The 139,695-nt window shown below is 44.5% G+C and overlaps 2 protein-coding genes across 15 annotated transcripts; both read left to right on the forward strand.

Moving 5' to 3' along the window:
- The first annotated feature begins 37,213 nt into the window (after positions 1-37,213).
- Positions 37,214-79,943, forward strand: IFNAR2 (interferon alpha and beta receptor subunit 2). Of its 13 annotated transcripts, none has more exons than XM_030806088.1 (9): positions 37,214-37,522; positions 49,215-49,352; positions 51,049-51,090; positions 52,329-52,452; positions 54,101-54,273; positions 56,121-56,266; positions 66,626-66,794; positions 74,541-74,671; positions 77,049-79,932. In XM_030806088.1, the coding sequence occupies exons 2-9, from the start codon at positions 49,298-49,300 to the stop codon at positions 77,757-77,759; spliced, it is 1,551 nt and encodes a 516-aa protein (XP_030661948.1). In that variant the 5' UTR covers positions 37,214-37,522; positions 49,215-49,297; the 3' UTR covers positions 77,760-79,932. The 13 variants fall into 13 exon arrangements, 12 of the variants coding, with proteins under 12 accessions (XP_030661948.1, XP_030661951.1, XP_030661947.1 ...); XM_030806091.1 differs by having other exon boundaries at positions 49,261-49,352; positions 76,811-79,932; XM_030806087.1 differs by having other exon boundaries at positions 49,261-49,352.
- A 467-nt stretch (positions 79,944-80,410) lies between these two features.
- On the forward strand, positions 80,411-111,459 carry IL10RB (interleukin 10 receptor subunit beta). 2 transcript variants are annotated; one of them, XM_003263868.4, is made up of 7 exons: positions 80,411-80,792; positions 82,680-82,803; positions 90,920-91,077; positions 94,046-94,212; positions 97,402-97,549; positions 102,462-102,619; positions 110,423-111,456. In XM_003263868.4, the coding sequence occupies exons 1-7, from the start codon at positions 80,744-80,746 to the stop codon at positions 110,594-110,596; spliced, it is 978 nt and encodes a 325-aa protein (XP_003263916.1). In that variant the 5' UTR covers positions 80,411-80,743; the 3' UTR covers positions 110,597-111,456. The 2 variants fall into 2 exon arrangements, with proteins under 2 accessions (XP_003263916.1, XP_012357345.1); XM_012501891.2 differs by lacking the exon at positions 80,411-80,792 and having other exon boundaries at positions 82,209-82,803; positions 110,423-111,459.
- The last annotated feature ends 28,236 nt before the right edge of the window (positions 111,460-139,695 follow it).

The raw sequence follows: 139,695 nt of genomic DNA on the forward strand, positions 1-139,695 counted from the left end.
GATGGCACCATTCCACTTTAGCCTGGGCGATGAGAGTGAAACTCCATCTCAAATAAATAAATAAATAAATTCGGAGGTTAATGGCTTGACTCTTAGCATAGACATGCAGATGTTACACTATAGATTATACCAGGAAGAGGTGGGAGGAGCCACACATCCCACATCAGAAATTGCCTTTGGAAAACGGCAAACTGGATTGCGTGTGTGTTTGGCTGCAAAATAAATCATGAGTTTCTCCCAAACATTAGATAGACAAAGGAACAATTCACTTTTTTTCCCCACTGTGATCCATTCACAATGGAGTATATTCCTGGAGGTATTCTAGGATGTGTTTTGTTCACTAGAGAAGACTTTTTAGGAGTGTTTAGTTTAGGAAATGCTTAGCTGACTATAGAAGACAGGCGCACATGCTTATCTGACTACAGAATCCAGGTGTCACCTGTGGAGATAACACAAGGCCACAGATGGCCACCACCTTCAAGGTGCCCCTGCCCAGAGCCTAGGGAACAAGGTGAGGGTTGACTGAGAAAGAAAATGGTGGTCCTGCCGAGAAGACCATTCCCCAAGCTCATGGTCTGGTCCACAAGCCATCAGTCACACAGAGGGTCACACAGATATGGGATGCCCAGTTAAATTTTAATTTCTGATAAACAATGAATTTGTTTAGCATAAATAAATATGTTGTAAATATTGTATGGGACATACTAAAAACATTACAATATAATTTAGTATATAATACTATGTATTAGCATATGTACTAAATTTTATATATGTGTACTATAATATTAAAAGTTAGTCAGGCACAGTGGCTCACGCCTGTAATCCCAGCATTTTGGGAGGCCGAGGCGGCCGGATCACCTGAGTTCAGGAGTTCAAGACCAGCCTGGCCAGCATGGCGAAACGCTGTCTCTACTAAAAATACAAAAATTAGCTGGGCATGGTGGGAGGTGCCTGTAATCCCAGCTACTCAAGAGGCTGAGGCAAGAGAATCGCTTGAACCAGGGAGGTGGAGGTTGCAGTGAGCCGAGATCACACCACAGCACTCCAACCTGGGCAACAGAGTGAGACTCTGTCTCAAAAAACAAAACAAACAAACAAAAAGTGAGTATGTTATACCCAACACGTATTCAAGGTTGAGCTGAAATTCAAATGCAACTAGGTATCTTGTATTTTTGCTAAATGTGGCAACCCTCGCACATAGCGATTCACTAGTGGCTTTGGAGGGCAGAGGAGGTATTTCCCTGAGCCCTCCATGTGGCTTTTCCTTCTGTCCTCCCCTTGTCTGCTCAGAGGCCCCTTCCTGGGAGAAGCCTTCGCTGATCACTCTGTATACCACTGCACCCTTTTGCCACACTCCTGGCCCCCTTAGCCTGCCTTTTCCTCCACAACTTATCATTGGATGACATACTACATACTTTGAGTAAATGATTTTTTTCATCTTTATTCTCAGCCCTTTGTATAATGTCTGCCTCAGAGTGGGCCTTAAAAAATATTTGTGGAACTGCATGAATGACAGTGACTCCATGGACAAGGAGTAAGTAAAATAAAGACGGAACTGAGGTAAGTGAGTATTGCCATTTCCACTCACCTGATAGATCTGTGTGTTTTCGTCAGTGCAAAACTCACCTGGCGAAGGGAACCCCAACAAATCAGACGATGATTGGGTAGGTCCACCACGTTCCCAGGTGACGCCGATGTAGCAAAGAGAGTCCTTGAAGTGAGGCAGAGCACGGTGGCTCACACCTGTAATCCCAGCACTTTGGGAGGCTGAGGCAGGCTGATGGTTTGAGGCCAGAAGTTTGAGACCAGCCTGGGCAACATGGCGAAATCCAGTCTCTACCAAAAAATACAAAAGTTTGCCAGGCGTAGTAGCATACACCTGTAATCCTAGCTACTCAGGAGGCTGAGGCACGAGAATCACTTGAACCCAGGAGGCAGAGGTTGCAGTGAGCTGAGATCACACCACTGCACTCCAGCCTGGGTGACAGAGCAAGACTCCAACTCAAAAAAAAAAAAAAAAAAGAAAAAAAGAAAAGAGAGAGAGAGAATCATTGAAGAAAGCTTGGATCCAGGTAAAAATAAAGAGCAGGACACAACCAGAAAAGTCTGTGGTTCTGTTATATCATTGGACAGTGTAACGAAATGTAATGTGTTTTAAAAAATAAAAATTCTATATTCCTAAATCTTGAATAGATTCCTATTTCAGAAACCGTCCATTCTGATGAGTCTCCCTTAGCTCTGAAAGAGGATAAAAACCAAATACAAGAATAATAAAAACCACCTGTCCAAGATGAATTGGAGAAGGGGTGCTGATCTTCCTGAGACAACGCCTACAACTGTATTTGATCAGGATGACAAGAAAAGTTTTAACTCATGCCTCAAGCAGAGCCACAAGACCTGCCTTTTTTGATGACCTTGAATTCTACAACACAGGCTCCAAACCTCACATCTTGACAACTCTCACCATGAGAAAAGCAGGAAACAGTCTCTCACATTCCCAAGCACTCACCATACCCCCTAAAATAAGTAAAAGCTTAGTTTAAAAAAAATAATTTGTTTTCAGAGCAGAAATCTTCTAAAAGTTGAATTCTGATTCTGTACACACCTGCGGAGATGTACTTGCCATGCCCACTGTCTAATATGCTTCACTTTCTATGAACTAGGAAAGGGGTTACAAATAGCTACCATGGAGTTACTGTCATTATCAGCCTGCAATCTGTGAGCAGCTGTTAAAAACCCACATTTTGTCTCAATTGTAATCATTCAAACAAATAATGCTTACCTACAGTTCAAAAGAAGTCAGTATAGAATTAAGTGCCGTTCATACCAATTATGTTCCTTCTTTCAGATATATGGAAAGGGAAAATAAATTATCCATTAAACTGCAGATACATGTAACGATGCTTTTTGTAGTAAAAGCCAAAACAACTTGAATCTGACCTGTGATTAGAAATAACAGACATTTGAAATTCAATAACTTAATTCATCGACAATATCACCAGATTAGGTATCAATGATTCATTCAGTTTTCTTTTAAGCATTATTAATTGCTTGATACCATTTAGGATCAGGAAACCCTTAGGTGCAGTGAAAATTGTAAAAGTTTATGACCTGGGAGCCCCGTGTCTAGCCATGCCTCTGTCATGAATCTGTGGTGTGACTTCTGACAAGAGTTTTATCCCTCTGGATCTGTTTCCTTGGCTGGAAAGTGAGGAGATCGATCCAAAGATTGCCTCGCAAATTCTCTCCAACTCTGACATTCTATCATTTCACACTCACTTTAAAATAGACTATCGGCGACCCTAGCCTGTTTTCCTTGAGAAACAGCGCCACCTTCAGGTCATAATAACCATAAGCGAGCTGAACGTGAAGGTGCTTCTCCGGCAGGAGCGATTTGCCCTGATCCACAGAAACCCTTCCCCCGCAGTCCTCTGGGACGCGGTCATACACTTGTGAGTCTGCCGCTGGGTTAAGATCAATGTGTATGGACATGGAGCCAAGCTGAGCTAACTGGCCCACAAGGGACAGATGCATGACCTTGGCCTAATTATCACAGCTCCAGCTAACAGTTCGCCCACAGCAAAGCTCCATGTGGAACCCTATAAAGAAGGAAAGGAAGCGAGGGATATGCTGGATGAACTAAAGTCTACAAAACAATAATAACGGACACACCTCTTCTTTAGGCAATTCTACTTAAGACGGTTTCCACCTGTTCTTATTTTAGCAAGATATCTACTTGGATATACTTTTTTTTTTGTTGTTGTTGTTGAGACGGAGTCTTGCTCTGTCGCCCAGGCTGGAGTGCAGTGGCGCAATCTCGGCTCACTGCAAGCTCCACCTCCCGGGTTCACGCCATTCTCTTGCCTCTGCCTCTCCGAGTAGCTGGGACTACAGGCGCCCGCCACCACGCCCAGCTAATTTTTTGTATTTTTAGTAGAGAAGGGGTTTCACCGTGGTCTCGATCTCCTGACCTCGTGATCCGCATACTTTTATTAAGAAAAATTACATAGTGAACTCTTAAGTAAATATCAGATTTTTTTCACCCAGCAAATATTTACTGAGCAACCTACCACTTAATGCCAGCACCGTGCTAAAGGCTCTCACAAAATTACTTTTATTGAATTTCCACAACAGCCCTTGTGAGAGAGGAATTCATACCTTCATTTTTCAACACAAGAAAATTGAGAATGAGAGAGGCCCAGAAACAGCAGATCTGGCAGCAAGCTTGAATATGCAGACACAAACATTCCACACAGTCCTCCTCTGAGGACACGAGGCAACTGCTCCTTTTGAAGAGCTTATCACTCAGCACAGTGTGGCACCAACTGCAATCAGCAGTGCGGAGGCAAAGGCCACTAGGGAACTCAGCTGATTTCTATGCAGTGTGATCTGTATGCAGAAAATGGCCCTATCTTTGCCAGCCATCCTCAGCCATACCTCCCTAACCCACTGATGGATGCTGGGCAGGATAAGGGGGATAAGTTAATTTGTTCCTAAGTGTCTAAACAAGGATCCTTCTTAGAAACAGTGGATATTTAAAGTTGTCCCTTTGATCACATCCCAACAATCCCTAAATTCCGTAGGCTTTCTTGGTTGGGAAAGGGTCGGAGCAACTGCTAGCCCATGGGAATGCGTCATATTTGGAAATATAATGTTTCTTGTGCATTACAGAGGAGAGAAGTGGGAAGCATCGCCCAGTGCTGGAGGTACTCCAGCTACAGGTGGTACCCTGTATATCTTACTCTTTCCCTTACCTACATATGTGTAGACAACCCCGGTTGGTGAGATTAAGTTTTCAATTCTTTGTACGCCCCACTGCACTTTGCAAAATACTGGCACATAAACTTAAAGTTACTAAATATTTGCTGGTGTGTTCGAAAAAACACATAGTCTGCATGCAGAAAACAGGAATTATACAAGCTAGCATGATTAGACATATTTGAGATGTCAGCTGAGTTACTCTAGGGCAGAGCCCAAGGACGAAGCTTGGCTGAGGGAGGATAGGAGAAGTGCCTTGGGACCTTTAGATTATGGGTGGAAGGAATAAAAGACCCACGTGGAACAAGACACTAGAGTTGGATTGACCCTTTGGGGAAGGAGAAGTTACGATATGATGTCTAAACCGCAAGGAATATGCCAGAAAAAGAAAGAATAATATATTGTGTAAGCAAGCAATTTCTTAATTTTAAACATGTTTTTATATTCAGGTGAAATTGTTTTATTCAAGGTTGAATGATCACTAAGTTGCAGCTAATCAGAAGTTGAGAAAGAAATGCTTGGCAGTTGGAATCCAGTTTTTGCACATAATCAGAACCAGTCCTGTCAGTTTCATGGTGTCTCAAAAGCTAAGACTAAGAAGGAAAAAGGGAACAGAGCCGGCCTTGTCACATCCCCATAGATGGGAGCAGAAGTGCAGAACTGTCCCCATGGCATGTGTTCTCAAAAGAGTATCATGTAGCAAACCCTAGCCACAGCAGCAGTGGCTGAGCTAATCCTGGCTGGATCCCAGTAAGGCCCTTCTTGAGTCCCAGCAATGACAATGGTAGATTAGCAATCTCTTCTCAATGTGTCAATATCATCTATGTTTCTACCCTGCTAGGCTCCTCTTTTCTTTCTTTCTACCCCACCCTCAATTTAACCATGCCTCCTCTTACAATTTCTAGCCTGCAAGAGACTAGGACAATAGAGAACCAAAAACTAGGGTAGAAGCATAGAGGCTGCTGTGGTTAGGGCTTGCTGCGTCATAGATAGGTTTGGTTTTGTAGCAATAACACAAGGCGGAAAGTGATAGAAAATTCAACATTCTAACTGCAATTCACCAAATCTTATCTCCAGACTTTTGGTGTTTATAGTTTCAGCAACACAACCTGACTGCCAGGAGGACAGCGAGGATAATAGCATGAATCCAACTGACAAGGAATATGTCTTGGAGAGCTATGAACCATACCAGGAAGAGATTTTTTGCTTATAAGAGCATATTTGTTTGTGGGCTCTTTCCAGGAGCAATAGACTAAGTTGAAGATGTTTTATAAAAAGATAGTTTTATAGAAAAGATACTAGTAAACTATTTTTTTATGATGACACAAGCATCTTCAGCCGTGTGGCTGTATCTTCCAGCCTGGTTGATCCTTCTGCACTGGTTGGTACACAGTCACTTCCCTGAATGCCCCCACCTCATCCTCCCCACGCTACCTTGTCCACTCAGTCCCACCCCAGGACCATCCCCAGCCCAGCCTCACGGTCCAGCATTCACAGGGTTAATGGCAGACACAGTAGAGAGCCACAACAGTTGCTAAATATTGTCAATATCAACCCTGATTACAAGCGAAGGATTCTACGAAGAACTCTACAAAGATTCTACATTCTTTATTCTGTATAGATTCTGTAAAAGAAGAATCTAAGCACTTTGTTCTGCACCGTCCAAACATGAGTCATTGTTTTCAGGGCATCATTTGGCTTTTAACACAAAGACCCAGCAGAGGGAGCCATTTCCTAACATGAGAGGAGCTACAGGCCCTGCTAAGACAGCCACTGCTATTAGTATTATTCCACTAGGGCCGCCATAGAGGGGTGGTGTCAACAACAGAAATGTATTTTCTCACAGTTCTGGAGACTGGAAGTCTGAAATCAAGGTGTCAGCAGAATTGGTTCCTTCTGAGGTCTCTCTTCTTGGCTCATAGATGGCGGATTTCTGAGTCTTCACATGGTCACTCCTCTGTGTGTCTGTGTCCTAATCTCCTCTTCCTATTAGGACACCAGTTATATCAGATTAAAGCCCCCTCTCCCCATGACCTCATTTTACCTTAATTACCTCCCTAAAGGCCCTTTCTCCAAATGCAGCTCTACAATCACTTTATTGCAAACAAGCAACATTAGAAAAATATTGTTATAACCTTCTTTACAAAATCATGTGTATTTCATGCAAAATAGACCATGACCACTGCCAGTATAGTAGATGGGACCCAGAAAGAACAGTCCTTTGCTTAAAGTAGGATTCTTATGTGCACTCACTTTACCATAAGATTACTGTGACTTACTGAGTGTACCAGGATGTTAGAGGTGTAATTTAATTTCTCAAAGAGATTGAAAGCCAGTGCCCGAGTTCAAAGGGCAAGGAGGTTTGCTCCTTTTTTTCTTTTCCTTTTTTTTTTTTTATTATTTTCTTTTCTTTTTTGAATAGGGTCTCGCTCTGTCATCCAGGCTGGAGTGTAGTGGCATGATCATGGCTCACTGCAGTCTCAACCTCCCGGGCTCAAATGATCCTTCCACCTCAGCCTCCCGAGTAGCTGGGACTACAGGTGCACACCACCATGCCAGGCTAATTTTTAAATTTTTTTGTAGAGACCCCCAGGGGTCTCCCTATGCTGCCCAGGCTGGCCTCAAACTCTTGGGCTCAAGCGATCCTCCCACCTCAGCCTCCTTAAGTGCTGGGGTTACAGGCGTGAGCCACCACTCCTGGCCAATGCAAAGCTTTCCACACTCCTCTGGGTTGGGGGATAGGGGCAGGTCTAATGAAACAGCAGGTAGTTCTGAATTAACACTGAATCCCTCAGCCATTGATTCGAGACCCCAGAAGTCAGCAGGGGCCTTTCCCTTTGGAGATGGAAGTGCCATTGGCTCAGCCCCTTCAATATCACGACCCAAGATGTCAACTAATGGACCCTGCATCCTGTCCTTGGATCTCCCCATTTACGCTATTGTAACCTCAGGACTTCTTCAAGTCTGCCAAAGGAATCCACTCACACAAAAGAAGCACTGTGGGTGCCTTGGAAAGTATGGTAGAGAGGCGGGGTGGGGTGCGGGTCAGTAATTACGGCACATACACCACAGCAAATAACCTCACAATAGTTCTTTGGCATTTCTGTTTCCCACACCCCTTTCCCGATGCCCTCCCTCAGGGGGCAGAAGTTTGTGCTCTCTCTGTCTTTCTCCCTCTCTCCTTTGCCACCCAGTGCCCACCCTCACTGCAGCCCTCACCTAACCCCTCAATCCCATGCCCCACGCTGCCTCTAACCCACTCAGTGCCATGGTGGGCATCTGTAGGGAACTCCAGCTCCCTCCAGCCCCTATGCCACCTGTCATTTCCAATCCCTTCTAGCAGCTCCCCTGTACCCTCTCTTTAATGAGATCTACCCTTTTTAAAAATCATATTTTAATTGTAATTTTAATTTTCAAAATGTCCATTCTCTTAACAATCTTAACCAATTCTCAATGAATGGCTTCTGCATTGTGGTCACAAAGGGGCCTCTGGAACCAGACGTTGGGGTTAGGATCCTGGATTCGCCACTTACTGTGTGACTTTGGGCAAGTTATTTAATCTCTCTGGGCCTCTATTTTCTTGTCCACAATATAGGGAAGGTGATAATAGTAGCTGACTCTTAGGGTTGGTGTGAGAGAATGAGTCACTGAATTAGTGGCTGGAAGGCATGAACAGCGGTACCCAGCATGGAGCGAGTTCAATAATGTTAGATGCCACGGTGTGGAGGCACCAGAGGGTCCCAATTAACACACACAGAGGGACAAGCAAACCCGCAGTACCGGGTCGCAATCCCACGATGGTGGAAATGCAGGGTACTGTGGGCTTTATTGGAGGGTCACCTAACCCACACTGGGGTGTGAGATCGCGTCACCAACCCCAACAGACTCAGGGCTGTGTTGGGGTGGGGAGGGCGGTGCTGAAGTTCTAGCCTCAGGGTCAAGCCACTTCTGATCACAATCCAATTCACCCACATCACACACACCATGGCACACACACCATACACACACATACACACCATGCAAACACCATATACACACATAACACACAAATACCACATCCACCACCCACACAACACACACACACCACATACACCACAGTCCCCCGACAATAACACCATATGCACACCACACACACACACACACACACGAAACAGGTCGCTACTTCCCTCGTATGTACTATGTGCCCTGCTATTTTCTATTCTGTTCCATTTCATGCCATTTCTTCTTAGTGGGACTCACTAAGTTGATTTCAGGACCCACTAATAGGCCTGAGCAGGAGTTCAGAAAACACTGACTTGGAGGGAGGCAAAGGAAACCCTTAAACTTCTATGAAATGGAGCTTCGACCTGTGGTCTGCCCTTGACCTCTAAGTGGGGTGAGCCTCACACTAGGGGTGCCCTGACCTGAGACATAGCCATAGCAGTAGGCCATCTTACCACTGGGCTGCCCTGGCCAAGAATGGGAGAAGCAGAGCCTCGTCACCAGCTGGGACAAGGGCAGCCTGAGGAGAGACCCTTTCACGGTGTCTGCACAGCTCCATTTGACCTAAGAAGTAAGCTCACTGGTTTTTGTTTCTAATCACCCCTTCATTTCACAATGGCCTGCAGGTTTCTTTTGCCACCTTCTAAAATCAATGTTTTCCAAAGTGCAGCTGAGTCATGACACATCAATATAGTGAGTCTCAGACAACATTTTTTAAAAAAGAAAAAGAAAGGCATGGGATAGGATAGGATAGGATAGGATAGGATAGGATAGGATAGGATAAAGTAGAGCATGTGGCACAAGGATAAGTACTGATGTGGGGGGTGTGTGTGTGTGTGTGTGTGTGTGTGTGTGTGTTGGGCTTCAACTTTCTTCAGCTGTCAACCCTGCTATTAATATGTGAAGCTATAAACACAGGGCAAAATCCATCATGTCTGGTGATTCAGACACAGAAGTACAGAGTGGAGCAACCTGAGAAATTACAGGCTGAAAAATACACACCTGAAGTCCACAGTCCATGACTGAATCTGCTAGATGATGACTCGGTGGTTGCTGAGGAATTTAATCATCTGGACCATGTCCTTCCCTAGTTAATTTTCAACCCGGATGATCATATCTCCTGTTTCGGGCAGACACATTTCTGGCGCTAAGACTGGGGCCCCTATTCAGCCTTAGTGGATGAGTCAACCTCCTGAGAGGCACTTCAGAAGCCCTTGCGCCAAGATTGCTTTCCTCTTCTATGCCTATCCCAGGAATGTGGCCACTGCTCAAAATGTGGGAATTCCCTTCCAGAATTCCCCTTGAAGCTGCTGCGCGGTTCTTAGGCCACGTCTGAGCAATGTCTGCATCACTAGACTATTTGGCCTCAGTTGTGTTTGTTTCTTTTTTTTTGAGACGGAGTCTCGCTCTGTCGCCCAGGCTGGAGTGCAGTGGCGTGATTTCGGCTCACTGCAGGCTCCGCCCCCCAGGTTCACGCCATTCTCCTGCCTCAGCCCCCCGCGTAGCTGGGACTACAGGCGCCCGCCACCACGCCCGGCTATTTTTTTGTATTTTTAGTAGAGACGGGGTTTTACCGTGTTAGCCAGGATGGTCTCGATCTCCTGACCTCGTGATCCGCCCACCTCGGCCTCCCAAAGTGCTGGGATTACAGGCTTGAGCCACCACGCCCGGCCTGTTTCTTAAAAAAAAAAAAAAAAGTTTTTTTTTTTCTCAACTAAAACTTAGGACAAGGCAATCTTAATTTGATCTTTTGTTTTCTGTTTTATATGATTTCTATGAAAACTACAACAAAATTAATAAAGTTAAATTTTATTTAAGTACCTTTTTAATGAATTGCCTTTGTTAGAAAAAAATTAAATGTTTTTGTCTCACTCTGTCACCCAGGCTGGAGCACAATGGCACCATCATGGCTCACTGCAGCCCTAATCTCCCGGGCTCAGGTGATCCTCCCATCTCAGCTTCCCAAATAGCTGGGACTACAGTTGTGTGCCACGACACCTGGCTAATTTTTGTATTTTTTGTAGAGACAGGGTCTCGCCAGGTTGCCCAGGCTGATCTTGAACTCCTTGGCTCAAGTGATCCACCCACCTCAGCCTCCCTGAGTGCTGGGATTACAGGCATGAGCCACCGCACCCAGCCAGAATTACATTTTTTTAAAATGGTACCGTCCTAGAAAATCCAGGATGTGCAGTGATCACGTATGAATGCATGGACCTGCACACACAGGCGTGAACACGAGACCCACCCCTGCCAGGTCACCACTCATATCTCACCCCAGCCCACGCTGGCTCACACTCCTCCCCACACACCATTGACCCCATCATTGCTAGGTCCCCACTTGACTTCTCAACAGACTCAAGACAACTGGCCTTCCTCCTCTCTTCTAGAAACATCCTCTTTTCTGGGCTCTGTGTAACACCTGGTCTTTCTCCCCTCTCTGGCCACTTCTCAGCTTTTTTTTTCTTTACTTTTTTTTTTTTTTTTTTTTTTGCCACTTCCTCTTCCTCTACACCAAGCTTGTCCAACCTGCAGCCCAGGACAGCTTTGAATGCAGCCTAACACAAATTTGTAAACTTTCTTAAAACATTATGAGATGTGTGTGTGTGTGTGTGTGTGTAGCTCATCAGCTATCATTATTGTTAGTGTATTTTATGTGTGGCCCAAGACATTTCTTCTTCTTCCAGTGTGGCCCAGGGAAGCCAAAAGATGGGACACCCCTGCTCTACAACATCTCAGTATAGGCCCTTTTCATGTTTCATTCTAGATTCTCTCTCTAGGCTACAAGTTCTTAATGGGAAGTGGCATTGGGAAATGTGTGAAGGTGGCTTTGGTTGTCACAACAGCAGGGTGGATGCTGTGTTACTAGTGTTTGGTGGATGGCGGCAGAGGGGCCAAACAGAAGGCAGTATCACCAAAGAACTGTCCATCCTCGCATGCCAATACCCACACTCCATAGAGAAACACTGCAATGGCATCCACTCCCACAGATTCAGTTACCATCTGCCAGCCAAGGCCTGTCCAGCCAGACCTCTCCTCTGAGCACTGGTATTCCCCTTAGACATCTAACAGGCACATCAGAGTCAACGTGTCCAAAGCTAACTTATCATTTTCTCTATAAATCTGCTTCTTCTCCAAGATGTCCTTCCTCTGTGCTCACCATCACCATGAAGCCACGTATTTAAGCACAGGGAGTCATCTATATAAAGCCAATCCTCCATATTCATAGGGAATTGTTTCCAGGCCCCCATGGATACCAAAATCCACAGATGCCCAAGCCCCTTGTATTAGGTTGGTGCAAAAGTAATTGCAGTTTTTGCCTTTTCGTCTTTATGGCAAAAACCGCAATTACTTTTGCACCAACCCAATACAAAATGGCATAGTATTTGCATATAATTTATGCACACCTCCAGTATACTTTTTTTTTTTTTTGGAGGCGGAGTCTTGCTCTGTTGCCAGGCTGGAGCACAGTGGCGCAATCTAGGCTCACTGCAATCTCCACCTCCCGGGTTCAAGTGATTCTCCTGTCTCAGCCTCCCGAGTAGCTGGGATTACAGGCACGCACCACCACACCCAGCTAATTTTTGTATTTTTAGTAGAAACAGGGTTTCACCACGTTGGCCAGAATGGTCTCAATCTCCTGACCTCGTGATCCACCCGCCCCGGCCTCCCAAAGTGCTGAGATTACAGGCGTGAGCCACTGCGCCCGGTCTAGTATACTTTAAATCAGCTCTAGATTACTTATAATACCTAATACAATGTAGATACCATGTAAATAGTTGTTATGCTATATTTTTAATTTGTATGATTTTTATTCTTGTATTGTTGTTTTATCGGGGCTTTCTTTCCAAATTTTTTTGATCAGCAGTTGGTTGATCCTCAGATGTGGAACCAACGGATATGGAGGGCAGACTGTACCTGCCTCTCCCTCCACACCCAACCTAATCACCAAATCCTACCAATCCAGCTCCTAAATATCTGCAAAACCCATCCACTTTTCTTCCCCTCCACTGCCAGCACGCTAATCTTGGCCACTGTCATCTCCACCTGAACGCCTGCAGTAGCGCCTCCCAGGTCTCCCTGCTTTCATTCCTGCCTGTTTCGGAGCCCCCATCCTCACTGCAACACGTCATCTTCAAAACAGCTGCTCTGATCCTATCACTCTGGCTTAAACTCCCCAATGGCTTCTTGTTCCTCTCAGACTACAGCCCAAATCCTTAACCCTGCCTCTGAGGACAGCCCTGCAGGGTCTCCCGGCTCCTTCCTTTCCAGCATCGCTTCCCCTTACTTTGGCCACGTTGACCTCCTGCCAGTTCCTCAATGGCTCTTTTCCCCTTCCACCACCCCACCTAAATGAATGCCCTTCCCTCTGCCTGAGAGGCTCCTCCCCGCCTGCCCTTCCCTCCCATGGCCGATGTCTAACACTCTTCCATTGCTCTTCCCAACACTCTTCCCCATCGGTTCAACACTGCTTCTTCCAGGAAGCCTCCCCAGGCCCCTGGATAAATCCCCGTGCATTCTCATAGTGCCTAGACTGTCTCTTTTCTAGAACTGACCACAAATGTCATGAATTACCTAGTTGCAAAAATATTTAATGTCCATCTTCACTGCTCTGTAAGCAGCCCTGTGGATAAGGAATGAGCTAGCCTCATTGGCTGTGGGTGCTGTGGCTCCCAGCACAGTGTCTTGCAAACAGACATTCAGTAAATATCTAGTGCCGATTCCCCTAAGATAAACCTTGGAGGAACTACAAAGAGAGAACTGACAAAATTTTGAGAAAATCCATGGGATGTGTCTGGAGGGGAACAGCTGGGAAAGGGCCAGGGGACTTTGGCCAGGAGCAGGATCAGCGGGTGGCTGTGGAAAGGGTAAAACAGAAAAGGAACTATGGGTGTCTGTCCTTGCCCGTTCCCCCACCAATGCTAGGGACAAACAGTGCCTGCCCCTACCCTGATGCTGACTTAGACATGTGTCCAGATGTCCCAGGAGTAAAATTCAGGCATCTCACAAGTCCTGTGCCTGTGAGGAGCTAGAAGGAAAAAGTGGGAAGAAAAACCCCAGGCAGTTGCTTCCTTCTGTAACACCACCTCTTCCAAACCCTCAGGCCAGGGGAACTATGATCCAAAAAGTGCCCCTTCCTAAACCACTCCTCCCTGGGGACCAAAGATGGAGCACTGACCTGAAACATTGTTTTGCTGGGTGTGGAGTAACTGAGGGTGGTGCAGTTGTCTGGGACTGATCTGTCCCCACCCCATCTCTCCATAGGTATTGCCTAACAGAGAAGCCAACTGACCTCACCACTGCCATGGAGAACGAGGTCAAAATAGCAAGATAGTTGAGAAGCAAACCGTTTTTTAAAAAATTGAATTATGGGTTCCATCGGAAGAGGAAATGTTGGAAAAGTCCAAGAAGTTAAAATTAGCCTAATAAGCTTAATAGGAAATGAAGAGAAATGAAACAATACTAAGACAACATTAAAAAGGAACCAAGCATAAGAAATAAAAAATATATTAGTTGAAGGAAAGAACACACAAATGTGACTAAACAGTAGAATGAATACAACTCAAGGACAAATTAGTGAGTTGGAAGTCCAAACTGAGGAAGTTCTTCAAATGAGGGACAAAAAATAGAAAATATTAGAGAAAAGCCAAGAAATGGAGTATTTACATACAAATGCTAACATCCATATCATAAGGCTCAGAAAGTCAGAGGAATAAAATGAAAAGAAGGAAATATTTGAAAAAATAATGAAGCTAGATTTCCTAGAATTCAAAAAGAAAAAAAGAAATACCTCAGAATGAAAGGGCCTACAGAATGACAAAGAGAAGAAATAAAGAGAAAAATATATCACACCTTATGGTAAAATATGAGACTATGAAAGACAAAGAAAATTCTGCAAAGAGTAAATCATACAAAGGACCAACATCAAGATTGACACCAGATTTCCCCACAGCATCAGTGGATCCATGCAATGGAGCAGTATCAACAAAGTACTGAAGGATACGACCTTAGAACCTAGAAATATATATCCAGCCAAACTGCCCTTTAATTAAGTATCAGGGCATGAAACAAATATTCTCAGTCATATAAGACCTCAAAACTTGAATAAGTAGAGAAACAAATCAAAGAGTTGCTGCAAGAAACAAATAAAAATAATCAAATACCTTACAAAAGTTGGCTGTAGTAAACAACAAATTTTTAAAATTCTAAGACCAGGCTGGGTGTGGTGGCTCATGCCTATAATCCCAGCACTTACGGAGGCCAAGGCAGGAGGATCGCTTGAGGCCAGGAGTTCGAGACCACCCTGGCCAACATGGCAAAACCTCATCTCTACCAAAAATACAAAAATTAGCTGGACGTGGTGGTGTGCACCTGTAGTCCCAGCTACTCAGGAGGCTGAGGCATGAGAATCACTGAAACCCAGGAGGTGGATGTTGCAGTGAGCTGAGATCAAGCCACTCCACTCCAACCTGTGTGACAGAGCGAGACTCTGATTAAAAAAAAAAAAAAAAAATTCTAAGACCAATGAACAAGAAAAAAGAGACTTACACTTGCCCGGACTTAAAAGTATAGATCAGGAATATTTGTGTTATAATGTTAAATTATATAAAATTAGATTTACTCTATAGAATTGTTTAAATCAGAATACCTTGGAGAGTAAAAGGTATTATTTAAGAATTGTATCAGGAAAAGACAAAGTAAACTAGGACTGTCTCAGGCAAATCAGGACATATGGTCAGTCATGGTATATAAAATAGATCAGAAAATATGAAGGATGAGGAGGGCCCCCAAAATGATAAAAAGTTTAATTCCCCAAGTGTATATAAAGCAAAAATTGATAGAAATATACAGATAAATTGATGAATCCACCTTCACAGTGGGAGATTCTAGCATACCATTGTAAATAATGGATCAAGTAAACAAAAAAACTCAGCAGGAATGTAAAAGATTTGAACTTCACCTAATGAATGCAGAAAGTTATGCCTCTAAAACTTAAATGATACATTTTTAGGCCAGGTGCAGTGGCTCATGCCTGTAATCCCAGCACTTTGGGAGGCCGAGGCGGGCGGATCACGAGGTCAGGAGATCGAGACCATCCTGGCTAACATGGTGTAACCCCGTCTCTACTAAAAATACAAAAAAGTAGCCAGGCAAGGTGGCGGGCACCTGTAGTCCCAGCTACGCGGGAGGCTGAGGCAGGAGAATGGCGTGAACTCGGGAGGCGGAGCTTGCAGTGAGCCGAGATTGCGCCACTGCACTCCAGCCTGGGTGACAGAGCGAGACTCTGTCTCAAATAAAAGAAAAAAAAAAGATAGAACCTAATATTAAAAAAAAAAAACCCTTGCATATTTGCTAGTGGGGATATACATTAATGCAAGAACATTGGAGAAAAGTTTGACATTTCCTTCTAAAGTTAAAAATTCACATATCCGGCCGGGCGCGGTGGCTCATGCCTGTAATCTAAGCACTTTGGGAGGCTGAGGCGGGTGGATCACGAGGTCAGGAGATCAAGACCATCCTGGCTAACACGGTGAAAACCTGTCTCTACTAAAAATACAAAAAATTAGCCCGGCATAGTGGCGGGCGCCTGTAGTCCCAGCTACTGGGGAGGCTGAGGCAGGAGAATGGCGTGAACCTGGGAGGGGGAGCTTGCAGTGAGCCGAGATTGCACCACTGCACTCCAGCCTGGGCGACAGAGCCAGACTCCGTCTCAAAAAAAAAAAAAAAAATTCACATATCTTATGATATAACAATTTCACTCTAAGAATTATACCTAAAATGCTTGCACACATACAAGAATGTTCATGGCACCACAGTTCTCAATAACCAAAAACTGGAAACAACTCAACTGCTCATCAAGAAAAGGGAGAAGGATAAACTATGGTTGTATTCATTTTCTATTGCTACATAACAAATGACAAACGTAGTGGCTTGCAACAGCACCCGTTTATTATCTCAGTTCTATAGGCCAGATGTCTGGACATGTCATGGCTGGGTTCTCTACTCAGGGGCCCACCAGGCTGAAATTAAGGTGCTGGCAGGGCTGCAATCTCATCTGAAGGTGGGGGCCCTCTTCGCAGCTCACTGGTTGTTGGCAGAATTCAGTTCCTAGAGGGTGAAGGAGTGAGTCTCCAACATCTTGCTAGCTGTCAGCTGGAGCCATTCTCAGCTTCTAGAGGTTGCTGGCCCCACGGTCCTTTCCACGACATGATAGTTATCTTCTGCAAGGCTGGCAGGAGATTTTCACTGCTACTTTGGATGTCTGACTTGCCTGTCTCTGGACTCTAGACCCAGGTTTAAAGTGTTCATGTGATTAGATTAAGCTCCCTTCCTTCAGGTCCACCGATGAAGGGCATTAATTATGTCTGCAAAACCCATCACAGTAGCACCTAGATTCAAGTTTGATTGAACACTGTATGTTCCCCAGGGCCCAGAATCTTGGCAGTCATCTTCAAATTCTGTGTCCTACAATGGTCTATTCACACAGTGAAATATTACACAACAGTCAGGTAGAGTGGATGATAACCGCCTGCAACAAAGGGATGAGGCTTGGCAGTTTGATATATAGAAAATATAGACCCAAAAGACTGTAAATTTAAAACAACTAAAATTTTTAAAGTACATTTAAGGAACACATATAGAAAATATAAAGTAATATAAGAAAGGAAGGAGAGGAACTGGATTCTGAACTCATTGCCCAGATTTGAGGGAAGCAGGAGGAGGGGTCTGTGGGTTCATAGATGCCATTATACTATTTAAAATAACTAATGAATAACTAACTAAAGCAGGAGAAATATGGACCAATGAGAAGAGAATGTCATGAATGAATGATTATGATTTTCCCTATTCTGTGCACCTGATGTCTAACAATGAAGAAGTTCGGCCTCGATGGCTCACACCTGTAATCCCAGCACTCTGGGAGGCCAACGGGGGTGGATCACTTGAGCCCAGGAGTTTGAGACCAGCCTGAGCAACATGGCAAAACTGTGTCTCTACAAAAAATACAAAAAAGTTAGCTGGGCATGGTGGGGTGCACCTGCAGTCCCAGCTACTGGGGAGGCTGAGTGGGAGGATCACTGAAGCCTGGGAGTTTGAGGCTGCAGTGACCTGTGGTTGCACCACTGCATTCCAGCCTGGGCAACAGAGCAAGATCCTGTCTAAAAAAAAAAAAAAAAAAAAAAGATTAAGAAAACAAAAAAGATTTAAAAGATTTGAGAAATGAAAGAACATATTACGGAATTACAAAATGTGTTCCCTCCAGGACCGGCAAGGCAGCTTGGTTTCCAGATAGCACCAAAGAAGCGCCAAGGGATTTGTCTCCTCAGGTCAAACCTCTCTCCCTGGAAAACTTCCAAAATGTAAGTCGAAATTATTATTTGTTCTTGGAGAAGCCTAGTCAGAAAATACTAAGGATAATCAGATGGCACTGTCACCCCTCAGACCTCAGTCAGCCTCTTACTCCTGTTTCCCGTTTCCACCCGCCCCCCGCCCGCCCAGGCACCACTAGTTCTTTGCATCAGCATTTAAAAACACTCAATGGTGCACTTTGGGAGGCAGAGGCAGGACGATCACTTCAGCCCAGGAATTAGAATCCAGCCTGGGCAACATAGTGAGACCCTGTGTCTATTCAAAAAAACCTTCTTTTAATTATAAAAATAGAAAAATAAACACACTCAAGACTTTCCCATTTGGGGGAGAAAAAAAAAGAATGAAGCAGGACCCCTCTCCTCCCCCACATCTGCCTCCAGCTGCAACATATCTCCCTTCCTTGCCTTCCTAGCAAACTTGTCGAAAACAAGTCCTCTACATTCTTGTCTCATCCCTTCCCCATTGTGCAAAACCCGCACTCAACCAAGTCACCAGCGACTTGTTCAGCACTTAATCCTCCTGATATCTCAGTGCCCTTGGACTCTGTCAGCCACTTCCTCCCAGAATCCTTTGTCGTCGTAGCTGTGGTGGCGCTCTGGTGGCTTTTCTATAATCTCTCTGCTCCTTTTCTGTCTCGTCTGCTCGCTGTTGCCTGTAGCTCTGCCCTCACAACCTCAGTTTCAGTTCTCCAATCTCTCTGGAATAGTTCATCTGCACTCACAGGACCAACTGATGCCAGACACTGCTGGTCTCCAGATCCATTCTCGCAGTCTAAATCGTCTTCACTCTGGACATACGGAAGCAGCTGCCTCCAGGAAACCTCTGCAGTGCCCTTAGCAATTCCACCTCTCTGTGCCTTCAGTTGAATGCATCATTTCTTTCACCCTCAGCATGCTGCTTCTTGTTGTATACTATATTAGGGTTCTCCAGAGAAACAGAACCAATGAGGTATGTGTGTAGAGGGAGAGAGAAGGGGAGAGAGGGAGAAAGAGAGGAAAACTGATTGGTTTTAACGAGTTGACTCATAAGATTGTGGGGGCTGGCAAGTCTGAAACTTGCAGGACAGGCCAGCAGGCTGGAGACCCAGGGGAAGGTTGATGTTGCAGCTTAAGTCTGAAGGCAGCTAGAAACAGAATTCCCTCTTGCTCAGGGACTTCAGTCTTTTCTCCTGAGGCTGATCTGATGAGGCCAGGCCCTATTATGGAGGATAATCTGCGTTATTCATGGTATATGTTTTCACATCTTTAAAATACCTTCACAGCAACATCTAGGCTGGTGCCTGACCAAACAACTGGGTACTGTGGTCCAGCGAAATTAACACATGAAATTAACCATCACACATACCATCTTAGAAAATGGTTCCACCATTTAACAGATGCCTTAATCCAGGATCCTGGGAGTTTGCCTCAGTTCCTTATATGACCCAAACTTCACACAGCCAATCTAGCACCAAATTTTATGTACTCCTCTTCCTCAATATTTCTCATCCATCCCCACTGCCTCCTCGTCCAGGGCTCTATTACATCTGAACTGCTACAAGAGCATCCTCGCTGCACTCAAGTTTCCAGTCTTACTTGCTCCAAATCTTTCCTCGACACAGCAAAAGAGAGACAAAGCTTGTTAACTTGTGAATCAGATCATGCTGAATTCCCTATGTCATCTGGATTCCTCACAAATGCCACAGCTGTCACACAGTCTGGTACAGGTGGGATCTATCATTGACTCAGACATCATGAGTGTTATTGGTATGTGATTTTCCAAAATGGAGAAGAACTCATGGTAAACTTCTGAACAAAACAGAGTACAATCTTCTCTCAATTTACACAGCAGTTACAATTCTGGAAAATGCAGTGATATTAAAACCCTACCATCTGAGTCTGCATGGCTGCTATAATAAAATACCATCGAATGGGTGGCTTAAGCAACAGAAATTTCTTTCTCACAGTTCTGGAGGCTTGGAGGGCAAGATTGAGAATTGGTTACTGGTGAGGGCTCTCTTCCTGGCTTGTAGATGGCCATCTTCTTGCTGTGTCCTTACTCGTAGGGACAGTGAGAATTCTCTCCTGTCCCTTCTTATAAGGGCACTAATCTCATCGTGAGGGCTCCATCTTCATGATCATGACTTAGTCACCTCCCAAAGGTTCCACCTTCAAATACCATCACATCAGGTGCCAGGACCTTAACATATGAATTTGAGGGGTCACGATTCAGAAAGTATGGTAAAATGTAAAACAGAGTTAGGTTCTAAGCTCAACTCATTAGAAACATGTTTTGTTTTTTACCTACATAAGGATCTAACCATGGATTCAAGAGTCTTGAAGAGCTCAGAACTACTTTCAACATGGGAGACCATCCTGAAATTACAGAATATTTAGCATCTCTGGCCTCTACCCACCAAGTGCCAGTAGCACCTGCCCATCATCATGATAACCAACTTTGATCCCACAACTTTCCACAATGCCTCCGGGGGGTGAACATACCCCACCACTGGACTTCTACCACTAACCCCAACCTACACCTGTAGCTCAAGCCCAACTTTCTAATCACATATCTCAGTCCTTTAGCCAGGAATCCCATTTTCCTACCATGGCACTCTCTACTCCAGAGTCATTCATCACGAAGCCTCCCCCCAAAGCTTTGGCATTCTTACTGAATGCTGATTTTTGCTGAATGCTTATTCTTTCTTTTTTCTTTTTCTTTCTTTCTTTCTTTTTTTTTTTTTTTTTTTTTTTGAGGCAGGGTCTCACTCTTATTGCTTAGGGTGGAGTGCAGTAGCACGATCTCAGCTCACTGCAGCCTCTGCCTCCTGGGTTCAAGCAATTCTCCTCCCTCAGCCTCCAGAGTAGCTGGGACAGGCATGCACCACCACATGGGCTAATTTTTTGTATTTTTAGTAGAGACAAGGTTTCGTCATGTTGGCCAGGCTGGTTTCAAACTCCTGACCTCAAGTGATCCACCTGCCTCAGCCTCCCAAAGTGTTGGGATTACAGGTGTGAGCCACCATGCCCAACCCTGAATGCTTATTCTTTTGCTGACTTCTTCACCTTTTTTCCTTCCCAATTTCCAGACCCAGTGGAAATTCCTTCATCACTCCCCAATCAGTTAATCAGAAACAAAATAATCCAATTTGGGCTCTGAATTCGAGGGGTTCAGTAAATATTGTTTGCAAACAAATGTCATCCTCACTTTTCCTGGCTACACCTGCCCGAGGGATGAACAGGAAGAGGTCTGGACAGCAACAAAATGATCCTGGGAACCTTACTTGGTTCTTCTCTCACACCCAGAGAAATTATTGAAATTTCAAGTGCAAGTTCGCTCCCTGCCAGCATCATAGATCATTCGAGTCCCCAGAGTGTGGTTTAGAGCTCTCCAGAATTGTACTTTTGGCAGGATTCCCTACAGCATTCTTCTGTGAGTTTCCTACAGCTCTCCCTGTGGGGGACACTGACTGCATTCTCCTGGGGTGAGTTTGGGGACCTTCGAAGGGTCCTATACCCAAAACCTAAGATCAAGTCTAGGCACCTTCATTAGCCCTTACCAGCCTCATTTGAGCAGCATGCCCACTGGGGCTACTCCCATAGAAGAGCAGAATCTCCTACAAATCCATCAGGTCCTCATGCACAGAGATCTCCCGGCAGATGGCCATGGGTCATTGGGAGACCCAAGAAACTTGAGAAACAGTTGATGAGACTTGGGTTGTTGTTGTTTTTTTATGAATCTACATTTCTGTGGTAACTCACTGAATGATATTCAATAATGTCTATGCAAAATTAACTCATTGCCACAATCTAAAGCAAGCCTGAGAAAATCTCAAGCAAGCTTGAGAAATGGTCTGGACACCACAGGACTGTGGCAGCCACAGAGCCCTGGCATCTTCCCCATGAGAAGGCTGCTGGGGTGAGGCTGTGGGCAGAACCAAGCCCAAGTTAGTGACACTAGCTTAAAAAGAGTGAAAGAGGAAGCCAATGAGCAATTCTGAGAATCAGAGGTGGAGAAACCAGGTCACGTGCATGTGGTTAAATCACTGAGTCAAAGTTGGGTTTGCTGGAAGCTGTTGCCTCCTTCTCAATCTGACAAAGCCAGGAGCTTGCCAAAGCTGCAATGCCCTATTAGTAAAGGTTGAGCATCCAAATCCCAAATCCAATATGCTCCATAATCTGAAACTTTCTGAGCACTCAGCGGAACTCCTGGAGCATTTTGGATTCAAGATGTTTACATTAGAGACGCTCAACCTGTAGCAACATGTAGCAGCTGAGCAGGAAGAAGCAGTCCCTCCCCGCCTGACTTCCTTCCACCTTCCACCTTCCAGCCACCTGGGGTGGCTAAGGAGGGCAGCTAGCGAAAGAGAGAGGCTAAGTGTGGTCAAACTTTAGTCTGTGGTTTCTCAGTCAGAGACTCAGTGAGGGAACTGGCCCCCACTGTCCTCACATGTGCAAATTTGAAGTTGACCTCATAGCTTCTCATGAACAATGCCATCTGGAACCTCAGCCAGGGCCTCCGAAGAGGAAGCCAGAGTTGAATATTTGGCCTCACAAGCAAATGTGACCAATGAGATGTTCATGCCAGAGTCGGGGCTAGATTGGGTTCTCCTAATTTGGCACTCCTTCCCCTGACCCCCTGGGAGACTAGAAAGTTGTAGGGGTGTGGATTTTATGAAGAGAAGGATCAAACCCACATTAGTAGTCTCTCCAGCCCAGAGAAATGCTTTCACTGAGTCACCTTCCATCAGGCAGTCTTTGATAAACAAGAGTATTCCATGTTTAAAATGTTCTTTCTCCACAAACCTCCTTCGTGATCCCCTCTCGGCAGATAATATTGCCACATATTTCCTGTTAAGAGCATGTGAGCCCAAAATATCTGAGACAGGTCTCGGTCAATTTCAAAAGTTTATTTTGCCAAGGTTAAGGACACACCCATGACAAACCCATGACACAGCCTCAGGAGGTTCTGACAACATGTGCCCAAGGTGGTCAGAGCACAGTTTGGATTTATACATTTTAGGGAGACACGAGACATCAATCAATATGTGTAGGATGTACATTGGTTTGGTCCGGAAAGACGGGACAACTCAAGGCGAGAAGGGGGCTTCCAGGTCATAGGTAGGTAAGAAACAAACGGTTGCATTATTCTGAGTCTCTGATGAGCCTTCACTGAATACACAATTTACACATGAGAGGAGAGTAGAGGAATAGTCTGGCTTAGCGAAACAATAGGGCAGAGGAAACAATCAGATATGCATTTGTCTCACGTGAGCAGAGGGACACTTTGAGTTCTGTCCTTTGTCCACACAAGGAATTTCCTTGTGGGCAAATTGTGAGAGAAGTATGTAGCTTTTTTTTTTTTTTTAAAAGGCCCTGCAAGGCCTCCTTTGGTTCCCAGCCCATTCTTTTGCTCACTTACACAGCAAAACTTCCAAATTGGTTTCTCTCACGTCCAATTTTTTTTCTCAGCCCTCTCTCTGTAGTAGTTTCCTACTGCAGCTGTCACAAATGATCACAGCTTTAGTGGCTTAAACAACACAAGTTGATTATCCTATAGTTCTGGAGGTCAGAAGTCAAGGTGCCGGTAAGGCTGCATTCCTTTTGGAAGCCTCCTGCATTCCTTGGTTCATGGCCCTTGACCCTTCATCTTCAAATCCAGCAGCACAGCCTCTTCCAGTGTCTGGTCTCCTCTTCTGTCCTTCCATCTTCTTTCTCTGACTGATTCTCCTGCCTCCCTTTTATGAAGACCTCGTGATTACTTTGAGCCCACCTGGATAATCCAGGATCACATCCCTATCTCAATATTCTTCATTTGGTCAAATCTGCAAAATCCCTTTGAACATGTAAGATACTACATTCACAGATCCTGGGGATTAGGAGGTGGACATCTTTGGGGGGCCATTGATCAGCCTACCACCTTCTCTAACTGGTCTCTCCTGAAATAGCTCTTTTCAGTAGGTTACTGGCAGCCTCTGGGTTGCAAAGGCCCAGGGTCACTCCTTCATCTTGCTTGAGCCCTCAGCCACATTCAGCAAGAGTGATCTCTCCCTTCTTCTCAAGAAATTCTCTCCTCTTGGCTTCCATGACATCCAGTCTCCATGCTCCTGGGTCCCCTGGCCTTGCTTCTCTACTGGATGTCTAAACACGGTCGTGACCCAGGGCCCCAGCCTCAGCCCTCTTCATCTGTTCTTTAGGTGAACCCATGCAAATGATGGCTCCAGCTCTATGCTGATGATTCACAAGTTTATATTTCCACCTCATACTTTTCCACTGAGGCCTGAAATTGTATATCTCCTTGATGCTGTCTTTGTATGTCTTCAATACCTTTTTTTTTTTTTTTTTTTAGACAGGGTCTCATTCTGTCGCCCAGGCTGGAGTGCAGTGGAACGATCACAGCTCATTGCAGCCTTGACCTCCCAGGTTCAGGGGATTCTCTTGTGTCAGGCTCCTGAGTAGCTGGTACTACAAACATGTGCCACCATGTCTGGGTAATTTTTAAATTTTTTTAATAGAGACAGAGTTTCACTGTGTTGTCCAGGTTGGCCTAAAATTTCTGGCCTCAAGTGTTCCTCCCACCTCAACCTCCCAAAGTGCTGGGATTACAGGCATGAACCAACACATCCTGCCATTTTTACTTTTAGGCAATTATAAACTTCACAGAAAAGTTGAACTACAGTACAAACAAGTTGTTTTCTGAGCTATTTCCTGGTGCCCCATCACCCCTAAAGAGTTTTTGTGTGTATTTCCTACAAACAAGGACATTGTCCTACCTAACTATAGTACCACCATCAAAGCAGAAAATTAACTTTGATTCATTAATACCATCTAATCCTCTGACCCCCTTCAAGTTTCACCTGCCATGTCTGTTATGGTAAAAGGATCCAGTTCAGAATCATTAATCATATGTAGTGGTCATGTCTCTAGTTTCCTTCAGCCTTGAACGGTTGCCCAGACTTTGGCCTTCAAGACCTTGACACTTACGGAGACTACAGGCCAGTTATTTTGTAGGATGTCCATGATGAGCTTCCATGGACATCCTTTCCTTCCCCCCATGGAAATGCCTCCATAGAAAGGTATAAGATGGAAGTATAAATTTGTGCATCATCAACATAGAGCTGGAACAGTAAGCCACCAGTTGCAGGAGTCACCTAAAGAACAGACGAATACCGGGTGCGATGGTTCATGCCTGTAATCCCAGCACTTTGGGAGTCCGAGGTGAGTTGGATCACTTGAGGTCAGGAGTTCAAGACCAGCCTGACCAACATGGTGAAACCCCGTCTCTACTAAAAATACAAAAATTATCTAGGAGTGGTGGTGGGCACCTGTAATCCCAACTACTCGGGAGGCTGAGGCAGGAGAATCGCTTGAACCCAGGAGGTGGAGATTGCAGTGAGCCAAGATCATACCATTGAACTCCAGCCCAAGTGACAGAGCAAGACTCCGTCTCAAAAACAAAAACAAAAACAAAAAAATCAGAAACAAAAAACAGTTGAAGAGGGCTGAGGGCTGGGCCCTGGGCCAATTTGGTATGCACCTTTGGTGGAAGCATCACACATGAGGTGCTGCCTTGTTTTCATCACTTCCTGTTGCATGGTGCACAGTTCTGCTTTGTCTCATTATTGATGAAGTTCAATTTTACCATTTAAGATGACCTCACCAGGGTTTACCACTGTAAAATTATTCTTTTCCTCTTTGTAATTAATAAGCATTTTTGTGATGAGACATTTTGAGACTATATAAATGTATTGTTCTTCATCAAATTTTCTATTTATTCAGTATTTAAAAAGGAAACCACAGGTGTAAACTCCCAATACGCAGCTTGTCTTTTCATTATCTTAACAGTGTTTTTCACAGAGCAGAACTTTTTAATTTAAATAAAATCCAAATTTTTTTTTTATTTCATAGATTGTGCTTTTGGTGTTGGATCTAAAAGTCGTCACCAAACTCAAAGACACCTAGATTTTCCCCTATGCTATCTTGTAGAATTTTTTGATTTTGCCTTTCACATTTAGGTCTATCATCCAGTTCGAGTTAATTTTTGTGAAAGGTATAAAGATGTGTGTCTCAATTCATCTTTTCACATATTCAGTTGTTCCAGCACCATTTGCTGGAAAGATTATTCTTTCTCCATTTAATTGTCTTTACTTCTTTGTCAAAGATCAGTCTACTGTATTTTTTATGGGTCTATTTCTGGGCTCTGCATTCCGTTTCTTAGGTCTATTTGCTTATTTTTTCACCAATACCACACTGTCTTGATTACTGTAGCTTTATAGTAAATCCTGAAGTCAGGTAGTATCAGTCTTCCAGCTTTATTCTACTTCAGCATTATGTTAGCTATCTCGGTCTTGGTCTTTTCACATAAACTTGAGAATCAGTTTGTCAATATTCACAAAATAACTTGGGATTTTGGTTGAGATTCCATTAAACGTATATCAAATTGGGAAGAATTAACCTTTTAACACTACTGAGTCTTCCTATCCATTAACATGGACTATCCCTCTATTTTTTTTAATCTTTTATTTCTTTCATTAACGTTTTATATTTCTCCTCATACAAATCTTCTACATATTTTGTTAGATTTTTCTCTCTGTCACTCTGTGCTAATGTAAATGGTACTGTACTTTTAATTTCAAATTCTAATTGTTCATTCTTGATATATAGGAAAGCACTTGACTTTTGTATATTAATCTTGTATCCTGCAACCTTATTACCATTTAAAACACTTACTATTTCTAGGAGTGATTTGTGAGGGTTTTTTTTTTTTTAATCAGTTCTTTGGAATTTCCTACATAGATAATTATGTCATCTGCAAATTTAAAAAGTTTTATTTATTCTTTTCCAATCTGTATATCTTTTTTTTCTTATCTTATTGTATTACCTAGTACTTCCAGTACAATGTTGATAAGATTAATGAAAAGGATATCCTTGCTTTCCTCCCAGTCTTAGGGAAGATGCATCCAGTTTTTCACAATAAAGCATAATATCGGCTGTAGGGCTTTTTGTAGACATTCTTTAGCAAGTTGAGAACATTCTCTCTTCCTAGTTTGCTCAGAGTTTTTATCATGAATGTTAGATTTTGTCAAATATTTTATCTTCATCTATTGATATGTGATTTTTCTTCTTTAGCCTGTTGATATGATGGATTACATTAATTGATTTTCAAAGGATGAGCCAGGCTTGTATAACTAGAATAAATCTTATTTAGTCATGGCCTATAATTTCTTTTATATATGGTTGGATTTGGCTTACTAATATTTTGTTGGGAATTTCTGCATCTATGTTTATGAGAGATATTGGTCTATAGTTGTCCTTTCTTGTATTGTCTTTACTGGTTTTACCATTAGAATGATGCTGGCTTCGCAGAATAAACTAGAAAGTGTTCCCTCTACTTAAATTTTCTAGAAGACATAATAGAGAATTGCTATAAATTCTTCCTTAAATATTTGGCAGAATTCACCAGTACAATCATCTGAGCCTAGTGTTTTCTTTTTGGAAGGTTATCAATTGTTGATTCAGTACTTTTTTTTTTTTTTTTTTTTTTTTGAGTCAGAGTCTCACTCTTACTGCCCAAGCAGGACTGCAATGGCTAATTTTTGTATGTTTGGTAGAGACAGTGTTTCACCATGTTGGCCAGGCTGGTCTTGAACTCCTGATCTCAGGTGATCCACCTGCCTCGGCCTCCCAAAGTGGTGGGATTACAGGCGTGAGCCACTGTGTCCGGCCTTGATTCAGTTCTTTAATAGATATAGGACTATTTTGACTATTTCTCCTTGTGTGAGTTTTGACAGATTGTGTCTTTCAAGAAATTAGCCCATTTCATCTAAGTTAATAAATTTGTGGGCACAAAACTGTTCATAATATTTCTTTATTATCCTTTGAATGTCCATAGGATTAGTAGTGATGACTTCTCTTTCATTTCTAATATTAGTAATTTGTGTCTTCTCTCTCTTTTTTCTCTTGGTTAGCCCACCTAGAGGTCTATGAGTTTTACTGATCTTTCATAGAACAAGCTTTTGGTTTGGTTGATTTTCTCTATTCATTTTCTGTTTTCAATTTCTTTGATTTCTGTTTTAATTTTTATTAATTCTTTTCTTCTGTTTGTTTTAGGTTTACGTTGATCTTCTTTCTCTAGTTTCCCAAGGTAGAAGCTTAGTTTTTGATTTTAGGTCTGTGTTCTGTCAACAAAAAGAGTCAAACTCTGTAAAATATTTGAAGAGATTTATTCTGAGCCCAAATGTGAGTGACCAATGGCCCCTAACATAGCCCTCAAGAGATCCCAAGAACGTGTCCATGGTGGTCAGGGCACAGCCTAGTTTTATACATTTTAGGGAGACATGAGACATCACTCAGATATGTGTTAGATGTACATTGGTTAGATCTGGAAGGGTGGGATAACCCAAAGTGGGGTGAGGCTTCCAGGTCATAGGTAGATTTAAATATTTTCTGATTGGCAATTTGTTGAAATAGTTATTATCAATAGAAAAGAATGTCTGGGTTACAGTAAGGGGTTATGGAGACCAAGGTTTTATCATGCAGATGAAGCCTCCAAGTAGCTAGCTTCAGAGAGGATAGATTGTAAATGCTTCTTATGAGACTTAAGGTCTGTGTTGATATTAATGCTGGTCAGCTTTTCCTGAATTCCACAAGGAAAGAGGGTATAATGAGGCATGTCTGACCCCACCTTTCATCATGGCCTGAACAAAAATTTCAGGTTAACTTTGGAATGCCCTTGGCAGAGAGGACAGATCCACTCAGATGGTTGAGGGGAGGGCGGGGGCTGCTTATAATTACATTTTTTGGTTTACACTTCTTTTCTTGTGTATTCATTTAATGCCATACATTTTCCTCTAAGCACTGCTTTCATTTTATTCCACAAATTTTGATGTTTTATTTTCATTTTTATTCAGTTAAAATATTCCAATTCCTCTTAAGTCTTCTTCTTTGACCCATGTGTTAGTTACAAGTTTATTGTTTAATCTCCAAATATTTTGGGACTTTTTCTAGCTATCTGTTATTGATTTCAAGTTTAATTCAATAAGATCTAATAGTATATTTTGTGTGATTTCTAGTCTTTCAAATTTGTTAGCATGAGTTTTATGGCCCAGAATGTGGTCTATTTTAATTAATGTTTCACATGAACTTGAGAATGGGTATTCTGCTGCTGTTAGATGACATATTCTATAAATGCCAGTTAGATCAAATTAATTGATGGTGCTGGTCAGCTCAACTATATCCTTACTGATTCTCTCCCTGCTGGCTCAATCTGTCAATTACTGATAAACAGATATTGAAAAATCCAACTATAATGATGGATTTGTCTATTTCTCCTTGCAGTTCTATTAATTTTTGTCTCATTTATTTAGACACTTTGGAGTTGGGTGCATATACACTAAGGACTGTTATGCTTTCTTGGAAAGCTGACTTTCTTATCATTATATAATTGCCTTTTATCCCTGATATTCTTTGTTCCAAAATCTGCTTGCCTGAAATTAATACAGCTACTCCAGCTTTCTTTTGATTAATATTAGAATGTCATATATTTCTCCATTTCTCTTCTTTTTTTTTTTTGAAACAGGATCTGCCTCTGTTGCCCAACCTGGAGTGCAGTGGCACAATCATAGCTCACTACAGCCTTGAACCCTCCTGGGCTCAAGTGATCCTCCCACCTCAATCTCCTGAGTAACTAGGACTACAGGCACCTGCCACTATAGGCAGCTAAAATTTTTTTGTTTTCTGTTTTTTGGTAGAGACAGGGTTTTACTATGTTGGTCAGGTTGGCATTTTTAAAAATGTAATCTATCAGTGTCTCTATATTTAAAGTGGGTTTCTGGTAGACAATATGTAGTTGGCCCTTGATTTATTTTTAAATCCACTCTATTAGTCTCTGTCTTTTAATTGGTACATTTAGACCATTCACTTAAATATACTATTAATAGTTAGATTAATATCTACCATATTTGTAACTGTTTTCTATTCAATGCACTTGTTCTTTTTACATTTGTTGTTGTTGCTGTTATTGTTTTTCTTCCTTCTCTTTTTCTGCCTTCTCTGTTTTTTTTTTTTTTCTTTTGAGACGGAGTCTCGCTCTGTCCCCAGGCTGGAGTGCAGTGGCACGATCTCGGCTCACTACAAGCTCTGCCTCCTGGGTTCGCACCATTCTCCTGCCTCAGCCTCCTGAGTAGCTGGGACTTCAGGTGCCTGCCACCACGCCCCGCTAATTTTTTGTACGTTTAGTAGAGACAGGGTTTCACCATGTTAGCCAGGATGATCTTGATCTCCTGACCTCGTGATCCGCCCACCTCGGCCTCCCAAAGTGCTGGGATTACAGGTGTGAGCCACCATGCCCGGCCCTTCTCTGATTTTAATTGAATATTTTACATAATTCCATTCTCCCCTCACTCAGCACATTAATTGTATTAGTCAGGATTCTCTAGAGGGACAGAACTAATAGGACAGATGTATATATGAAAGGCAGTTTATTGGGAGAATTGATTCACATGATCACAAGGTGAAGTCCCACGATCAGCCATCTGCAAGTTGAGGAGCCAGAAAGCCAGTTCAAGTCCCAAAAGCTCGAAGTAGGGAAGCCAACAGTGCACGTTCAGTCTGTGGCCAAAGGCCTGAGAGCCCCTGGCAGATCACCGGAGTGAAGTCCAAGAGTCTAAAAGCTGAAGAACTTGGAATTTGATGTTCGAGGGCAGGAAACATCCAGCATGGGAGAAAGATGGAGGCCAGAAGACTTAGCCAGTCTAGTCTTTCCCCTTCTGCCTGTTTTTATTCTGGTCATGCTGGCAACTGATTAGATGGTGCCCACCCAGATTGAGGGTGGGTCTGCCTTTCCCAGTCCACTGACTCAAATGTTAATCTCCTTTGACAACACCCTCACAGACACACCCAGGAACAATACTTTGCATCCTTCAATTCAATCAAGTTGAAACTCACTATTAACCATCACATTAATTATACTTCTTTTTAACAAATCTTTAGTGACTGCCCTAGAGTTTGCAATATACATTATAACTAATCTAAGTCCATTTTCAAATAACAATACACTAATTCGTGGGTAGTACACAGGTATCTTAGAAAAGAGTATTCCCAATTTCTCCCTCTCAACCCTTATAACATTGCTATTATACATGTCACTTATTCATAAGCTATAATCACCCAATATGTTGCTGCTATTATTATTTGGACAGTTATTCTCAACCTGATAAAGAACATCTACAGAATCCCTACAGCTACTCACAGAACTCAGGAAAGCACTTTACTTACTATTAGTGGTTTATATAAAAGATACAACTCAGGAACAGCCAAGTGGAAGAGATACCTAGGACAAGGTATGGGAGAAAGGGGCACTGAGCTTCCATGCCCTCTCTAAGTGTACCACCCTTCCAGAACTTGAATGTGTTAACCAACCCAGAAGCTCTTCAAACTCTGTTTGTTGTTCAGGGGTTATTTATAGAGGTTACATCATGTAGGCATGATTGATCATCAACTCAATCTCTAGTCCCTCTCTCCTTCGTGGAGGTTGGGGTGGAGGGAGTAGGGCCAAAAGTTCTAGGCTTTATTGATTATTGGGCTTGGTCTTTTGGGTGACCAGCCTCCAACCAAAAGCTATCCAGGGGCTCACCAAGAGTAGCCTCATTGCCGGGAGCGGTGGCTCATGCCTGTAATCCCAGCACTTAGGGAGGCCGAGGCGGGTGGATCATGAGGTCAGGAGATCAGGACCATCCTGGCTAACACAGTGAAACCCCATCTCTACAAAAATACAAAAAAATAATTAGCTGGGTGTGGTGGTGGGCGCCTGTAGTCCCAGCTACTTGGGAGGCTGAGGCAGGAGAATGGTGTGAACCTAGGAGGTGGAGCTCGCAGTGAGCCGAGATCGCACCGCTGCACTCCAGCCTGGACGACAGAGCCAGACTCCGTCCAAAAAAAACAAAAAACCAAAACAGTAGCCTCATTATAGCTCCTATCACCCCTAGTACTCAGGAAATTGCAGGGGATTTAGGAGCTCTGGTCAGGAACCAGACCAGATATTTTTCTATGATAAAACAAAACCCTTAGCATAGCAATCATCATGATTTTAAATTCCTAGTCTGATTTGCAAATTATCTGCCATCTCTGAGTCTTATTTCTAAGCTTGCTTTGTCTCTTCCAATTGTGCTTGGCATTGTCTGCCTTTCAGCATGCCTTGTAATTTGTTGTTACAAACTAGATACAACATATCAGGTCATGGGAGTTGAGATAAATGGCCCTTTAGGATAAGGTGTTAGGTTTATCTGGCTAAGAGTTAGGCTGTGTTAAATGTTTGCTGTAGTTGTAGGTGTCAGAGGCTTCAGTTTTATTTAGTGTCCTCATTTTTGTCTCCTCCATTGTCTTTGGGTTTTCCTAGAAATGCCTTCTTAAATGGAGTTGTAATCCACCGTTATTATCCTACAGAGTCCTGTTGATGTGGTGGTAAGATACTGTGGAGGCAAAACATTCTACAATCTTATGATTACTTCCCAAAGTTTTCTTTAATGGGCCTGAGTCTCTGGGCTATGACCCTCTGAGAAGTTTCTTAGCTTTTGCTTTTTTCCTCCAGTCATGATAGACAGGAAGGCTAGAGGGGGCTGAGTTGTCTAATTGCCCTTCTGCTAGGTCAGTTTAGGCTCTAGTAATGTAATTCCCCTGAGGACAGGTTTTTGTTACAGAACACTCTGGGCATATCTCAAAATGGTTATTTTTCCCCTCCCACTGGCCAGTCAGGAATTTTTCTGTGGTCTTTACCGTGAGAACTTGGTAGAGCTTCCTGGAGTAAACCTTTAACAAGTTGGGGAGTATCCCGCTAAGACTGAGTACCCAGCAGTGTTTAATTTTCAAGCTAGTCTACACTCAGTCTCCAACAAGTTTTGCTATGATTTCAGAGGCTTCTGGTCCCTGTAAACTGTGATTCTTTGCATTTGTCTTTCAGCTTTTGCAGTTTGCCCTGTGACTCAATTCACTGCTACTGAAACAAGAAGAGTTGTTAATCTTCAATTTGTTCAGCTTTGCTCTTGCTGTGGGGAGTGGAGTGACAGCTTTCAAGCTCTTCACACCTTGGCATAGACTGCATTTGCTTTTGTTTTGTTTTGTTTTGTTTTGTTTTCTCGTTTGCTTGTTTTGAGACGGAGTCTCGCTCTGTCGCCCAGGCCGGAGTGCGGTGGCGCTATCTTGGCTCACTGCAAGCTCCACCTCCTGGGTTAACGCCATTCTCTCGCCTCAGCCTCCCGAGTAGCTAGCTGGGGCTACAGGCGCCCGCCACCACACCTGGCTAATTTTTTTTTTTTTTTTTTTTTGGTATTTTTAGTAGAGACGGGGTTTCACCATGTTAGCCAGGACTGCATTTGTTTTTAAAAAATCTTTTTCCTAATTATATAAGTAAGGATGTGTACTGTAGAATGTTTGGAAAGGAAACAAAATAAAAATCACCTACCATCATCCAATCTGCAATAAGTCATAGTTAAGGTTTTTTTTTTTTTTTTTTTAATTATACTTTAGGGTTTTAGGGTACATGTGCACAATGTGCAGGTTTGTTACATATGTATCCATGTGCCATGTTGTTTTGCTGCACCCATTAACTCGTCATTTAGCATTAGGTATATCTCCTAATGCTGTCCCTCCCCCCTCCCCCCACCCCACAACAGTCCCCGGAGTGTGATGTTCCCCTTCCTGTGTCCATGAGTTCTCATTGTTCAATTCCCACCTATGAGAGAGAACATGCGGTGTTTGGTTTTTTGTCCTTGCGATAGTTTACTGAGAATGATGTTTTCCAGTTTCATCCATGTCCCTATAAAGGACACGAACTCATCATTTTTTATGGCTGCATAGTATTCCATGGTGTATATGTGCCACATTTTCTTAATCCAGTCTATCGTTGTTGGACATTTGGGTTGGTTCCAACTCTTTGCTATTGTGAATAGTGCCGCAATAAACATACGTGTGCATGTGTCTTTATAGCAGCATGATTTATAGTCCTTTGGGTATATACCCAGTAATGGGATGGCTGGGTCAAATGGTATTTCTAGTTCGAGATCCCTGAGGAATCGCCACACTGACTTCCACAATGGTTGAACTAGTTTACAGTCCCACCAACAGTGTACAAGTGTTCCTATTTCTCCACATCCTCTCCAGCACCTGTTGTTTCCTGATTTTTTAATGATGGCCATTCTAACTGGTGTGAGATGGTATCTCACTGTGGTTTTGATTTGCATTTCTCTGATGGCCAGTGATGATGAGCATTTCTTCATGTGTTTTCTGGCTGCATAAATGTCTTCTTTTGAGAAGTGTCTGTTCATGTCCTCTGCCCACTTTTTGATGGGGTTGTTTGTTTTTTTTCTTGTAAATTTGTTTGAGTTCATTGTAGATTCTGGATATTAGCCCTTTGTCAGATGAGTAGGTTGCAAAAATTTTCTCCCATTCTGTAGGTTGCCTGTTCATTCTGATGATAGTTTCTTTTGCTGTGCAGAAGCTCTTTAGTTTAATGAGATCCCATTTGTCGATTTTGGCTTTTGTTGCAATTGCTTTTGGTGTTTTAGACATGAAGTCCTTGCCCACGCCTATGTCCTGAATGGTATTGCCTAGGTTTTCTTGTAGGATTTTAATGGTTTTAGGTCTAACATATAAGTCTTTAATCCATCTTGAATTAATTTTTGTATAAGGTGTAAGGAAGGGATCCAGTTGCAGCTTTCTACATATGGCTAGCCAGTTTTCCCAGCACCATTTATTAAATAGGGAATCCTTTCCCCATTTCTTGTTTTTGTCAGGTTTGTCAAAGATCAGATAGTTGTAGCTATGCGGCATCATTTCTGAGGGCTCTGTTCTGTTCCATTGATCTATGTCTCTGTTGTGGTACCAGTACCATGCTGTTTTGGTTACTGTAGCCTTGTAGTATAGTTTAAAGTCAGGTAGCGTGATGCCTCCAGCTTTGTTCTTTTGGCTTAGGATTGACTTGGCGATGCGGGCTCTTTTTTGGTTCCATATGAACTTTAAAGTAGTTTTTTCCAATTCTGTGAAGAAAGTCATTGGTAGCTTGATGGGGATGGCATTGAATCTATAAATTACCTTGGGCAGTGTGGCCATTTTCACGATATTGATTCTTCCAAGTTAAGGTTTTGATATAGTTTTATTTTTAATATATATGTTTATATAAAAGAGTGCATGCGGCACATGGAGTTTGGTATTGGACTTCTCCCATTTTCAGACGCTATTTCTGCAAATTCTCTAAAACTGTGGCTGAAAATATTTTCAATGTTGAATGTCTTTTATAAGAAATAGGATCCTAGATGAGTTCCCTTCAGATCGTATGGGGCTGGTGGGAATTCTGCCAAGGGTCACATGAGAGGCAGGACCGTGACATCCTCTTTATGATCACCCTTGTGCCTAGTTTTAAAGGGGTATCAGCAAATGTTGGTTGACTTCATAGATTAAAAGGCTCATTTTTCCCATCTACAAAAAGTATGAAACATCATCCTCCTCCCTTTCCTAGGAGGCCAGAAAGCTGAACGAGAGGTTAAATACTCAGTTAAAATAATTTAGGTGGTTAGTGTATCTTTTCCCTCTCCTTCAAAAAGATATTAACATTTCCATCTTAGGCCGGGCGCGGTGGCTCATGCTTGTAATCCCAGCACTTTGGGAGGCCGAGGCAGGCAGATCACGAGGTCAGGAGATCGAGACCACGGTGAAACCCCGTCTCTACTAAAAATACAAAAAAATTAGCCGGGCATGGTGGCGGGCGCCTGTAGTCCCAGCTACTCGGAGAGGCTGAGGCAGGAGAATGGCATGAACCCGGGAGGCGGAGCTTGCAGTGAGCCGAGATTGCGCCACTGCACTCCAGCCTGGGCGACAGAGCGAGACTCCGTCTCAAAAAAAAAAAAAAAAAATTTCCATTTTAGTACCTGTAATGTTTAGAATATACATACATTTTACTTGAAAGCTGCCTCATAGTCTATTTTGGTTTTGGATTTTTTTTTTTTTTTCGTTTTTCTTGAGACAGAGTTTCGCTCTTGTCTCCCAGGCTGGAGTGCAATGGTGCAATCTCAACTCACTGCAACCTCCACCTCCCAGGTTCAAGCGTTTCTCCTGCCTCAGGCTCCCAAGTAACTGGGATTACAGGCGCCCACCACCACGCCCAGCTAATTTTTGTATTTTTAGTATAGACAGGGTTTCACCATGTTGGTCAGGCTGGGTCTTGAAGTCCTGAGATCAGATGGTCCATCTGCCTCGGCCTCCCAAAGTGCTGAGATAACAGGTGCGAGCCACCGCTCCCGGCCTCATAGTCTATTTTAGAAGTTGACAGACTATAAATAACAAGTAGACAAATTAATGAAGAATATCTGTCTTTCTGCCTATCCCGAAACACGTTGATCAGTGGCAGATCGAGGGAAGGGTAGGAGTATGGAAGAGAGACCCGCGGAGAAGAGGGGAGAATCTACAACGGATAATGTTGTAGATATTTACAACATTTACTCAATGGTAGGTATTTTTATCCTCGTGTTACTGGTTGGAGAATTATATCATGCAGGTTTATACAACTAACAAGCGGGGGAGCCAGGAGAGAACCCATTCACTCCTTAGTTCATTCATTCATTTATTCAGTCAACACATTTTTGCGTGTCTTCTAAATGCCAGGCACTATTCTATCCCCTGAGGATACTTCAGTAAACCAAACAGTCCCATATTCTTCCCCTATGGGGCTTTCTTGGCGAAGGGGGGATTGGTTAGGAGCTGACAATCGGCAGCAGACGCTTGTAAATGACCGGACCTTTTTTTTTTTTCGCCCAGGCTGGAGTGCAGTGGCGCAATCTCGACTCACTGCAAGCTCCGCCTGCCGAGTTACGCCATTCTCCTGCCTCAGCCTCTCCGAGTAGCTGGGACTACAGGCGCCCGCCACCACGCCCGGCTAATTTTTTGTATTTTTAGTAGAGACGGGGTTTCACCGTGGTCTTGATTTCCTGACCTCGTGATCCGCCCGCCTCGGCCTCCCAAAGTGCTGGGATTAGAAGCGTGACCGGACCTTTTTTGTATCCTCCTGCCCAACCCCCGGCCCGGCCTCCGCCTCCGGCCTTGCTCCACCCCGCCCGCGGCTCCGGCCCCGCCCCCGGCTCCAGCCCCGCCCCCGCGCCGGCGCCCGCGCTCCCGGAGAGCTCCTCGTAGGCCGGTGCTCGGCGCGCGCACCCGCACTAAAGACGTTTCTTCCCCGCGGGGAGGAATCCCGTCGGCGAGCCGAACAGCTCCCCGAGCGCAGCCCGCGGACCACCACCCGGCCGCACCGGCCGCTTTTGTCTCCCGCCCGCCGCCTCTGTCCGAGAGGCCGCCCGCGGGGCGCATCCCGACCGCGAGCGTCCGGTCCCAGAGCCGAGCGCGGCTGAGGCCCGAGGCTAGCACATCTTGGGAGCCGCAAGGCGAGAGCTGCAAAGGTAACGCGGCATGGCGGGGACGCGGGAGCGGAGAGCGTGGCCAGCTGACTGGAGGGAAAACGCCGCCTCCCTGCAGCGGTTCCCGGAATCCGTAGCGGTTCCCGAAATCCCTTCTGGTTCCCTTTGGCTCTCCCCGACTCCTCCTCCTCCTCCTGCCCTCCCTCCGGGTCCTGAGTATGTGGCTAGTGCGCCCTTCCTCTCTCCCGGGGCCGCACTTGCCACCCCAGGACCCCTCCCGGGCCCTGCCCTGCGCCTTCCACGCGTCGCCCCTGCTGGGAGTCCGCTTTCGTTGCACCCCTTCGCTTCCCACCTCACCCCACCAAGGATGCCCAGGACACCGGGCACTTGCCACTGCAAGATGTGAGTCGTTGCTAAGTTTGAGGGTCACATTCCTCCAGGTCCACCCCGCCTTGCAAAACCGGCTCACCAGCCCGGTGCTCAGGTTCGGGATCTCCAGCCCGCCCCCTTGAGGTCCCCTGGGATTAACCCCCCTCGACCTGCATCAGGGTCACAGACTGCAGCCTGGGCTGGAGTGGCCTACACTCCTCCAGATCCGCTGCGTGGAGGCAGGAGGGGGAAGGGGCGAGGGGACGTGGCCGCGGAGACAGAAGGGTGCACCCTCCCAGGGTCGGAGAGGGGAGATACCGGAAAGATACTCCGCGAATATGGAGAGGCCGTCGGCACTTGCATTTCCATCCTGAGCAAATCAATCCGTTACACGCAGTAGCGAGTTGACTCCATCAGCCCGTTTATTTGGTTAGCGATGGTTATATTGACTCTGAGTATTCCCACCTCCTTTCTTTTAACTTTTTTTTTTAATTTCCTTGTTTTGTTTAGCAAGAAGTCTTAGAAACGAATATAGCATGCTTGGGCGTCGAGTCAGTGGTGAGAAGTGCCCGAGCTGGCTCAGGGAGACGTGGAGTTTCCCATGTGTGGTCACTTAGCCCCACTGCTTGCCAAGGTTTCTCAGTATCCTGTCCACCCACCCCCAATCCACCTGTGCAGGCTTGAGGGGGTGAGGGGGTAGCAGAGACCCTATCAAAATCTACCCTAAGGAAAATATTCGATAAACTCCCCCGGCAATTAGGGCATAGCTGATAAGGTTTGAGCTGTTTCTCAGAAAATGACTTGAACTTGTAAGTTCTATTGTTCATAAAGTTGTTTTCCACAATTTTAGATAATCAAAAATGTACCTGACTCATTTTTCTTACCTATATTTCCTCTAAAGTTTCTCATGTATTTACTGAAAAGTTAAAGAAAATCTGATTTTGGTTCACATAATTTGACAATGGTGATTTGTCTAAAAGTCATTTCAAAAAGTAGTATGAAAAGGATCATAACCCAAGAGGTACTGTCTTAGAAGTGAAACATTTATTAAAATATATATTCCATGGCTCACACTTGCACACTGAAAGCCACATTGGACTCATTTTTTCTGCTACCTTTATAAACCTTCAAACTGTTCAAGAGTCAGTGGTATGTATCATCTTCTGTTATCAATCATCATGTTTTGTTTTGTTTGGTTTGGTTTTTGACAAAATCTCACTCTGTCGCCCAGGCTGGAGTGCAGTGGCACGATCTTGGCTCACTGCAACCTCCCCCTCCTGGGTTCAAGCGATTCTCCTGCCTCAGCCTCTTGAGTAGCTGAGATTACAGGCGCGTGCTACTACGCCTGGCTAATTGTATTTTTAGTAGAGATGGGATTTCCACTATGTTACCCAGCCTGGTCTGGAACTTCTGACCTCAAATCATCCACCTGCTTTGGCCTCCCAAAGTGCTAGTGTTACAGGCTCAATCATCATGTTTTATCAAAGCTAAAACCCAAACTAAAATGCCATTGCTTATAAGATGCACTTTCATTTTATGTAATGAAGAAAAAACACTGTCAATCATGCTATGCCATGCCACCAGAATGAAAGCATTCTGATTTCAGAAATGCTCAAATGTTAAAAGAAAATGTGCATTTTATAATTTGTGAAATATTAGTGAGTTAGAGCAGAGCTTGACGGCACTGGCCCTGAGGGTCCTTCTTCTTCCTTTGGAAGAATGAAACGGGGGGCTATGCAATTCAGGGAAGAGTAAAGGAAAAACAGGTAATTGGCAGAGGAGGTTGGCTGACTTAGAGGTACGGAAAAGACAAAACAAAGGAGGGAAAAAGAGAGGTATGTATGATGGGGAGGAGTTCAGAGCCACCGAAAATTTTTTCTGGCCCCAACAGGAAAACAAGTTACCCCACAAGCCAGGGTTTTACCATCTGGTACATGCAGGTATCCATTAGCATCGTCATTGGTTTTCATTTGTTTGTTTTTAATTCTCAAGTTTAAAAAATATATTTAGAATTTAAATGTGTCTCAACCACCAGAAACTATAGTGAGATTTCTCTGTAATAAATAGGAAAGAAGGAAACTGATCCAGTCCTTGTTTTTTTTTTTTTAAAAAAAAAAAAAAAGAGGAAACTGAATTGCAACATACTTTGCTTTCTTTTCTCACAAAGAAGCAGTGGGCCCTTTATGCTGGATGAAGGTGAGTGAGATGGGGGAAGGTTCACTGGGCACCAACTTTCTGGGCTAGAGAAATTGCCCAGGCTTTACAGAACAAGCTGGAATCAGGTGCAGTTGTAAAAAGGAAGTCAAGGTTTCACTCCGCCATATCAGTAGGAAGTACTAAAGCCAAACTAGCACCAGCAAAGTGAACAGAAATGGTAAGGGGGAAAAAAAGGAAAGGAAAGAACAACGTGGCTTGCAAGGCGTCTTATTAAAAACAAAGAATTACGCTTGGAACAGAAGAAATTCATTACCATTGCCTTACACTGTACAACAACTTGATAAAAATATAAATCCAATAAAACAAACTCAAAGATGAGAAAATTGTAAATTGGAGATGAAAAGGGAGATTGCAGACCTAAAGGAAAATTGGAGACTGTAAAAACATAGTGACAGAATAAATAAGTCAGGAGAAAGAACAGAAGCAATACTGCTGAAAATAAAAGTATTTTAATAGAAAAAAGCCCAGTAAGGAAGCCCAGTGAATTCAACTGAAAAGGGACAAAGATTAAGAAGAAAGAAGCTATTATGAAAGACAAAATACAATCAAGAATTGGGACCACTGGAGTCCAAGATGTAGAGAAGTCAACAGATGGGACAGAAAATTCAAATAAAAATAAGTCCAAAGAAAGCTTATTGAAATGAAGAAAAAATGGTCTGTAGGCCAAAGGAGCATGCCATGTTCCAGAAAATGTCATGTGGGAATATGGAAGCACTAAGATATCTTAAACTATTTAAATTCAAAGAAAAATAATTATTTAGGAATCTAAGAAGAAAAAGTAAAGGAGGGAAAAACAAAATCAAGCTGACCTCAGACTTCAGTGCAGCACTAAATGCCAGACTATGATGGTTGTGAGGGAACAGTTCCAAGGGAAAGAAACTTTTCCGAGGGGGGTATTTTTTTTCCAGAAGAACAAAGGGAATTCAGCACCCATGAACTGTTTTTGGAAAAACAAAAACTTGCTGAGTAATAAAATCCAGGAAATAGCAAATTAAGAGATAAATCAAAATAAAGAACTTAAGAGTAGAGAATGGAAAAAAGACTTGGTGAGTATTCTATTTAAATATAGAAGTAATACATCTATAGAAATTGTGGGTAGGATAGAATGGGATTGTTATTAATCTAGACAAAAATATACAGCCAAAAAAAAAGTCGGGGAGGAAGATGGAAGGAAATAGGAGAATACCAATATTCTCTTCTTTCAAAGAATGGAATAGTAAATATGGTATAAAATTAAAAGATGCTATGTGAATATATAATACTGCAACTTTTAATATCTTTCATAAGTTTTATTTAAAACCTTAGAGGGATATCGTAGGAAATTATACTTTCTTATGGACAAAAAAGTTTAAATTTTAACAACTCCTTTGACTTTATTTTAGTCTTTTTCCAAGTAACATTAAACAGAAACACCGTGTGTGTGCGTGTGTGTGTGTGTGTGTGTGTGTGTGTGTGGTGTGTGTGTGTGTGTATGCATAGAAAGATCTGTGGGATTATGTTCACCTAATGTTAATGATAGTAATAGTTTTTACAGAAGAAAAAAGAAAGATGTTTGAAAAGTAAGCTAGAATCAAATATGCCAAGACGTTAACAACTGTTGATGCTGGATGGTAGGAATAAGGATGAGTGTTACTTTCTTATTTGTACTTCTTCATATTTTTCTAATTTCCAGAAAAAGATACGTAATTGTATTTGTCTAACATTTCTGAATCCAGTTCATTCATTATTCATTGCCTTCTTGACAATGTGCATCAGTCTGTGTCAGACAGAAGGAAAGACACAGCCATACTTTCTGCTGGGAGACTATGAGGCAGCGAGTTCGTGGAGGGTTGTTTGTCCGTCTAGGAGGAGTTGGAATGCAAAGAATCACTTCACCCAATCCATCCATTTTATCTGGGCCTTGAAAATTGGCAGGGTTTGTCTGGTCTCAGGGTGAAGAGCAGGTAGAGCTCTTCTTTCAGAATGGAGAAGGCCAGAGTATCACAGGGTGAACCTGTGACAAAATTGGGGTTCAGCCTGGGAAGCCACATGGGTTGTTGGCTTCGCACAGGAAGGAATTAAAGAGCAAGCTGACAGAATAAAGTGAAAGCAAGTTTATTAAGAAAGTCAAGGAATAAAAGGATGGCTACTCCATAGGCAGAGCAGCAGCATGGGCTGCTCCACTGAGTATACTTATGGTTATTTCTTGATCATATGCTAAACAAGTGGTGGATTATTCATAAGTTGTCTGCGAAAGGGGTGGGAGTTCCTGAACTGAGGGTTCCTCACTTTTTTCGACGATATGGGGTAGCTTCTGGATGTTGCCATGGCATTTGTAAACTGTGGTGGCACTGGTGGGAGTTTCCTTTAGCATGCTAATATATTATAATTAGCATATAATAAGCAGTGAGGACACTTGTCACCATCTTGGTTTTGGCAGGCTTTGGCCAGCTTCTTTACTGCATCCTGTCTTATCAGCAGGGTCTTTGTGACCTCCTATTTTACCCTGTAACTAAGAATGCCTAACCCCCTGGGAATGCAGCCCAGCAGGTCTTAGCCTCATTTTACCCAGCTGCTACTCAAGATGGAGTCACTCTGGTTCCAACACCTCTGACAAGAGCAGGGGGTGACCTGTCACCTGGAGCTCAGCAGGACAATAACTCTAGGAAAAACTGGAAAGGCTGATAGCCTTGAATTTAACCTAAGGAGCTTGGTGCATCATCAGGCAACAGTGAGCTACAGACTGAGCTGACTACATAATTCACAGGGCCCACCCAGAGCCAAATAAAAATGCAGGAGAAAGTACCACTAAAGGTACTAAAATATAAAGCCTTTTCTCCCACAGTCCCTCTCTCTCAACACATAATTTTTTTTGTTTGCTATTTAATATCATTCTAAGTAAAAAAAAAAAAAAAAAAAAAAAAATAGTCCGGGCATGGTGGCTCACGCCTGTAATCCCAGCACTTGGGGAGGCCAAGACGGGCGGATCACAAGGTCAGGAGATTGAGACCATCCTGGCTAACACTGTGAAACCCCATCTCTACTAAAAATACAAAAAATTAGCTGGGTGTGGTGGCGGGCGCCTGTAGTCCCAGCTACTCAGGAGGCTAAGGCAGGAGAATGGAGTAAACCCAGAAGGTGGAGCTTGCAGTGAGCCAAGATCACGCCACTGCACTCCAGCCTGGGGGACAGAGTGAGACTCTGTCTCAAAAAATAAAATAAAATAAAAAATAAAAATAAAAACTTGAATTATTAGCATGAATATTGCAGTTCTTTATATTATGCAAAACCAGATTTAAATAAGAGCATTTAATTCATATATGGAATTGCCAAGTTATACCATTAGTACTTTACAGCACATCTTGGGAGATTCCCTTGAAATAGCCAGAAGAAGCAAACTGAAGCAAGACAGAGGAAGATTGCAAAGAGGAAGAGAAGGTCTCCACCGGGCACAGAGCCACCCAAGGGAGCCCTCCCTCAGGCACAAGGATACCAAGGGAGCCAGAGCAGATTCCCACAGGTCCCTGGGGCCCCTTTGACCTGGTGACTCTAGGATGCATGTACTTGCACCTGACTTCTAGGCATCCTCCTCCTGCTAGCTTCCCCTCGATCCAGCCTGGGGCAGGCTCTGGGGAAGTCAAGCCTTGCGTCTCCCTTTCCCAAGCACCTACCATCCTAACCCACGGTGTAGTGGCCACGTCCAAGGGTCTTTACATGTCTGCCTCAGACATGCTAGGTACTTGGGTCAAGAGTGACTCAGAGACTCATCCCTACCGGACCCAACCTCCAGCCAGTCGCCCTCTGACTCCAGTCCATGGGGCGAGGCTGGAGTGCTGGCCCTGACCTCTTCAGCATCTGCACCAGGAGGGCTTCAGTGGAATGTGGTCCCAGTTGACGCCCCATGCCAACAGCAGCAGCAGTTGTTAGGCATAGAGAGTGAAGCCAGACAGGGCCTGGGATTCCTCTGCTGGGAGCCTAACCTGCAGGTGATGGGGAAGGATCCAAGTGTTAGCTGGGGCTCCTAGCACAAAACACACATTGAAAGATAAAATGGTTAAGAATTTCAGGATAGCCACAGGAGAACCTTAAGCCAAGTGTAGGATCCTTCTAGCTGCAGGGCCCGGGGGAACTGAGACTAGCCCTGTTGACAGGAGCCATGCTTTAGGAAGACTGATCTGTTTGTAGTCAGCAAGAGTTTTAAGGAGCTCCATTAACAATTTAGGCAGGATGCCAAGATGGGATATTATATTTTCCAAGCAAGAAGAATCTAGTAATCAGGCATATGGTTCCAAGTGAAGTATAAGTCACCAGAAAGCAAGGGAGGAAGCCATCCCCTGGCCCAGAGGGGGAGAATGGGACTTCTGTGTGTGTGTGTGTGTGTGTGCGTGTGCACGCGCATGTGTGTGTGTGTTTTCTTGGCTGCTGAAGAGACTGAATGTTCCTGCAGATACATAACAAAGATGAAGATGTGTCACCATTGGAGGCAAACGGAGGGACCACAGGCCACATGTCAGAGGTCAGGTCAGGTGTTCAAGTATAAAGGAGTTGTCCTGGCTGAGTATGGTGGCTCACACCTGTAATCCAAGCCCTTTGGGGGCCTGAGGCCAGAGGATTACTTGAGCCCAAGAGTTCAAGACCAGCCTAGACAACATAGCAAAGCCCCATATCTAAAAAAATAAATACAAAGATTAGCCAGGTGTAGTGGCACATGCCTGTAGTCCCAGCTACTTGGGAGGCTGAGGTGGGAGAATTGCTTGAGCCCAGGAGGCAGAGGTTGCAGTGAGCCGAGATCGCACCACTGCACTCCGGCCTGGGTGACAGAGTGAGACCCTGTCTCAAAAAATAAAATAAAGAAGTTGCCCTTCTACAATCTAGATGTGGTGGTATTTAGGGGAATGTTCACAACTAGGCAACGCCTCTGCTGTGGAGTGATTATGGGAGATGATGTCACACATCAAGATATCTCAGCAGATGTTTCTCAATGGGTACAGTATTATGGGATTAGTTCCAGGCAGTCATGCTTGGATATCTCACGGGTGGTGGCGTCTGTAGCAAGGCTGGAAATTTTGACTTGGAATCCCTTGGATTTCTGTAAGAATACCCCAGGTTGGACCTGTTACTGTGGCAGCAGAGAAGACTTAAAAATTACATTGTTTTTAGCTTGAACTTGGTCTTGTGAAGTCCTAATTAGGGAAGAGGAGTCAGGCTGGGGGTCTAGGGGAAAGCAAAGAGATAAAGCAGATAAGCCATAGGTCTACCTTGCTTCATGGTCCAGGACATACAAACAAAAAGAAGAAGCAGATAAGCTATAGGTCTGCCTTTCTTTATGGCCCAGGACATACAACTCTCCTGCACACATAACTCACAATCTTCCTGCGTATCATCAAATGCTTCAACTTATCAACAAACATCTCAGCTTACAGAAGAATGCAAGTGAGCTCTTTGCTACCTTGGCGTTGTCAGTCCTCCACGTAGCACTCTTCAGCTCAAATTGCATTTTATAAAATCCCCAGCAAGCCTTTGTCTCCTGGCAGTCAGCTCCTCTCTTACTGACCTGCCCATTGCTCCCTTGCAATGTATTTTCCTACTTTCTCTAATAAATCTGCCTTTCTTGACCTAAACTGTCATGGTAAATTCTTCCTACCCCTGTGTCACCAGCCACAGACGAGTCTCCACAAGTCTGCGATTTCATGGTCTTTTTTTATTTTGATGATATTTCCCCAGTGTTTGGGGGACAGAAGAATGCCCACAATCTGTAGGTCTTAGTCACATGGATGGAGACAAAATATCTGAGAGAGAGAAGGAACAAGATCTACTGGGGCTCCTTAAAATTCTTCTTGAAGAATTCCTTTCTCACCTTGGAGTAGGGAAGACTTTCTGATTATGACTCAAAATTTAGAAGCTAAGAAAGAAAATACCTTTAAATCTGAAAACATAAAACTCAAAAACTGCTGGGTGTTTTTTTTGGGGGGGGTTGGTTTTTTTAAACAGCACAAGCAACTCAAAGGGCAAGTGACGAACTGGGGAGAGAAGAAAAAGGTGTGACTCACATCACAGTTTCCCTTCTACTTAAAAAAAAGCTCCTGCAAACCAGTAAGAAAATAGCAACAGCTCAATGGAAAAATTGCTAAAGGCACGAACAGTTAATGAGAAGGGAATGCAAATCGTTCTTAAACCTATGAAAAGATGAAGACGTTCAATCACAAAGAGTAAGAGAAATACAAATTAATATTAATGTGAAAGACAACTTTTCATTTATGAATTTGAGAAAAATCCAAGAACTTGATGATATACCTCTAAGAAGAGACGGTAGGGAAACCAAAATTCTCACACATTACAGGTAGTTATGTAAATTGGTACAGCCCCGAGGGTGGCCAGTGTGACAGTTTCTATCCAAATTACAGATGTGTGGTTTCATTGCCGGGTCTCTTCCGTCTGCTTCTTCAGACCCACCCTCCCCTCTCCCTACTCTTTAGTTGGCCCAGGACCCTGTCTGGTAAGGTACGACTCCAGGCCCCTTGCCCTATGGCTTCTGGTTGTGTTCAGCGGATGGGGAGCCCCAAATGAGAGAAGAGAGGGACACAGTGAGGGATATTTATCCCTCAGCCTCCTGCCTGCACTGGCCTCTTGGTCTGGCTGTGTCAAGTGGTCTCATGTCATAGCTGCTCATACAGGAGTTTCTCCTTACAAATGGCAGTGGTGGCTTCTTCTCTTCCCCTTCCAGCCCAGAGTGATTACAGCCATCAATGTTGTGAGCTACAGGTTCCTATACCCTCCCTTCTGCATGCCCAGAATGGTTACAGCCCTCAATGTTGTGAGCTGCAGGTTCTGTACTCTCCCTCCTGGGGCCCAGAGTGGTCACAGCCCTCAATGTTGTGAGCTACAGGTTCTGTACTCTCCTTCCTAGGGCCCAGAGTGGTCACAGCCCTCAGTGTTGTGAGCTGCAGGTTCTATACTCTCCTTTCTGCCGGCCCAGAGTGGTCACAGCCCTCAATGTTGTGAGCTACAGGTTCTATATTCTCCCTTCTGCAGGCCCAGAGTGGTCACAACCCTCAATATTGTGAGTTGCAGGTTCTATACCCTCCCTTCTGCAGGCCCAGAGTGGTCACAACCCTCAATATTGTGAGTTGCAGGTTCTATACTCTCCCTTCTGCAGGCCCAGAGTGGTCACAACCCTCAATGTTGTGAGTTACAGGTTCTATACTCTCCCTTCTGCAGGCCCAGAGTGGTCACAACCCTCAATATTGTGAGTTGCAGGTTCTATACTCTCCCTTCTGCAGGCCCAGAGTGGTCACAACCCTCAATGTTGTGAGTTACAGGTTCTATACTCTCCCTTCTGCAGGCCCAGAGTGGTCACAGCCCTCAACGTTGTGAGCTACAGGTTCTGGACTCTCCCTTCTGGGCCCCAGAGTGGTCACAGGCCTCAATGTTGTGAGCTGCAGATTCTATACTCTCCCATCTGGTTTGCCTACAGCCTGCTCACACATTTGTAAATATAGTCCTGCACCCCCTAATGATGTCTTGGGCAAAGATGGACCCTTTATATGACGATAGCCCCATAAGATTATACCATATTTCTACTGTACCTTTTCTGTGTCTAAATATGTTCAGATACACAAATGCCACTGTGTTGCAACTGCCTACAGTATTCAGCACAGTACCATGCTGCACAGATTTATAGCCTAGGAACAACAGGCTATACCATATAACCCAGATGTGTAGTTGGCTATGCTATCTAGGTTTGTCTAAGTATACTCTATGATATTCACACAATGAAATAGCCTAACAATGAATTTCTGAGAACATAGCACTGTTTACAGTTGCAAAGTTATGGAATCAACCTAAGTATCCATCAACAAATGATTGGATAAAGAAAATGTGGCTAGGTGTGGTGCTCACATCTGTAATCCCAGCACTTTGGGAGGCCAAGGCGAGAATCCAGGAGTTTGAGATCAGCCTGGGCAACATAGTGAGACCCCATCTCTAAAAAAAAATTTTTTTCATTAGCCGGTGTGTGGTGACACATGCCTGTAGTCTCAGCTACTTAGAGGACAGGTGGGAGGATTGCTTGAGCCTGGGAGGTTGAGGCTGAAGTGAGCCATGATTGCACCACTGCACTCCAGGCTAGGCAACACAGCAAGACCCTGTCTCAAAAAAAAAAGTTACATATATATACACACAGTATATTCAGCCATAAAAAAGAATGAAATCATGTTTTTTGCAGCAACATAGATGGAACTGGAGGCCATTATCTTAAGAGAAACAACTCAGGAACAGTCAATACCACATGTTCTTGTAAGTGGAAGCTATTAATAAATAATGTGCACACATTGACATATAATGTGGAATAATAGTCATTACTGACTGAGAAGGGTGGATTGGGTGTGGGGAGTTAAGGAATGAGAAATTACTTAATGGGTATAATGTATACTATTCAGGTGATGGATACACTAAAAGCCCAAATTTCACCACTATGCAATATGTCTATCTAACAAAACTGCACTTGTACCCCTTAAATTTTTTTTTTTTTAAAGCGTCTATCCTAATTTGAATGAGCTGTTTCCTGCCAGAACCCTAACTGATATGTCCTTTGTCTAGCAATTCTACTTCTGGAAATTTTCCCACACTTAAACTGGCACATGTGCAAAATGAAAGAGATTTCCTTGCAGAAGAGACTGGAAATAATTCAAATGTCTATAGTAGGGGTACTAATTATATAAATAATGGTGTGTCTATAGAGTAGAACTCTATCCAGCTATTTAAAAAACAAGGATAGAAAGATCTTCCAAATATATTTTTAAGTGGAAAAAGCAGGGTGGAACAGGGACTATACATGCTATCTCTTGTCTAAAAGATGGGGAAATTAGGAATATGTATTTGTTTTTGCTTATGCATGAAGATACTCTGAAGGATTCACAAAAGAAAAAAAATGTTTTCTAAAGGGAGCAAGACTTTTCACTCTTGTTTTTTGTATGCTTAAAATTGTTGAACCCAACAACTGTTGCCTGTTCAAAAGTTAAATTTAAAATTCCTCCCGGACTAGGTAGGGGATTGGGCCCAGAAGCTGAGACCAGGCTCACTCGAATAAATGGGGTAAATGACTAGGAATTTTACTATTCCTTACAGGTCTCTCATTATCTTGTCTTTGCTCCCATTTTTATATTTGCAGTTTAATTAGACACTTCAGAATTTTGATCACCTAATGTTGATTTCAGATGTAAAAGTCAAGAGAAGACTCTAAAAATAGCAAAGATGCTTTTGAGCCAGAATGCCTTCATCATCAGATCACTTTATTTGTTTCTCATGGGTAAGTGCTGCTTTTTATCTTAGCTCTTATAGAAGCAAGCTGTGATGCCATCCTCACTGAGAGCCCTGGCAGGAAGTCGCAAACTCATTTCCCTGACTAGAGGACCCAGTACCACCCTGCCTAGTGTCAGGAGTTAAGTGGAAATCAAATAGGAAACCTACACTAGTAGTTTAGATTCAATGTAGATTCCTGTCCTGTTGTTAATTTTAGGAAAACAAATGAGCGACTTAAGGCAATAATGATCAGGACTATCCTTGCCTATAATTTGAAGAGTAATTTCTCCTAACACCCTTTCTTCTTCCCCAATCTTTGATAAATGTCTTTTACCTCTAAAGTTGATTAATTAGCAACGTGCTTATTCATATTCTGTGAATATTTCTAGGATGGACAATTGCCTCTGAGGACCCTCCCTCAGCCAGCTCAAGTACTTAAACAAAAACAAGGAAATTCTTTGGTGTTAAAGATCTCGTGTGTGGCCGGGCGCGGTGGCTCATGCCTGTAGTCCCTGCACTTTGGGAGGCCGAGGTGAGTGGATCACGAGGTCAGGAGATCGAGACCATCCTAGCTAACACGGTGAAACCTCGTCTCTACTAAAAAATACAAAAAAATTAGGCAGGCGTGGTGGCGGCTGCCTGCAGTCCCAGCTACTCGGGAGGCTGAGGCAGGAGAATGGCGTGAACCCGGGAGGCGGAGCTTGCAGTGAGCCGAGATAGCGCCACTGCACTCCAGCCTGAGCGACAGAGTGTCTCGCTGTCTCCAAAAAAAAAAAAAAAAACTCGTGTGTGTGTGTGTGTGTGCGCGTGCGTTTTGAGACACAGTTTCACTCTGTTGCCCAGGCTGGAGTGCAGGGCGTGATCTCAGCTCACTGCAGCCTCCACCTCCTAGGTTCAAGTGATTCTCCTGCCTCAGCCTCCCAGGTAGCTGGGATTACAGGCACCTGCCACCAGGCCCGGCTAATTTTTGTATTTTTAGTAGAGACAAGGTTTCACCATGTTGGCCATGCTGGTCTCAAACTCCTGACCTCAAGTGATCCACCTGCCTTGGCCTCCCAAAATGCTGGGGTTACAGGCGTGAGCCACTGCGTCCAGCCTTTTTTTTTTTTTTTTTTTTTTTTTTTTTTTTTAAGACAGAGTCTCCCTCTGTCACCCAGGCTGGAATGCAGTGAGTGATCTCAGCTCACTGCAGCCTCCGCCTCCCGGGTTCAAGCGATTCTCCTGCCTTAGCCTCCCAAGTAGTTGGGACTACAGGTGCGCACCACCACACCTGGCTAATTTTTTGTATTTTTAGTAGAGACAGGGTTTTGCCATGTTGGCCAGGCTGGTCTCGAATCCTGACCTTGTGTGATCCACCCACCTCGGCCTCCCAAAGTGCTGGGATTACAGGCGCGAGCCACGACTCCCGGCCCCAAATATATTTTTAAGTGGAAAAAGCAGGGCAGAACAGGGACCGTACATATTGTTGTTAGTGTCAGCTCCCAAATGGATCTTATTTTAGCTCAGATCACAGTCCTTGCACCATGTGCTGCTGGCACCAATGTAGAGTAAAAACCATCTATGTGGGCATTTTTTTGGCACAAGAAAAGTCTCAATCTGATACCAATAAATGTGTGTTAAAGAATTCCAGACTTAGAGTAATCATTGCAAGTTGAGCCCAGATAAAAAACTATTGCCTCTCTAATGTGTTTTCTTCCTTCTAGTGTGTATCAGCCTCGTGTTTGGTATTTCACATGATTCGCCTGGTAAGAGTTGTTTTTTGGCTTCACTAAATTTTGTATAAGAGTGAAAGTGTTGGAGCAACCATTCAGAGGTATAAAATGTGGGAGATTTGATTTCTGATTGTACATCTGTTGCCTATTTTATTGGGATTCTTTCTCTGTAAAAGGAGCTAAAATGAGCTAACTCTGGTTTTTTGAGAGATACAAAACTAGTCTAAGAAATGAACACTAGAGATCATTTTTAAACTTCTTTAAAGAATATTCAAACTCTTAATAATCTCACTAATAAAAGAATGAGGAGACACAGACTGTGCCAAACAAAAAATGGCCCAGAAATATTTGCTCTTTAATTTACATTCTTCCACCCTGATGGTTCCAGACAAAGGATGATAATTTTTTTTTAACTAAACTTCTTCCTACGTATATAAATCTGTCCACAAAACTTCACTAAGCATTAAATATGTGTCCAACCTTGTGCTAAGCGTTGGTTGGGGGTGAAGAGTTGGCAGTTGAGAAACAAAGGCCTGGGTCCTAACCACAGGAAACTTAGGTGATCTTTAAAAATTTAAGCATATAAGGCAGACTTTGGCAAGTCTGGCTTTAATGTCTCATTTATCACTGCCACTTCCCACCTACATGACATTGTATATAGTTCAACTCAGTTTCACAGTCTGTAAAATGAATCTCTTCATAACACCTACTTCAGCATTGTTTTACGGCTTAAATGCTTAGAAAGGGCCAGTCTGGGCTCAGGTTATACTCCCCTGCTCTCTGTGATCCAGGGAATAAGTGTGCTGGGGAATCTAGAGGAAGGAAAATTTGCAGCGGGCTAAGCTACTTAAGGAGGACGTCATGGAGGAGCTGGGAGCTGAGTTGAGAGAACGGCTTGGGGAGGGAGAATGGGTAGGGGAGAGTGAAAGGAAGTGCACCATGTGGGCTGGGATGGCCTGGTTTATTCTGGTCCAGTGAACCATGGAGGGACAGTCCAAGGGCATTAGAGAAGCCCTCTGTCCAGACTCTGCTTACACAGTGCACAGTTCCTGTTTCCCATGCTTGCCTGCCCTGAACAATATGTTGCTCGTTAATTAACTTACTAATTTATTTCCCATGTCCTATAGACTTCCTGTTTTCAAGACACCAGGGCTGTCTGGGGGGTTATCTGCCAGAGGTGTGGGTTCTAGATCCCAAGAAATGACTGAACAGTGGCCAGAATACAACTGTGGCTTCCAAATTTCAATGCCTTTTTTTCTTCTTCTCCTTAGATTACACGGATGAATCTTGCACTTTCAAGATATCATTGCGAAATTTCCGGTCCATCTTATCATGGGAATTAAAAAACCACTCCATTGTACCAACTCACTATACGTTGCTGTATACAATCATGAGGTTGGTTTGATATTTCATTTTCTCTTGATAAACATATTATTGTTCTGTTATATGGGGAGTGGGAGAAGAGGTGATCTTTTCTCTCTCTCTGTCTCTCCCTCTCCCTTTTCCTATCTACCTCTCCTCTCTGCGTTTCTTATTCAGAGCCTTAAAAAGCCAAAGACAAAACACCATCACACATCCATTTTTAATTCAACTGAATACTTTAATAATCCAAATCTATTTTGACAAAGCTTGTATGTGTCATCAAAGCCAATTTCTACAGGTCAGAACCTCACATACAAAATAATTATTGTGTATGGGTTAGGCAATGATTTCTCTAATTCAGTCAGTCTGAATGTTTAAAAGTCCTGTTATCTGAGGACCGGAATCCAAAGGTCTACTGACCATATTGATGGTTTATGTTCACTTTCTTTACTCTGGTGGGACACCAGAAAGCTGCCTGGCCTAGTCTGGGACAGGCCTGGGTCCAAAGTCTGGTTTGGTCACTAACCAGCTTGACACTTGGCACGGAGCTCAGCCCCTAAGCTAATGCCTATGCTGAGGGGTTGCTGCAAAGATTCATGACATAACGGATGGAGTCCTGTTTGTCTTTCTTCTTCCTACACCTACCAATCACTCTTAGAAGTCATTGCTTTGATCCAGCAGCCCCTTGGAGTGTACTTTTGTTGGTTATTTATTTGGCCTAGAGCTGCTGCTGCTACTGCTTACTGACTGAGCCAGTGGGAGACCCTTGTGAGTTTCTGTTCGGTGCCTGCTAAAAAGTTTTTCTCTGCATCGAGTGGTCACATGTATCATCCAACTAACTGAAGCTTGGTAGATGAGATATCTGCATTGTCCCTGAAATAGCCCAGGTCTGACTTAGGACTGGATCATCTAGTCTTAGCCAGAGAGGGAGGGGGTCTCAGGGAAGGCATTCATGATTGTCCCATAGAGGGAGGGAGATCTGAGGCCTCCACCATGAGGGCCCAAATTTCATTCATTCATTTACTCATCTGGCAATTTTTTTTTTTTTCAAGATGGAGTCTCACTGTGTCACCGAGGCTGGAGTGCAGTGGTGTGATCTCAGCTCACTGCAAGCTCCACCTCCCTGGTTCATGCCATTCTCCTGCCTCAGCCTCCCAAGTAGCTGGGACTACAGGTGCCTGCCACCATGCCCAGCTAATTTTTTGTATTTTTAGTAGAGACAGGGTTTCACCGTGTTAGCCAGGATGGTCTCAATCGCCTGACCTCGTGATCCGCCTGTCTTGGCCTCCCAAAGTGCTGGGATTACAGACGTGAGCCACTGCGCCTGGCTCATCCGGCAAATTTTACTGAGCACCTACTACATGCCAGGGGGTCCAACTGTGAACCAAAGTCCCTGCCCTCCTGGAGCAGACATTATGTAAATGGAGACATCAGTAAACAAAGGTATAATGTGACAGGTGTGGGTAAATGCTACGATCAAGAAGAGAGAGAGGGATTGAAAGTGCAGGGGTGGGGAGGGCATAAGATGTTCCATTTTCAATAAGATGGTTGGGGAAGATCACGTAATACAGTGATATTTGGGCAGAGCCCTAAAGGAAACAGTGAAGTAAGGCGCCCAAAAATAGACTCTCATTACGTCAATGCTAACACTTTCCTTTTTCCATTGTTTTTCTTTCCAAAGTAAACCAGAAGATTTGAAGATGGTTATGAACTGTGCAAATACCACAAGATCATTTTGTGACCTCACAGATGAGTGGAGAAGCACACACGAGGCCTATGTCACCATCCTAGAAGGGTTCAGCGGGAACACAACCTTGTTCAGTTGCTCACACAATTTCTGGTTGGCCATAGACAGTGAGTTTACTGTTTCTCCACTTTGTCCCCATCATCAAGATCATTATTATTTGCTATTCCATGAAATAGGAGGTCTACAAAGGTATTTTAGACCTGAGGCTGGGCTCACTTCTTGGCCCTGCCACTTCCTAGCTCTGTAACCGTGGACTGCTTTGCTTCTCTGAGCCTTGTTTTTTTTAAATCTGAAAAGTGCAATGATAATTTGTACTTTGCAGATTCGTCCAGTGCCTGTATAAGGCAGTAGGAGCTGCTGTTTTTTGGTTTCACAGCCTGACAGGAAGTGTGGAGCCAGGTTCAGGTGGGCTGGATCTAGCTCTTTCATCTCTCTCCCAGTATTTTCTTTTTTTTCTTTTCTTTTTTTTTTTTTTTTTTTTTTTGAGATGGAGTCTCCCTCTGTCACCTAGGCTAGAGTGCAGTGGTGTGATCTCGGCTCACTGCAACCTCCACCTTCCAGGTTCAAGTGATTCTCCCACCTCAGCCTCCAGAGTAGCTGGGATTACAAGCACACACCACCATGCCTGGCTCATTTTTTGTACTTTTAGTAGAAATGTTTCAGCATGTTGGCCAGGATGGTCTCAAACTCCTGACCTCAAGTGATCCGCCCGCCTCAGCCTCCCAAGGTGCTGAGATTACAAGCATGAGCCACCACACCTGGCCCCAGTGTTTTCTTAATACAGCAACTCCACCTACACATTATAACCCAATATTCTTTTGTGTGTAAACACCAAGTGTGCATGCACCTAGTACCCAAAGCTCAGAGGAGAAGACTAGACCCCAAGAACAGGTCTACCCCTTCTTTCTTTCCCTGTGACTCAAGTCAGCTCCCTAACGCACTGTGTTAACAGCCCCAGCTCTGTTACTTTTTCAATTTCCCACTTTACAACGAGTTTCCAAGAGAACCATTTGGTCTCAGCTTCCTGTTGTAGGCTATGCAGGTGTGCACGTGCTCATACATGCTTAGCAAAGTGGTAAGGATGACCGAATCCCACTGTGGCAAACAATTCGGATACGACATTTGCTGGATTTGTGTGCATGTTTACGTATGTGTATAAACAGACATCTGTGTGTATACACAGAAAAGAAAGAAAATCAGAATTTATAGTTCATGGTATTTGGGTTATAAAGAATGCATATTAAAGTAACAGTGAGATATGTTTCATGACTCAAATGATAAATATGAAAAATACATAAATATCCAGGTTTAGAGGGAATACAAAGAGTATTTGTATATACAAAGAGTATACACAAATATCTAGGTTTAGAGGGAATACAAAGAGTGTGTTTTGACATGGTCCATCTGAAGTAATTGACAGCAAATTACTAATCCAGAATTCTTTAGTAATTTGTCCCAAAGAAATTATTAAGGCCAGGCACAGTGGCTCACACCTGTAATCCCAGCACTTTGGGAGGCCGAGACCAGTGGATCACTTGAGCTCAGGAGTTCAAGACCAGCCCGAGCAACATGGGAAAACCCTATGTCTACATTAAAAAAGAAAGAGAAAGAAAGAAAGCGGTGGGGGCAGAGAAGCAGGGGAGGGAGGGAGGGGGAGAGAGAGAGAGAGAAAGAGAAAAGAAAGAAAGAAATTATTAAGGACAAATGCAAAAATTTAGTTCCAAGAATATCCCATGATACATTAAGTCTTTAATAAAAATGAGAGACAATTTAAATGTTCAAAACAGTGAATCAGTTAAATCATGATACAGTCACTTAGTGGAATAGCATTAGCAATGAAAAATTATGATTTAAATCAGGACTTGGCAGATTTTCTATACAGAACCACTTTAGATTTTGTGGGCCGCATATGGTCTCTGTGACATATTCCTGTCTGTTTTTGTTTTCTGAACAGTGTCTTTTGAACCACCAGAGTTTGAGATTGTTGGTTTTACCAACCACATTAATGTGATGGTGAAATTTCCATCTATTGTTGAGGAAGAATTACAGTTTGATTTATCACTTGTCATTGAAGAACAGTCAGAGGGGATTGTTAAGAAGGTAAGTGTCTTCTCCTGTTAGGATCAAAACAGTTCTGAGTGGGCAATCAATGCACTTGACTGTCTCTTTTGAAAGGAAATTTGCAGTTGAACAATTAAAGCTAAAAGGTCAGGCTTCAGTATGGTCCGACTTAGGGAAGAAGTCACTATGGTTCATTCACTATTGATCTAAACCTGCAGCACAGTCTTCTTTAAAAGAATAAGCCACGGCCGGGCGTAGTGGCTCACACCTATAATCCCAGCACTTTGGGAGGCCGAGGCAGGCAGATCATCTAAGGTTAGGAGTTTGAGACCAGCCTGGCCAATATGGTGAAACCCCATCTCTACTAAAAATACAAACATTAGCTGGGTGTGGTGGCAGGCACCTGTAATCCCAGCTACTCCGGGGGCTGAGGCAGGATAATCGCTTGAACCTGGGAGGCAGAGGTTGCAGTGAGCCGAGATTGCACCACTGTGTTCCAGCCTGGGTGACAGAGCAAGACTCCGTCTCAAAAAAAAAAAAAAAGAATAAGCCACATGCACAATATCAAGGAACACACAGGAGAGGGTGTGGGAGGGAGATGCAGAGTACAGCCAAATTTCAGTGAACCCTGGAGAGATTTCTTTGAAAAGGAGGGTTTAGCTGAGCCACCCCTGAAAAGCATCTGTCGCTGCCTCTCTGGCCCTCACACACAGTAAGGAAGTGGTTTATCTGGCAGATTCTGTCCTCTCCTAATTTCTGCGAAGGACATGACTCTCAGTAACCTCAGGGTAATCTGGTATCAGACAGACCTGCATCTTCAATTTTTGTTGTCCCTATCCCTCCGAATGCTGGAATAAGTGGAAACAGACAAATTGCTCTCACTGGTGTAGCAGCAGCTTGTCTGTAGAGCCCTTTGCCAGGTATAAAACCCTTGCAAGTAAGACCAGCCTGAGAGATAATCAGGGTAGATGCATTTCTGGCAGAGGGCGCAGGAAGTTCAAAGGCTCTGAGGCTGGAGTGGGCCCAGTGTGTTTCAGCAACAGCAGGGAGAGGTGGCTGAACTGGAGTGACCACGTGGGAGATGAGGAGGAGGTGAGGTCAGAGGGTAAATGTGGCTGGAACTAGTAGGAGTTTGTGGGTCTGGGTCTTCTGAGTGTGATGGAAGCCCCTGGAACCCAAGGCTTAACAGGGCATCCTGGCTTGGCTGTTAAAAATAGACCACAGGGGCAAAGACGGGAGTTAGGAGACCAGCTAAGACACAATCCAGGGTGGCAGTCACTTAAGAGGCAGTAATAGATTACATGATTATTATCATTTTTCTTTTAATATCGACATGGATTATAATCACTACTCTAGGAAAAGGAGCAAAAATGGGGGAAAAATAAGTTTATGTGGCCTAAGGACTATGTGGAGTGTCATTAAATCTCCTGTTTCAATCATGTCTCATTTGTGTTCACCCCATAAGCAACTAACTCTGTGTTTTAGATTATGATTCCTAAAATAAGAGACTGAAGCTTATTAGGATATTGACTACTCTGTAAGAGGAAAAACTGTAGTTAATAGGCTTCTTCTTCATAAAGAAAATTAGCCTTTAAATTAAATCAAGAAAAAAAAATAAGCTACTGGTATAATCCAAACAACAGATGGTGGTGGCTTGGACCTTGATAGTAGAGGGGTAATGAGTAGTGAGAAGCCATCAAATTCTGCATATATTTTGGGTTTTTTGTTTGTTTGTTTGTTTGTTTGTTTGTTTTTGAGACAGAATTTTGCGCTTGTTGCCCAGGCTGGACTGCAATGGCATGATCTTGGCTCACTGCAACCTCCACCTCCCAGGTTCAAGCGATTCTTCTGCCTCAGCCTCCCTAGTAGCTGGGATTACAGGCACTCGCCACCACACGCAGCTAATTTTTTGTATTTTTAGTAGAAACGGAGTTTCACTGTGTTGGCCAAGCTGGTCTCGTACTCCTGACCTCAGGCAATCCACCCACCTCAGCCTTCCAAAGTGTTGGGATTACAGGCGTGAGTCACCGTGCCCAGCTCATAATTCTGCATATATTTTGCATGTGGAGCAAGACTAACTTCCCCATTAACTATGGAAGATGATGAATGAAGCAGGTGAGGGTTAGATAGGGTTAGAAGGTTTGGGACATGTTAAATTCCAGGTGCCTATAAGGAATCTAGGAGGAGACATGGGGAGGGAGCTGGATGTGCCAGTCTGTTGTCCAGGGGAGAACCCCTAGCTAGAGAGAGAGCCTGGGAGTCACTGGCTTCTTGGTGCATGTTGAATGCCCTGAGACCAGATGAGATCACCTGGGAATAGACACTCAGAGAGAAGACAAGACATCCAGTGACAGAGCCCGGGAACATTCCAAAATTTGGAGATCTGGCAAATAAGGAAGAAACAGCAAAATTGACTGAGAAAGAGCAACAGCATGGTAGGGAGAGAAGCAGGTGAGAGTGATGTCCCGGTAGCTGAGAGAAGAACGTTCCAGAAGGTGAAAGTGGTCTACTGAGTCCAGTGCTGTAAGTGGGACAATTGAAGAGGACTGATGATTGGATTTAGCAACATTGTGTCCTTGATAAAAGTAGTTTTAATAGAGTCAGGGGCAAAGAGCTGGTTGGAGTAGATTCAAGAAAGAGTGGGAGGAGAAAAATTGGAGACAGTGAAGAGAGCTCATTCTTCCAAGGAGTTTTTCCAAACAGGGAAGGAGATTGTGTGCTGGCCACTGGAGGGTAAGCTTTTAGTTTGTTGGGTCCTAAGTTTGTTTGTTTACAAAATCCTCCTCCCAAACAGAAATTTACAGAAAAACATTATTACTGAAGACTGTATTTGAGCTGCTAGGAATCCTCATTTATTAAACTGCTAGTAAGAATGTATTTTAGCCGGGCGCAGTGGCTCAAGCCTGTAATCCCAGCACTTTGGGAGGCCAAGGCGGGCGGATCACAAGGTCAGGAGATCGAGACCATCCTGGCTAACACGGTGAAACCCCGTCTCTACTAAAAATACAAAATATTAGCCGGGCGTGTTGGTGGGCGCCTGTAGTCCCAGCTACTCGGGAGGCTGAGGCAGGAGAATGGCGTGAACCCAGGAGGCGGAGCTTGCAGTGAGCCGAGATCGCACCACTGCACTCCAGCCTGGGGGACAGAGCAAGACTCCGTCTCAAAAAAAAAAAAAAAAAAAAAAAGAATGTATTTTATTTTATTTTATTATTATTATTTTTTTTAATTATACTTTAGGGTTTTAGGGTACATGTGCACAATGTGCAGGTTTGTTACATATGTATCCATGTGCCATGTTGATTTCCTGCACCCATTAACTCGTCATTTAGCATTAGGTGTATCTCCTAATGCTGTCCCTCCCCCCTCCCCCAACCCCACAACAGTCCCCGGAGTGTGATGTTCCCCTTCCTGTGTCCATGAGTTCTCATTGTTCAGTTCCCACCTATGAGTGAGAACATGCGGTGTTTGGTTTTTTGTCCTTGCGATAGTTTACTGAGAATGATGTTTTCCAGTTTCATCCATGTCCCTACAAAGGACATGAACTCATCATTTTTTATGGCTGCATAGTATTCCATGGTGTATATGTGCCACATTTTCTTAATCCAGTCTATTGTTGTTGGACATTTGGGTTGGTTCCAACTCTTTGCTATTGTGAATAGTGCCGCAATAAACATACGTGTGCATGTGTCTTTATAGCAGCATGATTTATAGTCCTTTGGGTATATACCCAGTAATGGGATGGCTGGGTCAAATGGTATTTCTAGTTCGAGATCCCTGAGGAATCGCCACACTGACTTCCACAATGGTTGAACTAGTTTACAGTCCCACCAACAGTGTACAAGTGTTCCTATTTCTCCACATCCTCTCCAGCACCTGTTGTTTCCTGATTTTTTAATGATGGCCATTCTAACTGGTGTGAGATGGTATCTCACTGTGGTTTTGATTTGCATTTCTCTGATGGCCAGTGATGATGAGCATTTCTTCATGTGTTTTTTGGCTGCATAAATGTCTTCTTTTGAGAAGTGTCTGTTCATGTCCTTCGCCCACTTTTTGATGGGGTTGTTTGTTTTTTTCTTGTAAATTTGTTTGAGTTCATTGTAGATTCTGGATATTAGCCCTTTGTCAGATGAGTAGGTTGCAAAAATTTTCTCCCATTCTGTAGGTTGCCTGTTCACTCTGATGGTAGTTTCTTTTGCTGTGCAGAAGCTCTTTAGTTTAATGAGATCCCATTTGTCAATTTTGGCTTTTGTTGCCATTGCTTTTGGTGTTTTAGACATGAAGTCCTTGCCCACGCCTATGTCCTGAATGGTATTGCCTAGGTTTTCTTGTAGGATTTTAATGGTTTTAGGTCTAACATATAAGTCTTTAATCCATCTTGAATTAATTTTTGTATAAGGTGTAAGGAAGGGATCCAGTTTCAGCTTTCTACATATGGCTAGCCAGTTTTCCCAGCACCATTTATTAAATAGGGAATCCTTTCCCCATTTCTTGTTTTTGTCAGGTTTGTCAAAGATCAGATAGTTGTAGCTATGCGGCATCATTTCTGAGGGCTCTGTTCTGTTCCATTGATCTATGTCTCTGTTGTGGTACCAGTACCATGCTGTTTTGGTTACTGTAGCCTTGTAGTATAGTTTAAAGTCAGGTAGTGTGATGCCTCCAGCTTTGTTCTTTTGGCTTAGGATTGACTTGGCGATGCGGGCTCTTTTTTGGTTCCATATGAACTTTAAAGTAGTTTTTTCCAATTCTGTGAAGAAAGTCATTGGTAGCTTGATGGGGATGGCATTGAATCTATAAATTACCTTGGGCAGTATGGCCATTTTCACGATATTGATTCTTCCAACCCATGAGCATGGAATGTTCTTCCAGTTGTTTGTATCCTCTTTTATTTCATTGAGCAGTGGTTTGTAGTTCTCCTTGAAGAGGTCCTTTACATCCCTTGTAAGTTGGATTCCTAGGTATTTTATTCTCTTTGAAGCAATTGTGAATGGGAGTTCACTCATGATTTGGCTCTCTGTTTGTCTGTTATTGGTGTACAAGAATGCTTGTGATTTTTGTACATTGATTTTGTATCCTGAGACTTTGCTGAAGTTGCTAATCAGCTTAAGGAGGTTTTGGGCTGAGACAATGGGGTTTTCTAGATATACAATCATGTCATCTGCAAACAGGGACAATTTGACTTCCTCTTTTCCTAATTGAATACCTTTTATTTCCTTCTCCTGCCTGATTGCTCTGGCCAGAACTTCCAGCACTATGTTGAACAGGAGCGGTGAGAGAGGGCATCCCTGTCTTGTGCCAGTTTTCAGAGGGAATGCTTCCAGTTTTTGCCCATTCAGTATGATATTGGCTGTGGGTCTGTCATAGATAGCTCTTATTATTTTGAGATACGTCCCATCAATACCTAATTTATTGAGAGTTTTTAGCATGAAGGGTTGTTGAATTTTGTCAAAGGCCTTTTCTGCATCTATTGAGATAATCATGTGGTTTTTGTTTTTGGTTCTGTTTATATGCTGGATTACATTTATTGATTTGCGTATGTTGAACCAGCCTTGCATCCCAGGGATGAAGCCCACTTGATTATGGTGGATAAGCTTTTTGATGTGCTGCTGGATTCGGTTTGCCAGTATTTTATTGAGGATTTTTGCATCAATGTTCATCAAGGATATTGGTCTGAAATTCTCTTTTTTGGTTATGTCTCTGCCAGGCTTTGGTATCAGGACGATGCTGGCTTCGTAAAATGTGTTAGGGAGGATTCCCTCTTTTTCTATCGATTGGAATAGTTTCAGAAGGAATGGTACCAGTTCCTCCTTGTACCTCTGGTAGAATTCAGCTGTGAATCCATCAGGTCCTGGACTCTTTTTGGTTGGTAAGCTATTGATTGTTGCCACAATTTCAGAACCTGTTATTGGTCTATTCAGAGATTCAACTTCTTCCTGGTTTAGTCTTGGGAGGGTGTATTTGTCGAGGAATTTATCCATTTCTTCTAGATTTTCTAGTTTATTTGCATAGAGGTGTTTGTAGTATTCTCTGATGGTAGATTGTATTTCTGTGGGATCGGTGGTGATATCCCCTTTTTCGTTTTTTATTGCATCTATTTGATTCTTCTCTCTTCTTCTTTATTAGTCTTGCTAGCGGTCCATCAGTTTTGTTGATCTTTTCAAAAAACCAGCTCCGGGATTCATTAATTTTTTGAAGGGTTTTTTGTGTCTCTATTTCCTTCAGTTCTGCTCTGATTTTAGTTATTTCTAGCCTTCTGCTAGCTTTTGAATGTGTTTGCTCTTGCTTTTCTAGTTCTTTTAATTGTGATGTTAGGGTGTCAATTTTGGATCTTTCCTGCTTTCTCTTGTGGGCATTTAGTGCTATAAATTTCCCTCTACACACTGCTTTGAACGTGTCCCAGAGATTCTGGTATGTTGTGTCTTTGTTCTCGTTGGTTTCAAAGAACATCTTTATTTCTGCCTTCATTTCATTATGTACCCAATAGTAATTCAGGAGCAGGTTGTTCAGTTTCCATGTAGTTGAGCGGTTTTGAGTGAGTTTCTTAATCCTGAGTTCTAGTTTGATTGCACTGTGGTCTGAAAGACAGTTTGTTATAATTTCTGTTCTTTTACATTTGCTGAAGAGAGCTTTACTTCCAACTATGTGGTCAATTTTGGAATAGGTGTGGTGTGGTGCTGAAAAAAGTGTATATTCTGTTGACCTGGGGTGGAGAGTTCTGTAGATGTCTATTAGGTCCACTTTATGTAGAGCTGAGTTCAATTCCTGGATATCCTTGTTAACTTTCTGTCTCGTTGATCTGTCTAATGTTGACAGTGGGGTGTTAAAATCTCCCATTATTATTGTATGGGAGTTTAAGTCCCTTTGTAGGTCACTGAGGACTTGCTTTATGAATCTGGGTGCTCCTGTGTTGGGTGCATATATATTTAGGATAGTTAGCTCTTCTTGTTGAATTGATCCCTTTACCATTATGTAATGGCCTTCTTTGTCTCTTTTGATCTTTGTTGGTTTAAAGTCTATTTTATCAGAGACTAGGATTGCAACCCCTGCCTTTTTTTGTTTTCCAGTTGCTTGATAGATCTTCCTCCATCCCTTTATTTTGAGTCTATGTGTGTCTCTGCACGTGAGATGGGTTTCCTGAATACAGCACACTGATGGGTCCTGACTCCTTATCCAGTTTGCCAGTCTGTGTCTTTTGATTGGAGCATTTAGCCCATTTACATTAAACGTTAATATTGTTATGTGTGAATCTGATCCTGTCATTATGATGTTAGTTGGTTATTTTGCTCATTAGTTGCTATAGTTTCCTCCTAGCCTCGATGGTCTTTACAATTTGGCGTGTTTTTGCAGTGGCTGGTACCGGTTGTTCCTTTCCATGTTTAGTGCTTCCTTCAGGAGCTCTTTTAGGGCAGGCCTGGTGGTGACAAAATCACTCAGCATTTGCTTGTCTGTAAAGTATTTTATTTCTCCTTCACTTATGAAGCTTAGTTTGGCTGGATATGAAATTGTGGGTTGAAAATTCTTTTCTTTAAGAATGTTGAATATCGGCCCCCACTCTCTTCTGGCTTGTAGAGTTTCTGCCGAGAGATCAGCGGTTAGTCTGATGGGCTTCCCTTTGTGGGTAACCCGACCTTTCTCTCTGGCTTCCCTTAACATTTTTTCCTTCATTTCAACTTTGGTGAATCTGACAATTATGTGTCTTGGAGTTGCTCTTCTCGAGGAGTATCTTTGTGGCGTTCTCTGTATTTCCTGAATCTGAATGCTGGCCTGCTTTGCTAGATTGGGGAAGTTCTCCTGGATAATATCTTGCAGAGTGTTTTCCAACTTGGTTCCATTCTCCCCATCATTTTCAGGTACACCAATCAGACGTAGGTTTGGTCTTTTCACATAGTCCCAAATTTCTTGGAGGCTTTGTTCATTTCTTTTTATTCTTTTTTCTCTAAACTTCCCTTCTCTCTTCATTTCATTCATTTCATCTTCCATCAGCGATACCCTTTCTTCCAGTTGATCACATCTGCTACTGAGGCTTCTGCAATCTTCGCGTAGTTCTCGAAACTTGGCTTTCAGCTCCATCAGCTCCTTTAAGCCCTTCTCTCCATTGGTTATTCTAGTTATCCATTCTTCTAATTTTTTTTCAAAGTTTTTAACTTCTTTGCTATTGTTTTGAATTTCCTCCCGTAGCTCAGAGTAGTTTGATCGTCTGAAGCCTTCTTCTCTCAACTCGTCAAAGTCATCCTCCATCCAGCTTTGTTCCTTTGCTGGTGAGGAACTGCGTTCCTTTGGAGGAGGAGAGGTGCTCTGTTTTTTAGAGTTTCCAGTTTTTGTGTTCTGTTTTTTCCCCATCTTTGTGGTTTTATCTACTTTTTGTCTTTGATGATGGTGACGTACAGATGGGTTTTTGGTGTGGATGTCCTTTCTGTTTGTTAGTTTTCCTTCTACCAGACAGGACCCTCAGCTGCAGGTCTGTTGGAGTTTACTAGAGGTCCACTCCAGACCCTGTTTGGCTGGGTGTCAGCAGCAGTGGCTGCAGAACAGCGGATTTTCGTGAGACCACAAATTCAGCTGTCTGATAGTTCCTCTGAAAGTTTTGTCTCAGAGGAGTACCCGGCTGAATGAGGTGTCAGTCTGTCCCTACTGGGGGGGTGCCTCCCAGTTAGGCTGCTCAGGGGTGAGGGACCCACTTTAGGAGGCAGTCTGTCCGTTCTCAGATCTCCAGCTGCGTGCTGGGAGAACCACTACTCTCTTCAAAGCTGTCAGTCAGACAGGAACATTTAAGTCTGTGGAGTTTCTTGCTGAGTTTTTGTTTGTCTGTGCCCTGCCCCCAGAGGTGGAGCCTACAGAGGCAGGCAGGCCTCCTTGAGCTGTGGTGGGCTCCACCCAGTTCGAGCTTCCTGGCTGCTTTGTTTACCTAAGCAAGCCTGGGCAATGGCGGGCGCCCCTCCCCCAGCCTCGCTGCTGCCTTGCAGCTTGATCTCAGACTGCTGTGCTAGCAATCAGCGAGCCTCCGTGGGCATAGGACCCTCCGAGCCAGGTGCGGGACACAATCTCCTAGTGTGCCGTTTTCCAGGCCCGTTGGAAAAGCGCAGTATTAGGATGGGACTGACCCGATATTCCAGGTGCCGTCTGTTTCCCCTTTCTTTGACTAGGAAAGGGAACTCCCTGACCCCTTGAGCTTCCCGAGTGAGGCAATGCCTCGCCCTGCTTCAGCTCGCGCACAGTGCGCTTCACCGACTGTCCTGTACCCACTGTTAGGCACTCCCTAGTGAGATGAAACCGGTACCTCAAGCAGAAATGCAGAAATCATCCGTCTTCTGTGTCGCTGGGGCTGGGAGCTGGAGACCGGAGCTGTTCCTATTCGGCCATCTTGGCTCCACCCGGTTCCAAGAATGTATTTTAAAAACTGTAAAACATGATACAAAAGTTATTATTCATGAAAGAGCTTTCATATCATCTTTTAAATTCTGAAGTGAAATGCATCTACAGGAAAGAAGAGGCAAGGTGTTTAAAGGGAGATGGCTGGGCACGGTGGCTCATGCCTGTAATCCCAGAACTTTGGAAGGCCAAGGCAGGCAGATCGCTTGAGGTCAGGAGTTCAAGACCAGCCTGGCCAACATGGTGAAACCCCATCTCTACTAAAAATACAAAAATTAGCCAGGCATGGTGGCGGGCGCCTGTAATCCCAACTACTCAGGAGACTGAGACAAGAGAATCTCTTGAACCCAGGAGGTGGAGGTTGCAGTGAGCCAAGATCATGCCACTGCACTCCAGCCTGGGCAACAGAGTGAGACCCTATCTATCTATCTATCTATCTATCTATCGGCAACAGAGTGAGACCCTATCTATCTATCTATCTATCTAATCTATCTATCTATTGATAAAGGGAGAAGATGAGAAACTAGACATCAGTCAGTTTTGTCATAGACAAGCTCTGTGACCTTGGAGAAGTTACTGAGCCACCCTGAGCTACAGTTTTCTCATCTGTTGAATGGAGATAATGCCTATTTTGCAGACTGTTTTGAAAGTCAAAAGAGTCAATGTTTATGAAGGCACTTTCTCAAGTGTAAAGTAGACACACACTGTCCATGAGAGAAGATAATCTTGTAAAAATGACGTCACAGAGACTTTTATTCCTCTTTGAAGACTTTTATCTCATTTATAAAATGAAGGCGCTAGATTAGATTTCATGGTTATAAAATATGTGTGTGTGCGGGTGTATATTAAAAGTAGATGTAGGTGTAGTTTTCTGATAAATTACTTGCTCCAGGTGACTTATAAATCCCTTTTCTTACCAAGCCTGTGATAAATCTAACCCTGTTTGTGATTTGAAGACAAATCCCAAAAGAGATTAAGGCCTGCCTCTAAATGAAATTCTCAGTCTTACTGATTTTTTGCTTATGTTTACAGCATAAACCCGAAATAAAAGGAAACATGAGTGGAAATTTCACCTATATCCTTGACAAGTTAATTCCAAACACGAACTACTGTGTATCTGTTTATTTTGAGCACGGTGATGAGCAGCCAGTAATAAAGTCTCCCTTAAAATGCACCCTCCTTCCACCTGGCCAGGAATCAGGTATGTTCATTTTTTTAAATTCATGTTTTGAGTATTCATGCTTTTACTCTGACGGCAAGCCTATTTAAAGAAAAGAATCTGAAATTCATGGCTCACTAAAGTCTTTCTTCCAATAAACACCTCACAGAGATGTTTTCTGTTGGTTCGTGTGTATGATCTGGTAGAGTCACTTTTATGTTGTCATACCAAAAAACAATCAGATACTACTTGATGAGATCAGAAATCTTGAAATGGAAAGATTTTATTTCAGGGAGTCAGGATTAAATTCAGCGCTGTGTGCCCTTTGTGTGGCCATTGCTGAAGCCAAATGCCAGAAGAGGTGGAGTTGCTTGAGACAGTGGTATACAGTGGCATTAAGGGGTGAAAAGGTGGAAGCAGCGAGGTTGGGTGCAGTTCATAGATGTGATCTGGCATCAGCTCTCGCTCATAGATGAAAGGGACCCTTGCCAGGGTGTACGAGAAAATCACTGATGAAGGCTGAACACCTTTCTGTTACACAGACATCAGAACAGTAAACAGTGTGATCCCAAACCACCTTCCCCTTTGGAGTGAGAACAATCAAGCCTCGGAACTCCCTGCTGATTGTTTTCTCAGGAAGTAGCCAAGTCTCCGCCTGTTTTACCAAAAATGAGAAGCTATGCAAGTCTCCCTCAAAGAAGCCCTTCTAAATGTCCCAACCCCAATGTTGGGGGAAAGAGGTCCCAATCCATATCCCAAGAGAGGGTTCTTGGATCTTGCGCAAGAAAGAATTCAGGGCGAGTCCATAAAGTGAAAGCAAGTTTATTAGGAAAGTAAAGGAATAAAGAATGGCTACTCCAGAGACAGAGCAGCCCCGAGGGCTGCTGGTTGCCCATTTTTATGATTATTTATTGATGATATGCTAAACGGGGTGGATTATTCATGCCTCCCCTTTTTAGACCATGTAGGGTAACTTCCTGACATTGCCATGACATTGTAAACTCATGGTGCTGGTGAGAGTGTAGCAGTGAGGACGACCATCTTGGTTTTGGTGGGTTTTGGCCGGCTTTACTGCAGTCTGTTTTATCAGCAAGGTCTTTACGACCTGTATCTTGTGCCGACCTCCTATCTCATCCTGTAAGTTTCAGTGCCTTAACTGTCTGGGAATGCAGCCCAACAGGTCCCAGCCTCATTTTACCCAGCTCAAGTTGGAGTTGCTCTGGCCCAAATGCTTCTGACACCAATGGAAGTATCTGTAATGTTCTGATTTACCAGAATAAAAATAAGGTAGGATCTATAAAGAAATTACTTCGGTTGTAAACCAAAATAAAATTCTAAGGCCCCCAACCAACTGAATGGATCCCCCCTCTCAGCCAAGGGCCGAGTAAAGTAAATTAACCTGAAACACTAGTTCAGGCCATGATGGGAATGAGTGGTCCAGACGTGCCTCACTAGACCTTCCTACCTTTGGAATTCAGGCACAGCTGGCCAGCACTAATATTAAAACAGAAACCTTAAGACTGACAAAAAGATGCTTTGTAACACTAATATCAACATGATGGATAGCAGGCCCTAAAAGAAACCAAAGTATTTTACCCCAAAATACATTTCTTTGACATATTTTGAAATGGCCCTGCAAAGCTATCTCTTGCAGGAAAAATCTGCTTTCTATAAAGAACCCCCTTCCCAGTCCAGGTCTTCTTCCTGATCCAAGAGAGAATTCACTAAGAGTCTGGCACTTTTTTGAGTCCGGTAAGAAACATTTACAATCTGTTCTCTCCGAAGCCTGCTACCAGAGGCTTCATCTGCATAATAAGAACCGTGGCCTCCGCAACCCTTTGTCTTAACCCAAATGCTTCCTTTTATTAATTCCAAGTTTTAAATCAGAAAATCTTTGAATCTACGTATGACCTGGAAGCCCCCACTTCGAGTTGTCCCACCTTTCCAGATTGAACCAGTGTACATCTTACATGCCTTGATTGATGCCTTATGTCTCCCTAAAATGTATAAAACCAAGCTGCACCCTGACCAAGGGTTCTCGGGATCTCCTGGGGCTGTGTCATGGGCCATTGGTCACTCATATTTGACTCAGACTGAATCTCTTCAAGTATGTTACTGACTTTGGCTCTTTTAATTGACAAAGTGATACCGTCATTTGTGAATGAAGTGAGCTACGGAACGTTGCCTGGCACATAACAGTGCTCTGTGTTGGCTTCACTACAGGGCAGTATGATTTGATTCTCTAGTGTTCCTCAAGACCAGATGATGCACAGGCTGGTTCTAAAAGAAAAAACATGTCAAACACCTTTAGCGTAAGTTATTTTTATGTCAACAAATACAGGCAAACCTCAAACTGCATATAGATTCTGACTACAGCTCTTTCAAAAATATAAATCCAAAATAAATGTGCATATCTTTGTTCTAACACCAGCTATCTGACACTAACTAGTTGTCCAATGATTCCATTCATTTCTGATACTACCCAAGGTTAGCACAGACCCCACAGGTTAAAGGCTCAGTCCCACAAAACTGCCTGCCCCCACTTCAAACGCCAGCCACAAGTCCTGGGTGACAAGGTTCCCTGCACTTCCATCTGACTTGGCTATAAATTCAGGAGTTCCCATGACCTCCCTTTAGGTTTGATAATTTGCTAAAATGACTCACAGAACTCAGGAAAGTGTTATGCTTATGATTACCATTTTATTATAAAGGAATTGATGGACAGCCATTGAAGAGGTGCACAGGACAAGGTCTGAGAGGGTCCTGAGTGCAGGAGCTTCTGTCCCTGGGGAGTCAGGGTGTACCACCCTCTCTGTATATTCATATGTTCATGAATTTGGGGACTCCCCAACCCTTGGTGTTCACAGTTTGTATTGGGTTTCATTATGTATGTGTGATTGATTAAATTACTGGCTGCAGGATTGAACTCAGTCTCCAGCCCACTCCCGTCCTGGATAGAAGTCAAATGGGGGAGTTGGAAGTTCCAACCGTCTGACCATGTGGTTAGTTTTTCTAGGGACCAGCCCTCATCCTGAAGCTGTCCACACCCTGCCCCGTCACCTCACAAGCATAAACTCATATATGGCCCCTAAAAGGGGCTTGTTAACAAAAGACACTCCTATTGTTCAGGAAATTCTACAGATTTTTGAAGCTCTGCCCCAGGAACTAGGGACAAAGACTGGATATATATGTACATTTTATTATATCATTGATCTTACATACAAACAAAACTCTTATAGACAATAAAAACTGAAATTAGTGACCTGGCAGACAGATGGTGGTTTATTGAAACTCAGTCCCCAATTCCAAGGTGAACGTGTTGCTAATGAGAAGGCACAAGCTCCTTGGAGGTTGATGAATTCTGTGATGACTCACTTTCTCCCCTGACTCTTTTCCATTTCACCTACTAAGAAATGTTCATGTAACAACATCCTCTCAGGTCATTCCATTTTTACTTGGTGTGAACGTGTCGTGTTGCACATCAAGTCAGCCCTCATTCTTTGATTATTACCCAAGACAGGTCAAGTACTGCTCTCTTTAATTATCCAAATACTGTACCTGATGTCAAATTCTTGTTTGAAACTCAGGAAGCAAATAGGTTCAGATAACGTGGCCTCTGTCACTACCTGCTTGCCATCTGACCTACCCTTAACTAGCCAAACTCAGAAACCAGACAGGTTTGGATGGTGAGGGGTCTTGGAAGGATAGCCTGAGACCAGCATTAACAGGCTCAGCAGTAAGCACTGCGATCCAATCCTAGGGCAGACTGATGTGGGGGGATTTTAGCCCAGAGATCTGGAGAAACACCTTCCGCTTGTCAAGCCCTAAAATAATTGTTTGGCCCTTTTATTAATATTAAGGCCCTAAGGAAAAGCTCTATTCATTCATTTGACAAATGTTTATTGGGGGCCTATTATGAGCCAGATTCTCTTCTGGATATTGAGGATTTAGCAGTGAACAAAATAGATTAAAAACTTCTCACCTTGTGGAGCTTACATTGCAGTAGGAGACAGAATAACAAGATCAACATGTAAAATAGATAGTATGTTAAGTAAGTACCACAGAAAAAAATTATGCGGGAAAGGAGGTGAGGGGGATGTTAGGTGGAGGAGAGTGGGTTGCTGTTTTTAATAGGCTAGTGTCTTGATTTGCCTTTGCTAGAAGCAGAGCCTGGGATGTGAATTCATATTCAAGTGTGATTTATTGGTGGGGGCATCTTAGGAGAAGAGGAAAGAGGGAACAGGTAGGGATAGGGAGAGAGAAATTAAGCAAGCATGTGGCTCTCGGCTGAGCCTGATCCTAAGGGGTTCTCTGAAGCATGAACCGTATCCCTCAAGTCAGCAGCCAGTCAGTTACTGGTGGCGATCTATGGCATGGCCTGCAGATGAGGCAGCCCACTTTGGGGCAAGGGCAGTTCTTTATGTGTCCAGAGTTGGTTCCTGCCAGTGGGTTCCTGGTCTCGCTGACTTCAAGAATGGAGCCACGGACCTTCCTGGTGAGTGTTAACAGCTCTTAAAGATGGCACAGACCCAAAGAGTGAGCAGTAGCATGGTTTATTGTGAAAAGCAAAAGGACAAAGCTTTCACACCCTGGAAGGGGACCTGAGTGGGTTGCCACTGCTGGCTGGAGGTGGCCAGCTTTTATTCCCTTATTATCCTATCCCATGTTTGTTTCTGTCCTATCAGAGTGCCCTTTTTTCAATCCTCCTCGTGATTGGCTACTTTTAGGATCCTGCTGATTGGTGCATTTTACAGAGCACTGATTGGTGCATTTTACAGAGTGCTGATTGGTGCATTTTACAGAGTGCTGATTGGTGTGTTTTACAGTCCTCTTGCGAGACAGGAAAGTCCCTGATTGGTGCATTTTACAATCCTCTTGTAAGACAAGAAAGTTCCCCAAGTCCCCACTCCACCCAGGAAGTCCAGCTGGCCTCAACTTTCACTTAGAGAAGGATCAGCTCTGAGAGATATCAGCAGACATGTATGGCAGCAGTAGTGGGTGTGCACTGACTGGAAAAGGGGACATGGGCAGGCCACCCACAGCATCCACCACAGATGGCCAGAGATGGCCTTCCTGAGAAGGTAGCATCTGAGTAAAGACCCAAGGGAAATGTGATAAGCAGAGTAATGGCCCCCAAAGATGTCTACATCCTAATCCCAGATATGTGAACAGGCTAACCTCTATGCCAAAGGGGCTTGTGGGTGTGATGAAATTGAAGATCTTGGCTGGGCGCAGTGGCTCATACCTGTAATTCCAGCACTTTGGGAGGCCGAGCCAGGTGAATCACCTGAGGTCAGGAGTTCGAGTTCAGCCTAGCCAACGTGGTAAAACCCCATCTCTACTAAAAATACAAAAATTAGCCAGGCATGGTGGCATGCATCTGGAGTCCCAGCTACTTGGGAGGCTGAGGCAGGAGAATCACTTGAACCCAGGAGGTGGGGGTTGCAGTGAGCCAAGATGGTACCACTGTACTCCAGCCTGGGCTACAGAGCGAGACTGTGTCTCAAAAAAAAGAGAAGCAGGAGACTCAGAGGCAGAGAAGGAGCTCTCACAGCAGCAGCAGAGGTCAGAGAGTGAGGATGAAGGAGGGGGCCATGAGCAAAGGAATGCAAGTGGCCTCTAGAAGCCGGGAAAGGCAAAGAAATGGGTTTCCCCTAGAGCCTCCAGAAGGAGTGCAGTTCTGCCAACATCTTGATATTTTTTATCCCAGTGAAACCCATTTCGGATTTCTGATCTCCAGAACTATTAATATATTTATATTGTTTTATGACACTAACTTTCCATCATTTGTTACGGTGGCAATGGGAAACAAACAGAGGGTGAGGAAGTGAGTCACGCAGACCTATCAGGGGAAGGAGTTCCATATGCGGGATTCATCAAGTGCCAAGTCCCCGAGGCAGGATGTGCCTGGCACGGCACGGCAGGAGTGAACTGAACAAGGGAAGAATAGTAACAGTTCGGGTCAGAAAGGATGGAGGAGCCTGAATGACATAGAAGTTAGAAGCCATTGGAAGAGATGGGGGCCCTCAGAGGGTTGTGAGCAGGTTGCTTTCCGTGATGTGACTTAGGATGTAAAGGGAACATCCACATGCCTTGAAGTGGGAGCCAGGTGACCCCTGGGCTGATTACTGCAGTCACCCAGGGGAGAGGCAGTCTTGCTTGTTCCAGAGAGGTAAGTCCAGGAGGAACTGTAAGAGACTGATGTTAGTCATCACTAATCTTTTCATAAAGTTCTTTCTCTTTTCCATTAAAGATCATAGTGATCAGATATTACCAACCCGTTGCTCAGTTCAGCCCTCTGCTTGTGAGGTTTCTTATTTTTTGTTTAAAATATCTCCACAATGAATCCAGAGACAGACAGGTTTGTCCAAGGCCAAATTTTTAAGACACGACCTGGTCTCTCCTTTCCAAGATGGGTTGATCTGGCCCATCTTTCATGAAGAAGATAGTTAACAGCAGTAACATTCAATCACAGCTTCTCTTTTCTGAGTCGGAACATTGATGGGATTCATCTCTTTTCAAATATGAATATTTAAAAATAGCATGCATGTATAATTGTCATGACCCCAAGTGAGATTTGTATTTTTTAGATTATCATCAAGCTGAAAACAAACAAAAATTCTAAGTTCTCGTAAAGAATTCACAGACTCATGAGAATACCCCAAATTGAGAATATTATCCTAGCATATTAACTACAATTTACACAATTTGGTTTGGAGGATGTCCTATTAAATAGATGACATAGAGTGCTTTGTAGCTGTTATATGCAAGTTGGATGGGTACATGAGTCACAATCTCTGTATTATGCCATTCCTTCCCCAATGAAATCACTTTGGTTTCCAGTACCCCTTTCAAGAATGTAAACTCTATACATGTCAGAATTTTGTATCCTAAAGGCTGCCTCTGTGGCTAGGTCTGATTCTGGAACTGTCATTGATATGACAATCCAATCCTTCACACTCTCTTGATGGAAGTGAGAGTGGATTCTTGAACCCTTTGCTATCTAACAGTGCAAGGGTTTTTACTGAACTTCTTTCTATTCATTCCTTAACCTTCTGGAAGACTTAGAGTGCATAATCCATTTTGATTTCCTTTTTTCTCCCCTTTATCTATTTTTGCCTGAGGCTATAGTTCCAGGATTAATACTAATGAAGGCCTTTCTGGAAGTGCAGGAGAGCCTTAGTGATATAACAACTGATTTTTCAGTCCGGTCGCACTTCGGGAAAATAACTATGGTCAGTCAAAAAGTTGAAATTTTCCAAAAGGAATTGATGAGAAACTAAGGGGAACTGTTAATAGAGCAAGGCAGGTTCTGCAGAGCCCTGATTTGGGGCCCCGGCGTGGCTCAAGTCCAGCCTCAGAATGACCCAGTTGTTTGTTTTCAAGCAAACTTTCCTTCCCCACTTCTTCCTGCCCGCAGCGCATGCTAACCAGTGTGGCTACCAAACGTTTGAGATGTGTTTCATGTGACTGAGAGACCGAGCTCTTAATTCTGTTTAATTTTGATCATTTAAATTCAGCCAACTGCAGCCAGTGGCTACTCCACTGGACAGTGCAGTTATAGAACATAAACTGAAAGAAATTTTACTTTTAAAAGCTAAGTCTATTTTATTGTTTAAAAAATGCACACAGATTATTCTCCAGTCTTTGGTATTTCTCAATATAAAACTTTTTTCAAACCTTCAGTTTCTTGATCATCTTGTAACACCAGACCAATGTACATTTATTTCCATCTGCAATCGTCGATTGCATTTTTTGAAATAAAGTCATTTAATTTTTCATCAACAGAATCAGCAGAATCTGCCAAAATAGGAGGAATAATTACTGTGTTTTTGATAGCATTGGTCTTGACAAGCACCATAGTGACACTGAAATGGATTGGTTGTATATGCTTAAGAAACAGCCTCCCCAAAGTCTTGGTAGGTAGTTTTTTTGTTTTTTTGTTTTTTTTTTCTATCTTCGTTTTTTATTTTAACTTAAGAATTTGTATTTATATAAATATTTTCACAGAAGAAAATCTCATTTTCTATAAACACCAAAATGCTTTCTCACTCTGAGTTCTTTTCCATATCTATAAATATATATTTTGCAGAGTTTTTTGTTTGTTTTTGTTTTTATTATACTTTTAAGTTTTAGGGTACATGTGCACAATGTGCAGGTTAGTTACATATGTATACATGTGCAGTTGTAAGTGTATCTGGGCATTTTATGTTTTTTTTGTTTTGTTTTTTTTTTTTTTTTTTGAGACAGAGTCTCACTCTGTCACCCAGGCTGGAGTACAGTGGCATGATCTCAGCTAACTGTAACCTCTGCCTCCTAGGCTCAAGCAATTCTCGTGCCTCAGCCTCTCAAGTAGCTGGGACTACAGGTGTGTGCTACCACACCTGGCTATTTTTTACATTTTTAGTAGAGACGGGGTTTTGCTATGTTGGCCAGGCTGGTCTTGAACTCCTGACTTCAAGTGATCCACCTGCCTTGGCCTCCCAAAGTTCTGGGATTACAGGTGTGAGCCACTGCACTCAGCAATGTTTTGTTTTTTGTTTGTTTGGTTTTTTTATACTTCATCACCTATAATTTATAATGATCAGGTAGAACTTCATTATTATTAACATACCATTTTTCATTTAACCATTTCTCAGCTATAGGGCATTTGGATTTCTTTTCCTTTCTTTTCTTTGGTCATGATGAATAGTACAATAAACATTTTTATATGGATCGTCTTTTTATTTTGGATTACGTCAGTGGAACATATACACAAAGTGGATTTATCCTATAAAAAGATTTAAAAAGGGCTGGGCGCAGTGGCTCATGCCTGTAATCTCAGCACTTTGGGAGGCTGAGGCAGGTGGATCATTTGAGCCCAGGAGTTTGAGACCAGCCTGGGCAATATAGGGAAACCTTGTCTTAGAGAAAATAAAAATAAATTAGCCAGGCGTGGTGGCACATGCCTGTGGTCTCAGCTACTCGGGAGGATGTGGTGAGAGGATTGCTTGAGCCCAGGAGGTGGAGGCTGCAGTGAGCTGTGATCGCGCCACTGCACTCCAGCCTCGGTTACAAAGTGAGACCCTAGCTCTAAAAATATATAAATATCTTAAAAATATAAAGAAGCAGCCAAAGGAGAGGAAGCCAAGAGGAGTAAGTCAGAACATAGTCTATGTGGCCAGCAGCCTGCCTGGTTTGAAAGGCAGCTGCTCCCACTCACTAGTCACAAACCTTGAGCAAGTTTCTTAACCTCTGCACCTCATTTTCTCATCTGTAAAGTGGGCATAAGAATAGCAAGCCTGGGCCGGGTGCGGTGGCTCACGCTTGTAATCCCAGCACTTTGGGAGGCCGAGGCGGGCAGATCACGAGCTCAGCAGATCGAGACCACGGTGAAACCCTGTCTCTACTAAAAATACAAAAAAAAAAAAAATTAGCCGGGCGTGGTGGCGGGCGCCTGTAGTCCCAGCTACTCGGAGAGGCTGAGGCAGGAGAATGGCGTGAACCCGGGAGGCGGAGCTTGCAGTGAGCCGAGATTGCACCACTGCACTCCAGCCTGGGCGACAGAGCGAGACTCTGTCTCAAAAAAAAAAAAAGAATAGCAATCCTGGCCAGGCGCGGTGGCTCATGCCTATAAACCCAGCACTTTGGGAGGCCGAGGCGGGTAGATCACGAGGTCAGGAGTTCAAGACCAGCCTGGCCAACATGGTGAAACCCCGTCTCTACTAAAAATACAAAAATTAGCCAGGCATAGTGGCGGGCGCCTGTAATCCCAGCTACTCAGGAGGCTGAGGCAGAGAATTGCTTGAACCTGGGAGGTGGCAGTTGCAGTGAGCCAAGACCACGCTACTGCACTCCAGCCTGGGCAACAGGGCGAGACTCCGTCTCCAAAAAAAAGAACAGTAAGCATACCTCATAGAGCAGTTGCAAGGGAAAGGTAAATTATATATAAAGCACCAAGAGTCATGCCCAGCATATAGTAAGCATGGTGTAACTGTTAGCTGTTATTATTGCTGTTATCATCATCATCTGCATCATCATTCAGTCAATCTCATTAAGTTTATTTTTTATTTTTTTAGAGGCAAGGTCTCGCTAAGGGTTGGAGTGCAGTGGCTATTCACAGGCGCGGTCGTAATGCACTACAGTCTGAAACTCCTGAGCTCAAACAGTCGTCCTGCCTAAGCTTCCCCAGTAGCTGGGATTACGAGCGTGCATCCCTGTGCCCCAATGATTAAGTTTTATTATGTAAAAAATAAAGAGCAAACAGTCACAGCTGATATGGACTCTCTCTCTCTTTTTTTTTTTTTTTTTTTTAAGAATTTTCATAACTTTTTAGCCTGGCCATTTCCTAACCTGCCACCATTGGAAGTCATGGATATAGTGGAAGTCATTTACATCAACAGAAAGAAGAAAGTGTGGGATTATAATTATGATGATGAAAGTGATAGCGATACTGAGGCAGCGCCCAGGACAAGTGGTGGTGGCTATACCATGCATGGACTGACTGTCAGGCCTCTGGGTCAGGCCTCTGCTACCTCTACAGAATCGCAGTTTATAGACCCAGAGTCCGAGGAGGAGCCTGACCTGCCTGAGGTTGATGTGGAGCTCCCCACGACACCAAAGGGCAGACCTCAGCACTTGGAACTCTTGAGTGGGCCCTGTGAGAGGAGAGAGAGTCCACTCCAGGACCCTTTTCCCGAAGAGGACTACAGCTCCAATGAGGGGTCTGGGGGCAGAATTACCTTCAATGTGGATTTAAACTCTGTGTTTTTGAGGGTTCTTGATGACGAGGACAGTGACGACTTAGAAGAAGCCCCTCTGATGATATCGTCTCATCCGGAAGAGATGGTTGACCCAGAGGATCCTGACAATGTGCAATCAAGCCATTTGCTGGCCAGCGGGGAAGGGACACAGCAAACTTTTCCCAGCCCCTCTTCAGAGGGTCTGTGGTCTGAAGATGCTCCATCTGATCAAAGTGACACTTCTGAGTCAGATGTTGACCTTGGGGATGGTTATATAATGAGATGACTCCAAAACTATTGAATGAACTTGGACGGACAAGCACCTACAGGGTTCTCTGTCCCTGCATCCTAACTTGCTGCCTTATCATCTGCAAGTGTTCTCCAAGGGAAGGAGTAGGAAACTGTAGAGTGTTCCGTTCTTCCAGGTGACGTCACCTATGCACATTCCCAGTAGGGGGACCATAGTATCATTCAGTGCATTGTTTACATATTCAAAGTGATGCACTTTGAAGGAAGCACTTGTGCACCTTTCCTTTACACTAATGCACTTAGGATGTTTCTGCATCATGTTTACCAGGGAGCAGGGTTCCCCGTGGTTTCAGAGGTGGTCCAGGACCCTATGATATTTCTTTTCTTTTTCTTTCTCTCTCTTTTTTTTTTTTTTTTTTTGAGACAGTCTCATTCTGTCGCCCAAGCTGGAGCGCAATGGTGTGATCTTGGCTCACTGCAACGTCCGCCTCCCAGGTTCAAGTGATGCTCCTGCCTCAGCCTCCCTTGCAAGTAACTGGGATTACAGGTGCCTGCCACCATGCCCCGCAAATTTTTGTATTTTTAGTAGAGAGGATTTTACCATGTTGGCCAGGCTGGTCTCAAACTCCTGACCTCAAGTGATCCGCCCTCCTCAGCCTCGCAAAGTGCTGGGATTACAGGGGTGAGCCGCTGTGCCCTGCTGGCCCTGTGATATTTCTGTGAAATAAATTGGGCCAGGGTGGGAACAGGGAAAGAAAAGGAAAATAATATCAAGAGCTGCAAAGGAGGCAGGAAGGGAGGAGGAGAGCCAGGTGAGCAGTGGAGAGAAGGGGGGGCCCTGCACAAGGAAACAGGGAAGAGCCATCGAAGTTTCAGTCAGTGAGCCTTGGGCACCTCACCCATGTCACATCCTGTCTCCTGCACTTGGAATTCCACCTTGTCCAGCCCTCCCCAGTTAAAGTGGGGAAGACAGACTCTAGGATCATGCATGTGACTAATACAGAAAGGAAACATGGCATCGGGGAGAGGAATAAAACCTGAGTGCCATATTTTAAGGTTAAAAAAAAGCAAATACAAAGATGCTTCAAGATCTTCAGGAGAAGTATGGCATAAAAGTTTCAGAGACCCTATTTGACAATTTTCAGAGTGCTCTCTGTGCTGATTCCGAATCCGAATCGAGTGTGTCAGCTGTGATTACAGTTCCTGTGAATCTAGGCCGGGTTGGGGGGTTGTGGGTGGGGGAAGGGAAGTCTGACCCCGAGCAATTGTTCCTGCCTGTAACCCCAGCACTTTGGGAGGCCTAAGCAGGCATATCGCTTGAGGCCAGTAATTCGAGACCAGCCTGGGCAACATGGCAAATCTGTCTCTACCAAACAAAATTAGAAAAATTAACTGGGCGTAGTGGCATGTGCCTGTTGTCCCAGCTACTTGGGAGGCTGAGGTGGGAGAATGGCTGGAACCCAGGAAGCGGAGGTTGCAGTGAGCCAAGATCACGTCACTGCACTTCAGCCTGGGTGACAGAGCCAGACCCTGTCTTTAAAAAGGGGGTTGGTGGGGAGAGGTTCTAGAATGTCATGTAGCAACCAGTTTAAGGACTGGGACTCAGGGATCCAACTCCCACAGTTTCCCTGTGTGACCCTAGGCATTTGACTTAGCCTCTCAGAGCCTCAGGTTTTTTGTTTCTGAAATAAAAGGATTGGACTAGGTAATCTCCCAGATCCTAGGAACCCAGGAGAAAGATGAGAAAATGTACAAGAATGAACACTCAGGTGGAAATGTTGCAACCCTGAGAAGCCCCCAGGATGAATGAAAGGCACAGGACCCTCTTACCCCTCACCCCTCCCCCACTCAAGGGCTGGTTTCTCAAACCTTTCTCTTAGGCCCCTTCAAAGGGGGAAAACTAAAAATTATACAAGTTATAGCTCAAGGACTATAGATTATTTATATGATTGCTCAAAAGGATAGGGCTGTGAGGAGGGGGGAAACACCTTATTTAATCTAATGAAATTCCATAGGAGAGAGACCTTTTGTATATGGAATCAATTTATCTGCCTTCTCAATGCATCTGTCATATTCTGAAAGATTCTGGGTTGATCTTTTGGGATAACCTCTATGGCTGTGAGTGTGTGTGTGTGTGTGTGTGTATTTTTTAAAATTCTGTATAATGGAGATTGGTAAAAAATAATACAGCAGTACTTTTTTAATACAAACTTGGTGTGGTCTTGAGTTGTTTTCCGTTGGAGAGTGTACGTGTGCCACAGATTGGTGCACCTGCTGGCAATCTGGTGCAATCTCTAGGATTGCACCAACTCCCTCTAGCTCTTCTTGGTGGCCTGCAGGGGCCTAGGGTGCATTCACTTCCCTCTGCTTGACTTTACGTGGTGTTCTAGCGTCAGACATCAGGCGATGCTGTACATTACCCAAGACATTGGACAGCTCCGGATTTTCCCATCTAACCACTAATCAAGTTAAAAAGAGGAAATTAACGCTTTCTCAGTAGTCTCTGAAAGAAACTAGTTATTTGCATAAAGATAACTTGGTTTTGTGTTGTTTATCCCTGGGGAGGAGAAGGGTAAAGAAGACCCTCAAACTGGATTTGCTGCTGAAGTGCTTTTAACTCACCTGTGCGGAGAGCGGACTTCAAGAGAGGGCGTGCCGGTGCTCCGGACAAAACCTGGGGAATACTGAAAGCCACCACCACCACCGTCATTCCAGCATCCAGTTCTCAGTCCTGGGTTGGTGGTGTAGGGCATTTATTTGACTTGACGGCGCCTTTCAAAGCTTGCGAGGATCCCTTCCTCTTCCTCGTGTGCATCTGCCAAGCCGGTGCCCCGCGCCTCGCGGGCGGACCCGGGCTGGTGGGCGGGGCCTGCAGCGGGGTAGGAGCCCGGTCGCCCGGCCCCTCCCCACCCCGCCACGCCCCGCTCCGCTGGTTCCCGGAAGCGACCGCGGACAAGCGCTCCCGGGCGCGGGCGGGGGTCGTGTGCTTGGAGGAAGCCGCGGAACCCCCAGCGTCCGTCCATGGCGCGGAGCCTCGGGAGCTGGCTGGGTGGCTGCCTGCTGGTGTCAGGTGAGGAGTCCGCGGGGAGGGGGCGCGCTTGGGAACCGGGAGGCCCCGCGAGATGCCACCCCGATCCCATCCGTGGGCGCCCTGCAAGTGACTTAAGAGGCATCGGGGCCTCGGGACAAAAGATGCGAACGCCACGGCCGGCTGCTGAGACGCAACTAGGCTGCTGCTGCCGTCGATTCTGTAACAGGAGAAAGCCCCGTCCGCGCCCGGATTACAGACCGTCTGGGCCCTAAACTCAGGGGGAGACTCCCGGCGTCTTTTGACTCCCTGTCCTCCTGCAGCTCTCTGCTGGCGGGCGTCTAAATAAAGTAGCTTCCCCAAAAGACCCAAGATCCCACCGTGGCTGTCATCTGACCCTTCTGGAGACCATCAGTTCAAGTGGAGGCCCCCACCAGCCCCCGAGTGCCCTGACAGCCCTCCCCAACCCGAAGTCTGCCCCCTCAGTGCCAGCCCTCCCTACAGATGTGCCTCCCATCACCCGCTGCACCTCCCCTCCTTCCGGTTCAGGCCTGAGCAGCCTGAAATCTGGATTCTGCCCCCCCAGCGCCCCAGCTCCATGGCTTCTAAACCTAAATCCATTGAAACCTTTTCTGACCTCCTCTAAATTGACTGTCTAGGTTCCAATAACACCATGGTCACCTCCTTCCTTTCTCATGAACTCTTCCCTGGCCTTCCGGGATACCCCTCCGGTTTCCCGCCTACTCGTCAGGCTGTCTCTGCTTGGGACCCTCCTGCTCTGTCAGGTTTCTATGTAGCTAATTGTGATGCCCAAGGCCTCTTCTCTCCTTCCCTGGCACTGTTCCTTTGGGGGATTTCAGCCAAACCCTGGCATTAAACACGGGCTATAGGCCCATGACTCGCACATTTATATCTCTCTTGGTACCAGTTGGGTGATGGGTGGTGGTTTATTATAGTCTTCTACTTTTCTACTTGCATGTAGGTTTCAAATTTTCTTTTCTTTCTTTCTTCTTCCTTTTTTTTTTCTTTTTCTTTTCTTTTTTTTTTTTTTTTTTTTTTGAGACAGGGTTTTGCTCTATTGCTTTGCCCAGGCTGGAGCGCAGTGGCTTGATCGCGCCTCACTGCCACCTCCGCCTCCCGGGTTCAAGCGATTTTCCTCCCTCAGCCTCCCAAGTAGCTGGAATTACAGGTGTGTGCCACTACACCTGGCTAATTTTTGTATTTTTATTGGAGATGGGGTTTCGCCATGTTGGCCAGGCTGGTCTCGAACTCCTGACCTCAGGTGATTCATCTGCCTCGGCCTCCCAAAGAGCTGGGATTACAGGCGCGAGCCACCATGCCTGGCCAGGTTTCGAATTTTCTATTAAAAGGTTTGAAAATAATTTCTGTCTCTAGCCCACATCTGTTCTTGGTGTGACCTCTGGGCTCATTCATCTGGCTGTCTCCCTGACGTTCCTACTTCAGCCTCTCCCCAGCATCTCCAACCTAATGCAGCTCAAATGGGACTCGTGAGTTCCCCAGCTGAGCTCCAATCGGGGCACCAGCTGCTTAAGCCCAAAATGGACATTGACCTCAGCTTTTATGCATCAAATGTATCAGGAAGTCTCCAGTTTGTTTTTACCTCTGGAAATATATCTGAAATCCACATACCCCACCCTACCCCCTCATACCTTTCTGCCACCACGCAAATCCAAGGCTCCTTTGTCTGTCCCCACTTTACTCCTGCCCCTCCAGAAATTTATCCTCATGGCTGTTCAAAGAAAATCTAGCCTCCTCAGCACAGCCAACCCGTCTCTGTCTCCCTCCCTCACCCACGTGGCCTTTGAAGACATGGAGCCATAGAGGAGAACCAAGTACTGGATGTGGGCTTTCTCATGGGCTTCCATTTTGAGGAAAAAGGTTGTAAATGTTTTTGTCTTATTTTCATAGCATTGGGAATGGTACCACCTCCCGAAAATGTCAGAATGAATTCTGTTAATTTCAAGAACCTTCTACAGTGGGAGTCACCTGCTTTCGCCAAAGGGAACCTGACTTTCACAGCTCAGTACCTAAGGTGGGTCTGGCCTCACTATTGGCAGGAACGCACTGGAGGAGCCAGCCCTGGGCTGGTCACTGGGTTGGGCCACAGGAGGAAGGGAGTCTGACTACGGTCACCGTGTGACTGTGACAGCTCTCAGGGAGCCTCCCTGCCAGGCTTTTTCTGTCTGGGAAATTCTTGTGGCCACCTTTTCTCTTTTAGATTTTCTAGTTGTGATGGTTGATGATTTGACTGTTGATCACAGGGCTGCTGGCAGATATAGACATTTTATCATGCGTATGTAGATATAATCAGCCATAGTGGTAACCTCATGCTGTGCAGATCCTAGCTTGTTTGTCACACTTGATATATTTTAAAAGAAAAATACCACTGCTGTCATCTCCAGGTATGAGTAGTATTGCTAGAAGTCAACAATGTTGAGTGGATGCTACCCAAGAAACCGAGATATGCAAAGCAGTCAGGAAGCCCCTTGCTACCATATATCACCTGTTCCCCTTCAATGGATTATAACATCATGCCCCAGTGCCATGCGTGATGCACATAATTTGCATAATGAGCGCTCAGTTTCTCCGTGGTTTCATCCTGAAATTAAAAGTAAGACAGCTACTGTTAAAAGCCCCATTCTCTGACAACAGCAGGGACTGTGAAGGAAGAATGAGTGTCACCCTAGACAGTCATCTCAGCGGTGATCTGAATGCCCTCTACCTCTCCTGCCTATCAGTGTATCCCTATGCCTGGCAAAGGAAGTCAGTGCCAGCACTCCCTTGGCAGCCTGCCACCATACGCCACATGCTGGACTGCAGGTGCAGGTGACACACCTTTAGGCCAGGCGCAAACAGCAGCAGGAGGCCCAAGGCTGACAAGCCAACACACCTGCTTTCTATGTGACTCACAAACATACGAAGATAGGCAAGTCCTTCAGTGAGGCAGGAGGAAATTTGGTCCCAGATCTAGCTGTCATTTCACAAAAATCCCCAAGGCCTGCTACATCAGAGAAGAAGTATAAAGATGAATAAGGTAGTCCTCGTCTATGCATTGCTGGCTTTTGTTTTTTAACTTTTAGTTCAAAATAATTCCAGACTAACAGAACATTTCAAAATTTTAAGTAGAATACAAAGAATTTCCAGATAGCCTGCAATCAGATTCACCAAATTTTTTTTTTTTTTTTTTTTTTTTTTTATGAGACGGAGTCTCGCTCTGTCGCCCAGGCTGGAGTGCAGTGGCACAATCTCGGCTCACTGCAACCTCCGCCTCTCGGGTTCACGCCATTCTCCTGCCTCAGCCTCCTGAGTAGATGGGACTACAGGCTCCCACCACCACGCCCAGCTAATTTTTTGTATTTTTAGTAGAGATGGGGTTTCACCGTGTTAGCCAGGATGGTCTCTATCTCCTGACCTCGTGATCTGCCCGCCTCGGCTTCCCGAAGTGCTGGGATTATAGGCGTGAGCCACCAAGCCCGGCCCAGATTCACCAGTTTTTAATGTTGGTCACATTCTGTCCCTTCCTCTTTCTCTCTCATGCCCTTTGTGCTGTAATATTTCACTGTGTATTTCACAAGAACAAGGATAATCTCTTACATCACATAGTACAGTGAGAAGCTCAGGAACTTTTACATTCATACAATACTTGTATCTAATTTACAGTCCATAGTCCAGTACGGTCAGCTGTCCCAAGGATTGAAGGAGGGCATATTCTATCATTGGTTTTTTTCCTGATGTGCATTTTCTAGTACTGATTGGCTTTATCATTTGCTTTCTGTGCTTTGTCTACTCAGTCTGGGTAGCCACAGAGATTTTACTTTGGAAAATTAACTTTCTTCTCTGTCTGTCTCCCCTGTAGTTTATTTTTTTCTTGTTCTGTGCTGTGCTTTTGGGTTTGTTTGTTTGTTTGTTTGTTTTTGTTTGTTTTTTGAGACAGAGTCTCGCTCTGTCGCCCAGGCTGGAGTGCAGTGGCGCGATCTTGGCTCACTGCAACCTCTGCCTCCCGGGTTCACGCCATTCTCCTGCCTCAGCCTCCCGAGTAGCTGAGACTACAGGCGCCCGCCACCATGCCCAGCTAATTTTTTGTATTTTTTAGTAGAGAGGCTGTTTCAGCGTGTTAGCCAGGATGGTCTTGATCTCCTGACCTCGTGATCCGCCCGCCTCAGCTTCCCAAAGTGCTGGGATTACAGGCGTGAGCCACCGCGCCCGGCCTTTTTTTTTTTTTCTTTGAGACAGGGTCTCACTCTGTCACCAAGGCTGGAGTGCAGTGGCACGACCTCTGCTCACTGCAGCCTCCACCTCCTGGGTTCAAGTGATTCTCCTGCCTCAGCCTCCTGAGTAGCTGGGACTACAGGCACATGCCACCATGCCCAACTGATTTTTGTACTTCTAGTAGAGATGGGGTTTCGCCATGTTGGCCAAGCTGTTCTTGAACTCCTGGCCTCAAGTGATCCACCTGCCTCAGTCTCCCAAAGTGCTGGGATTACAGGCGTGAGCCACCACACCCAGCCCATGCCATGCTTTTTTGCCATTATAGTCGAGGCACTTGGCTTTGCATGTTTATCTTTTATGTTAATGATCCCAGTGACTTCATGAAGTGACTTCATGCGGGTATCCACACCTGGGTTCCAGGTCTCCCCGGCATGGAACTACAGAGTGAGTATGGCATGTGCTGGAGAAAACAAAATATGTGCTGGGCGTGTCCTTGGGGAAGATATTTGACCCCTAAAGATGTGATTACCCTCATGTGGCTCTACAAAAGAGTTGTTTAGAGTTTAGCATGAGCAGTTGCATAGCACAAACTCTCTGTTGTTTGTGTGCATTGGGGCAGGGCAGCCAGAGCAGGGGGCACTTCAGAGGATGTACTGGTGATTTGAATATAAAAACATCCAAAACAATTAGATGTAAATATGAGGAATGGGTCATATTGCCTATTTAATGCGGGGAGAAATATTTGCACATGCAATAAAAATAACCTAGTGAAGGCCAGGCGCATTGGCTCACGCCCATAATCCCAGCACTTTGGGAGGCCGAGGTGGGTGGATCACCTGAGGTCAGGAGTTCGAGACCAGCCTTACCAACATGGCAAAACCCCATCTCTACTAAAAATACAAAATTAGCTGGGCATGGTGGTGCATACCTGTAGTCCCAGCTACTCGGAAGGCTGAGGCAGGAGAATCACTTGAACCCAGGAAGCAGAGATTGCAACAAGCTGAGATTGCACCATTGCACTCCAGCCTGGGCGACAGAGTGAGACTCCATCTCAAAAAAAAAAAAAAAAAACAAAAAAAACCTAGTGAAAAAGAAGTTATTGCAAAACAACTTTTGAAATACTGCACGTGCTGGACAATTGATGCATTAGTTTAAAAGAAGGAAATGGGCCAGGCATGGTGGCTCACACCAGTAATCCCAGTACTTTGGGGGGCCAAAGTAGGATAATCATTTGAGGCCAGGAGTTCAAGACCAGCCTGGGCAACATAGCAGCCCCTTGTCTGTACAATTTTTTTTTTTAATTAGCTGGACTTGAATTGGAAAGAAGGAAGGCGGGAGGGAAGAAAGAAGGGAGGGAGGAAAAAAAATATGGCCACATGTGAGAAAACTCCCTTAATGAAATGACCGCTGGATTTTCCAAATGATGGGATGTTAAGCAGCCGTGAAGAAATGATTGATTGACAAATATTTGTGGTATATTAAGTGAAAAAATAGCATGATCCCAATGATCTCTATCTACTTTTTGCAAGGGATTTTTCTAGGTATCACTAAGAATGCTGTGAGGTGTGATGTGCTACCTTAGACTATGAAGTCAAACAGATCTGAGTTCAGTTAGGCAGATTTCTTAGGCTCTCCACGCCTGAACCCTGTGTACTTAATAAATGTTGGCTGTTGTTATTTTTATCACCATCACTTTCATCATCACTTCTGGGAGCAACCAAATTGGTTTTTGCACCAGAAGATGCCTTGGGGGACCAGATAGCTCCTCACTTTTTTATTTTATTTTATAAATTTTTAAATTAAATTTAATTTGATTTTTTGAGATAGTCTCACTCTGTTGCCCAGGCTGGAGTGCAGTGGTGCAATCACGTCTCACGGCAGCCTCCACCTCCTAGGCTCAAGCGAGCTTCCCTCCTTAGCCTACTGAGTAGCTGGGACTACAGGCGCGTGCCACCGTACCCAAATAATTTTTTTATTTTTTATAGAGACAAGGACTCACCACGTTGTCCAGGCTGTTCTCAAACTCCTGGGCTCAAGTGATCCTCTGCCTCGGCCTCCCAGAGTGCTGGGATTATAGGCGTGAGCCACTGAGCCGGACCAGCTCCTCACTTTTTGCAGGATGAGAGCCTGGGCTTCCTTTGATCACGTGGAGCCAATTACACCTCCTTGGCTGTTGTGAGCTTAGATTCAGGAGATCGTATTTCCCTAGCATCCAACAGGCATGTCCAAATGTCATCTGTTTTCTTCCACTTCACTTTCTGTCGTGTTCCCTTTAGCGGTTGCCGTCGGGGCTGGTGTTCTGACTGAGACTGATGAATTGTTTTATAATTTTTCCAGAGTAATTGCAATGATAGTCATTTATAGGACAGGACAGTCACGGGTCACTTAACAACTGGGATACATTCTGAGAAATGCATCATTAGACAGTTTTGCTGTGTGAACGTCATACAGTGAACTTGCACAAACCTAGATGGTGTAGCCTCGTATACACCTAGGCTGTGTGGTTTAGCCTATTGCCCCAGGCTGTAAACCTGTATAGCATGTTACTGTACTGAGTGCTGTAGGCAATCGTAACACAATGGTATTTGTATACAGGCATATCACAGAGATAAGGCAGTTTTGGTTCCAGACTACCACAAGAAAGCTAAAACCACAATAGAGTGAGTCACATGAATTTTTTTATTTCCCAGTGCATATAAAAACTATGTTTATACTGTAGTCCACTAAATGTGTGATAGCATTATGTCTAAAAAAATGTGCACAGCTTAATTTTAAAATACTTACTTGCTGAAAAATGCTAGCAATCATCAGAGCCTTCAGCAAGTCATAATCCTTTTGCAGGTGGAGCATCTTGCCTTGATATGGATGGCTGCTGACTGATCAGGGTAGTGGTTGCTGAGTTGCAGTGACTGTGGCAATTTCTTGAAATAAGATGACAATGAAGTCTGCTGTATCAATTAACTTCCTTTCATGACAGATTTCTCTGTAGCATGAGATGCTGTTTGGTAGCGTTTTACTCACAGAAGAACTTCTTTCAAAATTGGAATCCTTTCAAACCCTGCTATCAACTAAGTTTATGTAATATTCTAAATCCTTGGTTATCATTTCAACAATGTTCATAGCATCTTCACCAGGAATAAATTCCATCTCAAGAAACCACTTTCTTTGCTCATTCATTAGAAACAACTCTTCATCTGTTCAAGTTTTATCATGAGATTGGAGCAATTCAGTCCCATCTTCAGGTTCTGCTTCTAATTCTAGTTACCTTGCTGTTTTCACCACATCTGCAGTTACTTCCTCCACTGAAGTCTTGAACCCCTTAAAGTAATCTATGAGGGTTGGAATCAGCTTCTTCCAAACCCCTGTTAATGTTATCTTTTGACCTCCTCCTATGAATCACCAATGTTCTTAATGGCATTTTGAATGGTGAATCCTTTCTGGGAGGTTTTCAATTTACCTTGCCCAGATCCATCAGAGAAATCACTATCTATGGCAGCTATAACTTTACAAAATATATTTCTTTATTTTATTTTATTTCATTTTATTTTATTTTTTAAGATGGAGTCTCACTCTGTTGCCCAGGCTGAAGCACAGTGGCATGATCTCAGATCACTGCTGCCTCCACCTCCCAGGTTCAAGTGATTCTCCTGCCTCAGCCTCCCAAGTAGTGACACCATACCTGGTTAATTTTTGTTTTTTTTTTTTTTTGGAAAGTCAGGGTTTCACCATGTCGGCCAGGCTGGTCTCGAACTCCTGACCTCAAGTTATTTGCCCACCTTGGCCTCCCAAAGTGCTCAGATTACAGGCATGAGCCACTGTGCCTGGCTTCAAAATATATTTCTTAAATAATAAGATTTGAAAGTCGAAATAACTCCTTGACCCATGGGCTGCAGAATGGATGTTGTGTTAGCAGGCATGAAAACAGCATTAATTTCCTTTTAAATCTCCATCAGAGCTCTTGGGGAACCAGGTACATCGTCAATGAGAGGTAATATTTTGAGAGAAAACTTTTTATCCTGAGCAGCAGGTCTTAATACTGGGCTTAAAATATTCAGTAAACCATGCTGTAAACAGATGTGCCATCCTCCAGGCTTTGTTGTTCCATTTGTAGAGCACAGGCAGAGTAGATCTGGCATAATTCTTAAGAGCTCTCGGATTTTCAAAATGGTAATCCAGTGTTGGCTTCAATTTAAAGTCACCAGCTACATTAGCCCTTAACAAGAGTCAGCCTGTTCTTTGAAGCTTTGAAGCCAGGCATTGACTTCTCCTCTGTAGCTATGAAAGTCCTAGATGACATCTTAATAGAAGGTTGTTCCATCTACATTAAAAATCTGTTGTTTAGAGTAGCCACCTTCATCATTTTAGCTAGATTTTAGCTAGATCTTCTGGATAACTTGCTGCAGCTTCTACATCAGCATTTGCTGCTTCACCTTGCACTTTTATGTTATGGAGATGGCTTCTGTCCTTAAATCTTACGAACCAACCTCTGCTAACTTCCAACTTTTTTTTTTTTTTTTTTTTGAGATGGAGTCTCGCTCTGTTGCCCAAGCTGGAATGCAGTGACACAATCTCGGCTCACTACAACCTCTGCCTCCCGGGTTCAAGCGATTCTCCTGCCTCAGCCTCCTGAGTAGCTGAGATTACAGGCACATGCCACCACACCAGCTAATTTTTTTGTATTTTTAGTAGAGATGGGGTGTCACCATTTTGGTCAGGCTGGTCTTGAACTCCTGACCTGATGATCCGCCCACCTCGGCCTCACAAAGTGCTGGGATTACAGACGTGAGCCACCGCACCCAGCCCCAACTTTTCTTCTGCAGCTTCCTCACCTCTTTAAGCCTTCACAGAATTGGAGTGTTAGGGTCTTGCTGTGGATTAGACTTTGGCTTAAGGGAATGGTGTGGCTGGTTTGATCTTCTATCCAGACCACTGAGACTTTCTCCGTATTACCAATAAGGCTGTTTTGCTTTCTCATCATTAATGTGTTCAGTGGAGTAGCACTTTAAATTTCCTTCAACAATTTTTCCTTTGCATTCACAACTTGGCTAACTGTTTGGCCCAAGAGGCCTGTTGTGGCCTACAATATTCCTTCCTCACTAAGCTTAATCATTTGCAGCTTTTGGAATAGGGAGGCCTGAGGAGAAGGAGAGAGGCAGGGGAGTGGCCATTGGGTAGAGAAGTCAGAACACTCACAACATCTATTGATTAATTTCACTGTCTTATATAGGTGTGGTTCATGGTGCCCCAAAACAGTTACAACAGTAACATCAAAGATCACTTATCACAGATCACCATAACAGATATAATTGTGATGAAAAGGTTTGAAATATTGTGAGAATTACCAAAATGTGACATAAAGACATGAAGTGAGCATGTGCTGTTGGAAAAATGGCACCTATAGGTTTGCTCAAGGCAGGGTTGCCACAGACCTTCGATTTGTAAAATGCACTATTTGTGAAGTACAATAAAGCAAATCATAATAAAATGAGGTATGTGTACATCTAAATGTATTTAAACATAGAAAAGGTACAGTAAAAATACAGTATCCTTATCTTAGGGCACCACTGTTGTATATGTGGTCTGTCATCTACCGAAATGTCATTATGTGGCGCATGACTTTATTGAAAATCATTGTAATATCTTTATTTTAGTAAATCTTTGTAAATCAATGTCTCATAAATCACGTGCCCCTGCTTTCAAAAATACATAATCAAGGAAGGAAGCTTTCTTGGTCAAGTATGCTGAATACTCAGCCCCTTGGAGAGGCACGTAGTCGTTAAGATGTTCAAGTCTCTGAGAAGTTCTGTTTCGAAGACACCTATTTCTGTGTTTAACATAGTTTCCACTCCCGCCCTGCCGCCTCCAAATTAAGTACCAGTCAGCCTCAGGGAGACTGATGCTAGAACTCTCCTGATTGACCTATCTTTTTGATTGTGTAGTTATAGGATATTCCAAGATAAATGCATGAGTACTACCTTGACGGAATGTGACTTCTCAAGTCTTTCCAAGTATGGTGACCACACCTTGAGAGTCAGGGCTGAATTTGCAGATGAGCATTCAGACTGGGTAAACATCACCTTCTGTCCTGTGGATGACAGTAAGCCATTTTGTTTTCCCTTTTTTTGTAATGTCATCATCTTGCCTTGTTTTTTTCCACATCGGTTGGTCCATCAACAAGAATTCTTTGAGGGCCCACAAATGGATGGCCTTGCACAAGGAGCTTAAGGAATATAATAAAGAGAGTTGTATCCCTAAAGAAATTCATGGGAGAGACAGAAAAAGATAGGCATATCATCAATGCAACAAGTAAATATAAATCTAACACCTTCAGTGCCTCAAGGATGTGACTATGTTGGGGCCCGTGCTGTTAAGGAGAAGTTCTGGAAGGATTCTTGTGGTGAATTTTCTGGGAGAAAGTCAGTATGGAATTATGACTTAAACAAAGAAATATAACATGATAGGCAAGAGAATGAAGGCAGGTGTCGAGATGGAAAATCTGATGCACACAGACAGCTTGCCCAGAGCGAAGGACAGAGGGAAGGATAGGGCTGATGGCAGGTGGGTTGGGTCAGACTGGTTGGTCAGCATCAAAAATTGTTCCCAGGTTAGGTGGAGATTGCAGTGAGCCGAGATCACGCCACTGCACTCCAGCCTGGGCAATAGAGCGAGACTTGGTCTCAAAAAAAAAAAAAAATTGTTCGCAGGTTAGATTTGGAGGGTCATGGTGACCACCACAGTCCCCTAAATATGAGATGAGCATATTTAGAATATCGGGAATTGAAAACTAGTTAAACCATATATTAGCAATTGAGAGAGTAAAGAAGATTAGAGGTTAAAAGAACCTGATTCACAAAATTCACATACAGCCCTTCAAAACTCACATAGAGAAAAGCACTAAAAGAATTGTCTCTGGCTAGGCATGGTGGCTCACGTCTATAATCCCAACACTTTGGGAGGCTGAGGTGGTGGATCACTTGAGCCCAGGAATTTTCTTCTTTTCTTTTTTTTTTTTTTTGAGACAAAGTCTCGCTCTGACACCCAGGCTGAAGTGCAGTGGCGCAATCTCAGATCACTGCAAACTGCCTCCAGGGTTCAAGTGATTCTCGTGCCTCAGCCTGCTGAGTAGCTGGGACTTCAAGTGCCTGCCACCATGCCCAGCTAAATTTTTTTGTATTTTTAGTGGAGACGGGGGTCTCACCATGTTGGCCAGGCTGGTCTTGAACTCCTGACCTCAAGTGATCCACCTGCCTCAGCCTCCCAAAGTGCTGGGATTACAGACATGAACCACCACGCTTGTCCTTGAGCCCAGGAATTTAAGACCAGCCTGGGCAACATGGTGAAACCCCATCTCTACAAAAAACAAAAAAAAATACCAAAAAAAAAAAAAATTAGCCAGACATGGTAGAGTGTGCTTGTAGTCCCAGCTACTTGGGAGGCTGAGGCGGGAGAGTCACCTGAGCCTGGGAAGTCAAGGCTGCAGTGAGTCATTATCACACCACTGCACTCCAGCAGCCTGTGTGACCAGAGTGAAGTCTTATCTCAAAAAAAAGAACTGTCTCTATATGGGGAGTGGTCTTTATGCCAGACCCTGCTCTGGACCCCCATGACCCCCACAATTACATCCTCCCTGGTAGAGAATGAGGCTAGGATGCCTTTCTTCCCTTTCCCAATTCCGTCCCAAGCCTGGGTAAAAACGTCTTACTTTTGGAATCATAAATTATCAAAGTTAGATTATCTTTTCTAACGGTACCTTTACAAAAACAAAGATGAACAGAAAAGTAAGTTTCACAATAGTTAAAAGTACAAGTTTTTGCTCCTATAATTGCTAACTGGCTTACCATGTCCTAACTTGTCCCAAATTCTGTTAGCTCCCATCCATGGAAGTTCTCTTTAGAACCTAGGAACAACAGGGTTAAGCAGCTTGTCAAAAAGTCATATAGGTCATGAGTGGCTGAGTAAGGATTCAGACCCAGGCTCTTGCATCTGTGCTCTTAGCAACTACTACCCAGTATTGGAGATTTGCCTCTTGAAGTCTATGTATTTTAGTGATAGGAAAGTGCTTCCAGGCATCATGCATAACCTGCTTATACTTGCTTTGGCAAAGTATTCCAACAAGTTTTCTTGTCTGGTTTTCAGACGAGCACTTTAGAATGATATAAGCAGGTCCTTTAACAGCCCTGAAAAAGTAACAGCAGCCGAAGAAGAATACAGGACATAACTCAAACACCATGATTGCCCAGAACCATTTGTGACTCATTCTATAGTTATTATTGAGTACATCTGTGTAACAGCTGCATTCTGAACACTGCAGCTACAACAATGAACGAGACAAAATACCTCATGGAGCATATATGTGCTAATCAGGAATACAGATAATAAATAGATACATATTATATGACAGGTAGTGACTGTGGTTCTTAAGAAGACTGAAGCAAGGTAATAGGACAGAAAGTAATGGGAGCTGCGCTTCTACATAGAATGGTAAGATACAGTCTCTCTGAGGAAGTAGCATTTGAGCAGAGACCCAAATGAAGTGAAGGAGCCAGCCACATGAATATCTAGTAAAAGAGCATTCAGAAGGGAAACAGCTTTGGACATTGTTGGAAATACATATGGTTAATTATATATGTTAAACATGTAAAGGTGGCCACTAAAAACAATAGAGATGCCATCTGTAGCTTCCATCCTAAAAAAGGAAATAAAATTTCAAGCCAAGAAAAAACAGGAATAAAAGAGGAGAAGACACCAAAAACATAAAATAGAAAATTAAAAAGAAATCCTTAGAGAAAATACAAAATAATGTAGCTGGAATAATTCCAAATGTATCAGAAACCACAATAAACATAAGTGGACTAAACTTCATTAATAAAGACAAAGATTATCAGATTTTTTAAAGGAAACTAAATCCAACTATCCTTCTTAGCCATGTCAGTCAATGTCATGACAATAGTATATCAAAGCAGTGTACTTCTGTGGACTAATTGTTCTGCATGGTTATGAAAAATTAATGTTGAAGGTTTTAAAATGTGATTTTTGATTGTCATTTTGCTTGTTCTTCTGCTTAGCCATTATTGGACCCCCTGGAATGCAAGTAGAAGTACTTGCTGATTCTTTACATATGCGTTTCTTAGCCCCTAAAATTGAGAATGAATACGAAACTTGGACTATGAGGAATGTGTATAACTCATGGACTTATAATGTGCAATACTGGAAAAACGGTACTGATGAAAAGGTAAGCTTGGCTAATTGCATTTCAGAGGTAGTAGGCTTTCATATTCTTTGCAGAATCTTACAAGGTGGCAGCACCTTATGGACTGGTCCTCTGTAAGCCAAGAGCTTCCCAGACTGAGGGGTTACTGGTATCTCTGGCTCAAGCTTCCCAGACTCCTAAGGGATATGTTTAGAGCAGACTTTCAAGACAAAGTCTGCACAGTGACAGCAGACCTTTCCGTCCCTGAAGGGCAGTTGCAGGGGAAGGCACAGTTGAGTCAGAGTTAGCCGAGGGAACTTGGAGCTGGCTGAATTAGGTGATAAGCAAATTGACAACCGTCCCATGACATCAACCCCAGTGTCCCACACACACCGCAAATCAGGGACATCCATGGTCAAGACAGCCCCTAGTTGCTCTATTCTTCAGGGGACAATTTCTTTAAAAACATGGGCTTGGAGTCAAAAGATCTGATCGGAATATCGCCCCTGCCACCATGTGCCATTGGTCATGTTCTTGACCCCAACCTGCTCAAGTCTGCAAAATGGGCATAATAACTTACTTTATTAATAAAACAAGAATAATAACCTACTTCATAGGATTGTTGGGGAATTTAATGAAATAATAGAAAATATAGACTCATCCCATTGCCTGGAATGATGTATATATGGTTAGTACATCTGTACATGAGGTTTCCTTCCTCTTTGCTAGACATGTTAAGGTTATTTTTATTCATCCCTGGTCAAGGTTTATTCTGATACCTAATGTTTCTGAGCTGAATGCCATTCATGGTCCTAAACTGACCTATATATATGTTATGTATGTCATATTACATATATGTTATCTCTTCCACATTAAATGTTGATTTTACCACTTAATCCTCAAAGTGTTTGGGAAGAGGGGATCACCCATGTTTATTATCTTAGGAATGATGTAGTTAAATTTATATACACACACTGCATAGCCCAAAAAAATCTCAAGTTAATTTTTTCCCCAAAAAATGTTCCATTAAATGATGCAATGCCTTAGTCCATTCCTGCTGCCACAACACAATACCACAGACTGGGTAACTTATAAACACTAGAAATTTATTTCTCACAGTTCTGCAGGCTGGGAAGTCCAAGATCAAGGCACCAGCAGATTCAGTGTCTGGTGAGCACTGGCACGCTCTGCCTCCTAGATGGTGGAAGGCAAAGGGCAAGGATATAAACAGCTCCCTTGCTGCTGTTTTCTAAGGTCACCAATGGCATTCAGGAAGGCTCTGCCCTCATTATTTAATCACTTCCGAAAGCCTCCACCTCTGAGTCCTATCATATTGACAGTTAAATTTCAACATATGAATTCTGATACTCACAATCACTGATCAAATGCAGGCATCTCTGCTAAGCCCTGGGGTACAAAGATAAGAGCAGATCGCTCCCCTCCGGGAACTAGCAGCAGACCTCAATTAAGGATCTAGTTTTACAGTAAGCAGGATCAGATGCCTCCTGAGGCAAGTGTGAATGCAAACTCCACTTACTGTTTAGCTTCTTTTCTCACACATGCCCACAACACGGGCAGCTGGTTACACATTTGTCCTCTCCCTTCGGCCAGTTGTGTGGCAGCCTTCAGTGTGACTTACCGAGTGTGGAAAGGCTGCCTGCTGCACTGCTACTCTCACAGGTGCCTGTGATGCCACCAATACAGGGTTTTTTGGGGTTTTTTTTGAGGCAGAGTCGCAGTCTGTCATTACCCAGGCTGGAAGGCAGTGGTGCGATCTCAGCTTACTGCAACCTCCGCCTCCTGGGTTCAAGCGATTCTCCTGCCTCAGCCTCCCAAGTAGCTGCGATTACAGGCACCCGCCACCACACCTGGCTAATTTTTGTATCAATACAGGCTTATATGCTTCCCCTCTAGAATGCAGAGATTCCTGAGGCGGTGCCAGACTAGGTCCCTAAACTCACAGCATGAAGGGCTTTTGAGAATTCTTTCTTCCTGTTGGGAGAAAGTGAGAAGATAAAACCAGAAGTTGCCCAGACGTGAAAGGGCAGAAAAAGCCCCAGCAGGGATTGAGAAGGTCCCTCTACTGCTATGCCACCACCTTACCTGCTTGCCTCTGAGTTTAATGTTTGAAAAAATTTGCATTGTAAGGTTTTAGAGGCACTGGACTTTTGGAACTGCAAGCCGCCACTTTTTTCAGTTGTTGCTTTGATTTGCTTTTGGTCTTTTAATTTACTTATTAGAAGTTAAACCATTTTCTTCATATATTCCATGAGTCTAATCCAATTATTGACCCCCATGGGCTTAGCTCCTCATGCAATAAAGGAATATAGGCATGCTGTCAACAACCCCCACCCCAAAAGAGAAATAACCAATTGCGGCTGGGTGCAGTGGCTCACACCTGTAATCCCAGCACTTTGAGAGGCCAAGGTGGGCAGATCACCTGAGGTCAGGAGTTCAAGACAAGCCTGGCCAACATGGCAAAACCCCGTCTCTACAAAAATACAAAAAAATTAGCTGGGTGTGGTGGAGTGCACCTGTATTCTCAGCTACTCGGGAGGCTGAGGCAGGAGAATTGCTTGAGCCTGGCAACGGAGGTTGCAGTGAGCCATGATCGCGCCACTGCACTCCAGCCTGGACAACAAGAGTGAAACTCCATCTCAAAAATAATAATAATTAAAAGACTGGTTTATTTTATTTATTTATTTATTTACTTATTTATTTATTTATTTCTGAGACAGAGTCTCGCTCTGTCACCCATGCTGGAGTGCAGTGTGGGGTGATCCCAGCTCACTGCAACTTCCACCTCCCAAGTTCAAGCAATTCTCATGCGCCACCACGCCCGGCTAATTTTTTGTATATTTAGTAGAGGTGGGGTTTTGCCATGTTGACTAGGCTGGTCTCAAACTCCTCAGTCTCCCAAAGTGCTGTGATTACAGGCATGAGCCAACACATCTGGCCTGCTTTATCTTTTTTAAAAAAGAAGTGATGGCTTGTGTGTCATTTAAGCTGGAGAATTCGGGAACCAAAATGGTTTGTGGGCACCACCGTCAGTCCTTGATGCACCCCCTGAGTGGCCTCAGGGTCCCTGAACTGAGAGGAGCACCTGCTACCTGCTCCTTCCTATTTTAAGTCTAAAACAGCTATTATAACTGGTAAATGTGGAAAAAAAAAAAAAAAAGGTGGTGCCCTTTCACTGCTTAGTCATGTTCTTATTTTTGTCTCCATTACTAGTTTCAAATTACTCCCCAGTATGACTTTGAGGTCCTCAGAAACCTGGAGCCATGGACAACTTACTGTGTTCAAGTTCGAGGGTTTCTTCCTGATCGGAACAAAGCTGGGGAATGGAGTGAGCCTGTCTGTGAGCAAACAACCAATGACGGTGAGTCCTGAGATGCACCTCCGCTAAGCATCCTAAACAGCTTTATAGACACCTGCCCTAGACATGATTGCATCCAACTCAGACTCCAGCTCAGTTCAGAAATCTGTCACCCTGACATTGTCTCTCAGCCCTGACTGATCAGCTTCATGCTGGGAAGGAGACCACACCCGCTTCTGAGGCAGCTCATTCACTCTTAGATCAAAGGAGTTGCTAGAAACCTTTTCTGTCTGGTGGAGCGAGGTCTGCCTCCATGAGACCCCCTTGGCAGTACTTATTCTACCATCCCAGGCTCCCTAAAGCAAGGCCCATCAGTCCTCCCAAGACCACCAGCATACCCCAAAGGTCTTTCCTCCCCAGGCGGCACATCTCCATCCCCTGCCGACACGTGATGGGAAGCAAGTGTCAGGAAATCTGACCGCCGTCCTCAGCCAGTGCTGCCTGATTCAGGGCCCCTTGTATGCAGGGAACCAGGATGTCAACACAGCCCTTCACACACCATATGGACCACTTCTAGCTTGGAGGAAGGAACGGGAGAAGGAAAGAGAGAAGGTTCCCATGGGCCTAAACACTGCATATTTATGTGCAGACACACTGCAGTTGCATATTGGTGAAAACTGTGGCCCAGGTGTCTGCATACAAACAGCAGGCCTTCCTATAATTTAAAGATGTTGGTGAAGGGTTCAGCAAGCTCAGACAATGGAAGGATGAAACATGGCATGCGGCATGCAGTTTGATCAAAACGAAAAACATGTCTGCCAGACATGGTGACTCACGCCTGTAATCCCAACACTTTGAGAGGCCGAGGCAGGCGGATCACCTGAGGTCAGGAGTTTGAGACCAGCCTGGCCAACATGGCAAAACACTGTCTCTACTAAAAATGCAAAATGTAGCCAGGTGTGGTGGCGCACACCTGTAATCCCAGCTACTTGGGAGGCTGAGGCAGGAGAATTGTTTGAACCCAGGAGGCAGAGGCTGCAGTGAGCTGAAATCATGCCACTGCACTCCACCCTAAGCAATAAGAGTGAGACACTGCCTCAAAGAAAAAAAAAAAAAGGAAAGAAAAGAAAACATTTCAAATAGCTTGCAAATACCAATAATCACCCATGAACTGACAAAATTCAAACATTTTACAAAACAAAAGGTTATGAGCCATTGAAAACCTGCTTTCATCAAACACCATTTTCATTTTTTCTTAAAACACACCTATCCCATTTAAATCCCACAAGTTTTCAATGGGAGCATTAGAAGGATCTCCCATTTTACAAACTAGAACATGAAGGTTCAGAGAGTGATACAGTTTGGATGTTGCCCTCATCCAGATCTCATGCTGAAATGTAATCCCCAGTGCTGGAGGTGGTACCTGGTGAGAGGTGATTTGATCATGGGGGCCGATTTCTCATGAATGGCTTAGCACCATCCCCTTGGTGCTATCCTCACGATAGTGAGTGACTTCCTGCGAGATCTGGTGGTTTAAAAGTATGTGGCATCTTGCTCTCTCTTGTCCCCGCTTAGCTTTCCACCATGATTGGGAGCTTCCAGAAGCTTCCCCAGAAACAGATACCGCTATGCTTCCTGTACAGCCTGCAGAATCATGAGCTAATTAATCCTCTTTTCTTTATAAATTACCCAGTTTTAGTTATTTGTTTGTTTATTTGTTTTTTGGATGGAGTCTCACTCTGTTGCCTAGGCTAGAGTGCAGGGGCTCGATCTTGGCACAACCTCCGCCTCCTGGGTTCAAGCAATTCTACTGCCTCAGCCTCCTGAGTAGCTGGGATTATGGCACCCACCACCACACACAGCTAATTTTTGTATTTTTAGTAGAGAGTGGGGTTTCGCCATATTGGCCAGGCTGGTCTCAAACTCCTGACCTCAAGTGATCCACCCACCTCAGCCTCCCAAAGTGCTGGGGTTACAGGCATGAGCCACCACGCCCAGCCATCCAGTTTTAGTTATTTCTTTATAGCAGTGCAAAAACAGCCTAAAACAGGGAGGTTAAGTAACTTGCCCAAATGCTAGTAAATGAAAAGGATCAACCAGAACACAGGCTCATCTAAGCCCAGGTTATGTTCCCTGTAACTTACTACCTATAGATTAATTCCATAGGTAAACTGAGGCACCGTGTCCCTGTGGATAAGACAGGAAAGAGTAGTCTGCCTCCTGGTGTGGTCAGATGGATCTGAAACAAGTTAGAGAACTTTACACAGAGGATGTAGATTAGAGATTCTCCCACAGTTCACAACCTGTGCAGAGCAGGGTCCTCTCTCCTTCCCCTTCTGGAACTCTCCATCTGGGGTGAGTAACAAAAGCATTCCTTGAATCATGTCACTGTCACCCAGATGTGTCCTTGTCTAAGATGCTAAGATGCCCCAGTTTGAGACACCAGGAGACCCAAGCACTGCCCCAGAGGTTCATTACCCAAAATAAAATAACAGGGCGGGGCCCATGGATCCCTGTTTGAATGAGTCTCCCGGCGCCAAATTAGAGAACTACTGAAATGTTAATGGAAGGATGGATGGATGAGTAGGAGCCTGGAACTTTCTCAAGACCTGGGATGTCAAATCCCAAGGAGACCTCACGTGTTCAGCTGTGGTGTGGACTGGGGGCCACTCCAGCCAGCTCACTGCCGTATGACCCTGGAATCACCAAGAGCAGACTCACACGTTTGAGCTGAACATGCTGGAAGCGTGGGCCAGACGGCACCGCTTCTGGGCTCCGGTACATGAAACAAACAAGAACCAAGAACTGGGATAAGGAGTGCTGAAACCCCGCAAGGACAGGAGCTGGGGAGATGGGAGGCCGCCTGTGGGAATGAAAACACAAGAGAACGAGGGCCATGGGTTTGGGGGCGGCACAAGCGCTCAGGTCCTTCCAGTAGCCGCTTCCCTCATACAGACGCCAGTTCCATCCATCAGACGTTTAAGGAGTGTCCCCTGTGAGCCACGCACTGTGACAAGCACCATGTGGTGCCAGCAGGTGACTGCACTTGCTGTAGCTCCAGGGTCATGTGCTGTGTCAGGGCTCTTTGATCCCTGTGTCCCTTTAAAATGACATACTCTTCACAGGCAGTGTTTGTTCTCTTGACCCCTCTCAGAGCCAAATGCTCTGCTCATGAGGGCGGTGCTAGTTGGCAGGGGATGGGCACAGAGCAATCAGGTGGCCAGGGCAGCTGGAGGAGGGACCTGGAGCCGAACAAGGGGAGCTGGGACCACGAGCAACCCAGGTGACATCCTGGACTCTGTCAAAGATAAGCAAAGCAGGACACTAGTTAAAGCAGTCAAAACATTTTATTCAGTAATGACTGGAGTTGGGAAAAGGGCCGAGTTCCATTTACTCAGAGGTGTTTTAAAGGGAGAACGAGGGCCGGGTGCAGTGGCTCATGCCTGTAATCTCAGCACTTTGGGAGGCTAAGGCAGGAGGATCGCTTGAGCCCAGGAGTTTGAGACCAGCCTGGCCAAAATAGTGGGACCCCCATCTCTATAAAATATTTTAAAAATTAGCTGGGCATGGTGACACATGCCTGTAGTCCCAGCTACCCAGGAGGCTGAGGTGGGAGGATCACTTGAGCCCTGGAAGTCGAGGCTGCAGTGAGCCGTGTTGGCACTACTGCACTCCAGCCTGGACAACAGAACAAGACTCTATCTCAAAAATGAAAATAAAGAAAAGGAGAATGAGGGAGTAAAAAGAAAGAATGCATGGGGAGTTCAGCAGAATCAGGGAAGTGAAAAAATTTTAAATCAGCTAAAGGGGTGGATCAGTGCCGTGAGGCCCTCTGTGTCTGTGAACTGGCGTTTATCAAGGCTAGGCCTCTACCCTCCCACAGAGACAGGGAGACAGAGGCCCTGTCCTTCCTGATGATTTCAAAAGAATGGCTCTCAGATCATTGAGAAAAATATCCCTGGGTTGTGGGAGATACATATATGTCTGAAAGGGACAGAGGAAGGATTCACCACTATAAGCCCTTTTTAATAAATGCTCTCCGAAAGAGAGGTCAAGGCCTCTCATCAGGGGCTGGGAAGAACAAATGGTAAGTTCCTTAGGCAGCCTTGGGTTTTTCCAGACAGGAATTCAAGGGGGCTGGGTCGTCTCAGGGATTTGGCCTTGGCCTGCTAGAAGCTATGCTGGGGTTTGGCCAAGTCTCTTAGTGCAGGAGTTTGTTTGTTTGTTTTGGCTTTGGTTTTGGTTTTTGAGGCAGGGTTTCACTCTGTCGCCCAGTTTGGAGTGCAGTGGTACAATCATAGCTCACTATCACAGCCTCGACCTCCCGGGCTAAAGCAACCCTCCCACCTCAGCCTTTCAAATTGCTGGGACTACAGGTGTGTGCCATCATACCCAGCTAATTTTTTTAAAAAATTTTTTGTTGTAGAGAAGGGGTCTCACTATGTTGCCCAGACTGGTCTCAAACCCCTGGGCTCAAGCAATCCTCCCACCTCGGCCTCCCAAAGTGCTGGGATTACAGGTGTGAGCCACCACACCTGGCTTAGTGCAGGGGTTTGGATAGAGTTGTTCATGCAGAGTTTCTGTCTTTCTCAATATAGAATGAGATGGTGCCTGTGTTTGACTCAGGCTCAGGTGTCCAGGGGAGTCTCACTTACTGTGTCAAGGCAGAAGTGGTATATCCAGACCAGGGAGGCCCATTGCTACACTGCCAGTAGGTACAGTGGATCAGAATTCTTGCTTGTTATTCTTTTGATGTGTATCAGCAATAATTCCAGAAACCAAACTTTGGAGAAGATAGGAAAAGGGTGAAACTCTTCGAAAACCTCTGGGTCCTCCAACCAGTTGCTGTTTCTGAGACGTCCCCCAAGATAAACGTACAGGCTCTGTTTTCAGGGATTGTGATGATTAAAATGCTCTTGGGATCACTGTGACCCGACCTGTGACAAGAATGTAACATGCCCATTATCCCTGGCAGAAACGGTCCCCTCCTGGATGGTGGCCGTCATCCTCATGGCCTCGGTCTTCGTGGTCTGCCTGGCACTCCTCGGCTGCTTCGCCTTGCTGTGGTGCGTTTACAAGAAGACAAAGTACGCCTTCTCCCCTAGGAATTCTCTTCCACAGCACCTGAAAGAGGTAGGCAGGATGGAGTGAGATGTGGATTTGAAAACCTTGATTGGAAAGAGCTTTCCTTTCAAGTTAGGGCTGCCCAATTCCAGACAACATGTTTTCCAGGAAAACACACACACACACACACACACACACACACACGCACGCGCGCCCATCTTGTTTGCTGGTCCATTCTCTTGTAACCGTTTCAGGGAAGTCTGAGGTCAAGGAACAGCCCCGAGGAAAGCGGTGCAGGTTTGTCCAGTAGCCCTCCCTGCACCTAGCGCATCGCTCCTTCTCCAGCCTTCACTGCCCAAAGCCCCAGGTCCCTGAGGAGCAAAGGTGATGGTTCTAGGGCAGGAGGGGAAAAAACAGAGCTCAGTGTGGAAGAAGGAGAAAACTGGAGGCTAAATGCCAGGAAATCGCCAGAGGGAGAGAATAGGGGGAAGGAAAGGCACATTTCCAGTTTTGGAATATACGAGAGCAATTGAAATTCTGGGTAGTGTTTCCTGGACTTTAGGAAGGCTATTTGTAAAAGGGTTAGGAAGAAGAAACAATGCACCTGACTAATGATAACAGGACTGAAGAAGCCCTAAGAAATGAAACTCTGGATAGTTACTGACACTTGAAAATGAAAAGATGCCAAGCCCGGACCCAAAGGAACTATCTTTGGTCTCATTTCCCAGGAAGCAGACTCTAAGATAGAGATTTGTATTCAAAAGGCTTAATGGGGCACATCCTTGGGAATAAGACCCTAAGGGAGTGAAGGTAGCCAGATGAGGCAGAGAGAGGTGGAGCTGTCACACAGCCACAACAGAGGCCTCAGCCAATCCCACGTGGCCTCTCGAGTTGGGGTGGCCCCTCGAGCTGGGGTGGCCCTTTAGAGATGTCCTAAGCTGAGGCAAGAGGGATGGGCATGTGAACTCCACACTGGCCATGTGCTGGATGTGGGCTACTCCCAGGAAGGGGCCCTAAGCTAGGGTGAGGGGTGAGACAGCAGCAGCCAGGAGCTAGGAGCACGAGTGCCTCATTCCTGAAGGCACCACAGCCTCCATTACAGTCACCCCTGGGACCACTTGGATCTACCGGAAGCAGCTCCTCCAGGATCTGAGTTGATCTCGTTTCCTGGGGAACGTTGCAGGAGGAAGATGAGTGGAATGCCCTCCAGCCCCCACTGCTGCTGCTGGTGTCAGGACCACAAAGGAATGCTTGTCGGCTGGCTGTTCCTCTGCTGGCCCTGAGGGCCCGCTCTCCTCTCCCGGGAGGAGCCTGTGCTGTAGGGGCTGCTGACCTGATCGGGTGACCCAGCCCTCATCCCAGAGAGCACTGAGCCTCCGGTCCCCAGGCCTATCTCAGGCAATGGTCTGTCCCTGCACTTGTCAATTTGCTGTCAAAATCGGGCAGGGGAGTCCCAGGAGGTGCCCAGTGACTCTGGCGGGTACCCACTGTGATACAGTGGTGACTTCTCTCCTTGCCTGCCAGTCTCTTGGCCTGAGGAGGTGGCTTAAAGTTTATCGGGCCTTGTTTCATGTCCCCTGGTAGAAATGCTCCCACTCTGGGAACCTTCTAGACCAGGTGTCAGCAAACTTTTTCTTAAAGGGCCAGGTGAGAAATATTTTAGAAGGTCAGGCACAGTGGCTCATGCCTGTAAGCCTAGCACTTTGGGAGGCTGAGGCGGGTGGATCACCTAAGGTCAGGAGATCAAGACCATCCTGGCTAACATGGTGAAACCCCGTCTCTACTAAAAATACAAAAAATTAGCCAGACGTAGTGGCAGGCGCCTGTATTCCCAGCTACTCGGGAGGCTGAGGCAGGCGAATGGTCTGAACCCGGGAGGCGGAGCTGGCAATGAGCCAAGATCGCGCCACTGCACTCCAGCCTGGGCCACAGAGCGAGACTCCATCTCAAAATTTAAAAAACTTTAAAATTTATATATATATATTTTTTAGGTTCTGTTGGCAAGAAATAAAAGTCAAAATTATGTAGTCACTTATATAACCACTTAAATGTAACCATTTAAAAATCCTAAAGCCATATGAAAAAACAAGTGGTAGGCCAGATCTGCCCCATGGGCCTTCATTTGCTGGCCCTGCCCTAGACCCACAGAGCCTCAAATCACAAGGCCAGGGAGCAGCGGTTTCCCCAGGAGGTCACTGGGCATGAGGGTGAACAGCGCCACTCCTGCCCCGCGCTTGCTTCCTGACCCAGGTGTTCCACCTGCTGGGGACACAGCACCACGTGATTGTTGGTCTTGGGTGAATGCTAGGGGCTGGAGGACAACGCCCCACTCTCAGCAGATGTCATCTCCAAGCTGGCGCCTCCCCCGCGCTTTCAACAGGCCGCTCCGTCCTTCTTCCAGGCTGGCAGCTGCTGGGTGGTGCAGGGTGTGATACGACCGGGGGGTCCCGCCTTCACTGTCAGTGGGCCCATTGGTCTGGCACCATGTGATACGCCGTCTCTATTAGTTTGTCAGGGCTGCTGTAGCAAAGTAGCACTCGTTGCGCAGCGTAAACAACGGGAATTGATTCTCTCACGGTTCTTGAGGCCAGACATCCCAAATCAAGGTGTCACTAGGGTGGGTTCCTCGGAGGCTGTGAGGGAGGATCTGTCCCAGGCCTCTCCCCTAACTTCTGAGGGTTGCTGGCGATCTTTGGCGTTCCTTGGCTTCTAGGGGCATCACCCAGTCTCTGCCTTGATCTTCACACAGCCTTCTCCCTATGTGAGTGTCTGTGTCCACATTGCCCCCTCTTTATACAGACACCAGTCACGGGGGGAGGGCTCACTCTACTCCACTAGACCCTCATTCTAACTTAACTGATCCCCTCTGCAGCAACCCTATCTCCAAATACAGTCACATTCTCTGAGGTAGAGGGATTAGGACATACGAATTTCTTTTTTTTTTTTGAGACGGAGTCTCACTCTGTCACCCAGGCTGGAGTGGAGTGGCATGATTTCAGCTGACTGCAAGCTCCGCCTCCCGAGTTCAAGCGATTCTCCTGCCTCAGCCTCCCAAGCAGCTGGGATTATAGGCGCCCACCACCACGCCTAGCTAATTTTTGTGTTTTTAGTAGAGACACGGTTTCGCCATATTGGCCAGGCTGGTCTCAAACTCCTGACCTCAAGTGATCTGCCTGCCCTGGCCTCCCAAAGTGCCGGGATTACAGGCATGAGCCACCACGCCTGACCCAGGACATAAATTTTGTAGGAACAGAATTCAGCCCCTAACAGGATCCTCTCCCAGGAGAGCAAACACCTGTGAGACCTTAGGGGTCCTGACAGGCCCTGCAGGACACGAACAGCAAATCACTCCTAAACTAAAGGTCAGCTCCAGCCAGGATGCACCACTGCCCCTTCCAGAGTGGTGCAAGAGTCGATGTCATCAGGTAGCTGCTACGAGGTGGCTGGTCGGTCTCCTCAGGGAATGCCGTCATATCAGGGGCTCAGCATTGATCTCTGTCGCAGGCAGGTTGGACATTCCACAGCAGTGGTGGCTACCCAGCCGTGGGAGTGGGAGCCCCTTCTTTCGGGCATACGCACAGCCTCCACCCCTGCAACCACGGCTGCTGTGTTCATGAGCCCTGTGCCACGTACAGGTGACCAGTGGCAGAGGCTGGCTGACATCCACTGGCTGTGTCATCATGTCTCCCTGGCTGTCTGCTGTCTATAGTACATGCTCTCAGTGGGAGTTAATATGGGATGCAGAAATCTCCACGCTCCAGCTACTCCCTCAGGTCCATCCTTCTTCCCAAACGTCCTTGTCCCTAACCTTCCAGTCTTCCTTCCCCAGGGCCCCTGACCACCAGGCTTGTCACTAACCCCTGCCTGGGATCCTACAGCTGGCCTGATCTTGGGCTGCTTTTCTTTCCACATAAAGGTGATGACCAGACCCCCGGCCCAAAGCTTCGCCCGTGGGGAGGCTTTCTCCCTTGTGGCCCAAAGCTTCGCCCGTGGGGAGGCTTTCTCCCTTGTTGGGGCTGAAGTGCAGCAGCGGACCACTTTCGGTGTGTGCCCACATACCATGCTAACCTTGCCATGAAACCAGGCCTGCCTTTCCTCCTTCTCCTGCTGGGCATAAGTACCCATCCCCCTTTATGGTCATTATGTGAGCAGACACAGACACGGTGCGACAGGGGTAGAGGGGACAGGAGTCCGAGCCACCTGCGTGTGGCCGACATGCACCCTCTGACCCCATCTCAGGACCTACTGAGTCTCAGGCCTCATGATGGTCACTTCTGGGCAGCATGATCACCTCACATCCCTCGTCAGAAGCTGTCTCTGCCGGGACCGCATAGCATCCCAGGAGCTGCTTTTTCAAACAGAGTATAATTATCTGCTGCAGATGGCCCCGCCTGACCCCAGAACTCTCGTATCTATGTTGCGATTTTCCTCTTGGGATTTGCCATAAACTCCATCCAGCATCTTTTTCCACCCCAGACACTTCAAGGATATGCCAAGTCACACATTCTCCAGGTTGGATTCACAGGCCGTCCCTGGTGGGTAATGTACCAGTCCTGAGGTGCGCATAGGGCTGCAGGCTCCACGGCCCATACCTTCTGCAGGGCCCTTTCCTGCCTGGGGCCCCTCCGTGCCAGCAGCCTCCTGTGTCATTTGATAAACGTATTGGAGCAGTCGATATTCCTAGGCGTGGAACATGCTGCCTCCAGAACCCTGAGGCCTCCACAGCACAATGCTTCCTTGTCAGTGGTGGGAAGGGCGAGATACAATAATTGGTCCTTTAAAAAGGATGTCCTGTCATGCCCCACTGCAAGGGTCCCCTCAAATATCACGGATGTGGCAGGTCCCTGAATCTCTACAGGGTGAGTTGCTCACCTTCTGCAGTGTGTGTGCCTCACCAATGCCGTGCCACTTCTTGCATGTCTGGTCCTATTAATGTATTGTTGTGATAGCTAATATCAGGCCCTTGTCCCTGAACCACCAGTTAGCTGATGCAGGCTGCCTCTGGGAAGGGCACAGAGCCTTGACCGAGGCAACTGCCTTCTGGGAAGGGCACAGACTAGAACGGGACTCGGCTGTGAGCCATTTCAGCCTCCGATATTCCTGGAGGCTGGGGGAACAAGTGCCTCCACCACAAAAGGGATCTGGGCAACATAGCACTGCATCTACCCTCAATGGAAAGTGGGGCACAGGACCATAGGCAAGTGTTTCAGAGCGACTAGAACCCCCTACAGAGAGTGCCAGGCCAGGCATGGTGGCTCACACCTATAATCCCAGCACTTTGGGAAGCCAAGGCCGGCAGATCACTTGAGGTCTGAAGTTTGAGACCAGCCTGGCCAACATGGTGAAACCCTGTCTCTACTAAAAATACAAAAATTAGCCGTGCCTGTAATCCCAGCTACTCAGGAGGCTGAGGCACAAGAATCGCTTGAACCTGGGAGGCTGAGGTTGCAGTGAGCCACCTCCACCTTGGCGACAGAGCGAGACTCGATCTCAAAAAAAAAAAAAAAAGTACCAAGGAGACGGCAGCACCAGAATGAACTAAGAATCCTCTATGAGCTTTTGAGAAGCCACAGCTGTAGCAGGAAGAAAAAAGAATGAGGGTGGGCCCTTTGCTTGGGTAAAAGGTATTGTGTTAACTGAGAACCAAGAGGAAACAAAATTATTCACCTGCTATTTTTGTTTTTGGCTTCACCATCAAAGAAACTGGTCAGACAGGAAAGAACAGACGGAATGAACATTAGAGGGGCCTGCTGGCATGAGCTCTCACCTCTGAGGCTAGAAGACTTTGCAGACTTGACCGTGGAGCCAGCCCCTGTAAGATCTGAGAAATCAGAGAAGGGATGGAGGGTGCTGGAGAAGGGCCAGGCAACTACAGAGCAGTTCGGGCTCCTCACATCACGACTTGCTCCAGCTTGACTCATAATGTATAGAATCCATTAACCAGGACCCAGAGGATCATTTAGAGTTTAGGGAGATTTGCTAGGAATGGAGACTTTGAGTTAAAAAAAAGCACTAGGGAGGTTCGTCCTACGCTCATCTATTGAGCCAGCCACCAGTTTGTTTGTGTGTGTGTGTGTGTGTGTGTGTGTGTGTGTGTGTGTGTCCAACCAGGAGTCTCAGCTGATACTGCTTCCTTGAGATTTAATACACCTTCCTTTGATCTCTCCTGTCCCCATTATCCCGGGAAAATCCAAAGTAGCTTCCAGTCCATTCTCATTAGTCCACTGGATCCGAAGTTTTAGAGAGGTTCCCCTTCCCTCCAGCCTCCTTCTTGGCCCAACAGAGGAGCACCCCACCACCCTCCATCAGCTGCTCAAAACCCACAAGGGAAAATCCCGACAGGTCCACACCAGGAGGTAGTGGAGCCACCCTCAGGTTCCATTAAGTCATATCAGAAGGCTGTGTAGAAATGACACTAAGAGGGGTTCCGTCTGGAGGGAAAGGGTTCAAGATGCAAAGCTTTACAGAAGATTCTCCATCTAATTATGAAGATTAAGAGCATTGGTGGACCTAGGAAGATGAAGAATGGAGAGTGGGAAACCAGAAGAGATTTCAGGAAACATATAAGGGCATCTTCATCATTCAAAGCACCGGAGAGACAAAGATTATCAGACTGTGGTCCCTGCCCTTAAGGAGCCCTGGCTACAGGTGACACAAACTGAGAAGAGTTGGTGTCTATTAAAAGTGAGAAGGCAGCTCTGTCTGATAGAGCATATTGCAAGCCATGTGTGTTTTAGATTTGCTAGTAGCCACATTTTTAAAAAGTACAAAGATTGGGCCGGATGCGGTGGCTCAGGCCTGTAATCCCAGCACTTTGGGAGGCCGAGGTGGGCAGATCACGAGGTCAGGAGATCGAGACCATCCTAGCTAATACTGTGAAACCCCATCTCTACTAAAAATACAAAAAATTAGCCGGGCAAGGTGGTGGGCGCCTGTAGTCCCAGCTACTCAGGAGGCTGAGGCAGGGGAGTGGCATGAACCCGGGAAGTGGAGCTTCCAGTGAGCCGAGATCGCACCACTACACTCCAGCCTGGGCGACAGAGCGAGACTCCGTCTCAAAAAAAAAAGTCCAAAGATTGGCTGGGCACGGGCATGGTGGCTCACACCTGTAATCCTGGCACTTTGGGAGGCTGAGACAGCTGGATCACCTGAGATCAGGAGTTCAAGACCAGCCTGGCCAACATGGTGAAACCCCATCTCTACTGAAAATACAAAAATTAGCCAGGCATGGTGGCGGGCACCTGTAGTCCCAGCTACTCAGGAGGCTGAGGCAGGAGAATCTCTGGAACCTGGGAGGCAAAGGTTGCAGTGAGCCAAAACTGTGCCACTGCACTCCAGCCCGGGTGACAGAGCGAGACTCCGTCTCAAAAAAAAAAAAAAATCTTCGTTTGTATAGCAGTGAGTATCCCCACCTGTAAAAATAAAATAAAAATAAATAATGAATCAAAAGATGCCAGAGGCCGTGGCTTATGCCTGTAATCCCAGCACTTTGGGAAGCCAAGGCAGGTGAATCACCTGAGGTCAGGAGTTCGAGACCAGCCTGGCCAACATGGTGAAATCTCATCTCTACTAAAAATACAAAAATTAGCTGGGCGTGGTAGCACATGCCTGTAATCTCAGCTACTTGGGAGGCTGAGGCAGGAGAATTGCTTGAACCTGAGAGGCAGAGGTTGCAGTGAGCTGAGATCGTGCCACTGCACTCCAGCCTGGGTGACAGAGCAAGATTCTGTCTCAAAAAAATAAAATAAACATTAAAAATAAATAAATAAAATAAAATAGATTTTCCAGCCAGGAGTTCTGTGAAAAAATCTTTGTAAACCCAGAAAAAGAAATGGAGAAAATTGATCATTAACTGTCCCTTTCCCTCCACAGTTTTTGGGCCATCCTCACCATAACACACTTCTGTTTTTCTCCTTTCCATTGTCGGATGAGAATGATGTTTTCGACAAGCTAAGTGTCATTGCAGAAGACTCTGAGAGCGGCAAGCAGAATCCTGGTGACAGCTGCAGCCTCGGGACCCCGCCTGGGCAGGGACCCCAGAGCTAGGCTCTGAGAAGGAAACACACTCGGCTGGGCACAGTGACGTACTCCATCTCACATCTGCCTCAGTGAGGGATCAGGGCGGCAAACGAGGGCCAAGACCATCTGAGCCAGCCCCACATCTAGAACTCCCAGACCCTGGACTTATCTTAGCCACCAAAGAGCTGCATTTTAAAGGCTCTCTTGGCAAAAATACTCCATTTGGGAACTCACTGCCTTATACAGGCTTTCATGATGTTTTCAACATTTGGCCACCGAGAGTGTAATTTTCAGCCTCTTATATCACTAAAATAGGATCATGTTTTAATTGTGAGAAACAGGGCCGAGCACAGTGGCTCATGCCTGTAATACCAGCACCTTGGGAGGTCAAGGCAGGCGGATCACCTGAGGTCAGGAGTTCAAGACCAGCCTGGCCAACGTGGTGAAACCCCGTCTCTACTAAAAATACAAAAATTAGCTGGGCATGATGGCGCGTGCCTATAATCCCAGCTACTCGAGTGCCTGAGGCAGGAGAATTGCATGAACCCGGGAGGAGGAGGAGGTTGCAGTGAGCCAAGATAGCGGCACTGCACTCCAGCCTGGGTGACAAAGTGAGACTCCATCTCGCTTTGTGAGACGGAAAAATTGTGAGAAACAGAAATATTTAAAATGAGGAAGAAGAATGGAGATGTTACATCTGGTAGATGTAATATTCTACCAGGTTATGGATGGACTGATCTGAAAATCGACCTCAACTCAAGGGTGGTCAGCTCAGTGCTATACAGAACATGGACTTTTGGATTCTTTGGGGTACTTTGAATTTATTTTTCTACCTATATATGTTTTATATGCTGCTGGGGCTCCATTAAAGTTTTACTCTGTGTTGCACTGTATGTGTTCGTGATACTACCTGTGTGTAATTGTTAGATATTGAAAAAGGCTCTAGTTTGCCATCTTGATGTCCCCTCATTCCACAGGTACTTCCTAGACCCTGCCTGCTGTTGACCAGGCACTGCGTTAGGTACTAGGCCTGAGTCTTCTGGGAGCTCTCAGTCTAAAGCTTCAAAAACTAGAATTGCAGTCAAGGGCCAGATCCGTTATTAAAAAAAACAAAAACCTAGAAATAAAAAGTATAGTTGTGGAAGTTTAAAAAGCCAGGGGACAGGCTTAACAGCAGATTAGACACAGAACTGAGCAAAAAACGGAGTCTCCAGGTACAATGGCTCACTTCTGTAATCCCAGCACTTTGGGAGGCTGAAGTGGATCACTTGGGCCCAGGAGTTGAGACCATTCCAGGCAACATGGTGAGACCCCTTCTCTACAAAAAGTTTTAAAATTAGGCATTGTGGCTTGTGTCTATAGTTCCAGCTCCTCAGGAGCCTGAGGTGGGAGGATAGCTTGAGCCCAGGAGGTAAAGACTGCAGTGAGCTATGTTCATGCCATTACCACCCGGCCTTGCCTGGGTGATGGAATGAGACCCTGTAGAAAGAAAGAAGGAAGGAAGGAAGGAAGGAAGGAAGGAAGGAAGGAAGGAAGGAAGGAAGGAAGGAGAGAGAGAGAAGAAGAAAAAGAAGAAAAGAAAAAGAGAGAGACAAAGAAAGAAAAGAGAGGAAAGAGAAGAAAGAAAAGAAAGAGAAAAGGAAGGGTATTAGGGTCCTCCAGAGAAACAGAACCAATAGAATGAACATAGAGATTTATTTTAAGGAACTGTGGAGGCTGGCAAGTTCAAAAACTGCAGGGCAGACCAACAGGCTAGAGACCCAGGGAAAAGTGGATGTTTCAGCTTGAGCAAAAGCAGTCTGGAGGCAGAATTAACTCTTCCTCAAGGGACCTCAGGCTTCTTTTCTCTTAAGGCCTTCCTTCAAGTGATAGAAGTGAAACTCACCCACATTATGGAGGGTAATCTGCTTTACTCAAAAATCTATGGATTTAAATGTTAATCTCATCTTTAAAAATACCTTCACACCAACATCAAGACTATCGTTTTACCCAATCAGTCTAGCTAGGTTGACACATAAAATTAACCGTCACAGGGAGGGTAGATCTGTGATTGCTTTTTTGAAACTTTTTTCAATGTTTGCTGCATGTATATAGAAATAAAATTTGGCTGGGTGTGGTGGCTTACGCCTGTAATCCCAGCACTTTCGGAGGCTGAGGCAAGTGGATCACCTGAGGTCAGGAGTTCGAGACCAGCCTGGACAACGTGGTGAAACCCCGTCTCTACTAAAAATACAAAAATTAGCCAGGCATGGTGGTGCACACCTGTAATCCCAGCTACTTGGGAGGCTGAGGCAGGAGAATCACTTGAACCCAGGAGGTGGAGGCTGCAGTGAGCCAAGATCATGCCACTGCACTCCAGCCTGGGTGACAGAGCGAGACTCCATCTCAAAATAAATAAATAAATAATAAAATAAAATAAAAATTATTTTTGAAATTGAATTTCAAGACCTTGTTACACTTTTTTAAAGAAAAAAGAAGTTATTATCCAGGGCACAGTACAGAGAAACAAAAGAATGGAAAATATGAGTGGTTAGGATACAAGACATATGAAGGGTAGAGTGAGATGACCTACCACATGTCGGTTACTAATCAGAGTCCCAGAAGGAGAGGTGAGAGAGAATACAGCAAAAGCACCATGCGAGTATTTGAAAAGACAATGGCTGATAAAAGACACCAGTCTACCAATTTAGGAATCTCAACAATTCTCAAGCTGGGCAAATAAGAAGAAATCATATCAGGGTGAAAATGCAGAACACCAAAACCGGAAAAAGCAGGTTACCTTCAAGGGGGAAAAACAACCAAACGTGCAGATGATTTATCAGCCCTAACAGAAGGCAAACAGTGGTAGGATACCTTTCATGTGCATTACAAACTTTGTCAACTTAGAAGTGTATATTTTGCAAAAAATGTCTGTCAGGAAAAGGGATAAAGTAAAGACTCAAACAAAACTGTGAGAATTTGACATCAAAACATGTTTATTAGATAAAGATCTAAAGGATTATTTCAGACAGAAGGAAATTGATCCCAGATGGATGCTGCGATATTATGAAGAAATATAGGAAAGAAACTGATAAATATTCTGGTTAATCTAAGCAAACATTGACTCTATAAAACAATAATTTTTTTCTCTTTTTTTCCCAAAAGGTATCATGTCAGATTATAGTTAATAACACACCACATGTTGTACAATAGGTCTCTAGTTTAAATTATTGGTTTTTTTAGTTGTCGTTTTGGAGGGCTTTGCTGACACAGTACCTTTGGGGAAAGTACCACTGAGTCAGAGGGTATAACAATGTCTTTTCAAAGTTCTCCACTCCTTACCCTCTCCCTTGCATAAAGAAGCAGTGGCAGAGGCACCTGAAGAAGACCTTGGATAGAGAGACCCGGGAATGAAGGAGCCATGGCTGGGAATGCAGGTGTGTGTAAGAACTTGGCAGGTCAGGGGCCTGAGACCTTGACCTCAGCTCCCTCCAGGGACTACAGTGTCCTGGCTGTGCCAAGTCAGGTGTAGGTAGGGAGTGTCCCCATTAGACCTACCAGGCCTTGCAGTTGCCCACAGCCGAGCCTGGAAAATAACATGCAGGATTTTAACCAGGAGCTGGACTTCTCAGCTTCCTGTCTACAGACCCCACCCAGTCAAACACAATCATAGTGAAATATCAGCCACCTGAAATAACCCACCCTTGACTTGCTTGCCCCACTCCAGGTACTGTCACATTTCTCTGGCAAATCACTAAGAGAGTAGATTTTAAGTGTTTTTTAACACAAAAGATGTTAAGTATATGAGGTAATGCATATGTTAATTAGCTCAATTTACCCATTCCACAATGTATATATATTTCGAAGCATCATGTTGTACATGATAAATAAATACAATTTTTATCTGTCAATGATAGATAATTTTTTTAAATTTAAACAACAATGAGTTTTAAAAACAGCTAAAACACAGGTGGGGGAAAATTAAAGTACTTTAAAGTTCTTGTGTTTGAGAGAAGGATAAATGCACTGATTAATCTGAGACATAGGTAAGTTTAAGTATGTTAAAATTTCTAGTGTAACATCATTAATAAAGAAGTTTTTCTCAATGGGGAAGGGGGTGAGTTTTGTCCCCCAGCAGACATTCAGCAATGTCTGAAAACATATCTGGCTGCCACAGCTGGAGATGTGCTACTGGCATCTAGTGAATAGAGGTCAGGGAAGCTGCTAAGCATCCTACAATGCACAGGGCAGCCCACACAGTAAAGAATAATCCAGTCCAAAATGTTAATAGCATAGACACTGAAAACCCCTGTGCGAGAGGAAAAAGTGAAATAAAATTACCCAGTCAGCTCCTGGTGCAGTGACTCATGCCTGTATCCCAGCACTTTGGGAGGCTGAGGCGGGCAGATCACTTCAGGTCCGGAGTTTGAGACCAGCTTGGCCAACATGGTGAAACTCCATGTTTACTAAAAATACAAAAATTAGCCCAGTGTGGTGGCAGGCACCTGTAATCACAGCTACTCTGGAGGCTGAGGCAGGAGAATCACTTGAACAGGGAGATGGAGGCTTCAGTGAGCCGAGGTGACGCTACTGCACCCTAGCCTGGGCACCAGAGCGAGACTCCATCTCAAAAAAAAAAAAAAAGGCTGGGCACAGTGGCTCACGCCTGTAATCCCAGCACTTTGAGAGGCCAAGGTAGGTGAATCACGAGATCAGGAGATCAAGACCATCCTGGCTAACATGGTGAAACCCCATTTTTACTACAAATACAAAAAATTAGCCAGACGTGGTGGCAAGCGCCTATAGTCCCAGCTACTTGGGAAGCTGAGGCGGGAGAATCGCTCGAGCCTGGGAGTCAGAGGTTGCAGTGAGCTGAGATCGTGCCTCTGCATTCCAGCCTGGGTGACAGAGCAAGACTCTGTCTCGAAAGAAAAAAAAAAAAAATTACCCAGTAAAAGGATTACTTAGACAAGGAAGGAGAGAAAAGAACCTAAAAAAAAAAAAGGAACAAATACAAAACATAAAGCAACATAATAGAAATGAATCCAAAAGTAAATGGACTAACTGATCCAGCAAAAGATAAGTTATCAGACTATATTTTTAAAAAATAATAAAGCTTTAGGTTTTTTAAACATTCACAAAAAAAATAATACAAAATAAACTCTAAGGCACAAAGCATTACTAAAGAAGGACTGCTATATAATCATAATAAGTTTCAGCAGGGTGCAGTGGCTCACACCTGTAATCTCAGCAGTTTGGGAGGCCAAGGCAGGCAAATCATGAGGTCAGGAGTTCAAGACCAGCCTGACCAATATGGTGAAACCCTGTCTCTACTAAAAATACAAAAATTAGCTGGGCATAGTGGCACATGCCTGTAATCCTAGCTACTCAGGAAGCTGAGGCAGGAGAATCGCTTGAACCCAGGAGGTGGAGGCTGCCATGAGCCAAGATCGCACCATTGCACTCCAGCCTGAGTGACAGAGCAAGACTCCATCTCAAAAAAAAAAAAGTTTCAGTTCACCAGGAAGGTGAAGCAGTTGTAAATGTATATGCACTTAACAACATAGCTTCAAAATAGATCAAAATGGACAAAATTATAAGAAGAATTAGACAAATTCACCATTATATTAATATAGTAACGATAGCTGGCATTTGTGTAGCATTGACAATAAGCCAGACACTATACTAAGCAGTTTCCAGTTCTGTTGTCTATTGAATCTAAGATGCCATCAATTGTAAGATTCACCGTTAGTATTTGAACCACTGTGGAAAAAAGGAAAATGTCACTTAAGCTATGCCTCAGTATCAACTGTAAGACACATCTAAATGTCAGAGCTGTTAAAGTGCACTTGTGTGTGTGGAGAGAGAGAGAGACAGAGACAGAAAGCAAATATGGTGAAGCATTAATAGTGATTCTAGATGAAGGGTATCTGGGCATTAAATTTTTCTAAAGGTTTAAAGTTTTCACAACAAAAGTTGGGGAAAATTGTAATGAATATACAAATGCTTACAAACAGTCATCATTCGAACATGTATTCAGTCCCCATATGTGTTCAAAACACACAGCATTTTCTCAAAATGAGCACTGATAATGGGTCTTTGTCTCAGAAAAAGAAATCTGTTTGGGAATCTCACTTTCATTTTGCTACTTAACCTTAGAAGTGGTCTTGTTTCGGTATCTTTCTGTCGGATAGGGAACATTTCCACCCCAGTCTGAAAGGGAGGGTGTTACGGGGTGACATCTATAGGAGGGGACACTGCCTGTGCTGAGCAGTGGCTCCCAAATAGCCAGGAACTGCTGAGCACTGTGTTTGGGTGTGCAGCGTCCAGACCAGCTGATACATGAGATGGGCTGAGCCTGTGTCCCTCACCAGCCTTTGCGGGGCCTACTTGGAGAGATGCAGAGAACAGTAAGGCTGATGGCATTCACACAGCACCACAAGGATGCTGGTGAGGACACTGGGGAATCAGCACCCACTTGGTTCCTTTTTATTTGCATTCCTGAAATAGGCACTCAGAGGCCTTTTCTCACCAGGAGAGTTTCTCTTTCCATATCACAGAACTATGTGAGGTCTAGGGAATTAAGACAACAGTTGTCTTCTTAAATGTACTTGATTTTTTTTTCTTTTTAGGTAAGTCATAATATGGACAAAGGTATCATGTATGAAGTGCTTACTATGTGCCAGACTTTGTGATAAATACATATAATCTTTCATTTAGTCTTTGTGGTTTGAACCTTCCACAGGAACCTCTGAAACCACATAACAAAAGCCTGAGGCAACCATGGCGGCTGTGCTAAGAGCTCATCCCACATGTGTGGCCTATGCCCTGCTGGTACTCAGGGTGGATTTCGAGTCTCTGGGCTGGAGCCCCACTGAGTTGGGAGGATGTGGGTAACACATTTAATCTGCCAAAGCTGCAAATTGTGCAGCCAGTGATATAGGAGTTGAAAAAGAAATTATTTAGGCAGGTAGTAAGGATAAAAGAGTTCTTGGTGGAATTTTCTTTCAGTAAAAAAGCAGCCCCCAAAACATTTCTAACAAAAAGCAGCCTGAAAAATCAAGCTGCAAGCATAGATAAGCAAGCTGGAAGCTTGCACAGGTGAATGCGGCAGCTGTGCCAATAGAAAAGGGATACCTGGAAGCCAGGTACATCCAATATGGAGGTTCCTCCTCCCTTCTCTTTGTCATCATGTGTGCGGGTGTCATGGTGCTGGCCAGGTAGAGTCCCCATCTGCAGAATAAAAGATGAGGGTGGGATGGCCAGCCTCTTTGTGGGCTATGTAAATGGCACAGCTGGCCCAACCAATCCACTGTGCGCTATATAAATCAAACACTGCCTCTTCAAGCTCGTCTATAAAACCAACCGTTATCTTGCCCCAAACCCGGAAACCCACTCGGACCCTCTCCCACTGCACAAGGAAGCTCTCTCTTCTTTCTTTCACCTGTTAAACTTCCGCTGTTAAACCCAGTTTTTGTGTGTCCATGTCTTCGATTTCCTGTGTCTGTGTCTTCAATTTCCTTAGCATAAGACGATGAACCTTGGGTGTTTCCCCAGACAAAGGATAGCACTTCACCAGGAAGTGACTAAGGGAAGAACTCCACCTGTGGGAAAATGTCCAAGAATTCTGGGACCAGAAAGGGTTTCAGCAGAGCATCTGTGGGCCACCAACCAGACATTCTAGCAGAAAACATATGTCCAGTTGGTTTGAAAGATTCCCTGAGGGGAAGACAGTGTAAGCCATCCTCACCCCCTTCTACCCTTCCTCCTCGCTCTTTCTGGCTGCCTCACCTTGTTGAAAATATCTCACTTCCTTATAGGGCTCTTGCCCCTCCCCTAACATACCTCCCACACCCATCCCCAGACTGGTTTAGCCTCCAGGGCACCTTTGTTCCTTCCTCTCACAACTATGGGTCTCAGCCGTAGCTGCACACTGTGGCTTCCAGGAGAGCTTTAGAAATGTGGATGCCCGGGCCTTACCATGACCAATGAATTTCAGCTCTCTGCGGAGGGATTCTTGCATCAGCATTTTTTAAAGCTCCCAGGTGATTCCAGCGTGCAGGCAAGGTGGAGAACAGCTGCTGTAGCAGAGCAGGTATGATAGATTGAAAGGACGTGCTTACCTGCACTTCTGTGTGACCTTCTGTTATCTGGCTTTCAAAGGGGTCACTTTCTTTTAATACCCAGCTAACTGACTCCACTCATTACCTTGTGCTTCCACAGGAAGATTTCTTTCCTGAGGGGTTGTGAGTGTCTCTGGGAAACGTGCCCCAGGAATGCATCCTTCCCATGCACTTTGGGCTTCTCGGCTACTCACCACTGACCACCTGGGAAGCAATTCTCCAAGTTTTACCCCTTTCTTTGTGCCTAATAGATAATCCTAAGTAGCTGGCACAAAGAAATATTTGTTGAATTAATGGATAGTAAAAAATGAAGGCTGGGTGCAGTGGCTCACCCCTGTAATCCCAGCACTTTGGGAGGCTGAGGCAGGTGGATCACCTGAGGTCAGGAGTTTGAGACCAGCCTGGTCAACGTGGTGATACCCCATCTCTACTAAAAATACAAAAAGTTAGCTGGGCGTGGCGGCAGGTGCTTGTAATCCCAGCTACTTAGGAGGCTGAGGCAGAAGAATTGTTTGAACCCAGGAGGCGGAGGTTGCAGTGAGCTGAGATCGCGCCATTGCACTCCAGCCTGGGGGACAAGAGGGAAACTCCATCTCAAAAAAAAAAAGATAAACAAAAGCCTTCTTGGGATACATGACAATTATACATGCAGATTAAACAGAGAGCTGTAAGTTAACAAATCACCATAAAACATATGCAAGCGAAAAACAAAAATAAAACAAATATGCGAGGTAAAAGAAAACAGTTATGATCTGTACAGGATGCTACAGTCTGGATGTTTGTGCCCCTCCAAAATCTTTAGGAGGTGGTGAATGGGATTAATGACCTCATAAAAGAGGAGCTGCCCATCTCTTCCACCATGTGAGGACACAGAGAAGGCGCCACCTATGAGGACAGGCCCTCACCAGACACTCAATCGGCTGGTGCAGTTCTCAGAGGTGTTTGAACCAGAGCGACTCCATCTTGAATAGGGGCTGGGTAAAGTAAGGCTGAAACCTACTGGGCTGCATTCCTTGGACAATTTCTGTTGTTTTAAACCATCCAGCTTGTGATCATTTGTTACTTCAGCCACAGGAAACTTAATCCAGCACGGAAAGGCGCCGTTGTTTTATCCCGACCAGTTCTAATATGTTCTTAGTACCTAAAATGGGGAAGGGCAGAGGGTCATTTGGATTTATTTTATGGGAACTTAGTATCTTACTCTTCTCAGCAAGGGACTTAACTGAGAATGACTGTGCAGGCTGCCTCACTGTCCCATTTCCTGAACTCTCTAGTTCAGAAAATGCTGTTGCAAACCAACTTCCTTAAAAAACAAAAGGGAAGTAAAAAACAAAGTCTATTTTATGAACTGGAGACTCGGAGACTCAACACGATTTTTCTCCCTGAGTCAGGTCCATGGTTCTGTCTCCTGACCGCCTCACCACTCCTGTTTGAATCAAGCAGACACCAAACAATGTCTTTGTTTCCATGCCCATCAGAACTCTTAATTAAACAGCCACTGACTATTGGGCTAGCACTTCATGAGGTCAAATTTATTGCTGTTGGATTGTGATAAAAAAGATTCCCGGAAGGTTAAAGGTGTGGGAGTAATATCTCGGAGCAGGAGGAGTCGTGGCAAGGACAGACTTTAAATTGGGTTGAACAATTCAATAAAAACAGGAAACACAAGCCAGCTGCAGTTCCCCTCCTCTTGGCCTGTGCCTGGGGCCTGCGTGCTACTGGGCTGCCCCTGAGGGTTGCATTGCACACCTGCCCCGTGGAGCTGATGGGGTGGGAGTGATAGCCAACCCTTACTTACTGCTTCCTATGTGCAGGTCTTGTTCTAAGCACTTTTGCATTTTCATTTAATTCGCACAGCAACCCAGTTAAGCAGATATTATTATCTGCCTCATTTTTCAGATAAAGAAACTATGGCACAGAGAGGTTCAATCACTTATCTAAGATCACACAGGCAAGAAATGACAGAGCCAGGACTTGAACCCAAGTGGTCTGGCTCCAGAATCTATCATCTAAGATAGCCACCCATGATCTCCACCTCCTGGTAGCCACACCCTTGAGGATTCCCTTCCTCTTGAGTGTGGACAGTGCCAATGACCTGCTTCTACCCATGGAAAGCGACACAGGTGACAGGATGCTGTCTTAGATTCCATAGGATCGTAATTCTCATCTTGCCAGCAGACTCTCTCTGTTGCCTTCTTGGACAGCACACTTGCATGAAGCAAGCTGCCATATTGGAGAAGTCACATGGCTAGGACCTGAGGATGCCTCCAGCCAACAACGAACAGGGAATCAAGGTCCTCAATCCAACAGCAACAGGGGTGAGGCACTGTTCTAAAAACAAGAGGCTGGAGCTCAAGGTGGACTTTCAGCGATTCCCTGCTCCTCATCCAGGGAGCTGCCAATCAGGCATAAGTCACGACCCTTCTGCCAGGCAGGAGACTTCTTTCATTTCTAGGGAAATGGAAGCTTGGGGTTCCCTGATGACTGCTCCATGTGGGAGCTCCATGTGGGAGTGCCAAGGCTGGGCCCCCTTGCGTTAACTTCAGGCAACTCTGAATCATCATGCATCCCCAATGTCTCCCTCTGCCCAATCCTACTTTCCTCACTTCTTACAAGTGTTGTCCCCAAGAGCATTTCCAGATGAATTTCCCACATGCAAATCTTCCTTCCAGAGTGTGTTTCCAGGGAACCCAGCCTAACCTAGAGACCTTGGGAAGACCTGTTGCAGCAGAGTGATGACAATAAAGTCTAGACTTCAGGGTATTGAGGAGTGAACGGGAGGGTGTGGAGAAGCTGGGACAGCAGGTGTAGCCAACTACTTTGAGAAGGATGGCTTTTGGGCTCAGAGAAGTGTGACAGTGTCTGGAAGGGGCAAGAAGAAAGTCAAGGGGGGATATTTCAGGTAGGTGATATTACACCACCATTGTATACTGTCGCCTGAGGCCTGTAGACAGGAAATGAGGAGTCCGGCTCCTAGTTAGAATCCCAGGGCTGGTTTTTCAGGACTGACCCTGGGCAACTGTAAGGCTGTACCAAGCAGGCCTCACAGGGAGGCTCCCTCTCCAGACCAGAACTGGCAGAGCCGGTGCACTGCAGTCCCTGGAGGGATCTGCGGTCAGGGTCTCAGGCCCCTGCTGGCCATGCTGTTACACGCACCTGTGTTCCCAGCCCCACATCTGTGCCCAAAGCTTTCTTCAGGCACCTCAGCTAAGACCTCCTTATTCTCAGGGAGTAGGGAAGGGGGAGCCATGAAGACATTGTTATCCGCTCTGACTCAGTTCTTTCCCACTCCTGGCCCTCTCCTCTCTCCCTCCCCCGGTTCCTGGGTCCATAAAACTGCAGAAGCCTCAACAGAGAAATGACCTTCACCCCCACATCTATACTGATTACTTGACTCTTGACTGGAGCTCTGTTGCGGGGAGGGTGGAATCCTCTTGCTTCTGCCCCTGCAGTGAGTGATGAGGACTTCACTGTTACTTTCTACTTTTTTTTTTTTTTTTTGAGACGGAGTCTTGCTCTGTTGCCCAGGCTGGAGTGCAGGGGCACGATCTAAGTTCACATCAACCTCCACCTCCCGGGTTCAAGCGATTATCCTGCCTCAACCTCCCGAGAAGCTGGGACTATAGTTGTGAGCCACCATGCCTACCTAACTTTTGTATTTTTAGTAGAAACGGGGTTTCACTATGTTGGCCAGGCTGGTATCGAACTCCTGACCTCAAGTGATCCAGCCACCTTAGCCTCCCGAAGTGCTGGGATTACAGGTGTTTCTGTTACTTTCATTTTTGGCTTATTGCTTCAACTAGCCACTCTCTCCAGCTTAGCTGAGCCCTTGACAGATGCATTGCTGACACCCATGAGAGAAGGCTGATGTGCCTGGAAAAGACACAAGAGAAGTGACCGGACCTAGAGCCCCCGCTCTGGCATTTGGCAGGAGGAGGGATACTCCCGAGGTTGTCACTGGAAAGAACACAGGCCAGGGACAGGCAGGTGATCTGACTAAGGGGGTTAGGGGTTAAGGAAGCCTGGTGTCTTCTATGTTCCTGGCAAAGTATAGGTCATCAACAAAGGGAGGGAAGAGAGGGGCTTGGGAGGAAATGAGTAGGATGGAGCAGCTCCCTAGGGGAATGAGAAAGCGAGACCACCTGACAAGGCAGAGGGCTGATGGGGCACTGCCAGAGCCCGCTAGAAAACCAGTGGCAGAAAAGCTGCAAGGTGCCCAGCTTGATGACCAGCCAGTAGCAGGGTCTGCAAGATGGCTGGCTCCTCCTTCCCAGCACAATGTGCATTTCTGCCACGGCGGGGACAGCACAGCACAGCACTGTTGGCCAAGAAGGGGGCTGAAGAAGAGCCCTCGCAGGGGGAATGTTGGCATTGTTGCTCTGTTTCTAGTTTCCACAGCAGTCTGGAGGAAAAAAGGGCCCAGCCTGAAGATGCATCAAAAAGTGATTGATACTAGCCCAGTTGAACAGCCACAGCCTGAAGGCAGGGAAATTCAAACACCAAGTCAGCCGGCAAAGTACAAGCCATGCTGACACGGGCTGCTGAGCCATCAGCAGGATGGCTGGATTACCGCTGATCCAGCCAATATCCATCCAGAGATTACACACCGTCCCTCAAGGTGCAATCGTGGTTTCTTTTTCTTCTGGTTCTTTCTTCAGCACCAGCTAACGGAGCATCACTGATACTATTTTCCTGAAAGCTTGCAAGGATCCCAAATGAGCTGCCCTGAAAGGCCCCCTACCTTTGAGTATGTGCACTCTCCTGGGGACTTTGTGAGTCCCCCAGCTCCCAAGTATACACAGAGCCAGATCTACAGTAGCAGAGGCCTCATCATTGCAGGTCTGAATGGCCAGGAAGAAATAAAACTGCTGTTTCAGTTAACTGAATTGATCAGCACTTTCATAATCAGTTAAACCAAGCCAGGTCCTTCTTCAAACAAGCAGTTACAAAATGGCTTTTATTGGTGGCATCACAAACACTATGTAATTAGTCATTGTCTTGTCTCAGGCTGTGCTATCAAGATAAGACATTCAAACAGCATTATTTTCCTAAAGATCATAAGACTAAGGACACAAAAAAAGCAAAACTGGCTGGTTACAGCCAATAACCTCCACAGTTCCTTACATAATGAGCAAAGGCTGTCCAAAAAAGATAAAGAGTCTATTCTACTATTCTATGTGGATAAGGTCTGGTGGGAGGAAGCACCGTCTCCTATCCCTGGTTCTGAGTCTTCAACTGTTTTTGTTGTTGTTGTTTTGAGATACGGTCTTCCTCTGTCACCCAGGCTGGAGTGGCATGATCTCAGCTCACTGAAGCTTCCACCTCCCCGGGCTCAGGTGATTACCCCACCTCAGCTTCTGGAGTAGCAGGAACTACAGGTGCACACCACCACAACAGGCTAATTTTTTTTTTTTTCTTTTTATAGAGACAGGGTCTCACCATGTTGCCCAGGTGGGTCTCAAACTCCTGAGCTCAAGTGATCCTCCCACCTCGGCCTCTCAAAGTGCTGGGATTACAGGCATGAGCCACCACACCCGGCCCTTCAACTGTTAACCTGTATTGGTCACCCACACCGGTAAGCAAAGGTCACTCTGACTTCCTAGGTCATGATCTATCAATAGGTCAGAGTCCTAACGGGAAACCCATGGCACACTCCAACAGAGTAACTGAGAAAGGCATAATGAAGGATCTTATTGCAGCAGCGTCGGCAGAGTGAAGGGAAACCAAAAAACAATACAGTAGCAATAGTGGGAAGCTCACTAGCTCTAGGCCTGTGGGGGGGCAGGGGAGGAGCCATTACCCTGGAGAGCACAGGGGTCAGCCCCACAGCCCACTAATGGAGACCCTGCAGGAGGGGAGCACACCTAATTGTCCCCCACCCTCTGATCTTGGGCTGACGCCTCCCACTGGTGGAACCCACCCAAAGTCAGAGGGTAAAGGACTCTGCTGATGCATTTATTTTTTATTTTTTATTTTTTTGAGATGGAGTCTTGCTCTGTTGCCCAGGCTAGAGTGCAGTGGCACAATCTCGACTCACTGCAATCTCCACCTCCCAGGTTCAACTGATTGTCCTGCCTCATCTTCCCAAGTAGCTGGGATTACAGGCGCCCATGACCACACCCAGCTAATTTTTGTATTTTTAGTAGAGTAAGGGTTTTACCATGTTAGCCAGGTTGGTCTCGAACCTCTGACCTCAAGTGATCTGCCCACCTCGTCCTCCCAAAGTACTGGGAATACAGGCATGAGCCACCACACCCACTTTTGATGCATTTTATACAAGAAGTCTCCCAGGGCATGGAACAGGGCAGGCCCAGAGGAGAATGGGTCTGGAGGGGCAGATGGAAGGCCTCCAGCACCCAGGGAAGCAATATGAGAAAAAGAATATAAGAACAGAGACTGTGACAAAGCAAATTTAGATCCACAACACTTGACATTTTTATAAAAAGGTTTTTGGAGGTTTAAACTGAAAAGTTTTGTAACTATTATATTAATGTGTATCAGGTTTGTAAGGTGTTCAAACCATTTTAAAATATCCATTTGGCTTATAATTTTCATTACATTTTTAGTTTGAAAGAGTTTAATTGATTAAATTTTAATCATTGTTTAAATACTCGAGGAACTCTAATTTGTAAAATTCTAGTTTTTGATATAATAGTTATCTGAGCAGAATGTGAATTTACGTCACTGGATTTTTGGGGGTGGGATTGTTTGGAGTGCAATGGTGTGATCATGGCTCACTGCAGCCTGGACCCCACTGGGACCCAGCGACCCTCCTGCCTCAGCCTTCCAAGTAGCTGGGACTACAGGTTCGTGCCACCATGCCCAGATAATTTTTTTTACTTTCTTTACTTTCCTCATTCTGCAGGGGCTCAGCCTCCTTGCTGTGCTTGTGTGGAGACAAACTGACTGCATCTTGGATGCTAATCCATCATGTTGACTTCTGATTCACCCCAGTCCCTGAAGCCCTCCTGATTCCTACTTTATTTACTGTCCTTAGTGTAAGAACAGGTACTCGCTACAAATCCTGCCTTGAGATCAAAGCAACCATGATACTATCACACCAAGTACAGGCTATGACACACATAGCAGTCTTGCCTGTTCTGGACAGTGGCCTTTCATTGTCTCTTTGGAGTAGGTACCCTCTTTCCCTCTAGTATATAATCGCTGGGTCTGAGGGTAACCATGAGAAATCCCTCTGTCTTGCATGCCCAAGACCATGCTTCTGTCTGTGAGTTCCCCAATAAACCGCCCTTTACCAACAAACTGAATTTGTCTTCCTCGTTCTTCAGTTTCTCAGCTCCTTTGGCATTTGGGGGCCTTTTTGCATATACGGCCCTTTCACGGAACAGCCTGGGATGTGCCAGAGACACATCTGTCTCGGAGCCTGTGCATATGCTCTTCCCTAAGCCTGGAACACTTTCTATTTACACAGCCTTCTCCTTGTGTCATTGAGTCCAGTGTCTCTTCCTTAGAGAGGCCCTCTCCCTCGCTGTCTCTTGTCCCTCTTTTTCTTCACAGCATGTAGCATTACTTGACATCATAATATTTCAATTCAATTCAACAAATATTTTTTGTTCACACATTTGTCCTTGTCCAACTAGACTGTAGGCTCCAGGAGAGCACAGACGTTGTGTATTTCGTTCACTCCTGGATCCCCAGCCCTTAGAACAGTGCTTGGTGCTTAATAGGTGGCTCAAGATCTGTTTGTTGAATGCATGGATGTATGAATGAATGAATGCCTGGGATCTTTCAGTAAATCTGTGGCTGACTCATGCCCAGAGTTCAGGTCTTCTATGTTCCTTTCACTGATAGCTGCATTGCATTCCAGGATTTCCCATCTTTCAGATTCCCAGAAATTATATATACATATGTGCTGTGCCCTCTCAGCTGATGGCTTCCTTTTCCTTTCTTCACAGCTCTCTGGCATCAATTTTTCCACTTCTCAGAAACACTTTGGCCCACAAATTCCCAAAGGAACCTTGTTCTTCATTCTGGAAAACACGATGCCAACATATCAGAATAAAGGACAGATAGGAGCTTTTGCTTCAAAGTGAATCACTTCATGGATGTTAAAGTGTCCTGAGAGATTCTAAACTTCACAACTTTTGATAGTAACTGTACTATATTTGCAACATATTTGCATATATTAATTGGTATAGCTGAAAAGCATGAGATTGCTGTTTTTTAAAATTAAATGAAGTAAGTTAATATTTTATTGCTAGGTATAAGAACTGCCGATGAGGACATCTATAGAGGTAGAAAATTCTAAATGTCCTATCATCACCAATCAGAAACTTTGACCGTCCAGTAGATACAATACAATCACATAGAAAACTGTATACAGTATATTGTATGTGAAGATCCCACGAAAAGAACAGGGACTGTAAGAAATATAATCATCTAAGCTACAGGTAAGAAGAACATCAAGATTCTTTAAAGCAATGGCTCTCAAAGTGTGTTTCCTAGACCAGCAGCATCAGCATCACGTGAAAGCTTCGGAATGCAAACTCTCCAGCCCCGCCTCCGACCTACTGGCTCAGCAACTGTGAGGGAGAGGTCCGTATTTTCATCTATGTTATAAAAGGTCCTTGGGTGACTCCAATAAACACTAAAGTTGGCAAACCATTGCCTTTAAGGGTGCATAAGTTGTTAATTTAGTACGAAATTTGCAGTTTTCTGTGTTGTTGTGACTTTCTATTTTTGCAGGAGTAGAAAAGTACCCCATTGCAGTTGAGATAAGTGGGTCCAAAACCCCAATAGCAACCGAAGAGGTTCTTTATGACAGCTGGAACCTGCACCCCAGTTGCCCTTGCACGTTTGTGGTTTAACAGTCCCAGACGCAAATCTGCCACTTCTGGCTTGCATCCAACAAAAGTGCAGCTGTTCATCATTAGGAGATGTTGGCTGATGTACATAGACATGTAAGAAAGATTCAAAGCGTCATGGATGGATCACCAATAGCACCAGTATATGCAAGACCAGAGGAGAGTGTGTGATCCAGGTCCTAGGACTGACAAATGGGGACTCAGTCCCTACTTGGGATGGTGTTTTATTTTGACTTTTTTCTGAAACAGCAGAGAAGCTTACCAAATAATCACAAGGAGATAAGAAAGTGTTTACACTTGTTTCAGTTGCTCTTCACTGCCTCCCTATGACCAACACTCTTAGCAGTTGCACTGAGAAGTCAGAAGAACCTGCTATTGTGGATTCATAATCTTTTATTACCTTTCACTGAGAAACAATTTATACTACTAAACAAGACATCAGTTATGATGCTCAAGATTTTAAGTGCTTTTTGAACTAAAAACAAACAAAAAAACTGTGACCTGCATATAATGTAAATGGTTTATCTTCAAGTCAAAAGCCACAGGTTTACCTCTGCAGCTTTACTCTTTCCTAAACATTGCTTTCATGTATTGCTTATGCATGCTTTCTGCATCCCAAAAAGTATATAGAGAATAACAGTTTAAGTCCTCTAGATGAGTTACTACCTCTACTATATGTTTCATTCTCATTACATGTTTCATTGCTTATTAATATCTGTGTTTTGTAGTGGACTTCATGAGAACAGGTAATGTTACCAACTGAATTGTGTACCCCCAAAATTCACATGTTGAAACCCTAATCCCCAATGTGACTGTATTTGAAGTAGGGCCTACAGCAGGTAATTAAGGTTAAATGAGGTCATAAGGGTGAGGCTCTGAATCGATGAGATTAGTGTCCTTAGAAGAAGAAACAGCAGAGACCTTGTTCTCTCCACCATATGAGGACACAGTGAGAATGTAGCCATCTGTGAGCAGGAAGGGAGGCCTCACCAGGAACCAAATGAGCCAGAACCTTAATCTTGGACTTCTCACCCTGCAGAACTGTGAGAAAATAAATTTCTGTTGTTTAAGCCACGTAGTCTGTGGTATTTTGTTATGGCGGCCTGAGCAGACTAATACAGATACCATGTCTATCTTGTTCATTGTCCTATCTTCTGTGTTATAGTCTCTCAAATATATGTTTAGTAAGATGCATCCTAGTTAGAAGGCATTGAACTTGGGCTTAAATAACTGCTGCACTGTGTTACATTTCCAGGATTTTTTCTCTCTTTCATGAACTCTGTGAAGAAATTTTACTTAGAAAAAACTGACACTGTCATTGGCATTACAAGAGGTGCTCTACAGGACTTGTGTGACCCACAGTAGCCCTGCAAAAAAGCCATGTCATCCACTCATGGACAGATTTAAGCTTAAAATTCTTCCAGAGCTTGCAATGGGATATGTCCCTTTATCTTCTCTGTGGTACAGAGACAGTTTTCCATTAATTTCCACATGAGGGCTTTCCATGAACATGGTAAACAAAAAAAGGGAGAAAGCAACAAGTTATAGCACTCTGAGTAGGCAGGTTTCATGGGAGCAGAGAGGTGATCAGGAAGGCAGAGATGTGAACAGACCACATGTCTCAGGGGCTCAAGACCAGTAACCATGGTGTGGGAACAAATATTAAGACTTTTATTTTTATTTTTCAAATATTTTTTGAAAGGTTTTAAGCCAGGCACAGTGGTTCATGCCTGTAATCTCAGCTACTTAAGAGGCTGAGGTGGGGCCGGCAGTGGTGGCTCATGCCTGTAATCCCAGCACTTTGGGAGGCTGAGACATGTGGATCACTTGAGGTCAGGTGTTTGTGACTAGCCTGGCCAACATGGGGAAATCCTGTCCCTACTAAAAATACAAAAAGTAGCTGAGCATGGTAGTGTGCACCTGTAATCCCAGCCACTCAAGAGGCTGAGGCACGGGAATCATGTGAACCCGGGAGACAGAGGTTGCAGTGAGCCAAGATTCTGCCACTGCACTCCAGCTTGGGTGACAGAGTGAGACCCCTTCTCAAAAAAAAGAGGCTGAGGTGAGAGGATTCCTTGAGCCCAGGAGTTTAAGGCTGCATGAGCTAGGATCATACCACTGCACTCCAGCCTGGGCAACAGAGCAAGACCTCATCTCATACAAAGCCTTTAAAATCCCTTTTAAATGTCTATAAAAGGCATCCTTTTCAAATGTTTATTTTGTATGTGATTTACGATGTGCATAAAAATATGTGCAGTAATATGCGTATTTAACTTATAGATAAATAACAATACATCTACTGGAATGCACGATCAATGTTGTTGTTGTTTTCCTACTGGAATTATGTAATAAAAAATATTTAAAGGCCGCTGTTCTTGACTCAGGTATGGCAGAAAGGTGGAAACAAAACAAGGAGGTCCAAACACTAATGGGTTAATTAAAAATCAGTCAACAGAATAGCAGTGGCAAAAAGCTTCCCACACTCCTCTGCTGCCTCCCTCTCCCCTTCCTGAGGCAGTCAGGCATTTGTCTAAGTCACCCTTAGGCAAAAAATTATAGATCTGTTCTTCTTAATAATTGAATTAACCACCCTGGCAATATTACTGCACTCTTCAGTAGGCCAAAGTAAAGAGTTCACCATTCTGGCAGTTGGTGTCCACAATCTTGCAATGTCTCACACCCTACTTCCCTACTTATCCTACAGGGATGCTTCCAGAGATAAGTTCTGCCTCAAAAACACATGCCTTCATTTTCTTGGGAAAGACTCTGTTAATACTAGCTACCTAAAAAAAATCAACCTGCTGTCTCCTTTAAAATATATTAAAAAAAAATACTCAAAGATTGCCAGACAATGAGAAAAATAAAAGAAAAAGACGAACAGAACAAATTGACTCTTAAAGAAATAGAATATTGGAACAGAAAAGAATGTCACAGAAACCCAAATTCTAAAAGCTCCCACATTAGTGCATCCATAAAGAGAACATGATGCTATATATTAAAAAATCAGAATAAAGAAGTGCTTTTAAAGATTAAACATATAATTACAGAAATAAATATTTCATTAGAAATCAAGTAAATCTTCCAGAACCAAGGACAAAAATATAAAGAGTTAAAAACTAGAGAGAACATATTAGGAGACCTCAAGGGTCAATCCAGGTCGTACAATTTTCTACTAATAGGAGTTTAAGAAAGAAGAAAGAAAATGGAAGGGAGGAATATTTAAAACATGGTGCAAGGATGAGACTTCTGCTTCTGGCCATGATGGAGTAACATGGAGCAGATTTACTCCTTTGCCTTAAACTATAAATAAACAACCAAAACAGCACAAAAGATTTAAAATACATATATTTAGATATTAGACAATAAAAAACTCAGGACAGTGATCCCCAAGAGAAGAAAAACAATTGAGATGATCTCTACAATTGCCCAAGCTGACTTACTGGAGAGAATTTCCAGGCCTCAGCATAGAGAGAAGGACTTCATATCCCTATGGGTCGAGGAAACGCAGCTAGGAGTCCAAGGAGGCCAGGGCAGCTAGATTTCATGGAGTAGAGAACCAGATAAGACAGAGCTGCACACACAGAAAAAGCTCCAGAGAGCTGCAAAGAGTATTAGGCTAATTACTGATCAGACAATGTGTAGTAAGGAAACTTGAGGCCAGGGAAAGAACCACGCTAAAAAAGCAAAGGGATAAATCCCCAGGGCTTGTGCTGGACTGAAAATAGTTTCCAACCAGCGTGGAAAATCTCATAATTCATGAAGCATCAGGTAGCATACTCAGGGGGCTATTACTTCAATAGTGGGGCAAATGTGCTGTTACACCAAACACTTCTCTGGTCCTCTCTGACAAAAGCAAGCCTCAAAAGTACCAAACCATTTCCAAGTAGCTTAGCTGGATCCCAGAATAAAACTCAAGCAATATTTATAGGAATAAAGAAATATCCAGCACCCAACAATGTAAAATTTATAATGTCTGGCACCGAATAAAAAATTACTAGGCATGCAAAAAGGTAGGAAAATACAACCCATAATGAATGAGAGTGTTTTTTTAAAAAAAAAATTAAACAAATTAAATTCAATAGAGTTTAATTTAGCAAAGAACAATTCATAAATTGGGCAGCCCCCAGAATAGGTTCAGAGCAACTTCAGGGCTGCCACATGGTCAATAACATTTTTAAACAGAAAAAGGAAAGTGATGTACAGAAAACAGAAGTGAGATACAGAAATAGCTGGATTGGTCACAGCTGTTTTGTTGCCTTATTGAAGCTGGTTTAAACAACTGGCCACCTGTGATTGGCCAAAACTCAGCTGCTGTGATTAGCTGAGACTCCACTACTTGTTACAAGAGCAAATTACAGTCTGTTTACACATCTAGGTAGGCTACAGTTCATGATGTACAAAGAAGCCTTTAGGCCAAACTTAAAATATGTAAGGAGGCAGCTTTAGGCTAAATTTAATTTAACAAGAAGAAAAGTAAATCAATAGAAACAGTAGATAGAATTAGTAGATTGGGACATTAAAACAGTTATTGAAACCATATTTTATATGTTCAAGAAGATGGAGGAAAGCATTAGTATATTAAGGAGAGACATGAAATATATTTTTAAAAGACCAAATCCAACTTCTAGAGATGAAGAGTACAATGTCTGAGATGAAAAATATACTGAATTCAGATTAATAGCTGATTACACATTGTAGAAGAAAAGAGCAGTGAAATTGAAGCCATAGTGACAGAAACTATTCAAAATGAAAGACACAGGGGAAAGGACAAGAAAAATGAAAGAATAGCATCGAACACAATTTTAAGGAGTCTAATATATGTGCATTTTGAAGGAGAGTAAAGAGAGGATAAGAAAAAAATTGAAAGAATGGCCAATAGTTTTCCAAGCTGGATGAAGACTATAAACCCATCCATCCAAGGAGCTCACCAAACCCCAGCCACAAAAATAATACAAGAAAATTTTCTTCAGCTAGAGAGACACAAGTCCTCAAATAGAAAGGGTCCATTGGATGGTGTCAAGCAATCAGGTGTCCAGGTAGTATTTAGGACAATGAGCTAAACTGAAAATAACAATCAAGCCTTTATTAACTGCAAGCAAGAAGCAAAAAGAGGCACCAGCACCCCAGTGTTCCTTTTTCCCCTACAGAATGGCCAGGAATGCACATACGCTTATGAGCAGGGTTGGCCAGAGGTGGTGTGGAAGGTGGGAAACTGAGTCCTTAACCACAAATCCCTCTAGAAAAATGCAGTGCACTGTAGTGCACATGCAAGTCTGGTATGGGGAGGGCAGTTTCTCTCCATGAGGCCTGGCAGACAAAGCTTTGTAATTTCTGTGGTCAGGATTGAAAGATCACGCACAAGATTTTGGGATGGAGCCAGACTCCTCAAATGACGAGCAGAATCGTTAGGGGAATAAAAGCTCATCCTCCTCTTTCCACTACGCTGATAGATATAAAATCTGGATATCAGGAAAGAAATCTAGGCAGAAGACCAATTTGGGAGCCATGAGCATAAATGACAGTCAGTGAACTCACAGAAGAGGAAGAGACCACTACGGGAGATGAGAAAAGAAGATGAGCCAGAACAAAGCAGTGAGGGACACTAATATTTAAGTCACAAGCAGTGGAGTGGGTTGTCCTGGAGATTGAGAAGAATGGCCAGACAGACAGACACAACAGCAAACGAGTATGGAATCATGAGAAGAAGAGCATGGGGAATGATAGATACCAAATGCTATGGAGAAGTCAAGTAAAATCAAGGCTATAAAATGTCTAATAGATCTGAATACTAGAAATTAGCTGATGATCTGGGTGAGGAGAGAGTAAGCAAAATGAGACAGAAAGATAAACTTAGTGGGCTGAGGAATACATAAGAAGTGAGAAAACAAAGATAGTTGTGGGCAGATGTAGACAGATTTGGCTACGAATAATAACAGGAAGGACAGCTTCTGGCGTGAATGCAGCATATATGCCTTTTTAAATTGGGAGAGACTTGAGAATGTTTAACTGTTAATGAGAAGAAACTAAAGAGAGGAGATAAAGTCATGAAAAAACGTAAAAATAATCAACGGAAAGCTATCCCTATGAAGGAGTGGCTCACAGAACCGGAGAGAGATTTTCATTTGACTGAAAGAAGGATGTCTTCCCAATGACAGAGAAAGACAGAATGGAAGCAGGTGCAGAAGAGTTTAAAGTTTTGGTGATGGAGAGCTGAAACCTGATCTGTTGACTGTATTTTCCAAGAAAGTAGGAGCTAGGTGGAGGAACGTCTGTTGAAAATGAGAAGAAAAGTTGTAGGGTAGAGATTTGAAGTGAAGGTTTTTAATTTCAGCTCAATTGAGGTTGCAGACTATGAAGTTTTGATCATTGGGGCTATTTGATCCTTCACGTTTTCTCCGGAAAAACTAGATCTCCCCTCTGAGCCCTCCTGAAGTAGGAAAAACAATAACCACGATGGTCAGGAAAAAATAGCCAAAATTACTGAGCACACTGTGCCAGACACTAAACTAAGCTCTTGATGTGCATTAACTGATTAAAAATTAATCACACCACTATGATATAGATATTGTTATAGTCCCCATAAGGAAACAGGAAAAAAAGATTAAGTAACTTGCCCAAGATCCCAGAGTGATGGATCTGGGATAGCAACCTAAGTCAACTTCAGAACTCAGACTCTTAACCAGTAAGCCAGTCTCTGTTTAAGAGATACTTAATTACCATTTGAAAAGGCACATGGCTGTCTTCCATGTTACTGCTTAAAAACAGACATCTTTCTCCGTATGCAGTGAGCATACTGAGAATCTTTCCTCAAGCTATGTGAACACAGATCAGACCTTCAAATATGCTGTCCCCTTTGTTTAGAATGCTGTATCCCTCTTCTTTTCCTATCTCCTACTTATACTCTGCCTCTCCTTAAACATCTCTTACTCCAGGTCACCTGCTGCAATCTATATCCCTCGCCACTAAACTAGTTTAGTGTTTCCACTGTTTGCTTCATCATCATCGTTATTACTATTTTGAAATAGCATCTCACTCTGTCGCCCAGGCTGGAGTGCAGTGGTGTGATCATGGCTCATTGTAGCCCTGACTTCCTGGGGTTCAAGCGATTCTCCCGGCTCAGCCTCCTGAGTAGCTAGGACCACAGCCTCTGCCACCTCATCCAGCTAATTATTTGTATTTTTTGCAGATATGGGGGTCTCACTTTGTTGTCCAGGCTGGTCTCAAACTCCTGGGCTCAAGTGATCCTCTTGCTGCAGCCTCTCAAAGTGCTGGGATTGCAGGTGTGAGCCACTGTGCCAGCTTCACTACTATCTTTTACTGAATTGCCTGCCTCCTGGGATGAGGAAATGTATAGGATGATAAAGCACCAAGGAGAAAGACATTCTGGAGATTCCAGAGTAGAACTGCTCAGATTCCTTCCTGAACATCCTGGAGCTAGTGTTTGTACACCCTCAAAGTCTGTGCCATTGGGCTGCTACTCAGCTAGGACTCTTCTCGTTTCATCTACCAACCTCTCCTCCCAGAAAGAAGTGAATTTATTCTTCTGGAAGGTTCTAAAGCAGTGATTTCTAACCCAGGGTGCACCCACCCTAGGGGTTTGTGTTAGAATACAGGGTCCACTGAAGTGCAATGAAATTCTATTTACATTCTTTAATAAGAAATAAATTAAGCTTTTGATATTTGATATATAACCTAGCACGAGCATCTTCACTTGGTCCAAATGCCAGAGGATCACATGTCGCATTCAGTGATGTGTGACACACTTGAGAACAGAGTGAGAAATTCACAAGGTGGAAATGTGCAGCGATGCTTCTGCTTGTACACTTTTGGAGTTGGTGACTATGTCTAGCCATTTACTTGGCTTGATGTGTGTTTACAGGTCGTTAGCTAGTTTTAACTAAATTAATGCTCATAAAATGGATGTGACAAGATTCTTGCAAATAAATTGGAAATTAAAGATAGTACCATTAATACACAAGTGAATAACAGCAGCCTTGACATATTAGCTAATCACAGTATGAAGCCATCACATTAGGAAGACATTTTCCAGAAAAGCAAACCCCCACAATTTCTTTTCAAGAGTGTTTAAAGTCATATGATACTCATTCGTTTTGGTTCTTTACAAAATTTCGTAATTGGTGACAGTGTTTAGAAACTGCTTTGGGGGTTCTTAATAGCAAAATACAAAAAGCCACATGCCCCTTGTTCTTCTTTCTACAATATGACAAACTAAAATACATTCCTCAGTCAGCAATAGTGTCGGACTATGTATAGCAAATAGGCTGACGACGTAAAGAAACAAGAGTTCAATTTCACAGTGTGGAAAATCTGCCATGTAATCATATGGAAACATGCTCTAAAGCACAGATGTTTCTAACATGTCTTTTTCCAAAAAGTGAAATACACAAGCAACGACTTTTTCTTTGTTAGCCAAAAAGGGAAAGATAAAATATATACTCGACAGTAATTTACTTCCTTAATTAAAACAAAAAGTTTTAGTGCCTATATATTGGTTTCTAAATACCATACCCCAATAAAAACAACAACAACAACAACAACAAAAAGCAGGGCCCCTTGAAGAAATGGCTGATTTTAGAGCTGAGCAGGAAAAACATAAGATGAACTTGGAACATCTTGTGCTAGAAAGTAAAGAACTGTTAGAAAAAATTATGAGCATATTAGCAAAAGGAACAAGAGTCAGCTTGAAGTGGCTGCCACTGGCCAAATCTGGGACAATTTGAGCATTAAAATAAATAAGGAGGGTGAATTGGTAGAGCAAAGGAGATATTTAGGGCGGTGAAATGCCTCTGTATGATGCTGTAATGGTAGATACATGACATTATGTTGCAAGTGGTTAGGTATGAGAGGGGCAGGAGACGGCTCTTCCCCCACCCACCAGGAATGTCAGGTGATGGTTCAACGATCACATTGCCCCTCTAAAAATAATTCAGCACCCAGCACCGAATTATCTCCTAATGGTCCGCAGCTATTACATTACAGTGTTAATTGAATGTAGGCGCCAGGGAGAAGCAAAAAGAGCTTCCAATAAAATCTCCGTTATTGGGTGAGTGAACCCAAAGAGTCACATTAAGAGACAAAATGGCGGATTATGACCTTCCGGGGGCAATCCACCGGAAAAGGGCAGAAATCTTCAGATGGGCATGCGCACAACTTCCTAAACACACCACATGTTCACCTCCCAAGCGTAAGAAGGGCACTGCGCATGCGGGCAGCCCACCCTAAGGGAAGAATCATGGGAAAGGGGTGCAAGATCCCAGAAGTGGACCAGCCTGTAAGTCCTAGAATCACAGTTAAACGCTGCACTTGTCCTTCAAGTTGCCCGCTTGGGTCTCTTCCAAGTGTACTTTCCTTTCTTTCCTGTTCTAAAGCCTTTTTAAATACACTTCCACTCCTGCTCTGAAACTTGCGTCAGTCTCTTTTTCTGCCTTGTGCCCTTCAGTCGAATTTGCTGTGCAGGTAACTGGGATGCCTTCTACCAGTAACAATTATACATTGTAAAAACCCATAGAATGTACACCACCAAGAGAGAACTCTTATGTAAACTCTGGACTTTAGTTAATAATAATGTATCAGTATACGTTCATGAGCTGTAAGAAATGTATCACCCCAATGCAAGATGTTAACAACGGGAAACTGAAAGCAGGCTTGGGATGAGGGGGTATATAAGAACTCTCCACACTGTCTGTAAACCTAAAACTCCTCTAAAAGTTGTATATTAATTTTAAAAATTTAAATAAGGATAGCAATGAACTATAACCGATGAAATAAAATAAGAATCTGTGAGTCTATACTAATAATAAATGGAGACCGGGCGTGGTGGCTCACGCCTGTAATCCCAGCACTTTGGAAGGCCAAGACAGGCGGATCACCTGAGGTCGGGAGTTCGAGACCAGCCTGCCCAACATGGTGAAACCCCGTCTCTACTAAAAAATTAGCCAGGCATGGTGGCAGACTCCTGTAATCCCAGCTACTCAGGAGGCTGAGGCAGGAGAAATGCTTGAACCCAGGAGGCAGAGGTTGCAGTAAGCCGAGATCGCGCCACTGCACTCCAGCCTGGGCAACAAGAGCAAAACTCCGTCTCAAAAAATAATAATAATAACAATAATAAATGGAGGCCAGGCGCAGTGGCTCACGCCTGTAATCCCAGCACTTTGGGAGGCCGAGGCGGGTGGATCACCTCAGTCCAGGAGTTCGAGACCAGCCTGACCAACATGGAGAAACCCCGTCTCTACTAAAAATACACAATTAGCCGGGCATGGTGGCACATGCCTGTAATCCCAGCTACTTGGGAGGCTGAGGCAGGAGAATTGCTTGAACCCAAGAGGCAAAGGTTGCGGTGAACCGAGATGGCGCCATTGCACTCCAGCCTAGGCAACAAGAGCGAAGCACCGTCTCAAATAAATAAATAATAAATAAATAAATAAAAATGGAAAGAAAGAAAAGCTCTTTCTTAAAATGTGTCAACTAATATTTGTAGTGAGAGGGTCAGGGTTGAAAACTTACCATTTCCTGACCGTCACAGGTAGGATAGTTCAGGCAAGGATGATTAATGGATGTTAATTCTAGAAGAAAAGTGGACCGTTTTGACTAGAATAAAGGAGAGAAGGGAGGTTCTGGGTTAAGGTTACAGAGGTAGCACCACAGGGGAAATTAATTCATGTCTTATCCTTAAACAAATTATTACAGCAAAAAAGTTGAAACTAAAGTACACGAAGTAGTTACCACAGGGTGTCACAGCTGTGGCAAATTTTATTAAAGCACAATTCAATTTTATTAAAATACAATTCAATGTTTATAATAGGTTGTATTAAGATGAGGAAGACTGAAAATCTTAGGAAAGGAGGAAGAAAAGGAGAGGAGGAAATTGCCAATGTGTTTAAAAATCTAATTAAGCGTTTCAGTCATTTTGAGCTCATTGTTCTAAATATAAAAATGCATCCTATTCCAACTAGTTTGCAAGAACTTTTGGACAGCAGGAAATGGAAATTTTAATGTAAACATGCAGAGTCGTTTGAAAGTCTTTTAAAATAAGTATTATTTTGTAATCGCAACCAGGAATTTTTCCTCTTCCATTTGGATCCACGTATCTTCATAGGGTGTTTTTCCACCTTTGATGTTGTTAAAACGAAGTACTGACACACTCAGAATCAAACCCCCAAATCGATGAATCATAAAGTGATAATTCAAAGTTTTTAAAACGATACCTAACAACTGGATAGATTGCCTAAAAATCATTATTCACTCAAACTGGATGAATTTCATGATACGTAAATTATACCTCTAAGATGTTTTTAAAATAGGCATATTTCCCCTGGGCGTGGTGACTCACGCCTGCAATCCCAGCACTTTGGGAGGCCGAGGCGGGCAGATCACTTGAGGTCAGGAGTTCCAGACCAGCCTGGGTAACACAGCGGAAATCCCATCTCTACTGAAAATACAAGAACTACCCGGGCGTAATAGCGCACGGCTGTAATCTCAGCTACTCAGGAGGCTGAGGCAGGAGAATCGCTTGAACCCGGGAGGCGGAGGTTGCAGTAAGCCGAGATCGCGCCACTGCATTCCAGCCCGGGAGACAGAGCAAGACTCCGACTCAAAAAAAAATTCCATTGCATTGTTCTTTACAAACTTTCATTTAATCATGTAATTGCTAATTAATTGCTTGGTTGTTATAACAACCAAGTATTTGATTCCTTAAATTATCTCATCATTTAAACTTTATTTCGCATATTTTCACAATGCACTTGATCTGTTACTGAGGAATTTAATTAAATAATCATTCGGACGGTGGGCTGGAATTGTTTACTGATAAAGCTCGATGAGCCTAGCGACTGCTGTTTGGAGCCCCTCGGCCCAGGGCCCGTGGCGGTTCTCTCCAAGGGACCATCTCGCCCCTCAGCCAAGTCGCCCCGAAAACGAGCGCTCGACCGCCTCTGCCCCGCTCTCGCTCTGCACACAGGAACGGTCTGGTCGCTCAGCCCCTTCCTCCTTCCAGCCGCATCTGGTTCCCAGGCCCCTGGGGACTTCAAAGCTCTAGGGTCAGCAAGCGCCCCGGACGAACAGCGCGGGGCCGCGACCAGGACCCCACCCGCGCCCTCCGGCTGCAGACAGGGGGAACAGACGCGGGAACTCCAAAGTCCCTGGGTCTGCGCAGGTGTGTGCAGCGATCCTGTGAAGGTCA

This window comes from Nomascus leucogenys, chromosome 25, assembly GCF_006542625.1.
Source record: "Nomascus leucogenys isolate Asia chromosome 25, Asia_NLE_v1, whole genome shotgun sequence".
NCBI classification, from domain to species: Eukaryota; Metazoa; Chordata; class Mammalia; order Primates; family Hylobatidae; genus Nomascus; species Nomascus leucogenys.

What these genes read in the sequence shown, in the direction of transcription:
- IFNAR2 (XM_030806085.1), top strand. Translation starts at nt 37,848, where the DNA reads ATGCCCAGGACACCGGGCACTTGCCACTGCAAGAT. An exon ending in TCCACCTGGCCAGGAATCAG is followed by an intron (nt 66,795 to 74,540) that starts GTATGTTCATTT and finishes TTTCATCAACAG; the next exon opens with AATCAGCAGAATCTGCCAAA. An exon ending in ACAGCCTCCCCAAAGTCTTG is followed by an intron (nt 74,672 to 77,048) that starts GTAGGTAGTTTT and finishes TTTTTTTTTAAG; the next exon opens with AATTTTCATAACTTTTTAGC.
- IL10RB (XM_012501891.2), top strand. Translation starts at nt 82,625, where the DNA reads ATGGGCTTCCATTTTGAGGAAAAAGGTTGTAAATGTTTTTGTCTTATT. An exon ending in TTCACAGCTCAGTACCTAAG is followed by an intron (nt 82,804 to 90,919) that starts GTGGGTCTGGCC and finishes TTGATTGTGTAG; the next exon opens with TTATAGGATATTCCAAGATA. An exon ending in TGAGCAAACAACCAATGACG is followed by an intron (nt 97,550 to 102,461) that starts GTGAGTCCTGAG and finishes TATCCCTGGCAG; the next exon opens with AAACGGTCCCCTCCTGGATG.